Source organism: Anabrus simplex, chromosome 1, assembly GCF_040414725.1.
Source record: "Anabrus simplex isolate iqAnaSimp1 chromosome 1, ASM4041472v1, whole genome shotgun sequence".
Classification (NCBI taxonomy): Eukaryota; Metazoa; Arthropoda; class Insecta; order Orthoptera; family Tettigoniidae; genus Anabrus; species Anabrus simplex.
The window spans coordinates 105009176-105153354 of record NC_090265.1 but is presented as its reverse complement, the minus strand read 5'-3'; the positions used below and the strand labels follow the sequence as shown (position 1 = coordinate 105153354).

General features: G+C 41.9%; 1 protein-coding gene across 1 annotated transcript; it reads left to right on the top strand.

Annotated features, from left to right (window-relative positions):
- Positions 1-36002: 36002 nt before the first annotated feature.
- On the top strand, positions 36003-37903 carry Calx (sodium/calcium exchanger 3). Its single transcript, XM_067138866.2, has one exon. The coding sequence runs from the start codon at positions 36055-36057 to the stop codon at positions 37795-37797; it is 1743 nt and encodes a 580-aa protein (XP_066994967.2). The 5' UTR covers positions 36003-36054; the 3' UTR covers positions 37798-37903.
- Positions 37904-144179: the final 106276 nt, after the last annotated feature.

The following is a 144179-nucleotide window of genomic DNA, read 5'->3' as shown; positions in this document are numbered from 1 at the left end:
CAAGCATTTTATTCATTTTCTTGATTGCTTCACATCTTATAGTTAGAATTGAAAGAGAAATTACACTGGGTGGTGTACCACCCTGTAGAGATATGTTTTCTTACGAGATACACCTTACTTTCGCACACTCGTGGAACTGGAATTAATGTAGCCACAGACTATGTCTATCACCGAAGACAAGGACCCGCCCTCCTCATACAGCAGTCTACGCCCACCTGGTGATTACAGCTGACCGTAAACACGCAGCTTTGCCAGTCCCAACTACCTGATACCGTTATATTTTCTATACCTCATAATTTTCAGATTTGTACAACGCTAACATGAACTAAGACAATGCAACGATATTTGACTAACAGCCCTGTCTGTATTGAAATATCGCTAAGTCTTGTTGCTCGACTTGGAAGTTTGTTGGATTAATTATGCTTCCATTTGGATAAAAAGTGTAAGTACGAGAAAGTCCGGCCCCGCGGTGTTCGGGGCAACACGTCCACCTGTCACCCGGCGGCCCCGGGTTCGATTCCCGGTCGGATCAGGGGGTTTTAATTGAAAATGATTAATTTCCCTGGCTTGGGGGCTTGGATGTTTGTGTCGTCCGTAACGTTCCTTTCCTCACATTCAACACTTTACACTTCCGCAATTACAATTACACGCAGGTTCATATGGTGCAAGTAGTGGCGAAAGATCTTTAGAGGTCGACGCCAAGAACAAATAGCATTTTTTTAAAGTAGGAGAAACGACGTGGAAATATTATTTCTCAAACTCAAATATAGTTAAAGCTCTAGTTCTCACATGGAGAAAATTTTCCAAGTGTTGAAAACGACGTAAAATTGTATGTCCTCAAAGTCAATATGTGTAAAGATTCTAAAGTCCACACATCTCTACTAATGTTACTACTTTTACGGTCTTCGGAGACGCCGAGGTGCCGGAATTTAGTCCCGCAGCAGTTCTTTTACGTGCCAGTAAATCTACCGACACGAGGCTGTCGTATATGAGCACCTTCAAATACCACTGGACTGAGCTAGGAACGAACATGCCAAGTTGGGGTTAGAAGGCCAGCGCCTTAACCGTCTGAGCCACTCAGCCCGCCACACATCTCTACTTGAAGAACGACTATATTCCCTGGTAGACCAAATCTGATACGAAACAACGTGAAAACGCTCTTCGCCCATTTAAAAAAAAAAAAAAAAAGGGGGGTTGACTGATCATCTTATCGGTTCTCTCTTATTGCCAGAATCGTTTTCCCTCCAGAATCGTGGTGCAAAATCAGTTCATGGCTTGCATTTTCCGCAACTGCTCAATTTCATAGTACAATTACGCTCATATTATTTCGAAAATTGTCGCCAACCTAGATTGAAAAATTAAATACATTTAAGGACGTTATTTAATGTAACCGGGCGAGTTGGCCGTGCGGTTAGGGGCGCGCAGCTGTGAGCTTGCATTCGGGAAATAATGGGTTCGAATCCTACTGTCGGCAGCCCTGAATATGGTTTTCTGTGGTTTCCCATTTTCACACCAGGCAAATGCTGGGGTTGTACCATAAGTAAGGCCACGGTAGCTTCCGTCCCACTCCCAGCCCTTTCCTATCCCATCGTCGCCATAAGACCTATCTGTGTCGGTGCGACGTAAGGCCACTAGCAAAAAAAATTTTTTAATGTCGTAACGCTTAAAGCATCACCTGTCTTAACTCGCGTCTCATGACGACCGAAGCACTCTCACGACCTCAATAGTGTGAGTCCGCTTGACATTCCTCAGGTATGATTTCAGTGTGATTTCACACTGAAAATTTAACTTATTTTCTTGGCTTCCTGCTTTTAAACTGGGGCTCTAGATAGGCCACAATGGCTTTAATATTGAAAGGAGTTTTCCGAACGGTACCGACCTCACGACGTAAAACGGGCATTCATAGCTTGCGTTGTCCGACTCGTTGGCTGAACGGTCAGCGTACTGGCCTTCGGTTCAGAGGGTCCCGGGTTCGGTTCCCGGCTGGGTCGAGGATTTTAACCTTAATTGGTTAATTCCAATGGCACGGGGGCTGGGTATATGTGCTGAATTCATCATCATTTAATCTTCATCACGACGCGCAGGTCGCCTACGGGAGTCAAATAGAAAGACCTGCACCTGGCGAGCCGAATCCGTACTGGGATATCCCGGCACTAAAAGCCATACGACATTTCATTTTTCATAGCTTGCTTTCAGACAAGGAGACTGTCATTCTGGAGTTAAGCTTTCACCCAAAGAGATTAATAAGTTCACGAATCCGTATGCTACGAAGGTCAACAAGATACGGATCACACCTGCTGGCTTTCGCGGAGTCTACAAAATGGCACGCTATTTCAAAGTTTGAGGATAATGGATTCAATACATACATACATACATACATACATACATACAGTACATATATACATATATGATGGACAATAAATACATATGTACATACCGCAACCTTTCATTATAAGGAACCATACACGGCTGAAAGTATATTGATTTATTTAGGTAACACAAGGAGGAAAAGAGCAACATTTTTCCAGGGATAGATATATCAAGACCATAGCTCGCATCTTGTGAAGTCATTACTCAAGTGCTGGTTTAAATCAAAGGAATTTGAACAACGTGTTTATTCAAGTGATGGATAGAGTAATGACACGTCGCATATTTAAATATATGAATTTCAAGGTCTTTGAAATTCTATTAGTATTATCTAGGATGATACATAAAGCTTGAAATTGACTCCTGTTTTACATACCGTACAGAAAGGAAAATTTACGACATGTTTTGGTATACCAAGAAGAGGTACACATATATGTATTGTGAAAGGACGGTGGATAAATAATATTTAAGACGCAATCATCTGTGACACTTGTTTTAGCTGTGTAAAGGAGTACATTGTTGCTTAGGCGCCAAGAGACCATATAAAAGGACCGGATAACAGCATTCTATTTTGATTACTATTGTTACTACTACTACCTTATCACTACGACGAATGGTTCTCCTCAATATTGTTCATTGTCTTTCGGTCACTTCAGTTCACGAGATTATATGGAAGTCTATTGTTGTTGTGCCGCCACTATTATCATGGAGTTATTTGAATGAGCTACAATAATTGTGTGTACCATCAGTGAAGCGTGTGGCGTATAACAGTTTCTTTTCTGTTGTGGAATATTGATTGAAATTGTATGAAATCCGCTAATGAAATCTGAGTATTGCGTGAATACGTGAGACCAGGGACGTTCGGGCAATATAAAGGCGAGTGTAAATTGATTACAGATCTATTGATTGTGATGAGTAATATGTGTGAACTATCTCTAATTCAGTATTTTAAGTCACAGGTACTACGCCCTTCCCGCGTTCAGGATAGGTGATGTAATGATATCCCGACTATATCTCAGGGTTCATTATTTCTATCTTCATAAATCTGTGGCTTGGTTCTAAAAGGGCCAATGTCAAAAAACCTGTTTTTGAGCTACGAGCATCTGAAGTTTTGCTTATAGTTTTCCAATTATTTTTTTCAACAACTAACTTTAAATAACATTATACTTTCTTTGTGGAAGTCACCTTATTAAACGCTATTTTTCTCTATCGTATTCTTTAAAAATTGTCAGGTCTCTAATCTTTATTGGTAATATAACATTATTGGCAAGGGCTTATTTAATTAAACGTTAACTGATCGTTAGTACTTAACAGAGATATTGGCCGTTTTAACATGTTGCAAGCCAGGATAAAACGCGTTTGTATCAGTTAATATCTCAATTTCGATAAAAAGATGACATTGGCCCTTTTAGAACCAAGCCACAGAAATATGTTTATCGTTGGATTCAAACAACGCTGATACGCTATATATATATATCATCAGAATTGACGTACCATGAAATTGCATGAAAATGGATAATTCTACAGCTTAAATCCAAGTTGACCTTTGTTGCAATGGAAAACATCAACAACACATCATACTGTATTAACCTTAAATCATGTCATTTATTCAAGAAAATAATGATTACGTAGATGCGAAAGGTAAAATTGTGAAAATAAGTTTATAATTTAGTTAATGTTCGTTCTTCATAATTATATGTAATGATCGTCTATGCTCATATTACCTGCATCAATCATGCTATTAGGTCATATATCACAATTGAAATAGGTATTTATTTATATTCAATGAAATATTCATAATGAAAAATTATAAATAGCATCTTGACATGGAAAATATTGGTTATATCGATCTGAAGAATAATTCTGTAAGATAGTGGGTTCGAGCCCCACTGTCGGCAGCCCTGAAGATGGTTTTTCGTGGTTTCCCATTTTCACACCAAGCAAATGCTGGGGCTGTACCTCATTTAAGGCCACGGACGCTTCCTTTCCATTCCTAGGCTTTTCCTATCCCATCGTCGCCATAAGACCTATCTGTGTCGGTGCGACGTAAAGCAAATAGGAAAAAAAATAATTCTGTATATTAGTTTTCATTAAGTTTGTTTAAGAAAAGTTTTTTTAATACAAGATTGTTATTTTGGTTTCGTAGCACTTCAATATAAGCTTCTGGAAAAGATAAGTTTCTCACTCGACAGAACAAATCTTCTTCTATTCAAGTTAGAATTATTATATTAACCATCATCATTTTTTATATTAATTCGTTTTAACGTAAATCATCAGTGGGTATATATAACAAGGTAATAAGATTCTCAAATGTGACCAAATATATCAATAAATGACCTGCCTAGGGTCATCTTGCTTAGGAAAAATCATTTTTGAAGACACTACGTAATATCTACTCTCAGTTAAACTTATCACACTATATGATAATAATTATCCACGTTGGTCTCCGTTATGCCATCATTATTTGGGAAAACTGGATTTCAGAATAGAAATACTAAGTTAAAATATCCAAGTACATAACCAATCAATCTTATAAGAATTCCCTTTGATGATCTTGATCTACAGTAACATTCCATGTATGTATAATTACGTCACCATTAATATAGGATACGGATTCTTAGACATTACACTGTTATTGCATAATAAACATAAATGATCCTACTGTGTGTCAATATTCCTTACCTTACTCTTCAAATAAAACATTTATATCTCATATTTCGTCGTAGCATTATATATTCCTTCAATACATTCTTCATTCTCAACATATAACATCGTATGTCTTCATCATAAATCATTTTACTTTATGAAAATGAAAAAATGAAAACCTACAACCTGTTTTCCAGTCATGCAATGATGTAATGAATTAAGCATATATAGGCTGTTAGTACGATGGGGTCGCTACTCCCAAAGTGATATTTTAATGACTGATAGATGCAATGAAATGAGAATGGAGAGTGTTGCTGGAATGAATGATGACAGGGAAACCTGTCCCGCCTCCGCTTTGTCCAGCACAAATCTCACATGGAATGACCGGGATTTGAACCACGGTATCCAGCGGTGAGAGGCCGACGCGCTGCCGTCTGAGACCCGGAGGCTCTCATTTTACCTTATATCACTTCATATTCTTACATATACTATATTTCAACTATACCTCTTTTCTGACGCTCAAATAACCGTATTTCAAAATGTTCGTAGTATCGGGTCAATATCTCCTCAAATAACATTAATATGACTTCAATCATAATACCACTTGGCATTGCGTATCGAAAATCCTAAAATTATCGATCTTATAAACATTTCACATATGGTACCGTACAACATGGCTAATTGGGATTCTTTGCTTTCATTGGAACATTATTAACACTTTATTACAGTCCCTAACTTGGATTTGTCTTTATTTTTTTATTAAGACTACCTATTCCCATATATCATTGGCATAAATAATCACTCGCGAGGATCTAACATAATTTAAGTCATTCTGAAGACTCTAAATACATATCTAGCAATGTAAGCTTTAACTACAGACATCCCAACCTTGTTACCACTTATCGATATACATGCTGTTAGTAAAACATCTTTTTCCGTCGCTTTCCGGAATGATACCTATTATTTGGTCATCGCCCACAGCTCTGGACTCTGGTCATTCTGATGTCATCGCGAACCAGGGGTCACCTCTGCCATGTCGGTCCATCTCGTAATCATCCAAATAGTCGACTCCCAATCTTCTTAGTAAGCCATAGTTACCTTCAAAAACTCGATTGAGAATACAAAATACAATGATGAAATCAGCTGTGACATAATAACAGTTTCAAAGCCTTCTAACATGATTTGTCTACTTCGTTCCGCTTAATATTGCTTTGTATAATATCAATATCTCTATTAGATCTCCAATATATCTGCAAATATTTCATTTTTTTCTTGTGAAGAATGGATTTACTAGTTGTTAATCGTCTACATTGCGATATACTGAGTATTCTTTCTTGTAGTCACGGCCTTGTCGTTGCACTTTTCATATGCCACTGCGATCAGTTTATAAGTTGCGTATTTTATTATTTTACGCGTATTTCTTCTTCTTAATCTGTTTTCCCTCCAAGGTCGGTTTCTCCCTCGGACTCAGCGAGGGATCCCACCTCTACCCACTAAAGGGCAGTGTCTTGGAGCTTCAGACTCTGGAGAGGATGACCAGTACCTCGCCCAGGTGGCCTCACCTGCTATGCTGAACAGGGGCCTTGTGGAGGGATGCGAAGATTGGATGGGACAGGTATTACGATCTCCCTATATACTCTACGTTTCCCTACCTTACTTGGCGCTGCTTGCTTCAATTCTACGCTCGCCGCATGATGTACTCTGCTCACCTACTGTCAACTCGACTGATTACGTCAGCTGTGCTACACTTTGCCGTGCTTGTGTACTGTGCACCACGTGACTTTATTCTTTCTAGAACTCACTAGTGTGTATAGCCTTCGCTTCGTTTCTGGAAACTTCCTTTCCTCTTTAAATTGCTCTCTCCGCCCATCCATCCTTGAGTCGGGCTTTCGTGGCGGAGTGGTGGATTTACACACGCTAACAACTGTGTGCTGTGCTATTATGTCAACTTCAGCTGGACATTACATGCTACAAGTCGGTGAGCAAGGCTTATAACACATTTGTTTACATTTGGACTTTACCTTCATTCTGGCATTTGCCTATTATAAATACTTTACTCAGTCGAGTGGCAATGCTTCGCTTTAAAACTTTCACATAGACTCTTTCTACTTATGAACTGCGCTACGGACTATTTGCAAAAAAGAAAGCTTCTTCAGTTCTCATTTATGATCTATTGCTACTGCTAAACTATTCAATTACCCGGTGAAGAAGATCCTTTCTCATCCTAGTCCCTTTTCCCTTTCCATACATCCTTTTTTCTTTTCAGGGTTCTGGTTTCGATGCATATTGTATACTTTTGTAAATGTGGCACATCTTTTTTAGATTTTTCTTCCATTTCCAAATTTTTTATCTGGTTGTTAACTTATGGTTGTTAAAATATATTTATATATTATTTTGCACTGTTATTATGTTACATTTTATTTCATTGTGGTATATCAATCTATAACTATAATATTACCCTGTCGTCGCCCCGACACAGGCAAGGAAGAGGGAAGGAAGCGGCCGTGGCCTTAAGTTAGGTACCACCTCGGCATTTGCCTGGAGGAGAAGTGGGAAACTACGGAAAACCACTTCCAGGATGGCTGAGGTGGGAATCGAACCCACCTCTACTCAGTTGACTTCACGAGGCTGAGTGGACCCCGTTCTAGCCCTCGTACTACTTTTCAAATTTCGTGGCAGAGCCGGGTATCGAACCCGGACCTCCGGGAGTGGCAGCTAATAACGCTAACCACTACACCACAGAGGCGGACTTACGCGTATGTAATTAATCTTTTATATCTTCTCCTACTGTTTGCTTATTTATATGCTGCAAGTAGCTATCTTTTCCTGTTTTCTTCTCTCGATATAATAATCTGACGCGGTTTTTACAGCTTGTTCATCGGAACTCATCCACTCACTTGAGTTTGTCTTTAATTTTGTAATTTTAAACAGTGTCGATCTTAACAATTCGAATATCTGTTTTGTCTTGGTCACTGCCACCGCGATCTTATTCATTCCGACTTTGCGTTACTCTGAATTCCTTGATATTTTTATATGATTTATTCATTGTGTCTAACTTCATTTCCAGTAATCGCGTTCGTCTTAATTCGATTGAGCTTCATTGCTGGAATAGCGGAATGGCACAGTACATATGATGGAAGTGGAAGATTATATCAAACCTGAAATGGAATTCTTTACTCCCTCGGCCAGGCAGACCCTAAAATAGTAATACTGTTAAGAATATTAATAAGAAAAGTTGATCAAATACATAAACAGAAATCAACTACCACAGAGCATAGCTTACTGCTTGCTGGTTCTAGAAGGACAATATAGTTACACAACTATCTATATACTAGTACATAAGCCTGTCTTCGGCAGTCGAAATTAATATCTCTAAAGTAATTGGAAATTCTAAATGAACTATTAATACATCTTATAAATAAATGTTAGGTCTACACTTTCTAGGTTTTATACAGCATTCGAATGGAATCAAAACGGGTATTGCAGTATTTCCTTACAAATCATATTGAGTGCAGTTGTACTTTGAGATCTGTGGATCTGCGTTGTATGAAAAAGCTACATACAATTGTCCAAAACGAATCACTATCAAGAGCGGCATATGCCCTCACTCTATACGAGCACTGCGTAGACGTTTGGAATTCAATTCAGACTTTTGACACGCATTCTAGTGATGATAAATTTTATAATACCACCTTCCGTACCGTGCCGGCCAACATTCTGATGGTAAGAATTCTCACCACGACAGGAACGCGAACTGGCTAACCGCGCTGCGAGACCCTGGTAGACTTCACGCGTTAGCGACCATGGCCATCCGGTAAGCTGTTCCATCTGGTACTTATCGACACACATAAACCCCAGAATGAAAAAAAACATTCATTTCATTGAAAGATGGTATTTTTCACTGAACAGTTCAAGTATGTTGGTTCAACGCTGCCTGAAACTTATTTTTCTTTTCTCGTTTTCTCAATATCGCTGTGAATGACAGACTGAATTAGGGATTTTACAGTGGCGGCGATAATGACCCCGCAGATACCGCGGGGCGGGGTGGGGGGGCATGGCTTGTGAGGGCCCGATGACTGTTTCTTAATTAATTCGCTGAAGAGTGATTTTACATATTTACAAAGCTACAGCACACAACAAAGTATCTTTATACTGAACCCTTATCGTTATCGTGACTTAGGTTCCCTCATCGTTATCGTGACTTATGCCCCATCATTGGTGCGACATTTTAATGTCGACCAACGTATAACAATCCTACAATTGGTCATCGTTTCACTGATGTCAACCAACCTAACTCGTAGTTCTTCTCTCGATGACCTTAGGCCCTCTCTTAAGTGACTGAAGCCACCACGTTGAAAGCCATTTTAATGAACCCTTTAGGTCCATATTGAGGGATACCTACCTTCCTTACCTATCAGCAAAGTTCATGAGATCTGTCTCTTGGGTCGTTTCGGGTTCTTCGTCACTTGCTGAGGTAAAGGTAGGGTTCATTAATTCTAATCTATCTACCGGAATGAAAGGTCTGTTTAAAAGATTCCTATTTATTCAGGAAAATTCTGAAGCATGTCAATGGTATCATAGAAGTCGATTGTGTCCACTGGACTCCACAATCATTTTTCATAAATGTCAGAACACTGGTGTGAGACTTTAACGTAATTGCCTGATGGGCATTCTTACTAGAAACCATTGTCTCAATTATTAATCATTTAAGAAAGGAAAGTCTGGAAATCCCTAAATTCGGCTTCCATGTGAGACCACATGTACCATCATAGTGATTCGTTATGGTCCAGCCCTCGTAACACGAACTCTGGACTCTGAGTATAATTAAGGCCGTCCAATCAGTGTGTGCCACACAGTGGTTCTACGGCATGGACCCTTAATTGAATCGATGTGACCTGCGTCTATGTCATGGACCGACATCTAATCTTCTAAGTTATTTTAAAGTCATTGTGGATGATGACCGCAAGGAAATGATGCTACGATGGCATATGGCCCTAATCTAAGTCACTGAGGTTGATGACCCCCTGACCATCCAAGTTTCTAGGCTGAAGGCTAAACACAATTAAGTTACATCGGTTGATGACCAAAGTTCCACTTTACTATCCCCAGCACATTCACTGCTCAATCAATCAAAGTTCAATAATTACAACAATAGCAATGCTCACAAACTTTGTGGCAGTAAAATCCATTTCCTTCGGATATGTCCCCTTAATCGTTACTTTACATGTTAATATTCCCCAGAAAACAAACTAAAATTTCCAGAATGCATCTCCAAGTTATTCGCTTGATTAAAGTTATTTCAAAATGCGGTTTCACTGAATTTAATAATTAAATAAATTTAAATGATTTAACGAAATGTTAAAGATCAACAAATTTTATCTCCGCGGACTCTGGTTTCTTCACAAATTTCTACGCAGCTGTGATGTGAGTTCAATATTGCGATGTTTATCTGGCTGGAAAAGAATTTTACATAATTCATGTCCAGCTGTATATATCCCATCTCGTGATATCATGCTTAAAAATCTAATCTAGTCCTAACCGTTATTAACACTTGGATATCCTAATAATCTACGCACAAACCAAACAACTTGCCATATAATTACGATGTCATATCTCGTCATTACCATTATGAATTTTGCACACCCCTCACAGACAAACCGATCATCACGACCATCGCTCTATATTTTGGACAACCCTGAAATTGGGTTACTCTGTTCCTTATACTCAAAGTTCGTGATTTCAAAAGTTCATTACATCCCCAATTACAGTATTTCACAATACTTAGATCATTACCGGCTATGAATTTCAACTAAATCCAGCATTTTAACGTTTCCCCTGGCCGAGAATTACAGTACAATCTCAAATCCACTCCTTTCCTGCTATCATAGCTGAGCTCTCTCATCCCCCCAAGCTCGCTTGGCAGTTACAGGAACCACCTGGTTTATTCACAGTTGACTGACTTCTCAAAATGCTCCCTTTAAACTCTGCCGACATAATTAAACAAATACGATATTCTAACCAACAAAATGCACAGATTATGCTTCAAGATGCCCACACTAATTATACGCGTCGCCAATTGATACCGCTATGGATTTCTATGTATTTCTTTCCATTCTCAACATTATAAAATATTCCTCGGGCTATCATGTCCCGGCTTCAATGACAGGACTCTAACCTGATTCGCACATCTCATCTCAACTCATATAAAACATTCCTCGGGCTTCCGTGTCCCGGCTTCAATGACAGGTCCAACCTGATTCACAAAACTAACCTCTGTTTCCCAGCTCCACAATTATCATCGACCAAGAACTGGAATAAAATCCCCACTAGAAATCCCGACGTCTAATATCGCACAATGCATTAATCATGAATAACTTCGCATAAATGATATCGTATTTAATAACTTGAGTTTTACGAGAAATGACTGAAACATTCTATTAAATCTTTTATTGTCAGTCAGACACAGTTTAAAATGGACATTAAATAAAAACGTTTCTCTCCGTGACCAAATTCATCACCCTAGGTTCTCATCCGACAGCGCGCTTCCACTCGATTGAAAATGAGTGACCATGGATTATTATTATTAACGTCAAATTGCAGACAGAAGAATTTTACGTTGAATGAACATCTTAATTTGACATCACAAAATATAGGCAGTACACTCACACGGATGACGATCTACATTGGACGTGATATCACTTCGGAACCCTATTCAATAACTTTTTACAACACTATACGGCACTCGCAAGACTTCAAAAATTTATCCAAGTGGAAAATAAAACAAATGACTCTTTTAGCCGTACTCTCACATTTACAAAACTTAGTAGGGTGACCACTGCGTCGTATATCCCCATTCAAATACACTTTAAGAAATCACGAGACAGGATATAAGAGGTAGTAAGATGGAAAGTCACCTACCTCATGTCTTCATGCCAGTAGGGCTCACCTGTGACCCTGGCATTTTATTTAGCCATTTTTTACATTCATAGCTTCACAATTTATTATTATTTCTTCAGGTTTCCTGGAATAAAGCATAAAAAAAAGAAAATACCCTTCACTTGTTTGCTTGAACGCACACGATGGACTATAATTATTTCCGCACACGAATTACTTAATCACATTAGAATTTATTCAGTACTTTGACCGTCCTATCTGGTACAATTATTTCACTCAAGAAAACTATCTCCTCATGGAGTCAAGACTTAGCCGCAATGGCTAAAATCTGCAGTTGAACTCAGTCTACTTTCGTTGGTTTGATTTCACAGAGCAGCTAAACAATTTCTCGTCCGCTTCGTATCACAAATGCCGGAGAAGGAAGGTTCGTCATGGCGTCCCTTCATATTTATAGCAGTTACCCCCTCTCTTCGGATCTCTCCCTTTGCCGCCAAGAAAATTTCTATAAATTTTCTGACTTACCTAAACTGTAATTTCAAGAGTTTTGAAAGTGACCACATGCTTGCTACATTTCTGGCGGTAGTTTTCATGGACATTTAAAATTTTTACGGGTTCGATTTGTGAGATGATTGACCTCCTTTGATAGGCACTACATTTTTTTGACTTGGCGTGGTCACGCCATGTACACGCGCTTTGAAATAGTTCATAAAAATGACTTGAGATTCTTCCGCCGTCGACACGTGTGGTTAACGTCACGTACCCCAGAGCGTGGGACCGAAGGTAATCACCCCCTCGTCACGTGTCAAATCCATGCTAGCAAGAATCCGACTTTTAATTTAATTGTTACATTATGCATAATGTTCTTAGGGCACAAAGGTCATGGGTTCAATACAGAGGGTTATTCCAAGCGTAGGCCATCGTAGTGCAGAGCTTCTCTCGTCAATAGGAAAGAATGTGGGTTTCCCAACTTGTTCCAATAATAACCATGCCTTGCTGCCACTCACAACAATCAACAAGATTTTTGAAATAATTACCGGGCGAGTTGGCCGTGCGCGTAGAGACGCGTGGCTGTGAGCTCGCATCCGGGAGATAGTGGGTTCGAATCCCACTGTCGGCAGCCCTGAAGATGTTTTCCCGTGGTTTACCACTTTCACACCAGGCAAATGCTTGGGCTGTACCTTAATTAAGGTCACGGCCGCTTCCTTCCAACTCCTAGGCCTTTCCTATCCCATCGTCGCCGTAGGACATATCTGTGTCGGTGCGACGTAAAGCTCCTAGCAAAAATTTAAATAATTACCCAGTTCTGAGAACCCAGTAGTCAGCGAAGTTGCAATGACGAAGACATCCTCCGTATCTAAAATCTAAATACTGAAGTCTCGAGCCTGTCTATAACTTTCAGCAGTCAATGTAGCTAAGTATGCGTACGATTGACTGTTGAGTTGCAAATAGTAGTGAATTATTTGGTCCTAGGAACGAGATTATTTCTTAATATTGCGACGGTCAGCATGTTTTGGTTACTACAATATTTGAATATTCATTTCGCGCGCGCGCGCGCGCGCGTGTGTGTGTGTGTGTGTGTTTTCGTAGCATATAAGTGTATTATTTTAATTTCTTCGGATTTGCAAACTAAATTGTGTAATTATTATTATTATTATTATTATTATTATTATTATTATTATTATTATTATTATTATTATTATTATTATTATTATCGTTCATTGCTGTTCATTGTATTAATATATAACCCTGTACTACAAAATAAACTGGTAACTTTCCTTGCCAGGAAACGAGGGCTCCCTTTTTAATTATTGCGTGGGGGCCCCGAGCTTCTTAGCGCCACTACTGGGATTTTACTCGTATATGTATACTGTAGATAGACGAGAAAACACAGAGGTCCAATAACAGAGTAGCTGTCTCAGCCACGAACCTACTACGCAGGCGTAGCAGGGGGAGAGGTGATACTCCCACGTGGCGCGTCCCAGGTGGCGGATAGGGGGGTCCTAACCGGCTTGCCGGCGGACTTGAAGGAAATAAAATACCTCTCGCGGACCAAACACACACCCCCTGTGGGTGGGGGAGGCAGACGAATAATACACCCACGGTATCCCCTGCCTGTCGTGAGAGCCGACTAAAAGGGGCGACCAAGGGATGATTGTATTCGAACCATGCAACTACATGTGATTAGTACCACCACGCGGAGAACACCAAGGGTCGCTTTTACTTGTGCGTAGTACCACTATATTAAGTACGAAATAGGTTTGTGATTAGTAGCACACAGGAGCACCGCGCGGTCGGCTTTTGCAGTACCTGTGATTAGTACCACCATATGAGCGGGCCCATGGGATGATAGCTACCATGGACCTGCCTTACCTGTGATTAGTACCCACTATATGAGGAACACCACGGGATAGGGAGAGGTCCCTGTGGTTAGTACTCTTATGTGATGAACATCATAGGTTTGCGTTGCCTGTGAATGGCGCCGCAGAGTGAGAAAAACATAGGTCTGTATTAATGTCGAATTTCACAAGCTTTGAGTAGTACAATAATGTGTGGAATACCGCAAGTCTCTGCTACCATTGATTAGTACCGCAACAGGACAGATACCATGGTTCTATATTACTAGCGATAAGTATCATTCTGAGGGGCCTTTGACTTGTATTTTGGACCCATTTAGACACCAAGCATCCTCGATTTGCTTTTGGAAGTGGTTCCTTGGTCAGTAATACTATTAACTATGATAGTTTTTTGAGTCGGATCCACTGATTGTTTTAAATTCATGTTCATTCATTCATTCATTCGCTCATTCATTCTTCATGACATTTTTTATTTTGGTCAGTGGATAATTTTGAACTTTTACTTTGTCGTTTCATTTCGTACCATTAGGGGCCGATGACCTCGATGTTAGGCCCCTTTAAACAACAAGCATCATCATCATCATCAGCTGTCTCAGCAGTTGACTTATAGCCGATATGGACTGCAGCTGTATGTCGACAATAAAGTTGTATTATCCTGATATCCTTGCAGTCAACTCCAACTCCTTTGAGCTCCTGGATGAGCTGCGTCTGTTGAACTCTATCAAATGATTGTTCATAGTCTATAAAGCAAGCAAACACCTTCTTTTGTATCAGAATATTCAAAGCAAAGAATGCAAACAGAGGAAGCCTGACATCACGAATTTTGTTTCAGTTATGTCCAACGATCAAAAATATATTTCATGTTTCTTCTATAACTTAGTCAACTGATAAATAATTTAGGTATCCTCGTGATATACATTGAGAACCCACATTTTGTGTGTGAAATCATGTACTTAAGTATAAATTACGTTAAACAACAGAATGTGATTCAGTTAGGAGCGTGGCATCAATAAAACGGGTGAGTTACGAGACAGTGTGACAGTGATGTATGGATACGGTGCTCCGTTACTGCAAACATCCAGGATTTCTCGCCATCCTATCCGAGATATTAGCATGTACGTAGCACGGAGTGTTCTCTAACAAGGACGAGGAGATCAATATTTACTTCAAATATTAGAACTGCAAAACGTTATAGCTGAGTGCATGTCACTGACTTCTCATAAAGGCAGCCGTAGTTCGAATCCCACTCAATGTATTTGGGTTTTTGAAATGGAAAGACACGTCCCTGTTATTAGAACTGGAGTTTTCATGGATACGATTACGATATCAACAGTGATGTAAATCTACAACCTATTTTTTTTTAAATATCAGAACTAATGCCATATTCCAGGAATTCGAATGATATAAAACACAATACAATAAAATAAACTGAATTCCAGCTCCTGGGTTGAATGGTTGGCGTTGTAGCCTTCGGTTCAGTGGTCCCTGTGTTCAACTCCCGCTCGGGCCCGCGATTTTGGCTGCGTCTAGTTAATGTCTCTAACTCAGGAACTAGCTGTATGTGCGCATCCTAACACAGAGTAGCTCATTTAAACTAAGACTGTCGAAGCGGCGTTTTTGCTCCTCGATGGGGATTCTGCAGTATAGGAGGCGCGTGCATAGTTCTTGACCTTGCAAGCAGCCTGCACGTATTCGACCTGGCAAGCACGAGTCTCCAGTCTAAATCTCAGCTGTTAACATGGTGAGACAGTTATCATTGCCACACCGTATTTTCGTACGTAAAAGTTCTGGTTTCATATTAATGGTAGTGTGAACAATCATAACTCTTGCTATTGGTGTGTGGAGAATCCTAATGGTGTTTATGAAGTCCCTCATTATGGTAGGAAGATTGGTTATTTTTGTGCTGTTAGTGCTAGGCAAATTATTGGGCCTATTTTCTCGAGACGGAAGTAAATGCAGAGAGGTACCAAGATGGCATTTTGACGCCGTTCTTCTGTCAGTTAACGGAAGAAGAAAAACGCGTGGGTGGTTTCAACAAGATTCAGCCCCTAGTCGTACAGCAGAAGATTACATTCTTACAATCTCGGAAGTATTTGCAGACAGAGTGATCCGTGCTGGTCTATTCCCACCCCTCATTCTTCAGATCCAACAGTGTGTGATTTTTACTTGTGGGGTAAACTGAAAGAAAAAGTGTATCGAACAAATCCTCACACATTGGAGGAACTGAAAGAGAACATTACGAATGAAATAAAAAGCATTACGTAGCAAAACTCACCCATGTCAGCCAGAATGTGGTTACCAGATATAATGACTGTATAAGCCAGGAAGGCCGACACCTCCAGCATCTTTTACAAGGTAAGAGTTCATATAAGATTGTATACACTCCCCTCGACTAGCGGTGTGGGGTCTCTAAAGATACCAGTAACTTTGTACAACCCTAGCGCTCCCTCAGTATTCCGTTCTGACCATCACCGTTCAGTGTAGCTGTTACTTAGTGCAAGGTCAACTGTTATAATGGAGTTGTAGCGTTTAGTAAATATTGGTTTTCTGAGGATCTTGATTTAAATATTATATGGTGCCGTTTACGACCCCACAACGGCGTTTATGTCACGAAGTTTGTCGTGACTTAAAATTTTGTAAGTGTTCATATTTAATTCGAAGAGCGCCGGGCTGAGTGGCTCAGACGGTTAAGGCGCTGGTCTTCTAACCCCAACTTGGCAGGTTCGATCCTGGCTCAGTCCGGTGGTATTTGAAGGTGCTCAAATACGACAGCCTTGTGTCGGTAGATCTACTGGCACGTAATAAAACTCCTGCGGGACTAAATTCCGGAACCTCGGCGTCTCCGAAGACCGTAAAATTAGTTTGTGGGGCGTAAAGCAAATAACATTATTATTATTAATTCGAAGAGTGCGTTTGATACTCTTTCTTCGTGTAAGCCTTGCTATGGCTTCCACATCTCACCCTGGCATGTCAGTGTGTGATCCTAGGAACGCAGTGTTTTAGAGGAAGATGATGAAGGAAGTGACGACAGCGATCTCTCAGATGAAAATGATCCAGATTACGATTCCGAGCACGACACGGATTCGAAACAAGAAGGTGAGGAAGACGAAGGGGGAAGTTTTTTTTTTTTTTTTTTTTTTTTGCTAGTTGTTTTACGTCGCACCATCACAGATAGGTCTTACGGCAACGATGGGACAGGAAAGGGCTAGGAGTGGGAAGGAAGCGGCCGTGGCCTTAATTAAGGTATAAACCCAGCATTTACCTGGTGTGAAAATGGGAAACCACGCAAACCATTTTCAGGACTGCCGACAGTGGGGTTCGAACCTACTATCTCCCGAATACTGGATACTGGCCGCACTTAAGCGACTGCAGCTATCGAGCTCGATAGGGGGACGTCTGTTCTCTGGTAGGAACAGATAGAAGTGGTTAGCTACCGAACCCAACAGGCAAATGAGACGTCAAAGTCAGAACAGTATTGTCAAACTTCCAACCCTTAACTGGTTGTGAAAATGGCGTAAATGACTGTGAAATTCAAAAGTTTTATGAGTTTTGTATATTATAATATTTAAATGTACCTTTGAATTTGCTTTGGAGCAATGAACATTTAAAATTTGTTTTCATTTAAGTTTAATTCTTGAGAGTGCAATTTTCTTTTAAAATCAGTGACAGTAAAACAATTGTGCATTATCCAAAAATCTATAATCAGTAAGGTAATGCAAAAGGTATAAGGAAATATAATTGACATGTATTTATTTTTGAAAAATAAAAGGTGTTTGAGATCATCCTTTCTATTGTACCGGTAACACCGCTTCTGTCGTAGCGGTGTTACCGGTACACTATGGTATCATTTTCGACTCCACAAAGCCATTTACGTACCAAAGTTTTCACAACGCCAGTCGAGGGTTCAGCAGGGTGGCCGGCTCAGGCAGCTGCCGTAGCGCTGAGTACAAACACCGTGGCTTCGGTCTGAATTTATATGAGAGACCTCTACATATCTTCTTTCACATGCAATACAGTACACTATCAATCACCACAAAAATATGTAATAGTGACAAAATACCTCCTCATAGGTTTGGCTCCAGGAAAGGCGTCCGGTGATAAAACTGGGTTTAATTCACATTAGTGCCGACCCTCAAGTAATTGTGAAAGAGGCAAAACGAAGAAACTCTAAAAGCTACCTCAGGTCACGCTACGAAAGCTGCAAGGCGAGTTGAAAGAGAGGGCTTTCTGAACCTTTTGTTTACCTACACAGTGGGCATTTGGAACGATTTAAAAATATCAAAAAAAAAATAGTACGAAAGGTTAATTTTCTATTTAAAATTATAGCCCACCGGGTGGCCTTGATCATTAAGGCGTCGAAGTCTATAATCTGACACCATGATTAGCCGGTTCCTGTCCCGCTTAACGAAAAAAAGTTTCACCACCAGAAAGTTGGCCGGCAGGGTAGGAGAAGTAGTGGTATACAACTTCTAATCTCTAGATCGCGTGCCAAAAGCCTGAATTCAATTCCAAACCTCTCCGCATTGCTCATATGGAGTGAGGGCATATGACGCTGTTGATGGTGATTCGTCAGGTCGGACGGCGACGTAAAATCTTTAAGCTGACTCATTGGTGTTATTCGATAGTAGTAGGCTACATGCCGACACCGAGTTTTCACTCTCTACCAACCTCATTATCATAATCATCATCCCACATCCAGACGCGCAGGTTGCCTATGGGCTTCAAATAGAGAGACCTGCACCAGGCGAGCCGAACATGTCCTCGGGAACGGCCGGCGACAAGGGTGGAGGGAGGAAGGGGGCAGAGAGGTCCCGAGACCAAAATAATGAATTAAAAATTTAAAGTATAACTAAATATAAATGCCAATAAGAACAGAAACTTTTATTGTTTAAAACGTGAAAAAACAAATCAAGGTAGAGCGTGTGTCAGAGTGCAGCAGAGAAGTATCACGTTAGCGTCGTTGTTGTCGTTGTTGTTGTTGTTGTTGTTTTTGTTGTTGTTACCAATTTTATACCAATTTTGTACTATATTTTTGGGGGGATAAATTCGTAAGAATATTCACTAATTTTGCAACAAAGTTGCACAAAGGTTACTCCACAAATGTACCACAATTCTTGCTTTGGAAGATACGCCAAAATTACACCATTTTTGAACCATTATTTTTGCAGAGTAAATACGAAAAATATTGCATAAATTTTGCACTAAAATGACACCAATGTGATTCCATAAATGCACCCAAATTCATGGTTATAAATTAACATGCATGTTCGCAGTTCTGGGCTAAATTAAGTGAGGTGGGAGAGAGAACAGGGTTAGGGGTCCAGGAGCTCGAGAATCCCGTCACCGGGCCTGCTCGGACACTCCCGGCACTAAAAGCCATACGATAAATATATATATAATTAAATATGTACACAATTATTGCTGTTTAATTCAATTACGGTATAGAACTCATCTTGCCCTTTAGAAGCCCCCACTGCTCAGGTGGCAGTGTTCTGACCTCTCACCGCTGAGTTCCGTGGTTCAAATCCCGGTCACTCAATGTGAGATCTGTGCTGGACGAAGTGGAGGCGGGAGAGATTTTTCTCCGGGAACTCCGATTTTCCCTGTCATTTTTTATTCCAGGAACGCTCTCCAATATAATTTCATTTCATGCAGCATGCTTCAGCAGCCGGCACAACTCCTATCGTACCCACAAGATGGTGGCTTCATTCATTCCATTCCGGATCCGGTCAAATTACTGGAAACAAATTGTGTATTTTCATATTAACTTGCCCTTTTTTGATGGATGCAATAATTTTGCATATGTCCCTTGGTACAGGCCAGTTTTCACCGAAGTCACAGTTTCAATCACGGCTGTGACGGTATGAAAGCTGTTGAGATATGGGTGGTTCTGACTAGTGACATTCAGAATACGACTAGTACGTCTGGTCTGAGTGTTATGAAAGGTGCTCATAGGGCTGGTCTTCCTGGCGTAGTGAGGAAACCAGTGGCAAACTACCTCGCTTCTTTTCCTGCCTAGTAGCCTCATCTTGGCGCTGCTATCGGCTTTTGTGGTTTCGCTATAACCGCGTAACCTTTGGTGGTATCATTTGACTATCCAACCAGCCTTCAGACTGATGACCTAACACAAGATAGCCTAATTATATCATAAATTTCGGTCTTCATAGTTGAATAATGCCGGCCCCCGTGGTGTAGGGGTAGTGTGCCTGCCTCTAACCCGGAGACCCCGGGTTCGATTCCCGGCCAGGTCAGGGACTTTTACCTGGACCTGAGGGCTGGTTCGAGGTCCACTCAGCCTACGTGATTAGAATTGAGGAGCTATCTGACAGTGAGATAGCGGCCCCGGTGTAGAAAGCCAAGAATAACGACCGAGAGGATTCGTCGTGCTGACCACATGACACCTCGTAATCTGCAGGCCTACGGGCTGAGCAGCGGTCGCTTGGTAGGCCAAGGCCCTTCAAGGGCTGTAGTGCCGTGAGGTTTGGTTTGGTTTTTGGTTTATAATTGAATAATGAGCGTTATGATTTTCAGGCAGTCGGGTTCTGTGTTAGAATCTTAGCAGCGTCGTAGGAATTTAAACTTGCATGATTAATTCATGTTGTTCTGTCCATAACATTCGTGCAACTCACACATTACAATGTTCAGTTTACTTATCACTGTTTGCATTAGGAATATAGTGGGTTCGAATCCTACTGTCAGCAGCCCTGAAGATGGTTTTCCGTCGTTTCCTATTTTCACACCAGGCAAATGCTGGGTTGTACCAAACACACTATAGACAATACCAGACGCTTCCTTGTTCTCCCGTACTAAACTGAGAGACATGTTGATGATAGTGGCGCACCTGGTGGCCCGACCTTAAACACCAAGCAGCAAGAATGAAACTACAAAAGTTGCATGTTAAAATTGATAGAAATAATGAAACTAAATAATGATTTCGTTTCCTCCGAATCCTTGGCTGAATGATTAGCGTTGATATCTTCAGATCAGAAGGTCCCGGATTCGATTCCCACGTGGATAGAATATTTTAATCGCTTCTAATTAATTATTCTGGCTCGACGACTAGGTATTTATTTTTGTTCTAATACATTTCTCTTCATATTCAGACAACACACTACACTTCTAACCGCCACAGAAACATTCAGTAGTGGTTACTAGTTCTCGCAATTTTAGGCGTGTAAATTATATTTTAGCTGCATAAAATAGACACTCAAATAGGTTCTAAAATGCAACCTGTGACAATAAAGTTCGACAATGACCTTACTGTCCTTCGAAGTAGTCCTCTCCCATAACTATGCATTGCTGAGATCGGCGACACATGTCCAGAAAACTTTGCAAGAAGGCTACCTTTGGAATGGTGTTCAAAATACTCGTCACGTTTCGGTGAATATCAGGAATATCGTCAAATCTCTTTCTTTTCAAAGCAAGTTTGATGCGTGACTTTTCGACTCTGACCTTTTTCCGACGAGAGGATCTCGGAGAACGCCATTCCATGTTTTGCCATTTCGTTTCAGGGTCGTAGCTGCGACACCAGGTTTCATCCTCAACGGCAATACAGTTCAAGAAATTTGGTGTCGCATCCACCGTTTCGACAACATCCTGTGAAGCCTCTAAACGTGCCTGCTTCTGATCGTCAGTCAAGTGATGTGGCACGAGACGAGAACACGTTTTCCTCTTCCCTAACTTCTGGGTAACGATTTGTCGCACGGATTCATGGTTAATCTGCAGTTTATGTGCGCACAGTTAATCGCCGGTCGTTCGTGATTAATGTTCTCACCCTCTCAATGTTTTCGTCACAGACCGCGGTCGCCGGTCTTCCGCTACGGGGATTGTCAGAAACACTTTCCCGGACTCCTCGAAAACGGGCGAACAACTCGTACACACACTTCAAGGACAGTGGTTGATCTTCATAAACACGTACCAGCATCGCATGCGATTCTTTCGGTGTCTTGCCAAGCTTAAAACAAAACTGTACATTGATCTTTGGATCGTTCATGTTCCTGTTTGCAGTTCAGAACCAACGCAGTAAACACGCACTGTGTCAAACAGGTTTTACAGTACACGGCACACACACGATGCTCAACTAAACAACGTTGGGAGCAGGTGATCAAAACCTGCTGCTACACAGGTGCAGCGTTGTGTGTCACCAGTGATGCCGGATCGATCGTTCTGAGTCCATTCACCGAACTTTATTGTAACAGGTTGTATTTTTAAGCAGCTTCAAATTTACTTATGTTACTAGGCATCAATTAAACTACCATGTTTGTTTTGCTAAATTGATAATAACCCGTTAGGGGGTAAATATAAAACAAGTTTCACTCACCTCTTTGCTGCAGATGTCACAGAATATAAAGGAGTTAAAATAGTACCCTGGGCAATGTACATTAACTGATGTGTTAGCACGGCGTTAAATTAGTAGCAAAATAAATCCCACTTCAGCCGCAGCCAAAGTTCATAGCAGAATCTGTCTTCCAAGGGCTGTACTGGACTGTAATTATTGTCACACATCAATAATAGAAATGACGATATTGTACAAAGCAGTCTGTTGGAAGCAAATGTTCATGGCTAGGAGTAGTCAGTCTTTTCATATTATAAAGTCTCCGGCAAACTAACAGGCAGTCAGCCGGAACGGTCTTGGAAAAACGCCACACTAAGTTGCATACGGTACATAAATCAGGAGAAAAGCAACTGACACCGTCTACAAGAAAATCTTATAAAGCCATATATTCAAAAAAATTCCCGTACAGAGCCGGGCGGGTGTGATATATCTGAGGAGTGTCTGTTCAAAGGGTGCTATTTCCACCTTAAAAATGTTGTGGGGGAAAAAAACGTAAAATATAAGGTGCATGGAACGTACCCATCAAAGGTTTGGTACAAATTTTAAGGAATTGTACTTCCTGGTCTGCATTTCTCATGGCTATCGATAATATTTAACTAAGGTAATGCATGTGTACGAAATATTGATTTAATGTCCGGCTCCATGGCTAGCGTGCTGGCCTTTGGTTACAGGGGCCCCAGGTTCGGGAATTTTAACCACAACTGGTTAATTTCGCTGACACGGGGGCTGGGTGTAGGCCTATGTGTCTTCTCCATCATTTCATCCTCATCGTGACGCGCAGGTCGCCTAAGGCGTCAAATCAAGAGACCAGCACCTGCGAGCCGACCACATCATCGGAGAACACTCCCGACACTAAAAGCCATACTGATTTAATTTTTGGAAGTGGAAATAGCACCTTTTTAACTCCTCATTTATACCAATCAAAAGTGTAATAACAAAAAACAAGCTTGTAGTTTTTAATGCAGTGTTGATATCGTTCAGTGTTGATATCGTTCAGTGTTGATGCGGAACTGCTTTCAAATTGAGGTTGTGAGGGGCGGGGTACTCGAGCGATAAATCGATGTAACGCCTTCCATGAAACATTTCAAAATGTTATACCTCAAATATACGGGAATAATTTCTACATTATCATAAAGCTGACCTAATGCGCATGACGTTTTCACACAATGGTCGCTAATTAAACTATGTTTCAGACAGTCGAAAGTCACTTACCACGCGATGTTGCATGTATCGTATATATCGAGCAGAGGTGGGTGAGGTTATTTGATTAGCCTCGACCACATCTGTCAGAAAAACCATAAAATTAACATTTAAAAAAAGAAAAAGGAAATATTGCTTATGTGACTGAATATTGAATAATGTTGGCATACTTCACGAAAATATCTAAATATTGTATGTATGTTAGGTATTCAGCCCGAAGGCTGGTCTGATCCTCTACAGATCCACCAACAGCTAGCTTAGGTTACACTGAAGAGGCATGCTAGGGGAATAAGGCGTGAGGTAGTTTCCCGTTGCTTTCCTCACTGAGCCGGAAGTTGCTAGTAATAATAATAATTTGATTTGTTTTGCGTCCCAATAACAACTTTTACTTTTTTCGTAGACGCCGAGGTGCCGGAAGGAGTTCTTTTACGCATCAGTAAATCTAACGACACGAGGCTGACCTAGTCTAATGGAGCACCTTCAAATACCATTGGACTGAGATATGACTGAACCTGCCAAACTGGGCTCACAAGGCCAGCACTCTACCATCCTCGCTACTCACCCCGCATTATTATTATTATTATTATTATTATTATTATTATTATTATTATTATTATTACTTAATCAATTTACAGTCCATAGTTGGTTTTTCGCTCGGACTCAGTCGGGGATTCCACCTCTACCCCCTGAAGGGCAGTGTCCTGGAGCGTGAGACATTTGGTCGCTGGGATACAACTGGGAAAGGAGGACCAGTACGTCGCCCAGGCGGCCTAATCTGCTATGCTTTGTGGGAGAGGGGGAAATTTGAAGGGGTAGGCAAGGAAGAAGGAAGTAATCTGCCATGGCCTTAAGTTAAGTACCATCCGGGCAAGTTGCCTGGAGAAAGAATCGGAAAACACGGAAAACCATTTCCACGATGAATGAGGCGGAAATCGACCCCTCCTCTACTCAGTTGACCTCCCGATGCTGAGTGGATTTCGTTCCAATCCTCGTACCACTTTTCAAATTTCGTGTCCGAGTCGGGAATCGAACCCGGGCCTCCGGGGATGGCAGCTAATCACTCTAACCACTACACCACAGAGTCGAATGCATTTATTATTAGCGTATATGAGCAAGATTCAAGTATTGATCCTGATATGCTCATCTAAATTTACTTCGACCTCCGTTCTAGTTTGAAATTGAAAATGAAAACCTACAACCGGTTTTCCAGTCCTTGACCGGGTCAGGGATGTAATGAATGACATAGTTATAGGCTATTATTACAATGGGGTCGCCACTCCCAAGGTGATTATTAATGACTGATAAATGGTATGAAATTAGAATGAAGAGTGTTGTTGGAAGAAAAGATGACAGGGAAAACCGGAGTACCCGGAGAAAATCCTGTACCGCCTCCACTTTGTCCAGCACAAATCTCACATAGAGTGACCGGGATTTAAACCACGGTATCCAGCGGTAAGAGGCCGACGCGCTGCCGTATGAGCCACGGAGACCTAGTTTGGAATTATTTTGTAAAATTGTAGGCCTATATATATCATTCTCAAAATATAAAATAGAGTTATACATAGGGCAGCTTTGTGTATATAGAAAAATACTTCCTCATACTTTTTCGAACATTCGGCAAAATTAGACAGAACATTTTAATACTTATAAGGAAAAGTGATTGGGACTTCTCCACATCGTTAAGAGTTCTTCTTAGAAGTCAATAGTAGAACTGTGTGCAAACTTACGTTCCTTTTAGTAGGTCAGTGTATATATACACGGCACGACTGTTCTACTTGGTCCACAGGTGGCTACAGACAAACGCAAGAGGTATTCGTTACGCCTCTTTGCAATTTAATATAATTCATTTAGTTGGCAGGTGAACTGAAAATCTGTAGGTTTTCTTGGCTGCATCCGAGAGAAGATGTACTAGTGAATGGAGAAGATGGGCTCTTTCCAGCTGAGAGAGACGGACGGCACACTACTTTCATAAATCATCTCCTGATCTCATTTTCATCAGCGGCTGCTTGACAGTAGAGCGAGCATTCTAGATTCCTATTAAACCTACTGAATGATACGCTAAGAAATGAACTTTCTTATCAAACTTTCTTTCTTTCTCCTTTCTTTCTTTCTTTCTTTCTTTCTTTCTTTCTTAATCTATTTACCGTCCAGGTTGAATTTTCCCTCGGACTCAGCGCGGCATCTCATCTCTACCGCCTTAAAGGCAGTGTCCTGGAGCTTGAGACTTTGGGTTGGGGGATATAGCTGGGGTGAAGGACAAGTACCTCACCTAGGCGGCCTCACTGGCTGTGCTATACAGGGGCCTTGTAGGGGGATGGGAAGATTGGAAAGGATAGACAAGAAGAGTGAAAGGACAGGTCGTGGCCTTAAATTAGATACCATCCCGACATTGGCCAACGGCCGTAGCCGTGTTGAAACACCGGATCCCGTGAGATCTCCGAAGTTAAGCAACATTGGGCGTGGTCAAGATTTGGAAGGTTTGCCGCGCGCTGTTGGTGGGGGTAAGGGAATGGAGGAGCGGAAAGGAACTAGCCACCCTACCGTACGTAATCTCCGGCTCAGGCACACCTCTGCGGAGTTTCGAACCTGCCTTCGGGCAGATTACACCCTTACCTTATCCGGACATTTGCCTGGAGGAGAAGTGGGGAAACCATGAAAACCACTTCGAGGATAGTTGAGGAGGGAATCAAATCCCCCTCGACTCACGTGATCTCCCAGGCTGAGTGGACTCCGTTCCAGCCCTCGTATCATTTTCCAAATTTCGTGGCAGGGCCGGGAATCGAATCCGTGCGTTCAGGGGTGGTAGCTAATCACACTCACCACTAGAACCACAGAGGCGGAACTTTGCAAATTGAGCGGGTGAAACAATGCGCTGAATTGGAAATATAAATCATAATTATATTTAAGTGTATTTTCTCAAGGTAATTCTATACCATGTAGAAGTAACAATCATGAAAAAATATTAAATGGTGAATGTGATGAGCTCAGAGTGTGATCTGTTGGATTACCAAGCGGGTAGCTGCGCAGTTCGGGAGATAGTGGGTTCGAACTCCACTGTCGGCAGCCCTGAAGATGGTTTCCTATTTTCACACCGGGCAAATGCTGGGGCTATACCTTAATTAAGGTCACGGTCGCTTCCTTCCCACTCCTAGCGTTTCCCCATTTCATCCTCGCCATAAGACCTATCTGTGTCGGTGCGACGAAAAGCAAATTGTAAAACTAAACAAAATCTGTTGTTTCTTCTTCACATTCCACATGTTTTATTGCTAGTAAATTCGGTGTATAGTAATTGAAAGGGCGTGATACAAATATTATTATTATTGTTATTATTATTATTATTATTATTATTATTATTATTATTAATATTAATATGTGCACTGATTGTCATTTGAATTAGGGACACTCGGCTACTTTCCTGAAGCACTCCCTTTCAACCTGATGACGATGGCAATGCAGCGTGTCGGGGACTCTACGAAATATCGTGGGCGATGCAAGACATACTGTTCATTGACCACTGCACAGCCTCCCATAATGCACAGAATTGTTGAGTGGAGTATGGTATTAGTTCAAATTGCTTGTGCAAGGTTCTTCTCATTCGTCTTTCTTATCCGACTTGTTGAATTTCTCTTTTTCTTTCTGATCGCGATGTCTTCCGAAGCCTGGGGAGCCTACTCTCATATTCACACCTGTTGGGGCTCTTCATTGTCGATACCGTAATAAATGCTAGTGGCTTTACGTCACACCGACACAGATAGGTCTTATGGCGACGACGGGATAGGAAAGGCCTAGGAGTTGGAAGGAAGCGGTCGTAGCCTTAATTAAGGTACAGTCCCAAAATTCGCCTGGTGTGAAAATGGGAAACCACGGAAAACAATCTTCAGTGCTGCCGACAGTAGGATTTGAACCCACTATCTCCCGGATGAAAGCTCACAGCCGCGCGCCCCTAACCGCACGGCCAACTCGCCCCGTAATAAATGGAAGTGTCGCATCTCTTCCCGCTCATTTTTTATTCTAGTTGAATGAGGATACGTATATTTTTGTATTTCCCCTTAAATCAAGAATCACAGAGGGAGTTGGTTACGCGATTTACCTCACGTATCTGTGAGCTTACATTCGGGAGACTGACTACCGTCAAGCCTAAATTAGTTTTCGGTGGTTTCTCATATTCAAACCGGCAAACGCTGGGGCTCTGATTTAATTAAGCCCGTCGATGCTTCCTTCGCAATCCTAGGACAGCCCTGTCCTAGCCCGTCCTCTCCATAAAACCTGTCTGTGTCGGTTTGACGTATAAAAACAAAGAAAAACAGGAGAAAATAAAAATAAGATTATCACCATAATCTTCACCTACCGATGTGCAGCCATTTTGATTTGTCACCATTGAAGCATTAACTTTGACGTTCCATTCTACTTTTTCACATGGTTAATAAAACCTATTGGATGGTGTATACCTATAGTTAAGTTTAAATTATATTTTTCGGGTAAGCCTCAGATGTGTTATCAAGGATCGTTTGCATGTCGACATCATACGGCATGATATGCTGAATGACTTCCTTCAGTTATTCCGTGGTTTCCTATTTTTACACCAGGCAAATGCCGGGCTGTACCTTAATTAAAGCCACAGTAGCTTCCTTCCCATTCCCACCTCTGTCAGTTTTAAACCAGCATACTTAGTTGTTATTTCTCGCTAATGGTTTAACGCCACACTAGCACATGGAAAGATTTCCGCGACGGAAGAATAGGAGCCTCTGTGGTGTAGTGGTTAGTGTAATTAGATCCACCCCTACCCCTGGAAGCCCGCGTTCGATTCCCGACCCTGCCACAAAATTTGAGAAGTGGTACGAGGATTGGAACGGGGTTCACTCACCCTCGGAAGGTCAGCTGAGTCGAGGGAAGTTCGATTCCCCCCTCTGCCATCCTTGAAGTGGTTTTCTGTGGCTTCTCACTACTCCTCCAGGCGAATGCCGGGATGGTACATAACTTGAGGTCACAGCCGCTTCCTTGTCTATTCCTTCCAATCTTCCCATCCCTCCATAATGCCCCTGTTCAACCGACTAGGTGCGCTACCTGTCCTCCTCCCCAGCTGGATCCCCGACCCAAAATCTCATGTTCCAAGACACTGCAATTGAGAAGGTTGAGGTGGAATCCCTCGCCGAGTCGGAGGGCAAAGCAGACCCTAGACATTAAACGGATTAAGCAAGAAAGAAAGAAAGAAAGAAAGAAAGAAACAAAGAAAGAAAGAAACAAAGAAAGAAAGAAAGAAAGAACCAGATTTGGAAAGGTAGCGGCCACGGCCTTAATTAAGATTCAGCCCAACCATTTGCATGTTAAGAAAATGGGAAACCACGGAAAACCATCTACAGGGCTGCTGATAGAGGGGTTCGAACCTACCATCTCCCGAATGCACATTCACACGCTAAGTGCTCGGCCAACTCGCTCGATTTACTTAGTAACGAACAGCAGACAGATCGGTGGTTTATCTGCTGACTTTCCTGCCGAAAGCCCACGGTTCAGGAAAGAATATCACATTTGAAACCCAGTGCACCAATTCAAAATGAACCATGATGATTTCAGCGACTCACAAAATGACAGGATAAGCTTATTATTGAGCTTCCGTGCTCAGGCGGCAGCGCGCCAGCCTCTCACAGCTGGTTTACGTGGTTCAAATCCCGACCACTCCGTATACTCTAGTTTTTCCTGTCACCTTTCATACCAGCAACACTCTCCAGTATCATTTAATTTCATCGAGCAGTCATTAATCATTGCCGCAGGGGAGTGCGACAGGCTTCGGCAGCCTGCACAGTTCCTATCAACGCCGCTGGGAGGGGGGGGGGGCTTCATTCATTCCATTTCTGACCTGGTCGAATGACGGCTGGATTTTCAATTTCAAGCTGATTTTTATTATTATTATTATTATTATTATTATTATTATTATTATTATTATTATTATTATTAGCCGGCTTCATGGTCTAGGATTAGCGAGCCTGCATACCAGGATCTGAGGGGCTGGTTTGAAGTCTGCTCAACCTACGTGAGCACAGGATTGAGGAGCTATGTGACGGTGAGATGGCGGCGCCAGCCTAAAACGCCAAGACTAACGACTGAGAGGAATCGTTACGCTGACCACGTATGATTTCATAATCTGAAGGCCTTCAGTCTGAGCAGTGGTCGCTTGGTAGACAGTACCAGTCAGGGTTGTACAGCAATGGAGTCTTTATTGATCAGTGTTATTAAATTACCGAGCAAATGCCCGACCTGTTTGCCTCATGTAGCTGTCATCTTGCATTCGGGAGATAGTGGGTTCGCACCCCACTCACAGCATCCCTGAAGACGGTTTTCCGTGGTTTGCCATTCTCACTCTAGGCAAATACTGGGGCTGTACCTTAAATAAGGCCACAGTAGCTTCTGATGTTGATGCTTGTTGTTTAAAGGGGCCTAACATTTAGGTCATCGGCTCACGGTAGCTTCCTTCCCATTCCTAGCCCTTTCATCTACTATCGTCGCTATAAGACCTATCTGTGTCTGTGCAACGTAAAGCAGATTGTAAAAAATAACATATATGTCAAATTAGATGTACGATATAGTATTTACGTAGAAATGAAAACTTTAGCACAACATGAGTGTATCAAGTCAATCTATGAACATTCGACCCTAACATTATTATTATTATTATTATTATTATTATTATTATTATTATTATTATTATTATTATTATTATTATTATTATTATTATTATTATTCTTTCGTTTCACGCCATTTGGGGTACGTTGAATGAATCATTTCTCTGTATGTTGTTCTTTCCTTAGTTCCCGGTATTTCTTCATTCTTTCTGATCGTTTCCTTTCGTCTTTGGCTTTTGATGTAGATTTGGCTTGAACCTTATATTTTCGTTTTTAGGTATTACTTTAGCTGTTTCATCGAATAGTGAATTTTCTGGCATTTTTAATTCTACTATGGCTTTGTCAGTTTCTTTAAACCAAATGGGTTTTGTTTTGCGGTTGCAGAAGGAGTCAAAGATTTGATTAATCTGTTAGAGTTCATTCTGAGAAGATGGCCGTAAAAAAGGTATCCTTCTTTTTCGTATAGTATCTGAGAGTTTTTCAGTTTTCTTGAATGTTTCATTCTTGATGTATATTATTTTACTAGCTCTAGTACCCGCGTTGCTTGGACGTTTTTTGAATGTTTACCTTTAAGATTTGTATTACCGGTTAGTTATGTGTGGAGTGAATTTTTATAGCATTCCTTTGAAATGTTGAATAATATTTCGTGATCTATTATGCAGTTTTAGAGTTATTTAGTTCAAGTTTTAGATTATTTAAGTTTGAGTAAAACTCAATCCTTGTGGAAGCTCGAATTGACTGGGAAGTATGCGATCCTTTCAAAAAACAATAAGTGATAACCATATCATTTTACCCGTCGTGCTATAGAAATCATGTACACAATTTCAACTGTTAATTTGACTGTCACCACTAAGCCTTGTGACCCCAAAAGCAGTGGATTCAACACTAATCTTGGTCATTTTGGACTATTTACTTTTGAGCCCCTCTCAAACCCCGTCTTAATGGAGGCTGAACGTTGACTTAAACGGTATCCAGAGCGTCAGAATTCGTATCAGCGACACATAAACAATGGATTAGACATAAATATACGTTATGTTTCATTATTTTTACACGTCATCCCGCCCGTTTCCCATCCCCAGCAGGTGCTGTGATGTTTCATCTCCATAGTACGTATTATTTTTTCCAGATGGCAAGTCATTACGAAGTACCGTTGAGAGCTAACTTATTCTGGAACATACCCACATACATTCAAAATCTCGGTTATTTTTACATTCATTTTCACCCCTTCTCAACCTCCACCATACTGATTGTGGCGTAAGTATGACTTAACCATGCAGAATGTCACAGTTCAACTCAGTCTTCGACATTAATATTAGTCATTTTCGTTTATTTTTGTATTTCGCCACCTCCTCTGTCCGACTCATTGGCTGAATGCTCAGTGTACTGGCCTTCGGTTCAGAGGGTCCTGGGTTCGATTCCCGGCCGGGTCGGGGATTTTCATCTTCATTGGTTAATTCCAATGGCTCGGGGGCTGGGTGTTTGTGCTGTCCCCAACATCTCTGCAATTCACACACCACACATAACACTTTCCTCACTACGATAACACGCAGTTACCTACACATGGCAGATGCCGCCCACCCTCATCGGAGGGTCTGCCTTACAAGGGCTGTATTCGGCTAGAAATAGCCACACCTCCTCTAGGAGTGCTAGGGGTGTTTTATCCCCACAGTATTTTTTTCATATAATAAGTCATATGTGTACCAAGTTTGTATGAGGGCTGTGCTGGAATAAACACACATACATTCGTAACCCCGGTCACTTTGAACATTTTCCTTTCTAACCCTTCTCGTCTCCACGCCGATAGGGGCTGAATAACGACATCCGGAGTGTCATTATACACCTCAGCGACCCCAAAAACTGTGGACTGTACATTAATATTTTCCGTTGTCTATTATTTTTATATTTCACCGGTCTTTCTGTGTTTTTAATAATTCATCCCCGCCCCATAGCAATTTCTTCTCTATAGTAAGTCATGTGTGTACCAAGTTTGGTTGAGAGGTATGCTAGAACATATACAATTTCGTCCATAAACTCGGTCACTTTATATATTTTCTTTTCACCCGTTCTCACCCCCCCCCCAACCCCCCACCCCCCAGCCGATTGGGCCTGAACATTATCTTAAACGGCAGTCAGAGTATCACAATTCATCTCAGCGACCTCGAAAACTATGGATTAGACAGAAATATCGGTCGTTGCGGGCTAGGGGTCTCTTACCCCTAAAGTATATTTTCCAGACAGTAAGTCCAGTTTTGGTTCAGACCTATGCTGGAACATACACACATACGTCCATTATCTCGGTCATTTTGGATAATTTGCTTTTCACCTTTGCTCACCCCTATGCGAAAGGAGGCTGAACTTGAACTTCAAAAAATCTGGAGTGTCATTATTCACCTCAGCAACCCCGAAAAGAATGGATTCGACACTATTTTCGATTATATCTACATCTCACCCCCTCGTAGGTGTGCTACGGTTGTCATACCTCCACGCAGTTTGTCTCCTGATAGTACTGTAAGTCATAAGTGTACCACGTTTGGTTAAAATCACTCCCGTAATCCCGAAAAGTATGTATTCAACATTAATATAGGTCGCTTTTAGTTATAATTATATTTCGTTCCCTTCCCTAGGGCTTATAGAGGAGTCTTGCCCCCACAGTGTTTTTTCCAGATAGTAGGTAATATTTGTATCAAATTCAGTTGACAGCTATATTGGATATTGGAACTTACGTACAAACATACATAATCTCGGTCATTTGGGCATTTTCTTTTCTTCACTCCTTCTCACCTGCCTGCCAATTGGGGCTGTACTTGGACTTTCATTTCAGCGACCCCGAAAACTATGGATATGACACTATTATCGATTCTTTTTATATCTCACCTCCACCAACACCTACCCCTATCGGTGCTAAGGTTGCCATAACCCCACGCGGTTTATCTTCTAATAGTAAAGCATAAGTGTACCAGATTTGGTTGGAATCGTCCCAGTAGTCCCGAAAACTATTGATTTGACACTAATATTGTTCGTTCATAGTTATTTATATATATTTCACCCCCTCCCATATATGTTCTAGGGGTGTCCTATCCTAAACAGTACTTCCTCCAGGTAGTTAGTCATACTTGTATCAATTTTGGTTGATAGCTACGCTGGAACATACATAGTTTACGTCCATTATCTCGGTCATTTTGGACAATTTCTTTTTCACACTTTTTCATCCCGTTATGTCCGACTCGTTGGCTGAACGGTCAGCGTACTGGCCTTCGGTTCAGAGGGTCCCGGGTTCGATTCCCGGCCGGGTCGGGGATTTTAACCTTAATTGGTTAATTCCAAAGGCACGGGGGCTGGGTGTATGTGTTGTCTTCATCATCATTTCATCCTCATCACGACGCGCAGGTCGCCTACGGGAGTCAAATAGAAAGACCTGCACCTGGCGAGCCGAACCCTTCCTGGGATATCCCGGCATTGAAAGCCATACGACATTTCATTTCATCCCGTTATGCCAAAAGGTGCTAAATTGAACTTAAACAAATACGAATGTCACTGTTCATCTCAGCGACCCCGAAAGGTATGGATTCAACACTTTCGACTACTTGTATATTTCACTTCCCTCTTTGCCCCCCACCCCCACCCCGCTCCCAAGAAAGGGAGCTGAATTTGGACTTACAAAAATCCCGAGTGTTATTATTCATCTCAGCGACCCCGAAAATTATGGATTTAACACCATTTTCGAATATCCGGAGTGAAACTAAATCTCAGCATCCCCGAAAACTACCTATTCGACACTTTAAGATTATTTTTATATATCACTCCCCTTCGCCTCCTCCCCAAAGGGGGCTGAACTTGGACTTTAAAAAAATCCAGAGTGTTACTAATCATCTCAGCGACCCCGAGAACTACCGATTCTACACTACTTTTTATTATTTTTAATCTTGCTCTCCCCTCGCCCCCAACTGAAACGGCGGTGAACTTGGACTTATAAAAAACCCGTAGTGTCGCTATTCATCACAGCGACCCCGAAAAGTATGGATTCGACACTATTCTTGATTAATTTTTATATCATTCCCCACTCGCACCCCATCCCAAAAGGGGCTGAACGTGGAATTTATCAAATTCCGGAATGTCACTATTCATATCAGCGATTCCGAAAAGTATGGATTCGACATTATATTCGATTATTTTGATATATCAATACCCCCCCCCCCTCAAAAAAGGTGGCTGAACTTGGACTTTTGAAAATTCCTGAGTGTCACTATTCATCTCAGCGACCCCGAAAAGTATGGATTCGACACTGGTTTCGAATATATTTATATTTCACCCCTCTCGCCCTCCGCCCATAAGGGTACTTGAGTGTCTTACCCCCATGCGGTTTGTCTCCTGATACTAAGTCGTAAGTGTACCAAGTTTCGTGTAAATCGCTCCAGTGGTTTAGGAGGAGATGTAATACATAGGCTACATACATAGGCTACATACATACAATGACATTTTTATACATATATAGATTTTGAGGTATTTATGTGGGTGTGTGTTGTTTGTCATGATTTTGCTTTTTACGAAGGAGATGTGAAGACCTAGTTTAGCTGCCTGTTTCTCTAGTTCAAGAATTTGCTCCCTTGCTTCCTCCATTGTTTCAGCAAAGAAGGCCATATCATCTACAAAAGCAATGCCATTGATTTTAAGGTTCTTCTTTTTTGCAACCCAGTCTAATTCCACTCTTTATATTTTTGTCCCATTCTTTACTTTCTCAAGCGCACAATTGAACAACAACGGTGAGAGCCCATCCCCCTGTAGCCTACCCGTTCTTATTTCGAATGAATCTGATAGTTCAGCTATGAATTTAACTTTCGAAAACGTATTTGTGATAGTCGCTTTTATGATATTAGGACTGATAAAAGGGATTCTTTATCAAACGAATCATATGCTTTTTTGAAATTATTATTATTATTATTATTATTATTATTATTATTATTATTATTATTATTATTATTATTATTATTATTATTATTATTATTATTTCTGGCATACTTCCAGTTACCTGAGGCGGGTACTTTATAGACTATTAATCCTAACGCCGAACTCATGTGGAGGATTGCAATCACACTTACGAGTTTCTGCGGGTGTTTGTGAATGAAGATGTGCATTAAGACTAAAACAAATACCAAGCCCCGAGCTAGACGAATTAACCAGACGTGGTTAAAACACCCGACCAGGCAGGGAATCGAACCCGAAGTCCTCTGAACCGAAACGTTGACCATTCAGCGAAGGATCCGGGTTATGATTATTATTATTATTATTATTATTATTATTATTATTATTATTAGCGCCGGAAATGTTAATTGTTCCTCCTCCTCGTCTGAGACAACACAGAGGTGTCATACGGGCCTATAGGATCAGCGAGTACATTTCACTGTAAATGTATGTACCGCAGATGTCAAAGGACACTGGAGCGGCGGCCTACAAGTCTGGACAGTGGTGCAGTGGGTATGAATGGCATACTTAGGGTGTGAAGATGGCGCGGGCGATGGTGCGCGTGCGACATGCGCACAGGATGGGCGGCGCGAGGCTCCCACTCGGCCGGGCCCACAGTGGTGCTGCAGTAGCTGTCGCAGCACGACCGGCATGCTGTGAGTACGTGTGAAGCACTACAAGCATGGCGGCCCGCTGGTGGTGCGCTGCACTCCTGCTTCCACTCGCAGGACTGGTGCAAATTTCCGAGGCGTCATCCCCTATTAACAATGCAACCGGTGGCTCCCAGTGTCAACCTGGACTGCTTCTTCCAGTATGGCAACCTCAAGAAAACCTCAGCATTGGAGATCGAGTGGCACGAGGTATAGTCTACTTCTTCGCTATGATCTATCTCTTCATTGGAGTGTCAATCGTTTCGGACCGTTTCATGGCGGCTATCGAAGTAATTACTTCACAAGAGAAAGAAATCACAGTTCGTAAGAAGAGTGGAGAAACACAGATTTTAGTAGTTCGTGTGTGGAATGAGACAGTGGCCAATCTCACTCTCATGGCGCTTGGTTCTTCCGCACCTGAAATCTTGCTCTCAATTATTGAAATCTATGCTAAAGGTTTTGAAGCTGGTGACTTAGGACCTGGTACAATTGTAGGTTCTGCTGCTTATAATCTGTTTGTCATTATTGCAATCTGTGTGTGTGTGATTCCCGACGGTGAAGTTCGCAAAATAAAACATCTGCGTGTGTTCTTTGTAACTGCTACCTGGTCGGTGTTTGCTTATGTGTGGCTTTACCTAATATTATCTGTATTCTCTATTGGTGAAGTGGAAGTATGGGAAAGTCTTCTTACGTTCATGTTCTTCCCAGCTACAGTGCTGACCGCGTACATTGCTGATCGACGCCTTTTGATCTACAAGTATCTCCATAAAAGTTATCGTATGAATCGTCGGGGTGTTGTCGTTGAAACGGAAGGTGAAATGGAAATGGCAAACAAGATAAATCACGTTGATGGAGGGCTAAAGTCTTTAGAAGATGAAGCTCAAAGTGATGATGTGAGGGAGTTCGAACAGAATCGACGGGAGTACATTGCTACTCTACGAGATCTTCGTCGTCGCTATCCGGCTATGGATCTGGAGCAATTGGAGGTGATGGCACAGGAAGAAGTTCTTAATAAAGGTCCAAAGAGTAGAGCTTTCTATCGCATTCAAGCTACACGTAAAATTATGGGAGGAGGTAATATTATGAAGAAGATCCAGGAGAGAGCACAGAGTGATTTGTCAGAAGTGAAAGCCGAGATCCAGCGTGAGGAAGAAGCAGGCACAAGGATTTACTTTGACCCTGGCCATTATACAGTTATGGAAAATGTGGGTCAGTTCGAAGTTCGGGTTGTTCGAGAAGGTGGAGACCTTAATCAGACGATAATGGTTGATTACGCTACTGAGGATGGCACTGCCAACGCTGGAGATGATTATATTAGTGCTCGTGGAACGCTTACATTTGGACCGGGAGTCACCGAAAAGACTTTCACCTTGCAAGTCATTGACGACGATGTTTTCGAAGAAGACGAACACTTCTACGTGCGACTAAGTAATCTGAGAACGGGCCAGTCTAACGGAGAGGCAGCCCCTCCCCCTACATCACGACGTCTTTCCACGAAACAGCAGCTTCTTCCTCCTACGCCGCAGTTGGTTAGCCCTTCTGTGGCAACAGTCATGATTTTGGACGATGATCACTGCGGAGTATTTGCGTTTGCCGAAAAGGATACCGAACTGGTGGAATCAGTGGGGTTGTACGACCTGAAGGTAGTACGTTACAGCGGAGCCCGAGGACGGATCGCCATCCCCTACTTCACGGAGGACGGGACAGCCAAGGCTGGGAAGGAGTACGAACCAGCAACGGGGGAACTTATCTTCGAGAACAACGAAACAGAGTGAGTAGTGCATGGACAACCCTCATGTAACACAATACGGCGTCTTTAGCAAGCGTCCGCCGTCTGTAGCTATAGTTAGCTATCCCTGGCGGACCGTTTGACGGCATGCCAGGCGCTCAGCGTCGCTTTTCACAATTAACTAGGCCTACACAACTGTTAATGTTCGACAGAGATTTGGAATTTGTTGTAAAACAATGTATTTATTTGTTTGTGTAAGTAACTCTTAGTTGCTATCAAAATAATCCCTCAACAGGCTGAGTTTTCTCTGAAAATCTCGCAATATTATCATTATTATGAAAGAATGGTCGATATTTAAAAGGAATTATATTTCTCCTTAAAAGGTAGTAATCTGATCGAACATTATCTGGCACTGATTTGACACCGAAGGAGTAGGAAGTCATTACAGGACTGCACCTTAGCGGTAAAAAGCATCGCCTTCTATGCCTAAGGTTACGGGATCGTGACCCGGTGCAGTCGGTTAACATGTAATAGTTCACGAATGCCGGATACCGCTGTCCATAGATAACATGCGTGTTCAAAGACTTATTTCCAGGGCAAGATTGTTGCAATTTGGTGACCCTTAGGAAAGTTGAGCAGACGTTGGACACATTATTATTATTATTATTATTATTATTATTATTATTATTATTATTATTATTATTATTATTATTATTATTATTTCCTTAGCTTAAAGACTTCTTATATGATACACAAACATAATTGCACGGATAGAAAATTATCAAGCATAATCACTCTTAAACTTAAACATACGCTTTCTAAATTCTAGTTGAACTTTCGTTAAGGAACATTCATATAATTCTGCGGTGCTTCTGCATGTTTCCAATCTGACAGATGAGCAGCCGAATTTCTTGAAGGAATACTTCAGATTGCTATGCCCCATTGCTCTAGTCACAACTGGTATATAGGTCCAGTCGCCACTGGTCTATAACATATTATTACAAACACAAGTTAATTTTGTCCCACAGGAACTCCTTAAAGTTATTACATTTAAATATTGCACCTTCTGAATTTTATTTCAAAAGTTGACCGAGAACTTTTCACTTATATTATTATTATTATTATTATTATTATTATTATTATTATTATTATTATTATTATTATTATTATTATTATTATTATTATTTGGTAGTGTAATTCTTAGCGCTATTAGCTACCGTCCTAGGGGGCCTGGGTTTGATGCTCGGTACTGACAGAAATTTAAGATTGGCGGGGGCTGGTATATGATTAAATAGATAGGAATGAAGACACGACCTTACTGTAATAATAATAATAATAATAATAATAATAATAATAATAATAATAATAATAATGTCATTGGTTTTACGTCCCACTAACTACTTTTGACGGATTTCGGAGACGCCGAGGTGCCGGGCGTTTGGCCCACAGGAGTACTTTTACGAGCCAGTAAATCCACCGACGCAAGACTGACGTATTTGATTACCTTCAAATACCACCGGACTGAGCCAGGATCATACCTGCCAAGTTGGGGTCAGAAGACCAGCGCTTCAACCGTCTGAGTCACTCAACTGGGATTTATTATTATTATTATTATTATTATTATTATTATTATTATTATTATTTATTATTTAACAGCATTCTAATTGCTACGTTCTTAACAGACACCATGGTGTTAGAATTCTTCCCCGTATTACATTTAAATACCTCTCGATTCTACCGATGTCAGCCGAGATCAAACCTACTGTCTTGGGATCAGAAGGCCATTGGCTAACTGACTACTCTAGTATAGTCGTCAATTCTAGCCATTATTGTCTATGCTTTTAACGTTTTAACCACTAACTAGTTACAGTCGTGTAATTAAATAAATGAATCTATTAGTTTATAATACCGGCATTCGACTAACAGGAAAACAGATACATTAAACAAAACTTGGCATTTGTTACGGCGCCAGTATGTGCAAAATGAGTTTTCAAGTTATGAATATTATTTATCATTCTTCTTTTAAAGGCTTATGAAATTCCAATCGAGTTAAATTATTCTCTAACAAACGAATAAATATCCATCTCTATAATCAGAATGTCGTGTTAATATATTGGGCGAGACTGGAACTAAATATTGTGCCAGCGGATTGTCTTTCATCCATGGACGAAGAGTAGAAACACGTACCGACTGATGAAGCTTGGGTTATTACTTTATGTAAGGAGCTTATGAATATTATCAACCGAATGTTGACAGTGACGATTTCCTGATAATCTCCTGTACGTCGATGTTATGTCTGTTCTCCTCTCTGTTGAGATGGTAATTTTAGTTTATGTGGAGGTGTACAAGATAGGCCTAACCATTCCTTATTGGATCAGAAGATATGTATTTTTTATCGGTAGTGGTTTAACGTCGCATTAATGTAGGGGATGTTTTTGGCGAAGTAGAGATAGGAAGGGCTAGGACAGGGAAGGTAGTGGCCGTGGCCTTCAATAAGGCATTTGCCTGGTGTGAGTTGGGAACCACGGAAAATCTTCCGTTGACTTGCCGACCACGGAGGTTATCATACCCCCAATCTCCCGAATGCAAGCTTTCAGCTATAGGTCCAGAACCGCGTAGCCAACTCAATCGGTTAGAGGCATAATGGGTAGAGATCCGATTCTTGAAAAAATGAAGGTACCGGTAGAAAGAAGGGAGGGCCACGGAGAGTGTGAACGCGAAGTAAGACCTAGAACGCGCTAATTTAAAATTGGCGGTCTCAGAAGGAAGCAAGAATTCTCAAAAGTAGGTGAGATAGAAGTGATGACTCTGGCAAAAAAAAAAAAAAAAAAAAAAAAAAAATCAAAGCAATACTAGACTCATCTGGGTTCCCCTAGGATTTCAAGTCACTCTCCTCAAGTGAGAGTCACTAGAAGAATTGAGACGCCGCTTACGACATGTGGGAAAACACCATGGATATATTTATTACCACACCCAAAGTGGGTACAGGGTACTGCTCTATCTGTGTTGGTGTTTGCGTGTGTGTGGGTGTGTGATTAACTGGATAGACGACCGGGCGAGTTGGCCGTGCGCTTAGGGGGCACGCAGCTGAGAGCTTGCACCCGGGAGATAGTGGGTTCGAACCCCACTGTCGGCAGCCCTGAATATGGTTTTCCGTGGTTTCCCATTTTAACACCAGACAAATGCTGGGGCTGTACCTTAATTAAGGCCACGGCCGCTTCCTTCCCACTCCCAGCCCATTCCTATCCCACCGTCGCCATAAGATCTATCTGTGTCGGTGCGACGTAAAGCAAATTGTAAAAAAAAAAAAAACTGGATAGACGACCAAGTAGAAAGAGGCCTGATACGTATGTAAGGGACCGAACACAAATTTCTCCTGGAGCTGAATTACCTGAGCTATTTGTCCGTGCAGTTAGGGGCGCGCAGCTGTGAGCTTGCATTCGGAAGATAGTGGTTTCGAACCCCACTGTCGACAGCATTGAAGATAGTTTTCCGTGATTTCCCATTTTCACACCAGGCAAATGATAGGGCTGTACCTTAATCAAGGCCACGTCCGCTTCCTTCCCATTCTTAGCTCTTTCCTATCCCATCGTCGCCATAAGACCTCTCTGAGTCGGTGCGACGTAAAGCAACTTGTCAAAAAATATACACATAGGAAACCGCGGAAAGGCAGTTTTAGAATGGACGATAGTGGGATTTTAAGCCACTCCTTTTATCAGTTTATCTTACCTGATGCTACTTACCAACCCCCCCCCCCCCCCATATTCTAGTCCGTATAACAAGTATTGAAACGTGGTAGAACCGCAAATCATGCCCAAGCCAGCTGGGTGGGAGCCTACAATAACAACGATAGATGACGGATTGAAACAACACTCACCAGCACTCGCGGTACAGGAGAAATCCACATCATGGACAAAATTTAACCCGCCCTCTCTCTTCCTAGAATGGATTCGTCGATCCGACATATAAATTTTTAGGCGACAGAATAAGCTTAAATATCAGAGTAGGCCTAATATGTTTTGGATGCTGCAGAGTTTATCAATTGTTTTACTTGTTGTCAGTGAAGTTACATTACTGATAGCAGAATATTGCCTCGCCAATATAACTGGAACATTGTCAAGATATGAACTAATAAACCAAGACCCCATGGTGCATCAGCTCCGAAGGGTCTTGGCCCACCAAGCGACCGCTGCTCAGCCCGAAGGCATACAGATTACGAGGTGTCGTGTGGTCAGCACGACGAATCCTCTCGGCCGTTACTCTTGGCTTTGTAGACCGGAGCAGCAATCTCACCGTCAGATAGCTCCTCAACAATTGTAATCACGTTGGCTGAGTGGACCTCGAGCCAGACCTCAGATCCAGGTATAAAATCCCTGACCTGGCCGGGAATTGAACCCGGGTCCTCCGGGTAAGAGGCAGAGACGCTACCCCTACACCGCGGGGTTGGCAATATATTATCTAATAGAGTGTCCTCGGACACTCTCGGCACTAAAAGCCATACGGCATTTCATGTAATAGAGAGTAAAAACTGTATGAAATTATCAAACGTTTCCTTGGCGGCGCGGCTCTTTTACCATCTGCCCAGGCAGTGTAGATACAGTAAATGTAAATCTTCTTCTTCTCCTACTTATTCTTCTTCTTCTTCTACCGTTTTTCCCATACGCCGTTGAGTCGCGGGTGGGAACTGTGTAGCACATGTGGATTTGGCCCTGTTTTACGGCCGGATGCCCTTCCTGACCCCAAAGCTATGTGGAGGGATGTATTCACAACTGCGTGTTTCTATGGTGGTTAGTAGTGTAGTGTGTTGTCTGAATATGAAGAGGAGAGTGTTGGGACAAACACAAACAACCAGTCCCCGAGCCAGAAGAATTTATCACACATGATTAACATCTCAAACCCGACCGGGATTCGAACACGGACCATGTGAACAGAAGGCCTCAACGCTGACCATTCAGCCAAGGAGACGGACAAGAGTAAATTTTTAAATTACAACATTGCTTTTACCAAACTCAATTATGACTTCTGTTTCAATTCTTGATGCAAATTCCATGCTTATCAGGACGGATAGAGCAAAAAGAAAATGTAGACAACAAAATTATTTAATTATTGAATATAGGCCTGATCCGATTAAATAAGAAATTTTGAAATATACAGTGTAAAAAGTACACAAAATATGCCTCCTGAATCTACTTACAACGTGTAGCCCTTACGCAGACTACAGTATTCTAGTTAGCGCTCTAAAGAAATAAAATTTGCTGGACCCTGTGTGTGTCAGTTGCGAGATCGGAGAAGAAACACCGAGATATAACAATATGGTGATAGGGCAGAACTAGGATGTCCCTCAGTAGCGATGGCAAATGAGTGGTTTTGGATAATTACTGAAAAAAAATGTAGAGGAGCAAATGGCAGATCCCAAAGAAACATATCTCAGCTGCGCCACCTCCAGCGCAATTCTCTTACGTAGTGATTGAGTTAAATAAGATACAGCAGTAGATGACAGGCGTTTAACCATACTGACTACTCTTTCAAATAAAATCCAGCCAAATAGGCTGAGTGACAGCCGGTACAGCGCTGGCTTTTTGAGTCCAAGTAGGTGGGTTCGATCCCATATAAAGTAACTCCTAGGGGACAGAAAAGAAAAGAAAAGAGAAAAGAAGACGAAGCCAAATCCATCTCGCAAGAATACTGTAACGCGCTCCTAGTATTGCCAGGTCAGTTACAACTTAATCTTTCGCTGCAGAAGTGAGGTGGGCGTACGTACAGTAAACAAACAGACCTGGCTGCAAACTATGTACGATAGTAGTAGCCAGGATAAATATAAAATTGTATCAAATTTCCCTTTGGAAAAATCAAATGATCGTAAATATTTCAACAAATGAAACTCAAATTGTTAACTACTAATTTATTTGCATGTAACGAACCGTTTTCGAGAGACATAGGTATAGAATTTGGAGTCGACAAATGTATGATTCAGTGAACTGAAATTGGGGAAACTGACTCAGGACCTATGAAACTACCATGAATGAAATAATCAGTTCCCTAGAGTGTGATGAGAAGAGGTGTCTTCGATAAAAGAGCCTTCTACATATCTCTCAGTAATGGCCATCCATCACAGCCTCTTGTTCTCTAATTGGTAAGCTCACTCTAAAAGTATGGTGTGACGCCTCAAGAATTCCCGCTGTAGTGATTCGCTTATTTAAAAAGTGGAAAGGTACCACGCTGTCAGGTTACTGGAGGAGGGGTGAACTTAGCTCATTTGGCATAATCTAACTCTTCTAAAGAATGATTTAACTCTAAACTGAAAATATATTGTTTTTCGATATTGGAAATTTCATCAAATTAAATGGCGTATGGCTTTTAGTGCAGGGAGTGTCCGAGGACATGCTCGGTTCGCCAGGTGCAGGTCTTTCGATTTGACTCCCGTAGGCAACCTGCGCGTCATGATGTGGATGAAATGATGATGAGGACGATACTTACACCCAGCCTCCGTGCCAGCGAAATTAACCAATGATGGTTAAGATTTCCGAGCCTGCCGGGAATCGAACCCGGGACGCCTGTGACCAAAGGCCAGCACGCGAACCATTTAGCTACGGAGACGGACTGGAAATTGAATTTAATGACTGAAGAGATTTTTTTAAGTGTGTTACGAGTCCAACTGGAGCCTTCTTCGACATAATGGTAACTGACTTTAACCCTACCCCTTAAAAAATTTCCAACTAGATCTTAAGTAAAACATGTTATTAAAATACAGGATGACATGTTTCATACTATCATGTAGACATCCTCAGAGTACTGTGTTTAATAATAACGTTTGTACCTTAACATTTTACCACTACTCACACAAAACTTATGTCCATCTGTAAATACATATTGGTATTCAGTTATAACTCGAGCAACGCTGGTTAGACGTTTATGTAGATTTCAATATTGCCTGGACGACCTCCCGAGAAATGTATCCGAGTATTAAATATTGAACTGAGGTGAAATGAAGCCAGGCACTAACTATTTCTGTGGTACAACTCGAAGAAAATGATGCTACGCGAACACTTTCTCGGCTAACGCTGCCTAAATTGTTAATGATATCCACAAACTTTATGTGTAGGGACTGTAGAGTATAAGAACTTCTTCAAAAGAAGACCAAAGTTCCACATACTTATATTGTCACCCAAAATAATAATTTTTGTATTTTTTAACAGTTAGAAATCCTGAGCTAGGTACGGGAAGAACATTCGTGTGACTCGTCTTAATGCTGCACAAACCGTTTTTTTGTTGGATATTTTTTGTTTTTTTGCTATTTTGCTATTTGTTCGGGGCGTCGACCAATAGAGATCTTTTGCCCCTACTTACACCATATGATATGAACCTGCGTGTAATTGGAATTGCGGAAGTGTAGAGTGTTGAATGTGAGGAAAGGAACGTTAATGACGATACAAACACCCAGTCCCCAGGCCAGGGATATTAATCATTTACAATGAAGAACCCCTGACCCGGCCAGGAATCGAACCCGAGGCCGCCAGGTGACAGGCGGACGTGTTGCCCCCTACACCGCGAGGCCGGACTGCACAAACCGTTAAATCTATACTCAAAGAGTGCGTGTAAGAATAATTATCGAGTATAAAATATTCTACGAAAAGTCCATGAGATGTTCTCAACTATACTCGTAACATCATGCGAAGCGTTTTGATAGATAGAGCTGAAGGGAGGAAAAATGCACGTGCCATTGTTGCCAGTGTTGACAAATTCCTGCGTTCCTTTCTCCTTCCCTTCGTTTGCGGCTCTCTTGTTCTTTCGTTCAGACCGCTGTGTTCTGTTGTATGTAACTCAGAAGTGAGAGGTTTGGCAACTCCAAGCAACATGAGCCGGCCAGCAGGCTTATCTCCATGGCAACCGCAGAGGGTTTGCCCACGTTTCCATGGCAACCATACCCCCTACTCCCTTGTTCCCACCCAGCAGGCAAATAAACGGACCGATCCGTCATAACTAATCTATCAATATTACAACTATACGCCCTTGTGAACCAAATTAGTTTGCAAATTTTTTAAATGTAATGGTAAGGGCACAATCATTATTTCTACGCATGTGGAGACGACGACAATAGCTAATATTAATACTCTGCAAATAATAGCATTTTAAATTGCATAATTTCAGGAATATACAGTAATAGTTCGTTATTGAGTTACAAATAACAAACTCGAACGAAATTAGCTACATATTATTTTTAACACTTAGTCAGCATTGGAAGGAAGTGTTACCCCGCAGTTTTCATCCAACATCTGACAGTCAAGGTTTATTAAAAAATATTTACTGAAATACCTGGGAATAGTACACCTGTGTGTTCCACTAGTGATTCCTTACGAACACAATTGCAGGATTTCCAAAACCTGGTAGACACTTGAAATGATTTGTGCATGCATGTTGTATAAGATTAATTTGGAAATTTGAGCCTTATTTGTAGAATATTTAGTATTTTAAAACCATTATTTAAAAATTCCCGTAAAATTACGTACACTGAAAAGTATAGCTTAGTGTTAATTGGAAAGGTATAATAATTACTTGAAGTTATCTACAATACAGTAATTGGTAGCAAATGATGGAAAGTGGCACCACTTCTGTTTTGAAACGTGCTTTGGGCGTCGAAAAAACAATTTGGTCCCAAAGACAAAAACAGCTGGATCACACTGCTCTTAGTACAGCAAATTCTAACGATTGTACTCTTCCTAATCAAGCAAACAATAGTAGGAAGTATCTGTTTCGTTCAATGTCAGGAAATGGACACTTCTGTGCTGATAATACTGAACAGATAACCCTCTTCCTGGGTGAGCAAGACGACTTACGCAATCAGCCAAGCGTGTCGCACACTGTCCGGTGATGACTATGACAGATCGGATTGCCAAAGTCACTTAATCTATTTTTCGCATGCCCTTCTTCGAAACAATGTGACGTATTTTTTAGGCATTATACAGTACAATAATTAGCTACAAATTTCCTCGCTTAACCGAAGGTTTAAAGAGATACAGGTAAATGTAATTTTATTTTCGAGTTCTCCCTGCATCGAAGTGGGCTGTCGTGGAGACAAGGAGTACGGCACCTATAAAAGAGATTGTCTATTTGTTAATTAAAGTTAAACCTCGCAGGTTGACGTCGGAATATTCAAATTTTGAAGTGTGAGTATTTTCTTGATTTTTGGGTCACTGAGTGATAATATTACGGCACAGTAGAGTGATAGTTCAGTATTCTGGTGCCCTTAATATGGCCGTTACAATGTATATGATGATAGCCTTCGATTGTCAAAACTACTTGCAGAAATTCCTGGATCGAGTGAGCTGACTGTGCGGATAGGGGCGCGCAGCTATGAGCTGGCATTCGCGAGATAGTGGGTGCGAATCGCACTGTCGGCAGCATGAAGATGGCTTTCCGTGCTTTCCCATTTCACACCAGGCAAATGCTGGAGCTGTATCTTAATTCAGGCCACAGCAGCTTCTAGCTCGTTCCTAGCCCATCGTCGCCATAAGCCCTATCTGTGTCGTTGCGACGTAAAGCAATTCAAAAAGAAAAGAATCCTTGCTCTTCCCATAATTTTAATTTCTTATAGGTAAGTTTTATTGTGTTTATCAGTACAACTAGTGTAGGTTATTGTTCTGAATAAAAAAGAAATAGCCTACTACAGCAGTGATTGCAGATTAATTACCAAAGAATTCGTCTCTCATAATGGAAAACGTTCAAATTCTACACGAGAACTGTACCTCAGCCAGATAATGTAATAACAATAATTATGTTATTGGTTTTAAATTCCACCAACTACTTTTTATGATTTTGAAAGACGCTGACGTGCCGGAATTTTTCCCCACAGGAGTTCTTTATGTGAAAAATCTACCGACGCGGGGATGACGTAATTGAACGTCTTCAAATACCATGGAACTGAGCTGGGATCGAATCTGCCAAGTTCGTCTCAGAAGGCTAGTGTTCTACCGTCTGAACTACTCACTCCGGCCAGATGATGTAAATAGCTTCCACAAATATTCGAAGATAGTTAGAAATAACAAGAATGATAGTGAGACATTGATGCCTCCGTGACTCAGGCGTCAGCGCGCCGGCCTCTTACCGCTGCGTTCCCTTGTTCAAATCCAAATCTGCTAGACAAAGTGGAGGCGGGACAGGTTTTACTCCAGATACTCCCATTTTCCCTGTCATCTTTCATTCCAGGGACACTTCAATATCATTTCATTTCATCTTTTAGTCATTAATCATCGCCCCAGAGGATGCGACAGGCTTCGCCAAACCGGCACAATTCCTGTTCTCGCCGCTAGATGGAGGCTTTATTTATTCCATTCCTGACCCGGTCGAATGATCAATCAATCAATCAATCAATCAATCAATCAATCAATCAATCAATCAATCAATCAATCAATCAATCAATCAATCAATCAGTCAGTCAGTCAGTCAGTCAGTCAGTCAGTCAGTCAGTCAGTCAGTCAGTCAGTCAGTCAGTCAGTCAGTCAATCAATCAATCAATCAATATCAGTCAGTACTGGTCTGCATTTAGGGCAGTCGCCCAGGTGGCAGATTCCCTACCTGTTGTTTTCCTAGCGTTTTCCTAAATGATTTCAAAGAAATTGGAAATTTATTGAACATCTCCCTTGGGAAGTTATTCCAATCCTTAATTCCCCTTCCTATAAATGAATATTTGCCCCAGTTTGTCCTCTTGAATTCAACTTTATCTTCAAATTGTGATCTTTCCTACTTTTATAAACGCACCTCAAACTTATTCGTCTACTAATGTCATTCCACGCCATGACTGGAAAACAGGCTGTGGATCTTCATATTCAGACATTAATGAGTTCCAATAGAAAGCACTTTATTAACAATTCACAAATAGTCGAATTAATAAATGCTATATTAGTGAAAAAAGGAGAATAAAGGAAATGTTCCGGAGTCATTTATTCTATTAATTAATGTTTCGGACTATATAGTTCACTTACTCTATTTTTCTTCTAAACAACCTAATGTATTTTTAAGCATCATAGAGTAATTCACTACAAATTGTAGACTTTCTAAAAAGTAGGTAAAACGTCCATAGGAATAGTTCTCAATATCTAGGCCATAATGGTACTACATACCTCAACGTGTTGAACATACTTTTTTTTTTTTTTTTTTTTTGCTAGTTGCTTTACGTCGCACCGACATAGACAGGTCTTATGGCGACGATGGGACAGGAAAGGGCAAGGAGTAGGAAGGAAGCGGTCGTGGCCTTAATTAAGGTACAACCCCAGCATTCGGCTGGTGTGAAAATGGGAAACCACGGAAAACCATCTTCAGGGCTGCCGATAGTGGGGTTCGAACCTACTATCTCCCGAATACTAGATACTGGCCGCACTTAAGCGACTGCAGCTATCAAGCTCGGTGAACATACTTCTAAATGTGAACTACTTGTCATATCGTTTACAACAAATATCACATTTAAAATTATTTATGAGTCTGCAAATGTTCATACGCAAAATGACTTATGTAATAACAATTTTCTTATTAATTTTGTTACTGAAAATTTTCAGTATTTTAAAATATTCTAAGATACATAACTGTTTTTATTTCTCGTTTCCTTACTTTTAGACGATGTGTTCCTCAATTCAGTTACTCGCTCATAGCAATCAGACTCTTCAATTAGTACGTTGATCGACTAAGAAATTAGTATAAAACTCCTGTCCGACGCCTGGGTTGCTATAAATCGAACTTCTAATTTTGCACTCTTTCCTGGTGTCGATTTCAGTTTGACGGTGCAGTTTTGCAATACACCGATTGGTAACAACATCTGATAGTGTCCTGCGAAGACGACAATCGATTCAGTACATCACCGAAGACTGTTAACTTCCAGTAACTTATTTCAATGTAACTATCAGTGGTGGCGCTTTATCGGACGCCAGATCAGGGGTTAATGTTACCTGGATGAAGTGATGTCAGATCACGGTGTTCTACTTGGCCGAAAAATCGCATTTCGCCTCAAGTATAAGACTACCATACAGTCGGTCCGCCCTATGGCTTTGTATAGACGCGAATGCTAGCCTTTTACAAATAAACACGAAAAAATGATGCATGTAATAGAGATGCGGATGATACGATGGGCACTAGGCTTTACACGGTTAGAACACGTTAAAAGTGAAGGCGTTCGGAACACCTTAGATTTCTCCCAAATACCATCCGAAATGAGGGAAGCAGGATTGCAGTGGTACGGCACCTATCGTTGACGAGGCATGGATTCCGAGCCCAGCTGCATAGCTCTTCGGGGAAGATCGAAAGAACGATGGATTGCTTATAGGACGATATGTCATCTTAAGGTCTCCCGCCTGACCTAGTAGATCGAGTGAAATGGAGTGCAAGTTAAAAAAAAAAACAGAACATAAATGAGAATAATGTAAGGAATAATAAGAAGAATGTGGCATATTTTACAACTATGTGGCTCATGAATCAGTAATCAATCTGTTATAAGAATATCAGGAATTTCAGCCAGTCAAAACTGCCTATCGCTACAACTTTATCGGGTTCGTTCTATCACTTTAATTTTGACGCATCTATTTTACGCCCACTTTTTAAAATGTAAATTTTCAGAACCCGGGCGTCGGACGGGAGTTTCATACTAATTTCTTAGTCGACCAACGTACTAATTGAAGAGTTTGATTGCTATGAGTGAGTAACTGAATTGAGGAACGCATTGTCTAAAAGTAAGGAAACAAGAAATAATTTGATTGCTCCTTTGACATAAATATTACTTGTCTTCGGTTATATTTTACCACAGAATGCACAATCAACATACATAACCCTGTTATTGTGTTGAAGCCGATACACGACATACTGACAGGCTGCGGTCGAAAAAAAAGTTTAAATGGGAAGCTAAAACCGTGTATTTCTGGGCAGAAATTTTTTACCAAATTTTGTTTTACTTGTATTCACTTTTGTTATCATTATTTAATTTTGTAGGTATTCGTTAAATAACCAAAATAAATACAACTCGATTCTCTCGAAATAAATCCTGGAACTCTCGTTGTGTTACTACAGATAATTCTGTGTCTAGTGTTTTGGTTTGACTGCTATCATCTGCCTTATATATGGCTGCGATCACGTGCCAAGAATGCGAAACGGAAATTGATATTTTAAATGTTTTAGGGAATGATGATGCCTGAATTTTATGAGGATAGTGAGGATGATTTTCTGGAGAATAAATCTGTGAATATTAATCACATAGTTATTAATTTCCACAACTATTATTAATGTTTCCAATTCATGATTTGTCACTTACATTTTTTTTTGCTAGTGGCTTTACGTCGCACCGACACAGATAGGTCTTATGGCGACGATGGGATAGGAAGGGACTAGGAGCTGGAAGGATACGGCTGTGGCCTTAATTAAGGTACAGCCCCAGCATTTTCCTGGTATGAAAATGGGAAACCACGGAAAACCATATTCAGGGCTGCCGACAGTGGGATTCGAACCCACTATCTTCCGGATGCAAGCTCGCAGCTGCGCGCCCCTAACCGCACGGCTAACTCGCCCGGTACTTACATTGTAAACAATTTATTAGCGTGTTTCAGTCATTCTGAAAACATCGAGAAAACCTGAAATAGGACATGCTCAAGGATAATAAAATGTTGGGAGTGAAAAATGAACAAAAATTAAACTACGATGTTTGATTCCTTGCACAATTAAAGTCATAAAACCGTGACCTGAAGGGTAGCTGCAGACACTTGTCATGACGTAGTCACTGTTACCAACTTCGTTTGCAATCTGGATTGATATCGACAAGCGCTATGATGGACCTTGAGGGAAATAATCTTCTTTTTTCCCCCCCTCGCCTTTTCGCAGTCATCTGGTATTGACTTTTTGTTTGGATTTAGCCAGACGCCTCACGTGGCGCCAACCCTGTGTAGCGGTGTGTGTTCACTATTGTTTGTTTCTGTGGTGGTTTGCAGTGTGGTGTGTTGTGAAAATACGTATCAACACATTTAAAGTTGTTACATCTAGCTTTCATGGTAACTTCATATTGTGATTCTATAAGCTCAAACTGATGACCTGTCCTCACCATTCCGACGTCTGCTAGAAAGCGTCGACGTACAGTGAAATGCCGTGCTCTAAACGTCGTAGGTCACGAAATTTGTGTTCATAAAATGCAAATGTTTAACTTATAAGGAGCAATATTTGAAAGAGATTTTAAGCATGGAATACAATTCAGCTGGAAAAGAGGTTGACTGACGGCCAAAGAGGGGTTAGGGGTTGCAGGGATTTGGGAGCAAGAGAAATGTATAGCAAGTCAAAGCATTAGCGGGGATCTGCGGGGTGGAGATCGAGGGGGAGCAGTCGCCCCCCCACTTTGTGGAGAATTTTTTTTTTTTTCCATTTTAGCCGCCTGATACTGGGAATTTTTTAAATTGTATAAACCCTGTTGTCTTTCTAGCTAATTCCTTCCTTTAATTTCGTTAATTATTAAGAAAAATACTTGGCAAAAATACGCAAAAAATATCGTTCGTCTCGGCTAACCGAATTGTACAGCGCCATAGCAAGTAGTGCAGACTCGGGGAGCAATGTGTAGCATGTTCAGCGACGAAGGGTAGCAGGGGTATATTTTTGCCAAGGTCACCCACTTGCCGCGCGCATTCGTCACTGGCAGTCTCACTCAGTCAATTTGTCTGTTTAATTCTATCCAATGTCTGTTACTTCGTTAGTATGTAGTCAAATACTAAATTACGTTTTAATTATATAATCACGCCTTACTTCTATTTAATTGTAATACATGCGTAATTATTGTTCTTTTGGTGAAAGTTTTATTGTATAGAATGATTATTACCGCACTTAAATTGGTAGATTGTCAACCTTTACGTCTCTATCGAAATTCGCTCAGAGAGCATCAGGAAACACTGTGTAGCTTTTTTTTTTTTTTCAGTTTGATGTAGCCTATGTGTATACCACACCCTTCCTCCCCCCGCCGCACACACACACACACACACACACACACACACACACACACCATACCCCTTGGACCCAGGTACTTTATGTTACCTGTACATTTTTGTCCTCCCCACTAGTGATGGGATAATCGAATACAACGTAATCGCTCATTCGATTATTCGATTATATTACTTATTCGATTATTTTTCGATTATTCATTCGAATTAATGAGAAAGTCGAATAGAGAATACTTTTCCGTCCGATTATTTTTTCGATTATTCATTCGCAACTCCATTCGAATGAATGAGATTATCGAATAGTGAATATTTATTTTATTCGATTATTTTTCGATCATTTTTTGATTATACATCCGAAACTCCGTTCGAATGAATGAGGCAATCGAATAGTGAATATTTTTTTCTATTCGATTATTTTTCGACTAATTTTGATTAGGGGCATATACATCCGAAACTCCATTCGAATGAATGAGGCAATCGAATAGTGAATATTTTTCCAATCGATTATCTTTGGATTATTTTTTGATTAAAGGCCCTACATCCGAAACTCCATTCGAATGAATGAGATTATCGAATAGCGAATCTTTTTCCATTCGATTATTTTTCGATTATTTTTTGATTATCCGTCCGAAAGTCCATTCGAATCACTGAGGCAATCGAATAGTGATTTTTTTCCATTCGATTATGTTTTCGAAAATTCATTTGGAACTGCATTGGAATGAATCAAGCAATTGGACAGTGAATGCTTTTGCAATAAGCGAATGAAAAGAGATGTTATTAAGCCAGTTAATTCACTCCTTTAGTTGCAACATTTGGGTATACGTTTGGAAAAGGGCGTATTTACATTTTTCATAAGAGTTCATCTATTCGCTTATTTCACTGATTATCCATCCGACACGCTTAAATCGAGAAATTGATTCGTGACCCATCCGAATATTCTATGCGATAAAACTGAATGATATTTCAAACTCATTTGATTATTTTATTCGATTATTTATTTGTTTATTTAAATAATCCGGATGGAGGTTATTCGATTATTAAAATATTCGATTATCCAATCACTATTCCCCGCCTCCCGCCACCACTTCTAATTCTCAATCGCCGCCACTGACAGTGTAATATTGAGTTACACTGATGTAAACATAACGTGAACGTGACCTCCCAAATTACTGTAACCCTAAATTACCGCCGAACTAGTTTCGGCGGAGCCCTGACCCATTCAATCTGTCAGCGAGGTGGTGAGTAAATGAGTTTGGAGGACGAGAACACAGCCCCACTCGAAGGAAGCACTGCTTATGTTTTCAATTGAATTGTGCAAGTTGGTGACGTCACAGCGACGGGGTCTGAGTTACGCCTCCAACTGGAGAGGAAGAGTAGAGAGTCTCCAGTCATACATAACTTCAAAGAGAGCGCAGTTGCATCTAGATCACGTACTTGCTTACGTCAGTATCAGAGTCTGAATCACTTTGGGAGCGTGTTAGTATGGGAGTTGGTTAAGTTGAGGGTAGTTTGAAGGTCCTTAGTTCGAGATGAAGTCTCCTTTCTCCTTCAACCACGCACTTCTCGTATCACAGCGGTGTAAAGGACTCCAAGAATGAATGGAAATGAGTTACTTCCAGGAATATCCTTCGAGAGGATATGAATTGCAGTGCTGTCTTCCACGGTTCACTTCAGGGTAAAGGCAAATTGAATTCGCAGGGAAATTCAATTTGCTTAAGCATGAATTGCGATAATTCTACCAAATGTAAAAAAGTTAATTAACCGACATCTGATAATAAATTTAACGCATTTCAATATAGGTCATTTAATATAAATTATTTATTTTAATATCATATGAATTAGGGAGCACACTCATGCAGTCATCTAGCCTCTCGGCTTCTAATTCCAGTGCTCTGGGTTCCAGTCTAAACGATATACTGTATGATGGAATTCTGAATAGAACCAGCATGTGTCAACAGGAAGTCCATCCAGCCTTCAACTCGCAGGCAAGTCCCAAACTGAGTTTGTTTCATCTGCCGACCTCACATGGGGGTGAAGCATGGAATTTCACACAGATGTATGTCTACCTCTTGGTCCCATTTCTTGATACGGAGTCGGAAATGAGGTGAGATGAATTTAGATGACATAATTTTACGGATGAATGCCCATCCAGACGCCAGCCTCCCTTGAAAAACTAATGATGAAATGAATGATGGTGCACTAAATAGAGTAAAGAGGTGGAAGAAAGCGGCTCTGGGTTGTGAATAGAACTGTCTCGGCAATTGCTGAAAGTGAAAAACATTCTCAGCGGCCTTGGTGGGGGATGGAAAGATTGTAAGTGATAGACAAGGAAGAGGGAAGGAAGCGGTCGTGGCCTTAAGTTGGGTACAATCCCGGCATTTGCCTGGAGGAGAAATGGGAACCACGAAAATCCACTACCAGGATGGCTGAGGTGGGAATCGAACCCGCCTCTACTCAGTTGACCTCCCGAGGCTGAGTGTACCCCGTTCCAGCCCTCGTATCACTTTTCAAATTTCGTGGCAGAGCCGGGAATCGAACCTGGGCCTCCGGGGGTTGCAGCTAATCACACTAACCACTACACCACAGACCTAACAAGGTCATGTCAGATTTTATTTCTCCATCTGAGCAACATGTCACAGATTTAATTTCTCGTATATTACGTACTGCACTTACAATAACTATTACAATATTATACCAGAGTGTATGCCTACAGAGTCCTTAGGGCTAACCGTTGAGAGGCGGTAGTATACGGTAATTGATAAGCGTGATTACCTCTGTGGCTTACCTGCTAGCGTCCCATCTGGAGGGCTGAGGTTCGAATCCCGGTCGATTCTGGTTTGAGATTTTATTTCAAAAATCACGTGACGTCAGGAAGGGAATCCGGTCTCAAACCCCGGGCCAAAACCAAAATGAGCCTGGGTGGTTCTAGTGACCCCAGAAAATAACTGGGATAAGCTGAAGTGGGTTTTGTTGTCCCAGTATCGTGCAACTGCCTTTCTCCGGTGTGTCATTTGTTTCATTATTTCCTTTCGGCAGTGTGTGTGTGGGTGAATTAACAATAGGATGGAGAAGAGTAATGCCTCACCTTATCGATTCCTGTGGTTGTGTTCCCATTATATATCCATGTCACTGTGCTACACCACCCGCTGCTGCCGTACAAAAGAGGGACGAGTGATTTAATCAGAACACATTAATACACGAGTGTGGTTTGCTTTTTCCATACTGTGTCTGTTTGAGTTGTGGTCGAATTAAATAATAACATAGCAGAGTGGACTTCCTTGACAGTGATTGATTACACAAATGGGTTCATCATGGATGTTGATAGCGTAAATGGAGATTTTGGTGACGCAGTGTTATCTCCTGAATTAAGATTGTGGATTTATGAATTATTGTATTAATTATCGTGTAACTACACACCGTCGAAGAGGAACACCAACAATGGTGTCGTGTATTCTAATGAGAAAAGAGGAGGGATAAAAAGCCAATCTCGTCCATTCCATCAGCGGTTTTCTACGGTTTCTCTTCCCACTCCAGCTGAATTTCCCGTTTGTACTCAACAGTTCTCTCAGGGCCACCGTATGTCCAACACTTATCCTTGGTAATTCCAAATGCAATGTTCACGACCATTCTGATTATCATACTGACTGCACGCGCTTTATTAATTAATAATTTTCGGCAGTCCTGAAGATTATTTTCAGCGGATCGCGTTAATCCGGAAAGCTGGACTAATTTTTGGATCACATTTCTACATTAAACTCACTCTTAGAATAATCATTTTAAATTTAAGATCATTTCATCAACAAAACGAAAATTCTTCAATTCTAAGACGATTATTCTGAAATTCTCTGAAATTCCGAAATTACAGTTCTAATTTACTTGAATTAGTTCAGAAAATGATTGTTGTTTCGTCGATAAAATCCTCTTGCTATAAAACAACACATTTAAGAATGCTACTGTGTTATGTATGGCTATGGAAAACAGGCGCGAATTACCTTTGAAACAAAAGAAAATCTCCTTTTGGAAAAAACTCCTTGAACTGAATATAAGTTAGTCAATGAGGATATTCTCTTCGTGCAGACAAGAGCTTCCCCACACCACTCTATTGCTAATTGAAATCATGTATAGTCGTTCAAAAAATAATAAATGTTGTTGTTCAAGTTTGATGCAGCTCTCCATGCCACCCTATCCTGTGCTATTTTCATTTCTACGTAACTATTGCATCTTAATCTGCTCTAATCTGCTTGTCATATTCATACCTTGGTCTACTCCGACTGTTCTTACCACCTGAACTTCCATCTAAAACCAACTGAACAAGTCCTGGGTGTATTAAGATGTGTCATATCATTCTATCTCTCCTTCTCGTCAAATGTAGGCAAATCGATCTCCTCTTGCCAATTCGATTCAGTATCTCTTCATTTGTAATTCGATCTATCCATCTCATCTTCAGCATTCTTCTGTAACACCACATTTCAAAAGCTTCTATTATCTTTCTTTCTGAGCTAGTTATCGTCCATGTTTCACTTCCATACAATGCCACGCTCCACACGAAAGTCTTCAAAAACATCCTTCTAATTCCTATATCAACGTTTGAAGTGAGCACATTTCTTTTCTTAAGAAAGCTCTGCCTTGCTTGTGCTAATCTGCATTTTATGTCCTCCTTACTTCTGCCATCGTTAGTTATTTTACTACCCAAGTAACAATATTCATCTACTTTCTTTAAGACTTCATTTCCTAATTTAATATTTTCTGCATCACCTGCTTTCGTTCGACTGCACTCCATTACTTTTGTTTTGGACTTATTTATTTTCATCTTATACTCTTTACCCAAGACTTCGTCCATACCATTCAGCAGCTTCTCAAGATCTTTTGCAGTCTCAGATAAAATAACAATATCATCGGCAAATCTCAAGGTTTTGATTTCCACTCCTTGGATTGTTGCTTCCGTTTCAAAGCCCTCGATTCTTATCACTGCAAACTGATTTTTATACAGATTGTAGATAATTCTTCGTTCTCGGTATCTGATCCCAATCACCTTCAGAATCTTAAATAGCTTGGTCCAATCAACATTATCGAATGCCTTTTCTAGATCTACGAATGCAATGTACGTGGGCTTGTCTTCTTGATTCGATCCTCTAAGATCAGACGTAAAGTCAGGATTGCTTCATGTGTTCCTACATTTCTTCTGAAGCCAAATTGATCTTCTCCCAACTCAGCTTCAACTTGTTTTTCCATTCTTCTGTAAATAATACGTGTTAAAAGTTTGCAGGCATGAGATACTAAACTAATGGTGCGATAGATTTCACACCTGTCAGCACCGGCTTTCTTGCGAATAGGTATAACAACATTCTGCCGAAAATCGGATGGGATTTCTCCTGTCTCATACATCTTACACATTAAATGGTTTCGCCTAAGGCAGTCAGTAACTCAGAAGGAATGTCATAAATTCCAGGTGCCTTGTTCCTATTTAGGTGGCGCACAGATCTGTCAAACTCTGACCTCAGAATTGGGGATCCCATTTCATCAGCATCAACAGCCTCTTCTTGTTCCAGCACCAAATTATCTACATCATCACCTTGACACAACTGTTGGATATGTTCCTGCCATCTTTCTGCTTTGTCTTCTTTCCCTAGAAGTGGCTTTCCATCTGAGCTCTTAATACACATACACCTAGATTTCCTTTCTACAATGATTTCCTTGATTTTCCTGTATGCAGCATCAACCTTTCCTAGGCCCAAACAACCTTCGACATCCTTGCTCAGCCAGTCTTTCTTAGCTACCTTGCACTTTCTATCCATTTCATTCTTTAATCGCCTGTATTCTTTTCTGCCCTCTTCATTTCTAGCATTTTGTATTTTCGTCGTTCAATCAGGTCTAGTATATCCTGAGTTACCTATTGATTCTTAGTTGATCTTTTCTTCATAACATTTCTTCAGCAGCGCTGCTGACTTCATTTTTCATGACTATCCACTCTTCCTCTATTGTGTTTCCTTCAGCCTTTACATTTAGTCCTTTTGCAACATGTTCTTTGAAACAATCCCTCACGCTCTTTTCTTTCAACTTGTATAGATCCCATCTTTTTGCATTATTTCCTTTCTTCAAATTCTTAAGCTTCAGATGGCATTTCATGACCAACAAGTTGTGGTCAGAGTCTACGTCTGCTCCTGGGAAAGTTTTGCAATCCAACATTTGGTTTCTGTATCTCTGCCTAATCATAATGAAGTCTATTTGATACCTTCCAATGTCTCTAGGTCTCATCCACGTATAAAGCCATCGTTTGTGGTGTTTGAGCCAAGTATTGGCAGGACTAAATTATGATCAGTGCAGAATTCAACCAGCCGACTTCCTCTTTCGTTCCTTTGTCCCAATCCAAATTCTCCTACTGTATTACCTTCTCTTCCTTGGCCTACCACTGTATTCCAGTCTCCCATCACAATTAGATTCTCGTCACCTTTTACATATTGTATTAAGTCTTCTATCTCTTCATATGTTCTTTCGATTTTCTCATCAGCCGCTGAACCAGTAAGCATATAGACCTGCACTATTGTGGTGGGCATTGGTTTGGTGTCTATCTTGACGACAATAATTCTTTCACTATGCTGGTCGTAGTAGCTTACCCGCTGCCCTATTTTCTTATTCATTATTAAACCAATTCCTGCATTTCCTCTGTTTGATTTTGTGTTGATAATTCGGTAGTCGCCTGACCAAAAATCCTGTTCTCCCTGCCAACGTACTTCACTTATACCAACTACATCTAACTTTAGTCTATCCATCTCCCTTTTCATATTCTCTAATCTACCACAACGATTCAAACTTCTAACATTCCACGCTCCGATTCACAGAATGTCAGTATCCATCTTCCTGATGATCGCCCCCTCTAGTGTAGTCCCCACCCGGAGATCCGAATGGGGGACTAGTTTACCTCCAGGATATTTTACCCGGGAGGAAGCCATCATCAGTACGTCATTCATACAGAGAGCTGCAAGTCCTCGGGTGTTAGTTACGGCTGTAGTTTCCCGTTACTTTCAGCCGTATAGCAGTATCAACACAGCTAAGCCCTGTTGAGTGTTACTACAAGGCCGTATCAGTCAATCGTCTAGACTGCCGCCCTTGCAAATTCCGAAAGGCTTCTACCCCCCTTTTGATGAACCATTCCTTAGTCTGGTCTCTCAACAGATACCCATCAGATATGGTTGCACCTGCGGCTCGGCTATCTGCTTCATTGGGACACGCAAGCCTCCCCACCGCGGCAAGGTCACATGGTTCGCAGGGGATTGTAGTTTCCTACCATTTCATATTTTTTTAATTATTGTCGTGCGCTCGCTTTTTCTTTGAGCAACCTGTATGCATTGTATTTATTGTTAAATTTGTATAAAATAATAACAATGGCGTGTGGCTTGCGAAGAGGCCTGATGGAGATCTTTCGAGTTGATGTCGTGTAGGCGACCTACGAATCTATGCGGATGGGGCCCTACCTATGATGAATTCTAAAGACGGAAACGACACACACACACTCCCAGGCTACGGAATTAACCAATGAATGTTCAAATGCCCCGACCCGGCCTGGAATCAAACCCGGGACCCTCTGAACCAAAGGCCAGTACGCTAACCATTTAGCTAAGGAGCCGGACGTAACGTTTGGATACAACATATCTATTGCATTGTGTTGTAAAATCAAATAAAATGTGCAATGAAATATAGGATAACTACGTTATTGATGTAGTAAACAAATTTTCTGAGTTGCCTGCGATTTCGGTCATCTGGATCGGACGCATTACCGTTTGAATTGGATAAAAATATATGACAATGAACCTTACAGTGAAGATCGCAGTATGCGAGGCTAAGTACTGTGTTATCTTTAAGTTCAGAGATAAGTTACACCAGCACTCTGTAGGTGTAATTTTCGAAAATCTATGTCCGGTAAATGTGATCCATTAAGTTAATTAATAGCGTGTGGTCTCCGGAGGGGCCTGGTACCGGTCTTTCGAGTTGACGCAGTAAAGGCGACCTGCGCGTCTGTGAGGATGGGGCCTATCTAAGATGAAATCTAATGCTGAAATCACCCAGTCCTAGAGCCATAAGAATTAACTAATGGAAGCTAAAATCCCTGACCCGACCGGGAATCGAACTTTCCCCCTTGGACCAAATGTCAGCGTGCTAACCACTCAGTCATTGAGCCGGACTCGACTAAATATAGGAATAGCACTTGGCAACTTCACAAGAGAGCTGTGAAATGTTGTGTCTAAACTCGCTTCGAACATTATCGAACACAATTCCTTCCGTTTTCGTTCTCATTTCTAATTTCACGGTCCACAATCCATGGCCGTGTACGTCATTGTATCTGGTGTTTGAGTTTCATCAGCCTTAAAAGCATGATAATCAAGAACAAGGAGATTGTAACGAGATATTTGTTTGTGATAGAGATTCTCGTGCTTTCAGAAAAGCACTGAAATTACAAGCTGGGGGTTCTTTACCGAATAGTATAAATTTGGAAATGCAAAAATGCAAAATATAAAAAGGGAAAAGGCCATCTACGACCAACGTAAGGCGACTAAAATAACCCTACTTGATTCGAGGGAATCAGTCTCCTAGACAACTAGTAGCTGTTCGAGTAGGGGTATTTCAGAATAATGCAATGTATATTCGAACCGTCGGTAAACTGTACGGAACGTACAGAAGACAACACGGTTCCACCCAGACGAATATTGTGCCCTGAAATAGGCACTGCTACTTGGGCCCGTATTCCCCAACGCGAGTAAAATATTTTATCTTCTTCTTCTTAATTTGTATACCCTCCACGGTTGGTTTCTCCCTCGGAATCAGCAAGGGATTCCACCTCTACCGCCTCAAGGGCAGTGTCCTGGAGTGTGAGACACTGGATCGGGGAATACAACTGGAGAGAATGGCCAGTACCTCGCCCAGGCGGCCGCACCTGCTATACTGAACAGGGGCCTTGTGGAGGGATGGGAAGATTGGAAGGGATAGAGAAAGACGAGGGAAGGAAGCGGCCGTGGCCTTAAGTTGGGCACCATCCCGGCATTTGCCAGGAGGAGAAGTGGGAAACCACGGAAAGCCACTTCCAGGATGACTGAGGTGGCAATCGAACCCACCCCTACTCAGTTGACCTTCCGAAGCTGAGTGGACCCCGTTCCAGCCCTCGTACCACTTTTCAAATTTCGTGACAGAGCCGGGAATCGAACCCGGGCCTCCGGGGCTAGCACCCAATCACACTATCCACTACACCACAGAGGCGGACTAGAATTAAATAACACTGAAGAATATTGTACCCTAAAATAGGCACTGCTACTTAAGCCCGTATTTACCTACGCGAGTAAAAGCTTTTATCTTGGTTTAAAACTAAGAAAACCGAGATAACAATTATATTTGCATTCTCCAAGAACATTATCTCGGATAACGGGCCTTATTTAAAAAAAATTCCGGAGAAAGGTTGGCCCATAAAACATGATTTTTTTTTTCGCTAGTTGCTAGGCCTAGGAGTGGCCGTGGCCTTAATTAAGGTACAGCCCCAGCATTTGCCTGGTGTTAAAATGGGAAACCACGGAAAACCATCTTCAGGGCTGCCGACAGTGGGATTCGAACCCACTATCTCCCAAATACTGGATACTGGCCGCACTTAAGCGACTTCAGCTATCGAGCTCGGTTTTTGTAAATCTAGGATAAGAGCAAAAAGTAACTGATGGTGATGAATACACGCCTTAGGATAACATAATCTGCTCTTACATGACCGAGGACGCTTGAACTCATCCCATGCCTAGAAACTCGGCATCATGTTTCCGTGTTATGGAAGGAGATGGCAAGTCGTTAGCGATCTCATCCGGTAGTAGACCTAATGCTAGTAAAACTGTATTCAAGGAGTATGGAAGCAGAGCGAACTAACGGACCTCATCAAGTAGTGAGAACAGTGTTGATGAGGGGCGCTAAACCCGGTGACCCTGCTCAAGGTTTCCCACAGGGAGCAGGAGGAAACCAGTCTCACGCAAGGTCATGGTCTGCGAACCCACAGCACTGCTCTTCCGGTCCACTTGCGGAGTGTGCATTACGATCAGCAGACTGCAGGGCGCCCAGGCTGACCGCACAACTCATTCTACGTCTGTACGATTCGGCCACTGGTAGTCCTATGTGAGAAATTTAGCAACCAATGCATGCGGTAATGATCTTTAACATACTGACATATCTCGTAATAATGTTTATTTACTACCACAAAGAAACTAGGCCTTAACTAAAGAGTTTTGCACTTGAAAAGTAGACCTTTTTCTGGACACTTGTATTGGTTACAGCTTACGCTGAATGACGCATCTGGAAACAAGAATCAAACCACAGAGTGTGCAGTGACAATGTTAAAAGACATAGTTAGATTTAGAAGGTTGTGCTGAATAGGTAGGAGAGATCAAGGTAGGTGAGGATTTAGCCAGAATTCGTTTAGAGTACATTGTTAAAAGTGCATTTTCACTACATTAATTTTGAATCTGTTTCGTTGCTCGATGCGACTGAATTGTTTAGCTGTTTTTACTTGTGTATTATTGTCCAAAATTCATCCAACATCAAAAGTCATAAATAAGCTGATGTACTGCATATTTATTTGAAATATTTAGTTGGCTATGCATTGATCAGTTCTGTGTCTTGCCGGGCTGAGTGGCTCAGATGGTTGAGGTGCTGGCCTTCTGACTCCAACTTGGCAGGTTCGATCTTGGCTCAGTACGGCGGTATTTGAAGGTGCTCACATACGTCAGCCTCGTGTCGGTATATTTACTGGCACGGAAAAGATCTCCTGCGGGACTAAATTCCGGCACCCCAGCGTCTCCAAATCCTTAAAAGTAATTAGCGAGACGTAAAGCAAATAACAGTAATTATTTATGTTCTATGTCTTAATTTACTTTATTTTGTGTAAAGTGGCAATTTCGAAATTTTTATTAATTCACACTCAGGTAAATAATAAGGCACTAAATGGTGAATCAACCTTGATGTATTTATGAATGGGAATTTGAACCACTTCGAAGATATTTGCAGTAATAGTACCGTTACTCTGATACGGAACATAACTTCACATTTGCTTTTTTTCGGTATTTTCCTCTTCCGCGATCAATTAAAGTTTCGACAATATAAGTGAACATAGACTGTGAGAGTCAAAAACAGCCCCTGTGTTCATTGTAGCACAAAAAAAAAGTGCAAAGCGGTCCACTCTTGTCTTCTCAAAGTGTGAGGTCGCGCTCTCTTTGGGGTGCTATGAACCATTCAATACAAATTGAGACTGCATTATGTGTGACGTTCCGAAAATGAAAATTCTACGTTTAACCTTGTTGCATTGCAAATACAAATACATAAGTAACTCCTAATACTCCGTAATTGCAAAGCTGGCTAAATCAGTAGCCATCAACCACAAGCCAGGTACAGTGCATTGGAATGGATGGTGCCTAAATATTTGCTATTTTGTTCTTTCTTTTTTTTTTTGCTACTTGCTTCACGTCGCACTGACAGAGATAGGTCTTATGGCGACGATGGGAGAGGAAAAGGCTAGGACTGGGAAGGAAGCGGCCGTGGCCTTAGTTAAGGCACAGCCCCAGCATTTGCCTGGTGTGAAAATGGGAAACCACGGAAAGCCATCTTCAGGGCTGCCGACAGTGGGGTTCGAACTCACTATCTCCCAGATGCAAGCTCATAGCTCCGTGCCCCTATCCGTACGGCCAACTCACCCGGTTCTAAATATTTAGCCACCTTTCTAACTATTTAAGAAAGGTAAAACTAAAAAAAATCCTTTCCAAAACCATTCCCAATCCACTTACACAGCACATCTGAGTAAAAAAAATCACAAATACAGTTTTTTGATTAAAAACAAATTCTTGCTCTATAAAGGGATAAATTCTGCCGTACATGTGCGCTGAAGTTCCTTCATTCTAACCACCATCTTCCTCTGCACAAGTGTTTATCAGACACTTTCCGTGGCGAAACCTTGCCTTGTGAAACATTCTACCTCTCAAATGAAATTATACCGGGAGATAGTGGGTTCGAATCCCACTGTCGGTAGCCCTGAAGATGGTTTCCGTGTTTTCCCATTTTTTTGCTAGTTGCTTTACGTCGCACCGACACAGATAGGTCTTATGGCGACGATGGAACAGGGAAGGCCTAGGAGTGGGAAAGAAGCGACCGTGGCTTTAATTAACGTACAGTCACAGCATTTGCCTGGTGTGAAAATAGGAAACCACGGAAAACCATCTTCAGTGCTGCCGACAGTGGGGTTCGAACCTACTATCTCCCGAATACTGGATACTGGCCGCTTCCTTCCAACTCCTAGGCCTTTCCTATCCCATCGTCGCCACAAGACCTATCTGTGTCGGTGCGACGTAAAACCACTAGCAAAAAGAAAGTATCCCGAACATTAGTAGGCCGAATACAGTCAAACGAACTCACATATTTCCAGTGTTATTTACGTTTTGTATGAGGTAAAAAACATAAATATACACAATTATAAGAAGAATACGATTTTCCGTGGTTTCCCATTTCCACACCAGACAAATGCTTGGGCTGTACTTTAATCAAGGCCACGGTCGCTTTCTTCTCACTCTCAGTCCTTTCCTATCCCACCGTCACAATAAGTCCTATCTGCCTATCTGTGTCGGTGCGACGCAAAAAGGAAAGAAAAAGAAAACACCAAACAATTATAAGAAGAAAACACGCGTTATTTTCACCCTTAATTTTTGTCGTTTAGTGGCACACTTGTGTTTGGTGACCCTTACAAATATGTTTCGACGATTATAGAATGCATTCATTCGCATTTCTTCAAATAGCATTTCAATACGAAACTGTTATATGTGACCGTTTTGACACAGCAGAAAATTCTGCTTCACCAAACGTTTAGAGTCAAAAAGTGCTACAAAAAAAATGCGGAAAATCTGTTTGAAGTGAAGACTAGAATTTCTCAAAATCATACCGTTGATGTTTTATCTTCAGTTCCTCTCATTTTTAAGCTCTGCCAATTAATCTTCTTTCACTAAGGAAAGTCCATTAACATCCGATGAAACTAATGGATTTATCTATCAATTCATCAGCATTTGTACCCAGAAAGTTGGCCGTGTGGTTCAGGGTGCGTAGCTGAGAGCTTGCATTCGGGAGATGGTGCTTTCGAATTCCATGGTCAGCAACCCTGAATATAGTTGTTCGTGGAATTCCATTTTCACACCAGAAAAAGGCTGGGTCTGTACCTTAATGAAGACCATGGCCGTTACCTTCCCAACGCTAGCCCTTTCCCATCCTTGCGTCGCAAAGACACAGATAGGTCTTATGGCGACGATGCGATAAGAAATGTCTAGGAGTGGGAAGAAAGCGACCGTGGCTTTGATTAAGGTACAGCCCAAGCCTTTGCCTGGTGTGAAAAGGGGAAACCACGGAAAATCATCTTCAGGCCTGCCGACAGTTGGGTTCGAACCCGCTATCTCCCGAATGCAAGCTAACAGCTACGTGATCCAAACTACGCAGCCAGTCGCTTGGTATATTTGTTTTACCTACATGATACCTTTCTAATAAAACCAAAATGGATGCTATTTACAGCTTAGATATCCAGTAGCAGTGAGGGTTGTGTGTCGGTTGCCTCCGGCGTCCATCTTCGCAGGCCCTTTCCTCTCAGTCGAATACGTACCAAAGAAAATAACACCCACAATCTTTCCTGGTTAATTTTTATTTAGAAAATGTACAAGTAGCCCTCTTCAACCCTATTAAAAATACAGCTATATTTTAACTTACTCTTTATTGGCTTTACTGTACGCAGAGTATAATTGTTTAGTGAACTAACCCTAGGCCACTGTGATTGTATTTTGTTTCCGCACGCGCTGTACACTTCTATCGCCTTCGTTGTTCTGATGTTGCATTCCAGCGGTGTTATTAAGCGTGCGCTTTCACCTCTTGTGTAACAGTTGTTGATCGGTGGTTGTAATGGGGTAGTTTCTGCTTAGATCGCGATTTTATATGTAAGTGAGAATGGGTAGTATTTGGTTTTCCCTGTACATAATGGATTTAATTTCAGTTTTTAGAAGACATTGAAGGACAGTGTGCAACGATGGACATGGACATAACTGCATTGCACCTTAATGTGGCAGGGAATGGGATTATTTAGTTTAGTACAAAATCAGACAACTCCGACAGTTTGGTTTTTTCGTTGTTTTATTCTATAAGACTTTGAATTATGGGTACTTTGTAAATGCGTGAATACTACCGACGAGTCACGTTATTCTGTACGAGTGAATTAGTCCACCCCGAAATGTGATCGAGCTTATATTTTCAGCGGAATTATGATCAATTGTGTTTCACAGTATATTACTTATGAAATGAAATTCTAGTAAATATTATTTCATTTGGTGTAAATGGGACTAATATTTGTCTTCACTGTCAGGTTGTCTTGAGTCCTGAATTATCAAGCGATGCACGCAATACTAGACCATTTATGGTGAGGAAGCGTGTGAAAATCTTATCCTTCACAGCATTGTTCACGCTCATCGTAACATAGTCCTCTTTTTTTCAATCACAGATATAGTTTTTTGATTAGAAAAACAAATTCTTGCTCTATAAAGGGATAAAATCTGCCGTACATGTGCGATGAAGTACCTTCATCGTAACTATCATCTTCCTCTGCGCAAGTGCTTATCAGACACTTTCCGTGGCGAAACCTTACCTTGTGCAACATCCTACCTCTCAAATGAAAGTATCCCGAGAGATAGTGGGTTCGAATCCCACTGTCGGCAGCCCTGAAGATGGTTTTCCGTGGTTTCCCATTTTTTCCTAGTTGCTTTACGCCGCACCGACACAGATAGGTATTATGGTGACGACAGGATAGGAAAGGACTAGGAGTAAAAAGGAAGCGGCCGTCGCCTTAACTAAAGTACAGCCCCAGCATTTACCTGGTGTGAAAATAGGAAACCCAGGAAAACCATCAGAGCTGCCGACACTGGTGTTCGAACCCACTATCTCCCGGATGCAAGTGACAGCTGCGTGCCCCTAACAGCACGGCCAGCTCACTCGGTCATAATCCTCTCATTGTCCTCCCTACCTCGGCTTTCCAATACAATGTTTCCCTTTACCTTGCGGAAACTGATACAGCCGCAACTGTAATAGGCTATAACTTTTTTCTTTAAAACTGCATAGTACATTATTTTAGTCAAACTAGCGATCGAAGTACAATCGATACTCATTAATTGTAGTAATAAATGAAACACATTATTTCTACTAGTTGGTATCATCTGCTGAAGTCGAATCGCGATCGCTTTGGCGTATAATAATAATAATAATAATAATAATAATAATAATAATAATAATAATAATAATAATAATAATATATTGGTACTTACTATTTGTTTCCCACGGATCTTAGCACTCGTATATGACTGAGTACAAGTCCGTTTCTCTAATTTTTCAAAAAAATCCTACTCTCATCTTTCTAGGAATTACGGCCCGTCAAATCGTATCAATCACACACACCTTGCCGAAATGTAATATAGGGATCTGGCTCTTCTGACTGTTTTCTAGTGACAGGCCAGCTGCTACTCCTTTCACTTAAAAGCTCCGTCAGCTGTTCCTGTCTGGAATGTATCTCATGTCTCCTATGGAGTTACAGGACGCCCATTTAAGAATCAACTGAGAACCGAAGTCCTACGATGATGTGTCAGTTGTTGTCATCTCCGATGAACTATTTCAAAAACTTACGTTTGTTTCGTACAAGCATGACATCTAATGGAGAAAAATCGAGTGAATGAATAGAAGACCTAATGCAGTAAGTTCACGATTACCATAGATTAGATTTTCTGAAAATACAGCGAGATCTTAGGGAACCCGCCTGGTGGCCATGATCGTCAAGGCGTTGAAGTCTTAATCAGTCTGATACCGAGGTTAGCCGGTTCGAGTCCCGTTGGTCGAAAAAAATTTCACCATCAGAATGTTGGCCGGCAGGGTAGGGGAGGTGGTGGTATACAATTTATAATCACTATATTGCGTGCCAAAAGCCTGGATTCAATTCCAAACCTTTCCGCAGTGTTCGTGTGGAGTGAGGACATATGACGCTGTTGATGGTGATTCGTTCGTCGGACGGTGACATTAAGCCTTGAGCAGATCCCTTGGTGCTATTCGAAAGGAGTAGGCTATGTGCCGGCACCGAGTTTCACCCTCCCCCTTCTTACTATTATAAAGCACGTCATTCATTTAATCGCATTAACTCCTCTGATGAGGTTGACGTCAGGAAGGGCATCCGGTCATAAAAACCCGCTACAACAGATTCATTTCACCTCATACCCGACCCCGTAGAGAAATGGGACAAGGGTTGGACAAACACACAACCAGCTCTTAGGAAAAATTATCCATTCTTCCTTTTTTTACGCCATATTTACTTTTCGGGAATGAAATCTATGTGAATGTTATGGACAAGTATGTATTGAGAGAAATACTACGATAGCTGTTTTACCAATTTCATCGAAGCTGTGCATGTGAACTGCATGGGAGAGTGAGGTCAGATGGAGGAAAATAGATTACCAAGACACCGTAGAGAGTAACGGATACCGAGGGTGTTTAATGCTTTAAAGGAAAGAGATGTGGGATAATAATAATAATAATAATAATAATAATAATAATAATAATAATAATAATATACTGGGGGTGTTTAGTGTGGTGGTTCAGCTCCTAGATTTCCACCCGGATGGCTGTGTTGCGAATCCCATTCGATCCCGAGTTGGAGTTTTCATCTGAAAACTCGTGTGGCGTCAGGTAGAACACCCGGCCTTAACAATAACAACGGCCAAAACAAAACCGAGACAGGGTGGCCCTGCAACCCCAGAAATACCTGGAACAAGATTAATAATTTTTAAAATTATGATAATATAATAATAATGACAGGATCACCAACCACGGGCGTATTGCCGATTGGTATGATCATTAGCTTTTCATTAATAATAATTTCGCGTGGCTATTTCTAACAGGGTGCATCCCTTGTAAGGCAGACCCTCCGATGAGGGTGGGTGGCATCTGTCATGTGTAGGTAACTGCGTGCTATTGTGGTGGAGGATATTGTTATGTGTGGTGTATGATTTGCAGGGATGTTGGGGACAGCACAAACACCCAGCCCCCGAGCCACTGGAATTATCCAATGAAGGTTAAAATTCCCGACCTGGCCGGGAATCGAACCCGGGACCCTCTGAACCAAAGGTTTCACTAAGGTGGCCTCAATTTGAATATAATTCGATGAATTTGAGATTTTTGGAATGTAAAGTAACGTCTTCATTGTTTGTATTCCTGCTAAAACTTGAGGTCCCGTGGCTATGATCACTATATAAGCAGTCACGAAAAACATAAAGCTTCCTTCCCAAAATCCCAAAGCCAGTTTTATATATAGGTCATCATCATCATAATCATAATATGTGTCAATTCCATCATTATATGACTTTCCCTCTTAAAAAATTGTCAATAAGATCATTTTGTAATAGTTATTTCCTGGCAATACGGTCTTGGCAATTCTCTGCCAATAAATTCCAGTAGTCCTTGCCCAATCGAGCCCGGCCAGGTTGGGAATTTTAATCGCTTCTGGTTAATTCTTCTGCCTCGGGGACTGGGTATTTGTTTGCGTCGCAGCACTGTCCTCTTCACATTCAGAAAACATACCACACTACCAACCACCACATAAACACACAATAGTTATTAGTGATTACATACCTCCATATAGGGTTGGCGACAGGAAGAGCATCCGGCCGTAAAACAGGGCCAAATCCACATGTGCTACGCCGTTTTCACCCGTGATCCCACAGGTGTGGGGGAAAAGCGGTAGGAAAAGAAGAATCGATCCAGCATTTTCTTTTTGCCCTCTGATATTCTCTAGGGCTCCGTTGACAGTCGTTTCTACGAGCTACATGTCCAGCTAACTGGATTTTCAGTGTTGCCACGCTTTGAATTATGTCAGTAACCTTAATAACTGAGCGAATGCCACCTTCACCCTTTCTGTCCCTTCTTTAGAAACCGATCGTCGATTTTTCCATGCCTACTTCAGCTGTTTTAGGTTTCTGTTTGACAAAATAATCTGTAGGTTAGTACAGGAGGATTTACTTAAAAACGCTATTCTCTTCAGGCCTACGGGTAATTTTTGACTGAACGACGTCTGAGTACCTCTCATACACTTTCCATCTCAGCTTAATCGGCGATGCATGCCTTCGCGCTGGCAAGTTGCCCAAGATAGGCGAATTCGCTGACAAGCTCTAGTAGGATGTTTTCAAAATGCACTGTCGTTGCTGGGACCCATTTATTACACATAATTTTAGTTTTTTGAAAGATTTATGGTCATGCCTATTCATATATGCGTGTGATTATTATTATTGTTCCTTGTATGTCCGATGCGTTATATTATGTGACCTCAAAAGTCCACATACTGTTACATATTTTTTCGAGATTTTATTAAAAATGAAGGAACAGCATATTCCAAAAAAGAAGAAATCTGATGTGTAATTCTGATATACCTGAATAACGAAAGTGGTCAGACCACAAACTAGATCGCAGGGGTCAGTGTTCTCTCTGGAGCACATTGTTACCGAGTCTGATGGCTGAGTTCAGTGGTGCATGAAGTCAGCTGCTATGACGTCAAAGTCTGGCATGGCACATTTCTTGCTGCGTTTGACGACTTAGCACATTATGCGGGCTTCCGTTTCCAGAATATTCTTTATCAAACTCAGCAACGGAAGAGTAAACTAAGGCGAGTTCACGAAAATGTATTTTTATAGTAACTCTTATGCTTGATGTTTAATGGCGGATTAAAGCATGACCTCCGTATTTACAAGCCGCTCGTTACACCTGCCAAAGGCAATGCTAATTACATCGTTTGCATTTAAATTACTCTAGAGGACATAGGCCTATAATTTAACTCATGTTATCTCACACAGGCGCTGGATTGAAATTGGTTCCTGAACTGTTGAAGAGTCAGTACAGCAGTTGGTTTCGCAATAAACATTTTACTTCCCATTTTGACATAAGTACTGTGCGTATTATGACTAGGGTCATCTGAAATTAGTTAAACAAAATGTGTAACGCGATGTTACCTAGCAACCGTAGATAGATAGCCGTGATTGAGAGACATACAGTATGTACCTATTCTATTCGTACGGGCTGATTGTCTTAGTACCTCAACGCACTGCCAGAAAATAATAAACTGAAATGGACTTTATTCACCGAAAATATATTAAACAAAGCCTTCAGAAGACATATATCTACTATATCTGTTTACAATCATGTTTACAAAACATACAGCTTCTAATAAAGAAAAGTGTACCAATAATCTTGTATCTTTCCTATTCGTACAAGCAAACTGAGGTCTTGAAATAAACAAAAAATGAAAGGTTCATGGAACATGTTAGTATCTAGTCGAATGTCCCGTAGCCGTAGCCTTTATAACTGCCCGACATCGTCACCGCATGGAATACACTAATTTCTTGAACATGTCCGGGCTGATTTTCTCTCATTCCTGAAGAATCACATTTTCAAGTTCCAATTTCGTACGCACACGTTGCCTACGGATATTCCTCTTCAACGTAGCCCAAAGATGTTCGATGGGATTTAAATCCGGAGACTAGGGAGATGTTCTAAGCTGATTAGGAATGTTCCAGATCAACCATGTCTTATCAATGTCAGCAGTGTGTTTTGGGTCATTATAATCCTGGAATATATAAACAGGTGGCATATCAATTTCTTCGGCACTCTGCTTCACGTTTGTCCTCAGGATTGCATTATAGTCTGCCTTGTTGATTATTCCGTCAATGAAATGTATGTTACCCACACCTCTGGCTGACATAAAGTCCATAAGCATTACAGACCCACCACCGTATTTTACAGTTGTGAGTGTATATGCCACATCATTGTACGTACAAATTTTTCTCCATATTCTGTGGATGCCATCTGATCCGAAAATGTTTATTTTTGTCTCAACAGACCAGATAACATCATTCCCGAATTCGTTCTCCTTATTCGTATGCTCCTTAGCGAATGTCATTCTAACCCATCTGTTTTTTCTGCTTATGTATGGCGTTTTCCGAGGGATTCTTCCATAGTACGCATGCCGATACAGGATCCGACGGATGGTCGAGTTGCTGATCTTTACAGTTCGTTCCTCCGTGAGTTGCCTCAATACTGGTGCACTTAATTTGGAATCGAACTGAAAGGGAAGAACGGCTTGTTGTTCGGCTGATAAAATCAAACACTTTCTCCTGGCCATCAATGGCGTGTTCTTAATAATGCCTTTGTATTTAAATTAATCAACCACATATTGCACCGTAGAGTGTGTTCTATTGACCAACTGTCCAATCCTTCGTAATGAAAATCATTTCAAGTGGCAGTTTAAATATAGTGTTCTTATGCTTCGTATGTAACTCTTCACTCCTACCCATGTCTAGCATAGATATACTAGGAAGGAGACTAATGCACTTGACCAGTCCTATACCGTCACTGAGACTTTTCCGTGCATAGCAAACAACGGTGCGCATCATTCTGTCCATGTGTACGAATACAAGTGGTACACCCATTCGTCGATGCCGGCACATCCGTATCAAATCTTCCTGCCTGTATGTAAGTGTCTGTCTGTCAGGTCATCAGCCCAGAGGCTGGTTGGATCCTCAAATACCACCACCAAAGGTTATGCGGTTATAAGGAAACCGCAAAAACCAATGGCAGCACCGAAATCAGGCGTACTAGGCAAGACTAGGAGTGAGGTAGTTTGCCATTGCTTTCCTCACTGGGTCAGAAAGTGCTATTGCAGCACGACTGACCCTATGAGCAGCACCTTTCATAATACTCAGATGCACTAGTCGTGCTCTGAATGTCATTACTCAGCACCACCCATACCCCAGCAGCTTCCATATTGTCACAACCATGGATGAGACTGGGACTTCAGTGGAAGCTACACTTTACTCTGGCCTGTGCCAAGAGATGGATACAAAAGTACTGTATCCATCAAGAAATGGAAGCAGGCAATGTATGTAAGTAAGTATGGTTTTCACTAACGAATTATCATTGACAAACCGTGTTTTTGACCGTAATGTACGTTTTATTTCTGTTTTTCAGTCGTTAATGTGAATATACGAGACTTGATAAGAAATTGAATCCTGTACGAATAACAGAGCCACATACTGTATTTATGATCATTTCATTCCCCCAAAGGGAAATTTGATACCAATTTTTAGGAAAATGAGGAGAGTTTACTGCTACTGCAGTAGGGACGCCTAAAATGGTATACAGTATCAAAATGAATTCCCCCGTTTCGAGATAAAATAAATATATTACACATTAAAGAGAACTGAAATATCTTCAAGTCGTGGATGGTAAAAGTGTAAAACAGATTTGCTGTAAGTACCATGCTACCTCATTTTAACATCTCAATCCATTTCTGCACATATTGTTCTTCTGCAGTAGTTCTTAAGTGTCCTTCATTTGTGTGCTGTTGTGAGTTGTTTCCTTGAGAGCATCCATAAACTGAGATAATACGTACTGTATATTGGGGTTTGATGCGTATAACCGTCCTTTCAATTTACTATGAAAAGTTTCACAACAGTTAGCGGTGCGTTCTAACAAACTTTAAAATTCTTCGTCGATTGCAGGTGGGTATTGGCTTATTGGTAAAAGAACTCCTTCGGGAGATCATTTCATCACCTCGACATCTCTGAAAACCAGTTAAAAATGTGGTTAGTGGGATATTATTATTCATCATTCATTCGATTTTTTTTTTTTTTGCTAGGGGCTTTACGTCGCACCGACACAGAGAGGTCTTATGGCGACGATGGGATAGAAAAGGCCTAGGAGTTGGAAGGAAGCGGCCGTGGCCTTAATTAAGGTACAGCCCCAGCATTTGCCTGGTGTGAAAATGGGAAACCACGGAAAACCATCTTCAGGGCTGCCGATAGTGGGATTCGAACCTACTATCTCCCGGATGCAAGCTCACAGCCGCGCTGCCTCTACGCGCACGGCCAACTTGTCCGGTATTCATTCGATTAGGCCATCTTAGGACCACATGGAAGAGCTTCTTCTTCTTGCCTTCCCAAAATGTCTTCATCCTTCCTCAGTGTCGTCATTTTCTTCCTTCCGTCCATTTACTGCCTTATTTTCTCTTTTCTTTCTCTGTAAATTTACCTTCAAATATTGCTTTCCTACATTAATTTATATTTGCAATTTGTTCTCTTATAATGTTGAATAGTTCCAAATCTTCTGTGGCTTCTTTCAAAAATACTGGTTTGAATGTTTATTTACATTATGTTCAAAAAATGTTTTGTTAATCTTTGTCCATTCTGTACAGGTGACCATGACTGAGAGACACATAAGACATTATTATTATTATTATTATTATTATTATTATTATTATTATTATTATTATTATTATTATTAATTTAAAGCCTTACTTCATGCCAAACATTCTGTACTAAAAGGAAATATGAAGTCATCCCTGTATTGGCCTTGAAGACACGTAGAATTAACTTCTGCACCATTGTGATATAGAGACACGCCTTAGTTCGGTGCCATTGCCTCTAGGAACTAATCTGTTATGAATTTCTGTTATAACCCTAGACCCCATTCTGCTTAAATAAATGGACAGAAACAAAAAATAATGCAGCTGGAGTTCTGTCACGAGCCTACAGCCTCTACGTGGAGTGGGAGCGGCATCTACTGTGCAAGGTACTATATTTGGCTGAAGTGAAGGAACGAGTGTGAATTTCAGAGGAATGTAAAGACAGTGAATTCATGGTTAAAATCCCACACCCCTGCATGGAATTGGAACCAAGCTTTCGGACCAGAGCCACACCTCGACCTCGGTGATGGCGAGGTTCCTAGACAGAAGTGGGAAGGACATAGCAAGGATGCAGAAAAGACCAGATGGTGAATATTAGGAGATAGATGGAATGGTACATGAAAATATACCCATAGTCATCAGAGCGAATAATAAGCTGGACAATTCTTTGTCATTTGAAATCGAAGCGAAGAGTTCGAAAAATGCATATTTACTAGGCCATCTGCTTTGCACACATATAGACTCGAACCTCGATATCTCGAACATCTACTACTCGAATTTTCAGTATCTCGAAATAATGTCAATTTCCCTCCCGTCTGTTCTATTTTTCACGCGTATTTATTTCTCTGTTACTCGAAGTTCTGTTACACGAATTTCTCCATTTCTCGAAGCAAACGTTTCCTCCGTAGCTGCTGAACATATTCTGCAATTCGAATTTTGTACAACAGTAACTGTGTAATGGAAATGGAAACCTGGAAACTTACAACCTGTTTTCCAGTCATTGACCGGGTCAGGGATGTAATGAATGAAGCAGATATAGGCTGTTAGTACGATGGGGTCGCCACTCCCAAAGTGATTTATTAATGAATGATAGATGCTATGAATGAGAATGGAGAGTGTTGCTGGAATGAAAGATGACAGGGAAAACCGGAGTACCCGGAGAAAAACCTGTCCCGCCTCCGCTTTGTCCAGCACAAATTTCACATAGAGTGACCGGGATTTGAACCACGGTATCCAGCGGTGAGAGGCCGACGCGCCGCCGTCTGAGCCACGAAGGCTTCTAACTGTTTAAGAAGGCATTTTAAAGTTTGTGTTATTGTTCCTTAACGTACTACAGTAGGGTTAACCGTGCGGGTTCATGGCGTCCGTGGGTCTTCCGACTCTTGAGGTTCATGTCATGTGCGGAGCCACGCGGCAGGCCTACCTCGAAAATAAGCGAGGTGCTCTGAAACAAATAAGCGGGACCTGGGGGTGGGGGGTGGAACGAAGTTCAGGTTGGCGCTAACAATGAACCTTCGCGCACTTGCACTAGTAATAAAAGTACACTATAGATGCTTTATTTCACGAAGGCTTATCTGTAGGAAATAGCGTCTGCAATCGAGGCACATTGAGACTATTAATGGGGTGTCCGCAACCGAGACTGTCTGCAATAAAGACTCAACTAAAAGGGGAAATCCCCGAAAGGAGCTGGCACTCTTCCCAAATATTTTGTTTGCGCAATCCAGACTGTCCGCAATCGAGACTGTTCACAATCGCGAGACACCCTTGCTTGAAGAGATGTTACTGTTATCATAGCCTATTTCCTTTTAAGTTCAGACGTTTAGATACAGAAGAGATGTAGTAGCGGCATAGTAGTCAGTATTATCCTAATTCATAATTGTTCATAGGAGAGTTAAGCACCGAGCTCGATAGCTGCAGTCGCTTAAGTGCGGCCAGTATCCAGTAATCGGGAGATAGTGGGTTCAAACCCCACTGTCGGTAGTCCTGAAGATGGTTTTCTGTGGTTTCCCATTTTCACACCAGGTATTTGCCTGCTGGGGCTGTACCTTAATTAAGGCCACGGCCGCTTCTTTCCCATTCCTAAGCCTTCCTATCCCATCGTCGCCATAAGACCTATCTTTGTCGGTGCGACGTAAACCAAATAGCAAAAAAAAAAAAAAAAAAAAAAAAAAAAAGCAAAGCGAGAGTTAAGTATGTTAAGCCCCTTAAAAGCAAATGTCTATTATTTTGTACTTCATTGCTTATGGCAACCTTTAAAGTAATTATTTATTTTTCTGATGATGAAATGCCGTATGCCTTTTAGTGCCGGGAGTGTCCCAGGACATGTTCGGCTCGCCAGGTGTAAGTCTTTAGATTTGACGCGCCGAGGCGACCTGCGCATCGTGATGAGGATGAAATAATGATGAAGACGCCACATACACCCAGCCCCCGTGCCAGCGAAATTTACCAAGGATGGTTATAATACCCGACAATGCCGGGAATCGAACTCGGGACCCCTGTGACCAAAGGCCAGCACGCTAACCATTTAGCCGGACTCGGGTACACGGTGATTACATTGTTCGACACATTTTATACAAACGCCGAGTTGAACACATGTAATTATGTACGTCCTTAAATGAAAGAATATCTACATATATTTTGCGGAGTACCATATTTTTTATTAACTTTTTTCGGGGGCCGAATTCGCTCCCCCAGCGTGGCAATAGTCACTTTTCTACATTGCCTCCGACATGCTATTAGTTCTAAGAAGAAGAAAAGTTAGTAAGGAGGAGTGGGAGTGTGATACTACAGGAGTATCTGCCTCTTCCCATGCGCAGCATGTTACCAGGCCAGATGTGGTGATGGGTATCAATGGCGGTGTAATCGGATAATAAGGGTCAGGAAAAAACCACGTAGGCGGAAATAGAAAGATGCCTACATGTAAAACCTGACCATAGTTATGAACATGTAATGTACACCCCTCCAGGCTTCCGTTATCTGGTAACGTCCTGGGCTAGCGCTCGTAACAGCTGTTTCTCGTGCACGCAGAGTTGTCAGCTAGCTCGTGACCTTGACATGCTTTGACTACGGTGATGGGTATCAAAGGATAACCCTTGATAGTCATTGTGGCCTGAAATGGAATGAAATGAAGTGAAATGGCGTATGGCTTTTAGTGCCGGGAGTGTCCGAGGAGAAGTTCGGCTCGCCAGATGCAGGTCTTTTTATTTGACTCCCGTAGGCGACCTGCGCGTCGTATTGTGGCCTTAAATACTACTAAACATCTCGTCTTTCTAGTCTCCTGATGATGGTCACTGGCAGCTACTGTATGTTCGAGTGTAAGATATTCACATGATATAGCGAAAGTTAAGATTTTCCTTTCTTCTTCAAATCAAATATACCCGCTGTATTTTACTGAATGGGGTGAGGAGAAGATGATTGGCCTGAGTCACGGGAAACAGACCGGAAATATCACAACGTGAAGACCAACATTTCAACCCTTGACACGCCGTCTCGCATGGCGGCGTCATCGCACATCCATCATAAAGTCTAAGCGATGTTGCCTGAAAGGTCAGCGCTGACGGCGCCATTTACATAAACCGACTCACAAAAATGACCCGAATCTTCACTCGACTGACAGACACGTTCAGTGAACTTTCTTAGAGCATCATATATATTTTGTTTGGGGCTATTTTCCGTCACCATAAAACCTATCTGTGTCGGTGCAACGTAAAGCAAATTGTAAAAAAGTAATGGGTCTATTTTACAAGTTACTTCTGAGCAGGAGCGTAGCTAAAAGGGGTTACTGGGGAAGAAGCAAGAGATCTATTGAATCTATTTTTCAAGAACCCTTGAAGGTTGGATTTCAGATCGTAAACTGAACATACCATTCGCTGTAAACTTTTGACCTTGATCGTATTGTTCGTGTTCTGTTCTTTAATGTAATGTGTAGGGTACTGCAATCTGAATATCAAAATAATAGACTTGTCAGTGTCCTTATAATGACAAGCCATACATGCGTGCACCACACACGCACACGCACCTTCATTGTGTTCTATCAAAAATTTGGACTGATGACTGAAACAACAACAACAACAACCCCTTTCCTCTTGGCCGATTCTGGCCACGCTACTGTTTCTGAAGGGTGTAGTTACCTTGCTAGTATGTATTGATAGGCACAAATTCAAAGTCGGAGAATGTGGGTGGAACAGGTACATTTAAAAGGTGATTTGGGTGAGAGCTACTCCGACTTTCGGCAGCTAACTTGAGTAACCTGTACACAGCCCACGAATATTCCTTCCTTACACTACCTATCTGCCTGCTGTCATTTCTTGATGGATGCAGTACTTTTTCATCCATCTCTTGGCACAGGCCAGAGTAAAGTGTAGCTTCCACCGAAGTCCCAGTCAACATCCATGGCTGTGACAATATGGAAGTTCCTGGGGTATGGGTTAGTGCTGAGTAATGACATTCAGAGCATGACTAGTGCATCTGAGTGTTATGAAAAGTGCTGCTCATAGGGTCAGTCGTGCTGCAATAGTACTTGCTCACCTAGTGAGGAAAGCAATGGCAAACTACCTCACTCCTCATCTTGCCTAATACGCCTCATTTTGGTGCTGCCATTGGTTTTTGGGGTTTCCTTATAACAGCATAACCTTTGGTGGTGCTATTTGAGGATCCAACCTGCCTCTGGGCTGATGACCTAACAGACATACACTACCTAGTCGTAGGTATTTTATCATTTTTATGCTTGAAGTTATGTCGTATGATCAACAGTTTCGCGTGATATCCCACCCTAAAAATGTCACCTTCGGTTTAGGGTGTGTAGAAGCTCCTCGAAGATTGGAAGGTAAAGGCTTCCAATATTCGTTACTACAATAGTGAGATACGTACTCAGTCCTACGGTCGGCCGCAAGGCCTCCCAGAAAATAAACTGTTGTAGGCTACATGAACCTTAGGACCATACGCTTCTCCAGAACTGCCGGCCTCCTCTCTAAATTTCTCGACTCTCTGACAGAGTACATCGAATATATATCCTTCTGGTTAAGCCAAGTGTACCTTTGCAACATCTGGACGTGAATTTTCATTTCAAGTATATCATATACAGTCGAAAACAAAAGTCTACATACTCCCGCTTATTGCATAATTTTTTAACAACTCTTGATGAATGTTGATTGTTTGGACTTGCGCTTGTGACGTCGTTATAAACAGTGGATACTTCAGACCTTCATTTCAGTGTGATAGAAAGCAGAAAATATGGAAAAACCTAATGAAAGCCTCCGAAAGAAAAATCTTGCTCCATTAGGGAAACATGGAGGTGGGAATATTCTTGTTTGGGGCTGCATGTCTGGTGCTAGTGTAGACAATTTAGTTGTTATTGAAAATGTATAAAATATATAAGTATCTGAATATATAATACGAAAATCTCTGTTGGAAAAGAGGGTCTAAGAAATGACAGGGTTATTCAAGAAGATAACTACCCTAAACATACCGTTGCAATAGTGCAAAGATGGCTTCTTTAAAATGTTCCCAAGCAATTTAATTCATCTTCCGACCTCCGACATTAACCATATTGAACACCTTTTGGGAATAACTCCATAGGTAGATTAGGAACATTTTTCATCAAGAAGAAGGACGATTTGAAACTTGCTATAAGAATAGAATGGAACATAATTTCCCCAGAAGTCACCAAAATCCCAGTTTAATCGATATCCCTGCGTTTGAAGGCTGCCGTCGCTGCAAAAGGTGAAAACAAAATGCACTGAACCTAAAATGGGAGTGAAAAAATAATTGTGATGTATGTTCACTTTGATTTCGTTTCATAAAAGAATGATATATGGTCTTTAGTTCTACACTTACAGTGGTTATTAATGCCATAAAGTATCTAAAAGTCTGTAATTTTATTTTGTAAGTGCAGTTAAGTAAAATACTCTTCTGATTACACTTATATGAAATTTTTCAAGTGTATGTAGACTTCTGTTTCCAATTTTAGGTTGATCAGAAATTGAATCCAGGTCACTATTTTATGAGGTTAATGTCTGTTATTGAACCATTAGCCTATGTTCTGCGCACCTTACTTCAGTGCAAGTCTTGACATTTACGTGAATGTTTTACGCTGACTCAGAACTAGGATATGATTTATATTTGAAAATCTCGCTTACATTGGCCATGACTTGAATCGCAGCCACTTTGGTCAGACTCCAGGAACTAAGTTGCTCAAGTTATCGTGCTCACTTACCTTACTTCAAGTCTACGCGTTACTGTCATTAGTAGGTCGCAAATCTGGATGTAATGGAGTGTTGGTCATGGTGATAAATAATTTCAAAGAAATAATTCGATATTTCGCACTGTTGCCATTTAATCAGGTGATGAACTTAGCGAAGCAGATCACTTCGCGGGCGAATTCAAATGGGTTTTGTGAGGCTGTGTTGCTAAATCTGTACATGGCTTAAGGCCGGCATGAGGGCACCTGTCGAAGAATGAAACTCCGCCAGGGGCCAGGGGCCCTTGAATACAGACCTCCAAGTTGATAGGATAGCAGGTATGCTAGGTGACTGTGGCTGAAACCAACGGTGGGCCTGTGTTTGATAGTGATTTATCGGCATGGCTCTCAAGCCATGATCATGATCTTGATCTTTTCTTTTTTTTCTTGCTATTTGCTTTACTTCGCACCGACAGAGGTAGGTCTTATGGCGACGATAGGACAGGAAAGGCCTAGGAGTGTAAAGGAAAGAGCCGTGACCTTAATTGATACAACCCCAGCATTTGCAGGTGTGAAAATGGGAAACCACGGAAAACCATTTTCAGGGCTGCCGGCAGAGGGGTTCGAACCCACTACCTTCCGCATGCAAGCTCACAGCTGCACGCCCCCAACGCATGGCCAATTCGCCCGGTGATCTTGATCGGTTCAGAGGATTCCGGGTCGGGGACAGGTTGTTTGTGTTTGTCCCAATACTCTCCTTTTCATATTCAGGCTGTGAGCTTGCATCCGGGAGATAGTGGGTTCGAATCCCACTGTCTGCAGCCCTGAAGATGGTTTTCTGTGGTTTCCCATTTGCACACCAGGAAAATGCTGGGGCTGTACCTTAAATAAGGCCACGGCTGCTTCCTTCCAACTCCTAGGCCTTTCCTATCCCATCGTCGCCATAAGACCTATCTGTTTCGGTGCGACGTAAAGCCACTAGGAAAAAAATCATATTCAGACAACACACCACACTAACAACCACTGTAGAAACACGCAATAGTGATTACATCCCTCCACATAGGGATGGTATCAGGAAGGGCATCCGTGCGTAAAACAGAGTCAAATCGTCATGTGCGACGCAGTTCGCTCCCGCGATCCCACATGGTACGGGGAAAGAGGAGGTAGTATAAGTATGAGAAGTGAGTAAATTAACTCACCTAAATGTGGCAACAAATCTGTATGGTACTACTCAGCACATGTGTATAACTCACTTCTTGAACATATTCGACAGGTATTTACTGTGTTTAAGCAGAAACTTTTTAAACATTTACATAAGATGCTATGAACATCTGAGCTACCTTGACTATGTAACATGTATACGTTAAAAATATCGTACCTCTATAATGATTTTAACTCACTTTCCGTTTATTCTCATGTAAAACATTTAAGAGTCTGTGTTATCTCCTAATTCTGCTACATGAATATCAGATATGTATTGCACCTATATGAGCCATGGCTCAGGTGCCCTTTACGATTAAAATAAATAAATAAAATAAATAAATAAATAAATGTCCGCCTCTGTGGTGTAGTGGTTAGTGTGATTAGCTGCCACCCACAAGGGCCCGGGCTCGATTCCCGGCTCTGCCACGAAATTTGAAAAGTGGCACGAGGGCTGGAACGGGGTCCACTCAGCCTCGGGAGGTCAAATGAGTAGAGGGGGTTCGGTTCCTTCCTCAGCCATCCTGGAAGTGGTTTTCCGTGGTTTCCCAATTCTCCTCCAGGCAAATGCCGGGATGGTACCTAACTTAAGGCCACGGCCGCTTCCTTCCCTCTTCCTTGTCTGTCCCTTCCAAACTTTCCATCCCCCCACAAGGCCCCTGTTCACCATAGCAGGTGAGGCCGCCTGGGCGAGGTACTGGTCATCCTCCCCAGTTGTATCCCCCGACCCAGAGTCTGAAGCTCCAGGACACTGCCCTTGAGGCGGTAGAGGTGGTATCCCTCGCTGAGTCCGAGGGAAAAGCCAACCCTGGAGGGTAAGCAGATTAAGAAGAATAATAAATAAATAAATAAATAAATAAATACTGCTTTGCAAGTTCATTAACAGCATGTGTTTCAGTATTCACCTTACAAGCCTCTATGCCAAAATTAGTATCTGCAATGCAGTGAATATTGTGGTCTTTCCCGCCTCTCTCAGTTAAAACAACCTTAATAGGAGCATATTAATGTTGAGTGTTATTCCGAGTCACACGTATTTTGGAGAGAAAAGTTCACTTAATTACGAAAATCAACGTAGCCTACGACGAGGCGTATCTGCAAATAGTCCATTTAAATTTACACTGCAGATGTTGATTTAATGGTGATAATTCGGTTGAGAGAACAGTTCATCAAGTGTCGAAGTGAATTTCCCCCGTTCTGTGTTGGGCTCCAACGCTTGCAATATAAATAACTTCGCTGAATTTGGACGAGCTGCGCCTGATCATCTCCGGATGGCCCACTTCCCTCTCCCGTCAGGCCAATTTTAAAGCACGGACCGGACATGATGCAATGTTGTTACCACGCCGCACGATTCTCTTCACGATACCTCGAGACCGGGAACTACACTACTGTCTGTCTCGTTGTTTAAGTTTATAGACCTCCTTCAGTACAGTACCGGTCAAAAGTTTAAGACCACATCAAGATATCACAAAATGTCATCTAGAACCTAAAATTGTGCTACTAGACCTCTGTAATTTTCTTTCTGAGCTCTCACATCTAATAGGATATATGTCGCCTGATTTCATTGAGTTAGTCCATGTACTGTAGAGGTTATGAATTTTTAACTCTTGGAATGTCACACAGTCCGCCTCTGTGGTGTAGTAGTGAATGTGATTAGCTGCCACCTCTGGAGGCCCGGGTTGGCTTCCCGGCTCTGCCACGAAATTTGAAAAGTGGTACGAGGGCTGGAACGGGGTCCACTCAGTCTCGGGAGGTCATGTGAGTAGAGGTGGGTTCGATTTCCACCTCAGCCATACTCGAAGTGGTTTTCTGTGGTTTCCCACTTCTCCTCGAGGCAAATGCCAGGATGGTAACTAACTTAACGCCATGGCCACTTCCTTCCCTCTTCCTTGTCTATCCCTTCCAATCTTTCCATCCCCCTGCACGGCCCCTGTTCAGCATAGCAGGTGAAGAAGCCTGGGCGAGGTACTGGTCATCCTCCCCAGTTGTATCCCCGACCCAGAGTCTGAAGCTCCAGGACACTGCCCTTGAGGTGGTAGAGGTGGGATCCCTCACTGAGTCCGAGGGAAAAACCGAGCCTGGAGGGTAAACAGATAAGGAAGAAGTAGAAGAAGACGAAGAAGAAGAAATGTCACACCAAAGAATCAACAATTTTGGTATTTTAATGTCCTGTATACTGTAATTGGTTTCAAGTATCTCCACCAAGGTTTGTTTGTAGACTTAGCAATAAGTGGGGGCATTTTAGTATAAATATAAAAATTCCGAAAATATGCGGCACCGGTTTTTTTGCGTGTTTTATTTTTTTTCGAAACAGCGCCAAAATGGTTGATTTTACTTTGTCTTTGTCATGTATGGCCCAATGTCTCGGGGTGAGCTATCGGCATCTGACTTATCTGCCCTGATAGCTTCATTTGCACTCTGCAGATGGCATCCAAGAACACATTTCTATTACAAGAAGGGAAACTGACTATCTTAGCTCTGGTTTAAAAAAAATATCGATGCCGTATTTTTTTCGGAACTTTTATATTTATACTAAAATGCTCCCACCTAATGCTCAGTCTACAAAATAATCTTGGAAGTGATACTTAAAACCAATTAGAGTTTATTGTATACCAAGTGGTACAGCTGCCCCTATTCACTCAGTTTTATACAACCCGCAGATTATAGCCTAACCTAAAAACATTGACCCTGGTGACTCACAACGATGTCTGTCTTACTACGTCTTCCCTAATTCGTTTATCCGTGTCAGCAAAACCAGCATTAACGATAAAATACCTAATGATGGTAATGTATCGTGAAAATTCTGTATCACAGAAACTTCATGTAGGCCTACAGAGAATATGATGGCTGAATCACTAGAAGTAATGTTGCTATTACACTGTCAAATGATAGGTCGTGATAGCCGAGCGTGCTTGAAGTTAGAGGAGATAAGTGGTGTTCGTTAGTCTGAGGTTCGAGTACGACATAGGACGGCTTTTTTATTTCGTTGTTAAATGTTCGTGTGATCGCGTTGTTGAAGACAAACCTAAATCATGATCAGTTCTCATGTTGCAGGTACTCTGTTATATTCGTTTCTAAGCAGCTCTTAAAAAAGCTATTTGCAGTAAAATAAGCTATTATCGACAGAGGTGCAATGGGCTTTTGCATGGTCATTCGATTAATGAAGGAAATGTTCAAAATGACCACCTCCTTCGTTAATGAATATCTGAGCACGGTAGAGGTGAGTCATTCTTGCTTGCTGCAAAGTATGTGGTGGAACCTGCCTGCACTTTGATGTAAAGATACTATGTGCTGTTTCGTTTGTCGTACGTATGAAGTCCAGTCTTTCTTCGAGACGAACGTGCGCAGTTGTTTGGTTGAATGGGAGTGTCATAATGCTGACAATAAGTGCAGTGCGCTTCATTCGTTGTAGTCGTTTGCCATAAGAAAGTCGCATGTTATTATTCCTTTACGATGTATGCTTTCTTTTTAAAGGTGAAAGGTGACTTTTGAGATTTCAGGAAGTTAAAACTTAATAAGTTAAACCTTAATTACGAATGCCTCTAAGAATATAAAAGTATGCAAAGCTCGTAGCAAGATTCGAACTCTGAATCCGTCGAAGAAACCACATGCTGGCTGCGATTAGTACCATGTATCAACTCCAAGTGATGAAGAATAGGTCTCTTATCTCTGTATTAATGGAATAATCTACGCTATTGCTTCGAAACTGATCTTGTATTTTACAAGTTCTGACATGTACAGACAGGTCTATCTTGCTGCTAACACCACAATATGCTAAATAATCATGTCTCTCTTAAGACCAGAGTGTTGTAACCATTCCCTACGCGTAGAGTATGTACGTATTACTTGATTAAATGAGTCCAGCATAATGTATCAAGTGGTATTCGCAATAAAGTTGTCCTCAGTCGGTGCTTACGTGGCTTAATTAAGATGTCAGTTTATTATAACTTCCTTAGAAGAAAATCTGAGACTTCAGAAATGTCAAGTCTTCGTAAAGGATGCCTGGAAGAATAGGAAATGAAAGTTTAAAAAGTCATGACTCAATAACGTTCCGAAACCTCACGGCTCTATATAGCTTATCAACGCACATCTAACATGCCTAATTCCGCGCAGCTACTTCCTGCGTGAAAGTCAGGGTACTGCAACTCTGTGTTCATGAGGAGAGCAAAAGTTCCGTCGTAAATTTACCGATGTGTTACAGCCTTATGGTCCAGTTTTAGGACTTTATTGAACGTTGTAACGGTAGTAATTACATGGCGTTAGCTATCATATCTGCTACACAGTATTTGCGTTCCATTATAAAATACCGTGAAAAACGCGTTTTTTCAGTTTCGATGTGATGAGACTGTACAAAATGGCGATGAATTGACGTGTCTGCAATAGGGAACATGCATGATCCGGGGTTTTAATTAAAAATATGCTAATCTGATACAAAATTGCATGCAGAATTCAAAAATGTGATCAGAATGTACAAATAATAACTCCAAACATGATAAAAATCTACGAAAATGTCATGTCACGCAAGTACGCGATCTCATTGGCCTGACGTCATCGTACAGGTTGACTGAATTAGCAGACGAAATAACACGTAGTGTGCTGTGAGAAGCAGGATACACTTCGCGTATTTCTACTTTACGTTAGTGTCTAGTATGGTTAAATTCGAGGTCTATACATTGGATAATAATCTGAGTGGTATATTTTAGACTTAAAATGAATCCTGCGCAGACAGTGAGGCAGAAAACTTATAAATGGTGTAGAGTTCCGATGTGCAATAGCACATCGCATACCATCCCAAACAAATTGTTTATAAACGTTCCAAAGACGCTAAAACTAGGGAGAAATGGATTTTGGCGAGCTGTAGAAATGCTGGTGATATATCGGAAAAGTCTACAGTTTATTTTTTTGAAGATTTCAACGTAAGATGAATTTGTTTGAATTTTCAAATCACTTTTCCACGTCAGCTGTTCTAGTGGTAAAACTTTAAATTTTAATGTATGATGCTTTATTTAAATGCTTCAATTACGTCTTGGAATATGAAAGTAATAAACGGTGCATTAAATAATGCTGATTATTAAAGTATTCTCCAAACCTAACCTATGTTTTGGGTGATCCATGTCAAGATAATAAATCAAAGGGGTTATGAACCATTTTGACAGCTCTAATTCTACCAATATATCTTGGCAGGGGACAGTTATGTATGTCTTTATTGAAGAGCTTAATTGGTAAAGAAATTTAGGCTATATCTAAATACCCTATAATGTAACAAAGAATAGGCGTGTACATCATGAAAGGAAACGACGTGAATTTAACAAATGTATAACTCTACACAAAACCAATGCTTGTCTGTTGGAATCTTATAAGTTAACAATGCTCAATTATAATAATTATCATAATATTAATGAAATAAATAACATAATTGCACACAGGTGAAAATAGTGATGTAGGTGTTTAAAATATAATCCAACTTAGCCTAAGTTTTAGGTTATACAAGCCAAGTCAATAAACCGAAGGGTAAAAATACCGTGCGAGTTGGCCGTGCGGTTAGGAGCGCGCAGCTGCGAGCTCGCATCCGGGAGATAGTGGGTTTTGAACCCCACTGCCGGCAGCCCTGAAGATGGTTTTCCGTGGTTTCCCATTTTCACACCAGGCAAATGCTGAGGCTGTACCTAAGGCCACGGCCGCTTTGTTCCCATTCCTAGGCCTTTCCTGTCCCATCGTCGCCATTATGTGATGGTGTGACGTAAAGCAAACAGCAAAAAAAAAAAAAAGTCACAGCACCCAAAGACATTCCTGTATTGAGCGACTAAAATGTCACCAAGACACTTTTCTTTCCTGATATGCTCAGCTTGTTAAAAGCCAAATGTAATTAATGTTACTGGCTTCACGCCCCGCTAACTACTTCTACGATTTTCGGAGACGCCGATGTGCAGGAATTTTGTCCTGCAGGAGTTCTTTTACGTGCCAGTAAATCTACCGACACGAGGCTGACGTATTTGAGCACCTTCAACTACCACCGGACTGAACCAGGATCGAACCTGCCAAGTTGGGGTCAGAAGGCCAGCACCTCAACCGTCTGAACCACTCAGCCCGACTTGTGAAAACTAGATGAAGTCATATTTACCTTTATCATGTTTAACTTTTTCCCTCCACAAAGATATTTAATTCTCTTTCATGGGCCCCGGAAGTGGGTAGGCCAGTTGTCCCAACCATAAATATATATTTTTTTGGGAATGATAGATTATAGCAATATAGTACTATGATCTTTCTTTCTTTCCTTTTTTCTTTCTTTCTTAATCAGTTTATCCTTCAGGGTTGGTTTTCTCTCGGACTCAGCGAGGGATTTCACCTCTACCACTTCAAGGGCAGTGTCCTGGAACGTGAGACTTTGAGTATGGTGATGAAACTGGTGAGGAGGGCTATTACCTCGCCCAGGAGGCCTCACCTGTTATGCTCAACAGGGGCCTTGTTGGAGGATGGGAGGATCGGAAGGGATAGACAAGGAAGAGGGAAGGAAACGGCCGTGGCCTTAGGTGCCTGGAGGAGAAGTAGGAAAATACGAAAAACCACTTCGAGGATGGCCGAGGTGGGATTCGAAACCCTTCTACTCAGTTGACCTCCCGAGGCTGAGTAGACCCCGTTCCAGCCCTCGTACTATTTGTTTTCAACTTTCATGGCAGAGCCGGGAATCGAAACCGGGCCTCCGGGAGTGGCACACATTAACCACTACACCACAGAAGCGGACTAGTACTATAATGCTACCTATATGTTTATGTTAGTGCTGAAATCCGATTTCTTACTTTACTAATGCTGAAAGCCCGAAAATGTAATGTTATTCTTTAATAGGGGAATCAGTCTAGAAGGAAATGTTGAACGTGATGTGATATCTATCCAGATTCAGTTGTTATCCTAATACCATGGGTTACAGTACATTGCACGTATATAAAAGATCCGCGAAATTCTGCGGCCACAAAAGTCACTATTTTTCAAGAATGATGACATCTACACATGATAGATTGTCTGATTGTGCTGTTTTGAACCTTCCTTCTGTCATTTTGAAGTTATTCGCGATCATGAATAATAAACAATCGGCTTTTAGCAACGGCTGATGCACAACGGCTGGTAGAGCTCCATGCGGTACTGGATCGTGACGTCACAGCGCGCCGCTTACGTCAGAGGCCGTTTCACTCGCCTTGCGGAAAGGCACTATTAAATATTTTTTTTAATGGTAGAAAACAAGGCAACATACCACAATGTAATACGTTTACATACTATTTCATTGGTGTACTTTTCAAAAAAAATATTTTTGAAAATGATGCATGTTCCCAATTGGTCCTAACCTATCACGTTTTCTATGATAACGTGGCCACCCTCTTTCTGTCAAAAGGTAAATGGTCTCTTGGACCAATCAGGTGCGCAATTCTCTACCGACAGCTGAAGGAGTGGCTATGATTTGTACAGCACAGTAACATTTCGTAAAAATGACTGGAGTACTGGGTCCGCCTCTGTAGTGTAGTGGTTAGTGTGATTAGCTGCCACCCCCGGAGGCCCGTGTTCGATTCCCGGTTCTTCCACGAAATTTGAAAAGCGGTATGTGGGCTGGAACGGGGTCCACTCAGCCTCGGGAGGTCAGCTGAGTAGAGGTGGGCTCAGTTCCCACCTCAGCCATCATGGAAGTGGTTTTCCGGGGTTTCCCACTTTTTCTCCAGGCAAATGCCAGGGTGGTACCTAACTTAACGCCACGGCCGCTTCCTTCCCTCTTCCTTGTCTATCCCTTCCACTATTCCCATCCGCCCGCAAGGCCCCTGTTCAGCATAGTAGGTGAGGTCGCCTGGGTAAGGTACTGGTCATCCTCCCCAGTTGTATCCCCCGACCCAGAGTCTGAAGCTCCAGGACACTGCCCTTGAGGCGGTAGAGGTGGGATCCCTCGCTGAGTCCGAGGCAAAAACCGACCCTGGAGGGTAAACATATAAAGAAGAAGAATAACTATTGACTCCGCTCTACATAAAAATGGTACAATGCTCTTGAGACGGGCCTCACTTACTGCCTTTTGTACCGTGTTTTCACTGTGCGCGGAAGTCTGTATCGGGCTAACTGCACATAACATTGTTATAAGATGTTGCGTAAGATACATTTAATTCCTAGCTGGTTGCATATGTTCGGGAAAAATAGGGGCAGCTGTACTATCCGGTATAATATTTTCAATATTTTTGACTTTCTGATGAGACCTTCCGACAGTTAAAGATGTATAACTTATTCAATACTTGGCGTAACCGATTGAAATCAGGCGACGTATATCATATTAGATGCGAGAGCTCAGGAAAAAAAATACAGAGGCCTAGTAGCACAATTTTAGGTTCTAGATGAAATGTCGTATGGCTTTTAGTGCTGGAATATCCCAGGACTGGTTCGGGTCGCCAGGTGCAGGTCTTTCTATTTGACGCCCGTAGGCGACCTAGCGTCGTGATGAGGATGAAGTGATGATAAAGACAACACATACACCCAGCCCCCGTGCCATTGGAGTTAACCAATTAAGGTTAAAATCCCCGGCCCGGCCGGGAATCGAACCCGGGACCCTCTGAACCGAAGGCCAGTACACTGACCGTTCAGCCAACGAGTCGGACAGGTTCTAGATGACATTTCATGACTTTTTTTTATGTGGTCCTAAACTTTTTTTACAAGTTGTTTTACGTCACGCCGACACAGATAAGTCTTATGGCGACGATGGGACAGGAAAGGGCCAGGAGTGGGAAGGAAGCGGCCGTGGCTTTAAGTGAGGTAACGCCCCAGCATTTGCCTGGTGTGAAAATGGGAAACCACGGGAAACCATCTTAGGGCTGCCGACAGTGGGGTTCGAACCTACTATCTCCCGAATACCAGATACTAGCCGCACTTAGCCTACTCCTGTCAAATAGCATCAAGGGGTCTGCTCAAGGCTTAACGTCTCCATGCGATGTACGAATCGCCATCAACAGCGTCATATGCCCTCACTTCATATGAACGCTGTGGAGAGGTTTGGAATATAATCCAGGCTTTTGGCACGCAATCTAGTGATTAGAAATTATACACCATCACCACCCCTACCCTCCCGGCCAACATTCTGATGGTGAAAATGTTTTCGACCGGCACCGAATTTCACCCTCTCCCTTCGTACTATCATATATCACGTCACTCATTTAATCTCATTATCTCCTCTAATGAGGTTGACGTCATAAAAACCCGCCACGACAAACCTATCTCACCTCATATCCGACCACGTAGAAACGGGACGAGGATTGGACAAACAATAATTTATCAAGGCCAATGCTGGTAAGGTTATGTGAACGAATCCTATCCACGCAATTTCACCGTAATTGTTATGCCAAACGGAAGATAATAATGGCTTTTACTCAAATAAAGTGTAGAATCTGCCGTTAAATAAAAAAGTTCCGTCGTTAATAGAGAAATATCTATACTTACGGGCTGTAGACAGGACTCCCTTATGCTGTATTCCGTTGCTTGTGCCGTCGTTTGTTTCTCTCTTGAGGTCCAGGACTAGCTCCGACGATTGGGAGTGCTATGTCCATGATTTCTCATTATCTTGTCCATATGACTAGCGCGGGCGGTTCAAACAGCAAAATACCATGATCCCTGGACCAATAAATATATTACTTTTTTGTTGAAAGGAAAATAGCATGAACCCTGGACCAATAAATATATTAATGAATTAAATATATTAATATATTAATGAATTGATGAATTAATGAATGAACTAATGAGCAGCATGAAGAAAACGACAACTAATTAATTCAAACAACTTCAGTGAGCAAAGACATCACACGCGAAAGTGTTAGTCAAACAAAACGCATAGCCTACGGAAGCGCTCCGACGTAGCAGAAAAAATAAGTTGTAAGGTAGTAAAGAATATATCCATATTATTCTCTACAAGTAAAATATTTCGTACTATTTCTTAATTTACCGCAGATTTTACACTTTATTTCAGTGAAAGCAATTATAATCTTCCATTTGAAACAAAAATTACAGTGAAATTTCGTGGATATGATTCGTTCACGTAACCTGCAGGTTAGTGGTGATTGATTGATTGATTGATTGATTGATTGATTGATTGATTGATTGATTGATTGATTGATTGATTGATTCATTCATTCATTCAATCATTCATTCATTCATTCATTTTCATTCATTAATTTATTATTTAATTCATTGCAGCAAGTAAGTGCAGGCCCGTTCATACACCTCGGAAGACAGGACATGACCCAACTACGCGTAGCATTGGGTATAAACATCCTCCCCACGGCCACTTGACTCTATGTACTGACCATCAGAGAGACGAGACAGTGAAACAGACTGAGGTGTTTAGGGTTTGTACACAGATAGGTCACATTATTATGACTAACAGCTGTTAGTATGAGTAATCGCCGTGTGTCGCACGAACAAAAGCTTAAAGGGCTCAGAGGGACTCAATGAATTTCTGGTACTTTTCACAGGTGTGCTCCCTGCAGTTCATCAGGGTCTCACAGATGCTCGACCGGGCTCATGTCTGGGAAATTAGTAGGCCAGGGAAGAAGCTGGAAGTCTTCTTTATGTTCTCCGAATCACATTTACATCCATGTAACCTGTCGCGTTGTCCTGAAGAAAGACGCTATCCGCCACAGTGAAAACTATTAAGTATATACGGGAGCCCGTGATATACAGGGATGGGTTTATAACCAAGTCGGTGGAGAATCCCTTACGCATGAACGAGTGATCCAGCAAAAGAAGCCATGAAAAACCTGGGCTGTTACGGTACCTCCACCAATATGAATTCCTCCAGCTATGTGTCTCTTCTCCGCTGTTTCTCGTCTGCCACGCCAACGTGCATCAGTTCGGTAAACTGCGTTCCTTCTGGAATATTGCTATCCTTGGTCTGAAAAGCTTTTCAACTAGAATAAATGACCCTTGACGGCAACGACGGTGGTGATAATTATTATTTTAAGAGGAAGTAGGCAACCATAATCTAAAACACTAATCTGAGATGAAACTGGAGGTAGGAAGAGAACGGCCACTATGACCGTGAAAATGAAATAAACCCGAGGCCTCGCACACCTAATAGGCTGGTGTCGAAAGATAACAGAGTTAACCAAGGCAGGGCAAATAGAAAAGATGTTACCGGGCGAGTTGGCCGTGCGCGTAGAGGCGCGCGGCTGTGAGCTTGGATCCGGGAGATAGTAGGTTCGAATCCCACTATCGGCAGCCCTGAAAATGGTTTTCCGTGGTTTCACATTTTCACACCAGGCAAATGCTGGGGCTGTACCTTAATTAAGGCCACGGCCGCTTCCTTCCAACTCCTAGGCCTTTCCTATCCCATCGTCGCCATAAGACCTATCTGTGTCGGTGCGACGTAAAGCCCCTAGCAAAAAAAAAAAAAAAAAAAGATGTTAGTAAGGAGCCTTGCACAAGTAAGTGGAATTTGGAGGGCCCGTGGTCACCAACTCATGCTCCGAACTCCATAGTCGCTGAGGATTTAGGCCTACACCTTTTAATCACGTTTCACGACAGGCAGGGCATACCATGGATGTGAACACAAAGCAAAGCTGGGTGGAGGCGGTAGAATATATATTTTAGGCAGTCAGCCGCACACCTTATCGGCTGTACGTACGATAAAATGTGGTCATAGTACGTCTCGACTGTGTATGCGTCAAGCCTCTGAATAGACCTAACATTCACACGTTCATATGTACAGTTATTATGGATTAATCCACATTTTCGCTCTTCTCGTATCATTCGTACATCTGCGCGTCACTGGTGATATGGGTAAAAATTATTCACTTGTAGTCTGAAGACAGATAGGAATCACAGCTCAGGTAACACCGAAGGAGGATTTCCGGTTGAACGCACGTGGTTGTCAACATACTCTCTCTCTCTCTCTCTCTCTCTCTCCTCTCCCACTCCGTTGCCTGCTTTGCGTATCGCTTTGTCTGGGTAATATCCTTCCTCCTTTGCTCTGTCTACTGCAGCTGTAAGAAAGGAATGTGAAAACATTTATTTACTTTTAAGAATGGTAATATTTTCACCTCTACCCCATCCATCACATGCGACTGCTGAATGAAGCATAAATGCTCAGCCAAGTGATGGAAGAAAATTTGTTCTTGGTAACTCTGTCCTACGTAACCACAGCTTATGTTGTCCGGCTCCATGGCTAAATGTTTAGCGTGCTGGCCTTTGGTCACAGGAGTCCCGGGTTCGATTCCCGGCAGGGTCGGGAATTTTAACCTTAATTGGTTAATTTCGCTGGCACTGGGGCTGGGTTTATGTGTCGTCTTCATCATCATTTCATCTCCATCACGACTCGCAGGTCGCCTACGGGTGTCAAATCGAAAGACCTGCATCTGGCGAGCCGAACTTGTTCTCGGACACTGCCGGCACTAAAAGCCATACGCAATTTCATTTCGTTTACCGCTTATGTTACGGCATTTCAAACTCTCCCCTTGCCTCACTATGGAGATAAATTGGATGTCGCGTGATCTTGATCTTGCAAACATGTCATAAGTCATAAGTTATAAAAACAACAGAGGGCTGATGAACACCCGATGTTTTAGAGGTCACCGCTTCACATTTATTAGGTAGGAGAGTTACTCACCTTTCTGGATTGTCATATTGACCGGACCGTGGCAATGAATTATTTTGTGGAGAAGCTTTCACAATAATTATTGATTTCCTTACCCCTCCTGCAACTTGAGAAAGAGGTCGTAGGCCTACCCGAACACTACATTCACATGTCACGACATTGTTTAGTTATGTTTACATAATAGTAACACGTCTTCTGGTATAGTGCATGTATGAGATAAAATTGCAGCTGTCTTATGTCTGACTATCCATATTCCGTTACGTTACGTTCCGATCCAACAAGCTGCCGCAAAGACGGGAGGATGGATTGATCTAAAATTTGTCATGAACATCTTTGAGGTTCTTAGATTTTTTGTAAAATATTAGATACCTTTAACGATGTTACAATGGTATTGGGGTGCTTACTGGGAAGAAGGCAAACTTAAATGTAAACTAGTGAGTTTGCATTCGGGAGACAGTGGGTTTAAATCCGACCGTAGGCAGCCCTGAAGATGGTTTTCCGTGGTTTCCCCATTTTAACACCAGGAAACTGCTGAGGCTTTGCCTTAATTAAGGCCGTGACTGCTAAACTGCTAACTCCCGAATCCTAGCCCTTCCCATCCTTCCTTCGATGTGTTAGTGCGATGTTAAACCGGTAGAAAAAAATTAAACCTTTGCCACTTCTGGAGAATGGCCATGAACAATCCAGAATAAAATTATCGTAAGTGTTGAATTTCTGAGAAAAGACTTGATAAAATTATGCAAGTCCATTCTTATTCACCTCCGGACTGTATTTCACTCTCCTCCTACCTCATACTTCAGTTCGTGCCCTAAATCACGCCGCTATGTTACACCAACACAGCGAACTAATTGCTTTGTTAATTGGATAACTGCTCCCAATTTCGAGTTTATTTCTTCCATCATTTGTTCCACTAACTAGATATAATTGGTTCAAGACTTGCGTTCTACCTTCTCACTCTGTCCTTCTGTACCCATATCTCTCTGTTTCGTGTGTATTCCATTAGCCCTTGTGTTATTACAAGTACAATGTTGAAGTTATTGAAGTTATTGATCTCTATATAGGTTACTGTATATTAATTCAAAACTTAACACACTCATCCCCCGTGAAGAGGCTACCAAAAGCGACAAAGCATACTAAATGCTTATTTGACAATCCAGAAGAATATAAACAGGTCAAATAGATAAAAGTGTGTAACGTTTGTCTGTTAGGTATAGTAAACACTGCAAATGTAGATGATGTGATAGAAAAAAAAATGAAAACCCACAGCCTATTTCCAGTCTCTCGAAAGGGTCAGGAATGGAATGAATGAAGACCCCATCTAGCGGCGAGGATAGGAATTGTGCCGGCTGCCGAAGCCTGTCGCACTCCTCTTTCGGCAATGATTAATGAATGACGGATGAAATTGTATCGGAAACTGTTGCTCGAATGAAAGATGACAGAGAAAACAGGAGTACTCGGAAAAAAACATGTCCCGCCTCCGCTTTGTCCAGCACGAATCTCACATGGAGTGAACGGGATATCAACCACGGAACCCAGCGGTGAGAGGCCGGTGCGCTGCCGCCTGAGGCACGGAGGCTCCATGACGTCGCAGAATTACTGTTAGTTTTTTACTGCCCGAGTAGTCGCATGGGCTGATGATTGATTCCTTCTCTCTCTGTTGGATAATTTTGAACCTATAAAAAGGTGTAGTAGATGGAAGAATGGTAAACTTTGACCTCCCTAATCACACCTAAATTTCGTCGCGGACATCTCTCCTCTGGTATTCACGGATTCTTCCTAGATTTTGCAGCTGCTACTGAGGATCTCATTCCTACACCTTGTTTCCAGCTCAGTACTACTTTATTCCACAATCCTTCACTTTCACCTCTGTTGTAGCCTACCTAAATACTATCACCGGAAGAATTGGGTTTTTACAGGTGACTGTGAGGCTTTAGCATATTTTTATCTACAGGGTACTTAGCTTGTCTCCAGAGTATTCTATTTATTTTTCTGGGGCACGTTATATTCGTTATATCCATCTTCGGTAAAGTTTACTCCTACCCTCGTTGTCAGGAAGGTACTAAGGTCAAAGTCTTTATAAAAAAAAAAAACAAATCAAACCTCGTGGCGCAACAGCCACGAAGGGTCGTGGTCTACCAAGCGACCGCTGCTCAGCTCGAAGGCTTGTAGATTATGAGGTGACACGTGATCGGCTCGGCGAATGTTCTCGGTCGTTATTCTTGCCTTTCTAGCCCGGGGCCGCTACCTCACAGTCAGACAACTCCCCAACTGTGATCACCTAGGCTGAATGGACCTCGAACCAGCGCTCTCAGATCCACGTAAAATCCTTGACCTCATCGGAAATCGAATCCGGGCCTCTGGCGGGGCCGGCCAAACTTACTATAAAGGAAATTAAAAGAACAATTACAATTCCATTTTTGCTACGATGCCGTAGGTTTGTCCACAGATAAACCGACTAGTTCTTATTGCGTTAGAAAATGAAAATCCACAGCCTGTTTCCCATCATCCGACCGGGTCAGGAATACAATGCATGAAACCCCATCTAGCGGTGAGGATAGGAATTGTGCCGGCTGCCGAAGCCCATCGCACTCCTCTGGGACAATGATTAATGAATAACAGATGACATGAAATGATATTGGAGAGTGTTGCTGGAATGAATTATGACGGGGAAAACCGGAGTACCCGGAGAAAAGCCTGTCCCGCCTCTGCTTTGTCCAGCTCAAATCTCACATGGAGTGATCGGGATTTGAACCACGGAACCCAGCGGTGAGAGACCGGCGCGCTGCAGTGAGATGATCTGGGCATATTTACCATAACAATGGTGGAATGTTTTTGTATCAATCCGATGTCTCCGATGTAGACAGCTGGGATAATCTGGGCATATCAATCAATCAATCAATCAATCAATCAATCAATCAATCAATCAATCAATCAATCAATCAATCAATCATTACTGATCTGCATTTAGGACTCTCACCCATGTGGAAGATTTGCTATCACCTGTTTTAACTTCAAAGAAGTTGGAAACATACCAAATATCTGCCTTGGTAAATTATTCCAGTCCTGATTCTTTGTCCTGTAAGTGAATATTTGGCTCAAATTGTCCTCTGGAATTACAGCTTAATCTTCCTTTCTATTCTTAACGTCACTCGGCTGCTAATATTATTCCACGCCATCTTTTCACCGACAGCTTTGAACATATCACTTAGTTGAGCAGCTCATCTCCTTACTCCCAAGTTTTTCAGGCAAAGATTTGCAACGTATTCGTCGGAAGTCACCCAGAAAAACAGCAATAATCATAATAATACACTGAAATCTGACTTGAAAAGGGAATGAGCCCTCGTCAGAAGAACATGGTCGACAGTTGTTAGTGAGGCTAAAATGTTCAAGTTTGTAACTAAATTGTAAAGAGTTTGCGGTATCTGCAGCTTATATTATTAAGAATCTGTTCTACGTCGCACCGACAGGGATAGGTCTTGCGGCGACGATGGGATAGGAAAGGACTAGGAGTGGGAAGGAAGCGACCGTGGCCTTAGTTAAGGAACAGCCCCAGGATTTTCCTGGTGTGAAAATAGGAAACCACGGAAAGCCACCTTCAGGGCTGCCGACAGTGGGGTTTGAACCCACTATCTACCAGATGCAAGCTCTCAGCCGCGCGCCCCTAACCGCACGGCCAACTCGCCCGCTTATATTATTATCTATTAGTATTCACATTAAGTTTTTAGGCCACACCGACACAGATAGGTCTTTACGGTGACGATGGGATGGGAAAGGCCTAGGAGTGTGAAGGAGGCGGCCTTGGCCTTAGTTAAGGTACAGTCCCAGCACTTGCCTGGTGTGAAAAGAGGAAACCACGGAAAATCATCTTCAGGGCTGCCGAATTGAGGTTTTGTAGATGGTGACTGTGTGTACTATTAGAACGAAACATCAGATGGAATATCTGTAGTGGATAATCAGGAGATGAAAGAGCAGAAGTATTCGTCTAGAACTGAAATATTTAATGATCAGCGTTGCCAACCATAGCCAAATTCTTCGCTTTGTCTGGGCAATGCCATCCTCTATTCTCTGCCTGCTGCAGTTACAACGAAGGAATGTGAATACATTTTCAGAATTGAGATTTTGGAGCAAGGAGTAGACGTTACGTAACAGAATGCGACAACGCAACAAAATTTATCTCAGCCATAATCGTCCAGAAACATTTGTTCATTATCTCTCCTTTACATTGTTGACAGTAAACGTTTTAGTTCGAATCAATTTTTAAAAATTCAATTTTAATGGAATGAAAAAGACATTTACCATACCTTTATTTATAGACCATTAGACCACAATAAAAGAACACCCAGTACCTAACTGTTCATGGACGGGATTACAGTGTTTACGGAAGAAGGCGGTCTATGAAGATTATTTTAAGCACCAAATAAAATACAACAGATCGACGACAAGTAACTGATGCATAATTCCTTCCCAACCTAGAGATAAAAGCAAAATATTTTCTCTCCCTCTGTCTTGTGATCCCGCGTGGTTCCGCTCGCTAGTGCACTAAACGTGCCAAGGGACGTTGCAGAGTTTGCGTGTAGTTTTAGTTTTCATTTTCTGGTTTCCGTTTGCATTTTACTTTACTTCAAGTATTCTTTGATCCCTGAACTCTAGAAGCGGAAAAAGAAGCGTAGCAAACGGAAGAATAACTGAAGTTCTTGCATACAGGCTACGTTGCACTATTCAGTGAATTGATGTGACCGATCGTTCTATTTCTTACAGCATTTAAATGCAAGCAAATAAGCATAATCTTTAACTGAATTCAATCAACAATAGGAAGTCATCATCATCATCATCATCTGTTTACCCTCCAGGTTCGGTTTTTCCCTCGGACTTAGCGAGGGATCCCACCTCTACCGCCTCAAGGGCAGTGTCCTGGAGCTTCAGACTCTTGGTCGGGGATACAACTGGGGAGTATGACCAGTACTTCGCTCAGGCGGCCTCACCTGCTATGATGAACAGGCGCCTTGTGGAGGGATGGGAAGATTGGAAGGGATAGGCAAGGAAGAGGGAAGGAAGCTGCCGTGGCCTTAAGTTAGGTACCATCCCGGCATTCGCCTGGAGGAGAAGTGGGAAACCACGGAAAACCACTTCCAGGATGGCTGAGGTGGGAATCGAACCCACCTCTACTCAGTTGACCTCCCGAGGCTGAGTGGACCCCGTTCCAGCCCTCGTACCACTTTTCAAATTTCATGGCAGAGCCGGGAATCGAACCCGGGCCTCCGGGGGTGGCAGCTAATCACGCTAACCACTACACCACAGAGGCGGCACAATAGGAAGTATCAAAATAATTTCGGTAATACAAGAATAAGCCTCTGTGATGACCGCAGATTTTTTAAATTCTGGTTTGTCGGGTTGACAAAGCCGTTAATGATTGACAGTTAATGCCGTAGAGAATGTGATTACGTTCGAGTTGGATACCTACGGATTACCGTCGATCTGTCCGACTCGTTGGTTGAATGGTCAGCGTACTGGCCTTCGGTTCAGAGGGTTCCGGGTTCGATTCCCGGCCGGGTCGGGGATTTTAACCTTCATTGGTTAATTCCACTGGCCCGGGGGCTGAGTGTTTGTGCTGTCCCAAACATCCCTGCAACTCACTCACCACACATAACACAATCCTCCACCACAATACCACGCAGTTACCTACACATGGCAGATGTAGCCCACCCTCATCGGAGGGTCTGCCTTACAAGGGCTGCACTCGGCTAGAAATAGCCACACGAAATTATATACCGTCGATCTTCAAGCGTCGAGGTCTAAATAATAATGTTATTGGCTTTACGTCCCACTAACTACTTTTACGGTTTTCAGAGACGCCCAGGTGCCAGAATTTTGCCGCGCAGGAGTACGTTTACGTGCCAATAAATCTACCGATACGAGGCTGACGTATTTGAGTACCTTCAAATACCACCGGACTGAGCGAGTGTCGAACCTACCATGTTGGGGTCTGAAGGCCAGCGTCTCAACCGTCTGAGCCACTCATCCCGGCTCGTCGAGGTGTAGTTGTGCCCCTGTTCAGTGGGGTAGGTTTCTCCATTTGTTAATGTTCAGCCGCTTGTTTTTATTTGCATGTCCTTAATATTAACAAGTATCAAAATTACAATTTATTATCAGTCACAGTAATTGAAATTACATCCCATTTAATGATTGCCATAATAACGTCCTAATTAAAACGTCCTTTTTAACAAACGTGAAATAAGGCTAAAACATTAACCTAGTTTTGAGTACGGACTCTACACAGCATTTAAAACATATTTTAACTAATTTCCAAAACTGATTTTTAACTGTAGTCTATATTTTAACTCATTTCCAAAATTTGTGACTACTGGGGGCAGTTCCATGAGGTCAGTTCGACCCTCACTCCGAGGTGACCATGGGTCCAACTCAAGATCCCCCGTGAATGTAATAAGAATTTACGTTCGGAATTTGAACATTCCGGTCCGCCTCTGTCGTGTAGTGGTTAGTGTGATTAGCTGCCACTCCCGAATGCCCGGGTTCGATTCCCGGCTCTGCCACGAAATTTAAAAACTGGTACGAGGGCTGGAACGGGGTCCACTCAGCCTCGGGAGGTCAACTGACTAGAGATGGGTTCGATTCCCACCTCATCCATCCTGTAAGTGGTTTTCGGTGGTTTCCCATTTCTCCTCCAGGCAAATGCAAGGATGGCACCTAACTTAAGGCCACGGCCTTTTCCTTCCCTGTCCCTTGTCTTTCCCTTCCAATCTTCCCATCCCCCACAAAGGCCCCTGTTGAGCATAGCAGGTGAGGCCGCCTGGGCGAGGTACTGGTCATTCTCCCCAGTTGTATTCCCCGACTCAATGTCTCACACTCCAGGAAACTGCCCTTGAGGCGGTAGAGGTGGTATCGTCCCTGAGGTTGAGGGAAAAGCTAACCCTGGAGAGTAAACAGAATGAAGGGAAGACATAAAGAAAAAAAAGAAAGAAAGAAAGAAAGAAAGAAAGAAAGAAAGAAAGGATTTTAACATTCTTACGCAATATATTTTCCCGAATAGACCTGCATATCCTGCCTCCCGCGGTCAGCATTTGACCACTTACTATCAAAGTACAGTCGGTTTTTCCTGGTCTGTACTTATTTATTCTCTTTAAAGTACGGCCTGACAGACTGCTTTGGCAGGCTCGTAGTTTCTACCTTGTCTTCCATTGTGCTGACTGTTCTCTGCTCTGTATTTATACGAAGCGAGATATTGATTTGACACGCTTTTATTTCACCATCTATGATTAAGGTCAGGAAGGTCTCGTCAATAAAGGAGACTGCACTAATAGAAAATGAAAGTGAATTTTCTGGCACTAAAGGAACGAAATTCATCACTGGCTGACATTCTAGGTCAAATATAGATTTTTTATGTTATGGATTGCTTATGAGTGGCTGGCTAATAAGATATTACCGACTGATCGATCAAGTGTTACAAGCGTCTGCCACACACTTACGTGCTGTCCTGCAACTTCCTATACCAGCCATTCCCAAAGTGTGGTCCGCGGACCGCTGGGGGGCCACGGCGATAATCGAAGGGGTCCACAATATTAGTGTAAGTTGTAAGTGCTTAAAGAGCGAAATTTTATTGTGCATACATAATTCATAGACCGTTATACTAAATGTAGTAACTATTTCCTCACAGTTGTATAACTTTCTTTCTTAATCTGCTTACCCTCCAGGGTTGGTTTTTTCCTCGGACTCAGCGAGGGATCCCACCTCTACCGCCTCGAGGGCAGTGTCCTGGAGCGTGAGTCATTGGGTCGGGGGATACATCTGGGGAGAATGACCAGTACCTCTCCCAAGCGGCCTCGCCTGCTATGCTCAACAGGGGCCTTTGTGGGGGATGGGAAGATTGGAAGGGAAAGACAAGGAACAGGGAAGGAAAAGGCCGTAACCTTAAGTTAGGTACCATCCCGGCATTTGCCTGGAGGAGAAGTGGGAAACCACGGAAAACCACTTCCATGATGGCTGAGGTAGGAATCGAACCCACTTCTACTCAGTTGACCTCCGGAGGCTGAGTGGACACCGCTTCAGCCCTCGTACCACTTTTCAAATTTCATGGCAGAGCCGGGCATCGAATCCGGGCCTCCGGGGTTGGCAGCTAATCACAGAGGCGGACGTTGTATAACTTACATACTTATAACTCTTAACTTGGCTGATAGATAGTGCAAGTTAACAGCGAAATAATTAGAAATATTACAAGGCAATGATGTAATTGTGAGACGCTTGGAATTGCTAGTATCCACACTCAGGCGATATTGTCCGCCTCTAGTTGAAAAAATTTCGTGGATTAGAAATCCCTTCTTAGAAACTGAACATCAACTGCCCTCCCTTGAGGAAGATCAGCTAGCCGAAGTATCGTGTCAGAGAGAAAGTGAAATATAAATTGCAGTATGATATGGGTGGAGAATCAGATGGAGTGGCACGTTTACCTCCAGGAAGTTTCATGAATGTATCACAACTCCACGTCGCTGATCGACTTTCTAGAAGGGAAATAGTGCGTTTAAATCCTTTCATGAAAACATGCCTGTGTGAGTGTACCTTTTCTGCTCTCACACTAATGCAGGGCCTCTCAGAGCGCATGCACCAGTGCATTGTACTCTGCACGCTGCAAAAGACGACTTCGCTTGGTTGACTAGAGTTCAGACCCCCACTCCTCGATTTGGAGCATACACGTTATACACAGATGAATACCTACTTCCTATAACCTCATCTTGACGTTCATCTACGCACTGGTTTCGCACTGTACTACTTTCTTACTTACGAAAACGACTTTTAAAGGACTTAGCTTTACTTAGAGTGGTCTCGTTGTCATCTCGCCTCTGGTCATCGGAAGTTTGGCTCTCGTTTCATGGTTCCTTAACGAGTGTTTGGGTTCATCGTAGCTCCTCACAGCTGGTTACCAGTCATCAGGGCTGATGAACATCGAATTACCTCGCCATGGTCCAAGTAGCGCTGCCCTGATTTTTTTTTTTTTTTACAGCATCATAATGGAGTCTCTCATGTATGGAACAGAACAACAACAAAATAGGTCATTCATTGTGGTCATCCTTCAATTAATACGTGTCTTGGGATGCTTATTATATGTAGGTTCTGTTGTGGTACAATTTATTTCGATATGGTAGCTTCAAATGAGCTAGGACAAATGCTAAGTATTTATTCCGCCTGGAAAGCAAGGATGGTTTCTTTATATTTCTTTTAGTGTAAGAGCACTTGACAGCTGATCAGTCTATGTGTTTTTCGCTGTTGAGCGGTATCAGACAAATTTATATATGTTCTGCGTCAAGTCGTGACGTATCTCAATTACGATCTTGATAATCTCCTTCTTGTTGGTATTTAATTTCGCGCTGCGATTAAATCTCTATAATTGGTGTTAGGCGTGTTGCCGCGAATTATGTTTCCTTTTAAAATCCGTCGTTTGGTCCAGATAAGCAGATTCTTTCAATTGCGGTCAATGGCTTCTTGCTCCTCGAAGGTCTGATTATGGAAAATGATGAGAAAAATTTTGTTCTAATGATAGGTTTAAATAATGTCCATTTGTCATTCTTTTCCTGCGCCTTCTAGGTATAGTTCTTTCGGTAACCACCCGATGAGAAGATCCACATTTCCGTCCGTATTGAGGTTAGATGTTTTCACATTGACATTTTGATAGCCGGAAGTCCATCTTTGTTCCCACCAGTTCACATAAAGAACTGTGAAATGACACAGTATGTATGTATGTATGTATGTTGAGAGGTATTTTTGCATCTTTTCGGAATATTCAGGTTATTTACCCCTCAGTGTTAATGTGTGAAGATAAAAACTATCAAGGTTTGTAGATACCCTCGGAATTCAGGTTGAAGCAGGAGCTATTTTAATCGGAACAAAGCAGGACTCACGGGGACAATGAGCGCTGGCTTGCTGGGTCACTTCCAAGAAACGTCTCCACCGTACTTACTGGGAGGGGATAATTAAGCATCGGAAGTTTTCTCATAAACACAGAAACCATGGACAATGTCCAACTTAGTTCTACTCTTAGTAGTAAAGTGCTAGAGCCAAACTTTTGAAGGCATGCTTGCTCATTTGTTTCCTTGTTTGGAGACTTTTTATGGTAGTGTAACATATATTCTATTCTCTTCCCTTTATAACTTGAAATTGAATACCAATGTTAGAAAATAATGAACAGTCTTACCCCTGTGACACTGTGAAATCCTAAAGGCGTCTCCCCTAATAACCCTTACCCACTCTCTTGATTTGAATATCGAGTTTCAAAATCATGTACAGCTGGTTTCCCGTGATATCGCAAAAATCTAAAACGTTCTTGTTAAATCCTCCAGATTTGTGTTCACAGAAATAATGATATTTTAGTTTCATCTCATTTCCAATTTGAATTTAAGTACTGTACTAGACTTCAGATACACGCAATAATTTTCACGTGACACTTTTAAAATCTAGAAGTATTCCCTCTGAATCCCACCTGAGTTCAAGAAATCATGTTTAGTATAACTTCTCGCCCTTTTTAATTAATATTGGTTTACCCATGATATCTAGAATAATATTCAGTAATATTACGGGCGAGTTGGCCGTGCGCGTAGAGGCGCGCGGCTGTGAGCTTGCATCCGGGAGATAGTAGGTTCGAGTCCCACTATCGGCAGCCCTGAAAATGGTTTTCCGTGGTTTCCCATTTTCACACCAGGCAAATGCTGGGGCTGTACCTTAATTAAGGCCACGGCCGCTTCCTTCCAACTCCTAAGCCTTTCCTATCCCATCGTCGCCATAAGACCTATCTGTGTCGGTGCGACGTAAAGCCCCTAGCAAAAAAAAAAAGCAGTAATATTAGTGCCGAAATGTTTAGGAGAACGAACACGAGTGATTGGCTATCATAATTTTACGCTCATTTAGTAGGAGTGGATTCCCCAGTCAAAATTATGTTAGCTATTACTAAAGCACTTCCACCTTGAGAGATTGCCTCCTGTAACTTTTCTGCACCATTTTTCACGAAGAATGTTGATCTGGAGTGCTTGAAACCTGTGCCAAGTTCGGGAAGAAGGAAGTACTATTAATATTGTACAGTTTGTTACAACAGCTTCTTACTCTCCCTCCTATTGGTACGGAAGGTGTGTTTACACCCAGAATATTCCTTGCCTGTCGTAGGAGGTGACCACAAATGATGACCATAAATGCTCTTAGCTTTGGAACGTGGGATGGCGACCACTGGGCTTTTGAGTTTGGTGTTGCATCCACTTATACCAGGTCCCCCCACTTTCATCGTTGATATCCTACCTCTCTTAGTTAAATACTATTATCTTCTTACCGCGAGAACCGAGCTCGATAACTGCAGTCGCTTAAGTGTAGCCAGTATCCAGTACTCGGGAGATAGTAGGTTCGAACCCCACTGTCGGCAGCCCTGAAAATGGTTTTCCGTGGTTTCTAATTTTCACACCAGGCAAATGCTGGGGCTGTACCTTAATTAAGGCCCGGCCGCTTCCTTCCCACTCCTAGCCCTTCCCTGTCCCATCGTCGCCATAAGACCTATCTGTGTCCTTTTCTTTCTTTTACCACCTCCTTAGTTCTTAGAAGGTTTGGACCCCTTTTTTCTCTCTTCTAATTCGAGATTCGAGGGGATGATTTTCTAGTTGCCCTTCCCCTTAAATCAACAATAGACACCATCATCCTATTGTCGATTAAAGTACGCTTGACTAGTTCAACAAGCAGACCGAAGATGATAGTTATTGTCGTTGAAACATGGTAGCTATACTGGGTGGCCCATCTGCATTTTTAAATGTATTATTATTATTATTATTATTATTATTATTATTATTATTATTATTATTATTGAGATACGCAAATCAACGAGCTCGTATATCATAGCCAAACTGAAATATTGTCTCAGTACAGATGATGAAATCATTCAGTGACGTAAACTATGAATGTTTTTGAAAGATCACCGCTCCGAATAACACTACCTTAACCGAGGGAGTTGGCCATGCGGTTAAGGTCGTGTAGCTATGAGCTTATTTTCGGGAGATGGTGGGTTCGAATCACGTCTTCGATAGACCTGAAGATGGTTTCCCGTGGTTTCCTATTTTCACACGATGCAAATGATGGGGATGTACCTTAATTACGGCCACGTCCACTACATTCACAATCCTAGCTCTTTCCCACCCTTCCGTCACCGAAAACCTTCGCTGTGTCAGAACAAAAAATTATCTTAAAAAACATTGTAGGTGTTAACAGAACCTTGAAGGGGCACATACACCTTCTACCACTGAACATTAGAACATCTTACAAACCTCGATCCTGCAGTATAAGTCTCATCTCGATGAAACTGAGTGTGTCTTGTAAGTTATTTGGAACGTGGACTACAGTTGACAGAAAATGTATTACCTTATTTTTAAACATCTTTTGTTTAATATTTTTAAAATTTTCACTGTTCCTAATTACTTCCAAGTTTTTCATCATATTGAAGTGATTTCTTTTTCGCCCTCAAGCCAGTAGTCAGATTATAAAAGTGAACCTGAATGGTTAACACATTTCCTCTGTAAGAGGAAAAAACCCATGTTTTTTAAACCTTAAAGTTACACCTTTTTTTCAGAATGTTATTATACAAAGCAATAGGAAGGTCAATCATGAAAGTTTGCATGCATTTATCTTGAAAACTGTAGATGTTATGATGTAAGCGGTTTTAAAACGTACCGAGTTGAGAAAGCAAACGATAAACTTACAAACCAAGTTCCTTATCCAAACCTGACCTTTGGCGACCCTGTCATCGTACCTCCATCTGAGCTAAGAGCCAGTTCCTTTCCGTACCTTTCCTAGCCAGCTGCACGTGGGATACCCATACAAGTGACGACCATTCCCAATGTTTCTTATCATCGGACATCTGACGGTATCTGGAATTTTAACTTGGCTACGTCGTTGGCTCGATTCATTTTCAGGCTACAGACACTGGCTGCAGACCGTCCAGCAACTCTGATTACATGGGAGTATATTTCTATTCATATGTCGATCCGCATCTTTCTTTTACAAATATTAAGGTTCGTTTCAGTTTAATATGGTACCGAGTGGATCGGTCGCGCTTGTTTGCGCACTACGTTTATAGAGCCAAGCTTTGCAGTCGGGAGGTGAGTGGGTTCGAACCCCACCGTTGGCTGTTTGGAGAATGTTTTTCTGTAGTTTTCCATTTTCACAGTTCCACATCCGATTCCTTTCACCTTCTTACCCAATTTAATTCACCATTGTTCATTACATCTTCATTAACTCTTCAACTGAGGCTGAAGTCATGAAGGGCATCCGGTCGTAAAAGGACATGCCAAAAAAATGTCATCTCATCTCATCACCGACTAAGAGGTAGATATATATTTCAGTTTAATATGATAATTTTGTTTTAATCCTGAAATATGTTTGTCCCCACTTTACTTTCATAGGTGTGGTCGTATTTGAAAACTGACCTTTCTTTTCTGTCAATCCGTTTACCGTTCAGGGTTAGTTTTCCCTCGGGCTCAGCGAGGGATCCCTCCTGTCTGGTATCAAGGACAGTGTCCTGGAGCGTGAGAATTTGGGTCGGTGGATACAACTGTGAAGGAGGACCACTACCTCGCCAAGGCGGCTTTACCTGCTGTGCTGAACAGAGGCCTTGAAGTGGGGAGGGATGGGAAGATTAGAAGTGATAGAGAATGAAGAGGGAAGGAAGCGGCCGTGGCCTTAAATTAGGTACCTTCCCGGCATTTGTCTGGAGGAGAAGTGGAAAACCACGGAAAAGGATGGCTGAGGTGCGAATCGAACCCCTCCCCCCTCCGCTCATTTGACTTCCCGAGGCTGGCTGGATCCCATTCCAGCCCTCGTACCACTTTTCAAATTTCATGGCAGAGGCGGGAATCGAACGCGGTCCTCCACGGGTAGCAACAATCACTATACATAGAGGTGGACAACCTAAATATTCATCGCCAGAAATTTCGTCTGTGTAATTCATCTGCTACTCTTCTTCTTGTGTCTCTAGTTTTACATCTCTCATAATCTCTTGTCATTTGTCCGTGGAAGAAAGGTCGTTCTTGAGTACTTGCTCATTAAAATGCTTGTCACCTTATCGCAGAATGCTGTGAATAGTCCGCTTACACCGTGACAAGGGGCACTCCTGACGTTAGTAGACGGAGAATAACAACTTTGTCACGGAACACTACTAGAAAATTTGAACGTGTCTTGTAACTATCGCTTCCAAACAAAACTTGCCTTGTTTGGTTATCAACAATGACCCAGGAGTCATTCAGGGATCTGGTTTGTGATTGACAGGTATTCAAGACTAGAGCAAGATTTGGTTGACAGGATGCATAGGTGAAATCAAGTAAAACTGGTACCTGAAAAGTAAACATGCCAGAGCTATGTAGGACCGATCATTACTGCCAATTTGAATAGTTACTTATGAAAATCACCATGTATTACTAAAAACAAACAATATCTCAATGCAAGTGGTAGGTCTAATGATGGGGATTTATTTATCTCGTTGGCTGAATGGTCAGCGTACCGCCCTTCGCTTCACTGAGTCCCGGGTTCCATTCCCGGCCGAGTCGGGAATTTTAATGTCTGATTGATTCTTCTGGCCCGGGGACTGTCCCATCACTCTCCCCTTCATATTCGGACTATACATACTGCTAACCACCACAGAAATACGCAATAGTGATTACATCCCTCCATATAGGGTTGGCGCCAGGAAGGGTATTCGGCCGTAAAACCGAGCCAAATCGACGTGTGCAACGCAGATCGCACCCGACCCCACAGGAGTAGGAAAGTCGGTAGTAGTAGTAGTAGTAGTAGTAGTAGTAAATGAAAATGAAATAGCGTATGGCTTTTAGGGCTGGGAGTGTCCGAGGACACGTTCGGCTCGCCAGGAGCAGGTCTTTGGAATTGACGCCCGAAGGCGACCTGCGCATGCTAATGAAGACGACACACACACCCAGCCCCCATGCCAGCGGAATTAACCAATGATGGTTAAAATTCCCGACCCTGCCTGGAATCGAACCCGGGACCCTTGTGACCAAAGGCCAGCACGCTAACTATTTAGTCATGAAGTCGAACAGTAGTAGTGATAGTTGTAGAAGATGATGATTTACCTGAGAGCATTTTTCATTAAACATAACATGTAATTGTACACCAATTAGGCCTATGTTGGTTTTGTTTCGAATTGCATAAGGATACAAATTAAATTACATGTTATTTACAAATATATATTACGTACATTGAGAAAAAATGAAAAGTAGATGAGGTCCCTGATCAATAACAACTACGGACTATCTCAGGTCAGTGTCCAATAATTTTGCGACCGTGTTGTTAATTAACTTGCCTGATGCGAAAATGGGAAACCACGGAAAACTGTCTTCAGGGCTGCCGAAAATGGGTTTCGAACCCACTTCCTCCCGAACGCAAGTTGACAAATACGTGACCCAAATCGCATAACCACTCATTTAGTTTGATCTTAAGTAAAATTAGAGGAAACAAGCATTTTCATGGAACGAGTTTCATTTAATTCCTAAACACGGTCGTTTGCTATTAAACGATATTGACCACTTGCATTTTTCATTACATCACAATGTAACGAATGTTGGTAATGACGGTAGAGCGCTGGCCTTCTGGGTCTAAGTTAGCGTGTTCGATCGCGGCACAGATGGGCGGCATTTACACATGCTCAAATACGCCAGCCTTGTGTCAGCTGGTCTGTTTCTCTCTGTACCTTTGACAGGGTGTGCTGACATCGTGCAGAATTCGACGTTTTTCGTAATGACTGCGATCTTGAGCCAATTGCGTAGCATCATCAAGAGTCTTTCCCACTAGCGCCCTCATTTGATCTTCTTCCCATCTGCTCCTGTTCGTCTGAAGATGTGTCCAACGTATCTTAAGGGAACCCGTAAGTGTGATATGCAAAAAAAAGTCAATTTTCGTTTTTGAACTTTAAAAATCTCCATCTTTCCTGAAGAATTTGCTGTGTTAATTATTGCGCTGAAGTTATACTGTGTTTGAGGCAATAAAATTAGGTTTAAACATAACATATCATTAGATGCCAGCACCAGTCAAATATTCTTTTTGGATTGTCCCAATTCATATTCTTTGAAACTGTGTGTACCTTACTCTCCAAAACTATAACATAAATGTATTTGAAACTTGGTAGCCTCTTAGACACTATACAGATCTGCTAGTGGAAGTAAATTCAATCAGACATCTTGATTAGTTCGTGGAGGCCAGCTTGAAGAGTATTAAATATTTTACAGAAAATTTCAGTTTTTTACTGGAATACAAAAAATAATAATTTCTCAACTCCTGTAAATTATATGATAATAATTTTATTTCAACAGCTCAAAAAATGTTCATATAATATGCATGCAAAGTTTGTTGGGTCTGATTTTAGTATTTCCTCAGAAAGAGGTACCTCAGTGAAGGGGTGTTTTAACAATACTTGTAAAGCATATTATTCTTATCATGTTTTATATTCTGCCTAAATAATGTCGAATGAATTCTGAATATATCAAAAGATCGTTCAAGAAAACAACTCTTTTAGTTTCTGAGATATGAAACTAAACATAGGAAAGTACAGTTTTCTATCGTTTCACACTTCCCAGTTCCTGCGCGTGACAAGAAATGATGCGGTGTTTCCTTCAGGATATTCACAGGAAATGGCGATACTCCCACATTTCTAGTGATTCTATCCTCTTCCTGTCAGCCGCCTTGATAGTTCCTGTCACATTGTCGTATGAAGCAACTGCGATTATTAAAGCAACCAATTTCAGTTTAGTGTTCTTGTTAGCAGATTTACCACCGACCTCGATAGCTTCAGTCGCTTAAGTGCGGCCAGTATCCAGTAATCGGGAGATAGTGGGTTCGAGCCCCACTGTTGGCAGCCCTGAAGATGGTTTTCCGTGGTTTCCCATTTTCACACCAGGCAAATGCCGGGGCTGTACCTTAATTAAGGCCACGGCCGCTTCCTTCCAATTCCTAGGCCTTTCCTATTCCATCGTCGCCCTAAGACCTATCTGTGTCGGTGCGACGTAAAGCAAATAGCAAAAAAGTAGATATACTGCCACGTAAAGTAACTCCTGCGGTATATAGTTCTTGCAATTCTGCGTTTCCAAAAACCGTGAAAGTATTTGATGGGCCATTAGCGATTCTTTCACTTGCTGTGAATTTTTAAGAAGACAACACTCGAATTTGAACCTCTTGTTTAGCATCTATACAATTAATCACTCCTAATTTCGTGCACCATTTAACTACAAAGAAGAATGAGAGAAAAAGAAGACAGATGGGAGAGAAAGAGGATATTTCATTCTGCAGCGAATGTACTGCGGATCAAAATGTGCCAGAACATTAAAGTACTGTAAGCTCTAACAAATTCTTCCCAAACAAAGGGATTTCAACGCGGTCTGCAGGAGTTACGAAAAGGCTATGTGAATAAATAGAAAAGAGAACGAGCGTTTGTGAGAAATCCGACGGATTAAGAGAGAGTATATTGTCACACGCACTCTGGCTTTACATGCGAATGGCTCTGTTCATTTGCATACAGTTTGTCACGTAATTCGTGCATCCATACATCTAGGGGTGTATGAGTTATTTCCAGGGAGCAAATTATCCAGAAGCGCAAAGATGTGACTTATCTTCTTTCTTTCTTTCTTTCTTTCTTTCTTTCTTTCTTTCTTTCTTTTCTTTCTTTCTTTCTTTCTTTCTTTTCCGGAGGTGCATATGGCCCTGAGGTTCACTCAGCCTACACCAAAACTGAGTATCAGGTTAATTCCGGGGGGCAAAGGCGGCCGGGCGTAGAGCTGACCACTCTATCCCATCACGTGCCGAGGTTAACAATGGTGGAAGCCTTTACCACTTCTACTGCCTCAAGGGCAGCGTCCTGGAGAGTGAGACATTTGTTCGGGGATACAACTAGGATGGAGGGCCAGTACCTCGCCCAGGTAGCCTCACCTGCTATGCTGAACAGGGGCTTTGTGGGGGATGGGAAGATTGGAAAGGATAGGTAGGGAGGAGGGAAGGTAACGGGCGTTGCCTTAAGTTAGGTACAATCCCGCCATCTGCCTAGGGAAGAAGTTGGAAACCACGGAAAAACACTTCGAGGATGGCTGAGGTGGGAATCGACCCGCTCTACTCAGTTGACCTCTCGAGGCTGAGTGGACCCCGCTTCAGTCCATGCAGCATTTTACAAACTTTATGGAACTGCCGGGAATTGAACCCGGGCTTTTTCGGGGTGGGAGCTAATCACACTAACCACTACACCACAGAGGTGGATATGGTTTATCTTCATGGATTGATTTCAAGTAGTTGGGTCGGCAATAAGTGTGAATTAAGCCCAGCTTTACAGCCTTCCTAATGGCAACCCTATGTGGAGGGATTTATTAACCATTGCATGGTTCTGTGGTGGTTGGTAGTGTGATGTGTTAGATGTAAATGAAAACATTAAGACAGAGACGAACATCCTATACGTGAGTTACAGGAATTCATTACACGTGGTGAAAATCCCCGGCCCGGCAAGGAATCGAACCCTGAGAGACCTCTGAACTGAAGGTCACTACGTTGACTGTTCAGCTAAGGAGCCAGACCGCAATGTAGGACTAGTTAAGGGAATAATGATATCTACTGATTTCCCCCTTTTCTCTTTTTAATATCGAAGTATGGCATGCCTATAGAGCGCATGTACACCCACGTGGAATCCTATAGGTGGCTAGGGTATTAGGAGGTCCAGGGCGCAGTACTCGTAATATAGCACATGTCGTGGTGTATCCGACTAGACCGGGCGTAGAACACCACCCGTGTGTTTCGGCCATTGAGTTAATCGATCATCGGCGCAATCCAAACTTCCTGGTGAGTGTGTTAGCGACTGATGAGGTTATTTTCATGCAGCGAGGAGTGTTTCAAGTGTACAATTTTCAAATAATTGCTGTGGAACATCCCCACACTGTGTATCTGGGCAACTTCCAGTACCGGTTCTCAATCATTATTTGGACCAGGATTGCATTGGATCGGTTATATGGACCAGTCGTCTTACCTGCATGGTTGATCGATGTGGCATACCAAGTTCCTCGCAAGTATATTACCAGAGTTAGTGGAGGACGTACTGTATATTTTCAGATGCGCAAACCATGTGGTTTCTACACGCTGATGAACGTAGTGCCACGTAGTGCGCGAGCATTTGGATCAGGCATTTCCTGTTCAGGGGATATTATGACATGGACCCCTCAGATGGCTAGCAAGATCTCCAGACCTTAATCCACTGGGTTTTTTTGGGGGGGGGGGCGGAAATCGATACTTTAGTTGACCTCTGGGAATGTATCATTCAAGTAGCTGAGGATATTCGGAATAACACAGGTGTCTTGGCTCGAGTACGTCAGAACAAGATTGGGTGATGTGAAGCCTGTACACATGCGCAAACCATGTGGTTTCTACACGATGATGAACCATGCCCAAGGTGGGCTCCTCGAACAGTTGCTCTGACAACTTTATGGTAAGTTCGGCCACGCACGTGCAGACTCCTGTTTATTCCTATTGCTGTTTGTCTCGTGTTGACACATACAACCTTTTCGTACACTCGCCCTCTGCCACTTCCTTTCTCTCTAAGCATGTCTGGGCAACCCGAAGATAGTGGGCAGCCATGAAGATGGTTTTCCGTGGTTTCCCATTTTCCCACGAGGCAAATGCTGGGGCTGTACCTTAATTAAGTCCACGGCCGCATCCTTCCCACTCCTAGCCCTTTCCTATCCCATCGTCACCGGTGCGACGTAAAGCAAATTGTGTTAAAAATATAAACTCCTCTTTTCTCGCAAACAACGCAACTTTCGCTTATTTTTTCACGTCGTTCGGCTCGTTCCGAGATAGGGAGACGTATATTATAAACTGCCTAACCATAATCCTCCCATCTGTATAATCTACATACGAGAAGATCCAGAACAAATTTTATCCTTATCAGATTATATATCGTGAACTGGGCAGCTAGCAAAGCAAAGCAAAATCATCTCCATACAGGCTATAAAGACCCTTGGAGGGGTGGAAGGTAAATGCTTCCACTATCCGTAACCTCGGGTGGGATAGAGTTGTCAACTCTACGCCCGGCTGCCTTTGCCCCCTGGAATTAACCTATTACTCATTTTCTTTTTTGTGTAGACTGAGTGAACTTCAGGGTCATGTATCCTCCGGAAGTGGAAATCTGGTTTCTTACATTTTTCAACTTACTGACGGGGAATCGAAACCACGTCCTTCCGGATGAACCGAACACACCTTTACCGCCTCGGCCAGGCAGTCCCTGAATTGCATAGCTACGTAATTCATATTTTCTCAGAAAAATACAACACTATACATTGTTATAGATGTATGGTTTGTCGCTAGTTTCTTCTCATCAAGATAGGCTGCCACAAATTTTATTAAATAAATGTGTGACTTCCGAAATTAAGCATATGTTCACGTGGTTAGGATTGGTCATAAGACTAAATATATCATGTTTTATAATGAGAAATCTTGATGCCATAATAAATTGTAACACCGACCGAAGTTTGCTTCGCTAGTCGAGTTAAGTAGCTGTGATCGAAACCAATCGTTGGCACTTAAAATTGTTTTCCGTGGTTTCACAATTCCATACTAGGAAAATACTAGGGCTAAAGAATAATTATGGCCACGGTCGTTTCCTTCCTGGTTCTAGCTTTGTTCTCTCCCCTCGTCGCCATAAGAGCTGACTGAGTCGGTGTGATGTAAAGTCAATAGAAAAAGTGACCAGTTTTCCTTTGGAAAATCATCAATAAATGCAACTCAAATTAATTGATAATGATTAATTTATTTGCATCTAACGAAAATGGAGTTCTTGGAATATGGAGTTGACAAGAGTAGGATTCGGTGCATGGAAAGGGGGAAAACTGTCCAACTCCTTGGCTGAATGGTCAGCGTACTGGCCTTCGGTTCAGAGGGTCCCGGGTTCGATTCCCGGGGATTTTAACTTTCATTGGTTAATTCCAATGGCCCGGGGGCTGGGTGCTTGTGCTGATCCAAACATCCCTGCAACTCACACCCCACACATAACACTATCCTCCACCACAATAACACGCAGTTACCTACACATGGCAGATGCCGCACACCCCCGTCAGAGGGTCTGCCTTGCAAGGGTTGCACTTGGTGCACTTAGCTAGAAATAACCACACGGAAAGGTGGGGGGGGGGGGGGGGCTGACTCAGGGCCTATGAAACTACTGTACCACTAATGAAATAATCAGTTCTCTTGCGTAGGATGAGATTGAGGTCTCTTTGATAAAAGAGCCTTCTATATCTCTCTGTCATGACCATCTATCAGTACTTTACACCACAGTCTGCAAGATCATATCGACCATCTCTACTATAATGCCCCTCTTTGATAATATGTCCCTGTCATGGCAATCCATCAATACTTCACATCAAACCTGCACTGTTGCTAGATAACATCGCGGTACGTATTATTTTTGTATCGCTAATTCCGTAACGCAAATTTCCAGATGACTGCCAGCCATAGGACGTATGCCTATGATGGGTTCAGTATTATACATAACGAGCGAGTTGGCCGTGCGGTTAGGGGTGCTCAGCTGTGAGCTTACATTCGGGAGATAGTGGGTTCGAACCCCACTGTCAGCAGTCCTGAAGATGGTTTTCCGAGGTTTCCCATGTTCCCGCCTGGCAATTGCTGGGGCTGTACCTTAACTAAGACCAAGGCCGCTTCCTTCCCACTCCTAGTCCTTTCCTATTCCAACGTCGCCTTAAGACCTATCTGTGTCGGTGTGAATTAAAGCCAATCGAAAAAAAAAATTGTAGCCTACATTTCACTTGTTGAATTACACAGTGGAAGGCACCGTGGCTCAAGCGTCAGCGCGCCGGCCTCTCACCGCTGGATACCATGGTTCAAATCCCAGTCACTCCATGTGAGATTTGTGCTGGACAAAGCGGAGGCAGGGCAGGATATTTTTCTCTGGGTACTCCGGTTTTCTCTGTCATCTTTCATCCCAGCAACTTTCTCCATTAACATTTCATTCATTTATTTCAGTCATTTATCATTGCCCCAGAGGAGTGCGACAGGCGGCACATTTCATATCCTCGCCGCTAGATGAAGGCTTCATTCATTCCATTATACAGTGACTCTATATGTATTCCATTCCTGACCCCGTCAGATGACTGGGAACAGGCTGTGAATTTACAGTTACACAGTGGAGATATGCCGGTATTAAGTTAACTGTCACTTGTTTTCTTTTCCTTAGGTGATAAAACTAGGGCTCGGATTCATATGCACTAAAAACTCTGAAAATATGCATGCACATATGCACTAAAAATGTTGAAAGTATGCACGAAAATGTGCACTAAAATAAAACATATTGCAATTACCAAACAAATTGTTTAATTTTAACTCGGTGTTAAATTGATAAACAAGTTTCATTCCTTCGAAAACGATGCATGGCGGTAGGTTTGAACAGTCTTTCAACGTTTTCAGGAGTCAATGAAATTCTGTTGTCGGACAGAATTAATTTATACGCTGAAAATAATCGTTCTACGTCGACGGACGTAACTGGACAATACTTGTACGCCGGCACTGACTGCTCGGAACATTTTTCTGGCAAAGACTTTAGGCATTTTTGCAGTTTAAACTGGTAAAACACTGCAATATACGAAGAGCAAGTTAACAGATGAACGCACTTGTTTAAGCAAACCTTGGGGGTCGACTGTAATGAGAAGAAGGAATGTCAGAAAGAAGGAAATTATTGTTGTGAAAAATGTCATTATCCATCTGCTTAGTTGTATTGCGACACTGAAAGCACTTTCCTTGATCAGGGAAGGTTTCTCATTTCGCCAAGTGACGTGCAACGTACAGATTTCATTATTTTTTTCATTTCGTTCAGAAATCTTAGATAATCGATCACATATAAGAAAAAATATGTCTGTATATGCGCTAACGTTCAAAATATGCATTTGCATATGCGCATATGCATTTTAAAAAAGTCCAGGCCCTAGTGATAACTCAGTATTTTACACTAAAACTAGACATAGTCTAGAACATCTAAAGTAAGCTGTGTTGTAACACTTACGTTTTCAGGGTGTATACATTGAATAACAATGAAAAAATGATTGGTATGGCTCTGAATTTGGTTCTTTCGCATAGTATCTCGGACGGTTAGATAGTACAATATCTCCATCACGGACCTGCCGCTACTTGTCATTCTGTTATAGGCGCCAGGTGGCTCTCAACTTTTTAATATTTATTTTACATTTTTTAAACTATTATTACTTCTACTGCATTCGTCCCTGATTCGTCCGATGACCTTGCTGTTTACTTCGCAGGCACATGCGATGGAACAACTGACATCTTAATTGGAGCTCGGAAGGCTAGCGCACAGTGAGCCATCTAGTGACGAACAAAAGTACCACTTACTGTAGACCAATGATGTAGATCATTCTTGAATTGAAAAACTCCATCATTAGAGAAATCTTCCTCGTGAAGAGACGAGAGTTTCTTCTGAATACGCGGAGTAAATATCTCTGCGAAACGTAAAGAATTTCACTCTATTTTCTGACTTGGCAAAAGCGCAAACACTTGTTACGATGTCTACAATTGGCCGTGCAAGCATCAATATAAAATCTATTTAAAATATATTTAATATATTTTAGGATTCCAGTTTTGAACATAATTTGATTCAGTGCCTCGGTGCGTACAGCAGGTGTTACGTACTAATGGCTCCTCCACACACTGCCAAACATTCACCGTGCCATCCCCAGTGGTGAGGTTAGGGCAGCATTCCTTGTCTTGTTCTCTGAATAAATAAATAAATAAATAAATAAATAAATAAATAAATAAATTCGGCACTCGGGTGGATTGGGAGCAGCGCTCCGTCTGGAGTCGGTTTTTCTGGCACGAGCCAGAGGAAGTTCGTGATGCAACACGTGGAATCACGAGTGACCCGTCCACACATCGTGCAGCACGCAGTCTGAGGACAGTCGCATAGTCACATGCGAGTTGGCAAGCTGAACATTTAACAAGAGCCGATTACTGACAATGTCGATATTATTCGAGTGGAGTAATGAATTGGTTCTGGTGTTTCTGGAATTGTATCAGAAAGAACCTATTATATATGATCCCATACACCCAAAACCAAACTCAACCATACCAAACCCCAAGGCACAACAGCTCTGAAGGGCCATAATCTACCAAGTGACCGCTGCTCACCCCAAAGGCGTGCAGATCACGAGGTGTCGTGCGGTCAGTACGACGAATCCTCTCGGCCGTTATTCTTGACTTTGCAGACCGGGAACACTATCTTAATGTCAGTTATCTCCTCAATTGTAACCATGTAGGCTGAGTGGATCTCGAACCAGCCCTCAGATCCAGGTAAAAATATCTTGCCTGGCCAGGAATCGAACCCGAGGCCTCCGAGTAAGAGGCAGGCATACCACATTTACATCTCGGAGACGGCGATCAGACACCCGGCATATAAAAACAAAGGTGAATTACGCGTTGATGAGGATCAAGAGTGGTTTCAGAGTTGATATTCCAGTGAGTGCCATAAAAAAAAAAAAAAAAAGAAACAGAAAAAGAAACACCCGTCATGGGATGTTTCCGTTACCATTTAAGGAAGAAGAACATTTTTTACAACTGGCCTTACGTCGCACGGAGACAGATAGGTTTTATGGCGAGGATGGGATAGGAAAAGGCTAGGAGTGGGAAGGAAGCGTCCGTGGCCTTATTTATGGTACAGCTCCAGCAGTTCTTGGTGTGAGAAAGGGAAACCACGGAAAACCATCTTCAGGGATGCGACAGTGGGGTTCGAACACATTTCTGCCGAATGCAAGCTCGCAGCTGCGCGCTTAACCGCACGGCCATCTCGCTCGGTAGGAAGAAGAACGCATAATTATATGCGCTATCATAAATCAACACCAAGCGAGTGGGCCGTGCGCTTACGGGCGCGCAGCTGTGAGCTAGCATTCGAGAGAAAGTGGCTTCGAACCCCACTGTCCGCAGCCATGAAGATGGTTTTCCGTGGTTCCCAATTTTCACACCAGACAAATGGCTGGGGCTGTACCTTAATTAAGGCCACGGACACTCCCCTTCCACTCCCAACACTTTCCTATCCCATCGTCGCCAGAAGACCTATCTGTATCGATGCGACGTACAGCAATTTGTAAAAAATAAAATAAGGATAATTAAAAAATCAGCACGCTGAGCCAGCTACTTGTATTTCTTCCAACATCACTTCCTCTCGTATGATACGCAAGTGGTGTGTGTGAAAATGGCGAATATGTATTCGAGTATATCGGCGATGTGTGGAGGAGCGATGTTTGTAGCAACACCACGTATTTATTGTAATGAAGTGCTAGGGGCATAGGGCACTGAAATACTAATCGTTTATTTAGTATTACCCAAGTACACACCCTTCAAAAATAAACATCATAGCGCAAGTTGTTTTAGGTGTTCTGATTTTAGTGAACGGTAGTGCATAGCTTAGGTGCGAGAATTGAAATTGAATTTTTATATCAAAACATACATCGTAATCAACCGGTGGCAGTCCTCATAAACATTCGGTGTACTGACCAATGTTTACCCTCCTTGTTGTAGAACTGAGAGTTGCGTAATCAGAACTCGGCTTTCATCTCCGTTAATACGAGACGATTTAAAGGGACCAGATAGCTCGTTTATTTGGGTACTGTGCTAGATGAGGAATGTGATTCCAAGAGAGAGAGAAAATCTAGAATAGAACAGGCCAGGAGGCAATTTTTTAACATAAACAGCTCTTTACAAAATCGGACCTAAGTGTGCAATTAAGAATGCGAATGATTCGGTGCTATGTATTCTCCATTTTTCTCTTTGGATTGAAAGCTGGACCCTTGACCAAAATCTAGAAAAAAAGAGTTGATGCTTTTGAAATGTATCTATATCGCCACCTACTCCGAATACCATGGGTGCTGAAAATTTCAAGTGACGAAGTCCTTCATCGCATGAAGAAACAAAAAGAACTATTACTTACTGTTAAAAAAAAGAAAAACCCAATATCTAGGGCACATTATGAGAGGTGAGAAGTACCATCTATTACAACTCATCATTGAAGGTAAAATACAGGGGAAAAGGTCTGTTGGCAGGAGGAAAAATTCATGGCTGAAGGACATCCGAAGATGGCACAACTGCACTTCGCTTTCCATGCTGCAACATCACGTCCAGAGATGTGGACCGCCAGCCTCCGCTAGGAGAAGGCGCCACAAGAAGAAGAAGAAGAAGAAGAAGAAGAAGAAGATAGCTCGTTGGTTGTTATCAAGATGTTAAGTGAACCTCGTTTCAGCTCCTTAAATTATTTATATATTTCTGAGCAGGTATTGTAAGTACTTGCAACACTGAGATAACCTCGTTTAAAGATGTCAATCATTTTTTAATATAAAAAAAAAACTTTACTGAGAGAGTTCACCGTGCTCCTTTTAGGGTCGCGTAGCTATGAGCTTGGATTTGGGATATAGTGGGTTCGAATCTCACCGTCGGCAGCCCTGAAGATGGTTTTCAGTGGTTTCCCATTTTTACTCCAGACAAATGCTTGGACTGTACATTAAGTAAGGCCACGGCCTATCCAGTCAGTCATAGTCCTTTCCCACTCTCGCGTCGCTGAAAACACTAAACATGTTACTGCGACATTAAATCACTAGCAAAATAATAATAATAATAATAATAATAATAATAATAATAATAATAATAATAATAATAATAATAATAATAATAATAATAATAATAATAATAATTTTATTTACTTTAGGTCCCACTAACTACTTTCACGGTTTGGGGAGACGCCGAAGTGCCGGAATTTAGTCCCGCAGTAGTTCTTTTACGTGCCAGTATATCTACCGACACGAGACTGACGTATTTGAGCATCTTCAAATACCACCGGACTGATCCAGGATCGAACCTGCCAAGTTGGGGTCAGAAGGCCAGCGCCTCAACCGTCTGAGCTACTCAGCCCGGCAGAAAAAGAGTAACTTAAAAATGAAACCTCTTACTGCGTTCGAAAATATGTGGGATCAAATTTATATTTCTGGTTGATTTTGGAAGGAGAGTTCACCCAAAACAATGAGATAACCTCACACCCATTTTAAAAATTATTGGACTCACAATTGCCAAAAATTGTTATTTTTACTGGTAATATTCTAGAGTAGAGACTTAAGTAACAGGAACGTCATGAGAATGAAGGAGATAAAATGAACGCCTTTATCCTGTTCCTCCTCCAAATAAACATAATTAGCTCCATTTTTATGAACCCTTAATATTTGCACTTGCTACGATTCTGTGGACAACCTCGGTGGATCCTCGTCAGGATGATCATGGTTCAAATCTAGTTCACTGTATCTGGGAAATTTTTAAATGGAAAGTCAGTTCTTGTAGTTCGGATTCCACTTATAACTTGAGTGATATTAACAGTCACGTAGTCCGCAGATGGACCTGAGGGCGATTCTCGGCCGTGTCGGAGATTTTAACCTTAAATGGGTATTTGCCCTGGTCCGAGGAATGGGTGCTTGTACTGTTCTCAACATTCCTGCAACTAGCACACCACACGCAACAATACCCTCCACTACATAAACGCAGTGCCCATACACGGCAGATGCCGCCCACCCCCGACGGAAGACCTACCTTACAAGGGTTGTACCAGGGAGCCGAACACGTCCTCGGACACTCCCGGCACTAAAAGCAATAGGATAAATAAATAAATAAATAAATAAATAAATAAATAAATAAATAAATAAATAAATAAATAAATAAGTAAATAAATAAATAAATAAATACATAGTCACGTACTTGGCTCTTCGATTTCTAAATGACATAATTATTGGCTCAACTTGGATATTTGATTTTACTCTTGGAGCCTTGCTAGAACCAAAATTTAGTTTGCCCTTTTCAGTAACACCGTACGGAGAAGAATATTTGAACTTGACTTGCTACAGCAACAAATCTATTTAGAAGGCTTTTCGCATTCCCAAATTATTTATCAAACACTCAGCAAGAACTATGCGAAGTACCAACATACTGTACCTATGTAAAGTATTTGCAGTACGCAAGAACTGCAGGGAACCCAGAGTAATTTCCTTATCATTCTTCACAAACAGACGACTCTAGATTAAAACTGCAGGTGTGCATTACACACGTGTTTAGTCACTGCACACGTGTTCAAAGAACGGAAACTGCTATCGTCTCACTATCTAAACACCGGAAACATTGCGACACTGATAGTCTCCGTAAGTGAATCGAAGCTAGCATCTGCGAAGGAAATTGAATATTCTATTACCCACAAGGCTATAAGCTAGCCACTAACATTCAGAGAAAAAGAAACACAAATTTCAGTTTTATTCCATAGATTTCCTTGAGGAAAAAGTACTGGGGATTTCAGTTAAAAAATAAATGAGGTATAAAGATATTTTCTTTGTACATCAATAGACCATATCAACTGTGTTATCGGATGTAGTACATAGCAACGTGCAAGGGGTATGCGTAGCATCACAGTCTCCGCTAACTTCGGAGTCATTAAATTACTATTTTCCTTAGCATGTTGTTTTTTGAGACCTTCATGCAGTGGGAAGGTTTTGCAGTGTGATCCGTGTCATATGATGTAAAATCCACGATGCTGGATTTCGCAAAGCTTCTGCAGGCTGTTAATTTTCTGACGAAAGTTTACCCATTACTTCTTACGTTATCCCTCGATTTTCCAGGGTCGATGGAGCCACACTATCTCGTTTTGAGTTTTGGCTACGGGTTTAAGGTCAGATTCTATTCTCTGATTAGCCCGCCAAAACGTTATACACCAACCGACTCTTTCTTCATTAAGTAATTAATGTATGCATTTATTTATTATGTGTCATGAGAGGTTAATCGGGACAAAATTTTCCCTTGATTCATAACAAAGTCCGCCTCTGTGGTGTAGTGGTTAGCGTGATTAGCTGCCACCCCCGGAGGCCCGGGTTCGATTCCCGGCTCTGCCACGAAATTTGAAAAGTGGTACGAGGGCTGGAACGGGGTCCACTCAGCCTCGGGAGGTCAACTGAGTAGAGGTGGGTTCGATTCCCACCTCAGCCATCCTAGAAGTGGTTTTCCGTGGTTTCCCACTTCTCTTCCAGGCGAATGCCGGGATGGTACCTGACTTAAGGCCACGGCCGCTTCCTTTCCTCTTCCTTGCCTATCCCTTCCAATCTTCCCATCCCTCCACAAGGCCCCTGTTCAGCATAGCAGGTGAGGCCGCCTGGGCGAGGTACTGGTCATACTCCCCAGTTGTATCCCCGACCAGGAGTCTGAAACTCCAGGACACTGCCCTTGAGGCGGTAGAGGTGGGATCCCTCGCTAAGTCCGAGGGAAAAACCGAACCTGGAGGGTAAACAGATGATGATGATGATGATGATGATGATGATTCATAACAAAAACATAATGCCATCTATGAAATGAAATGGCGTATGGATTTTAGTGCCGGGAGTGTCCGAGGACATGTTCGGCTCGCCAGGTGCAGGTCTTTTGATTTGACTCCCGTAGGCGACCTGCGCGTCGTAATGAGGATGAAATGATGATGAAGACACATACACCCAGCCCCCGTGCCAGAGAAATTAACCAATGATGGTTAACACGCGAGAGGTCACACCCGCGGCAATTTGCCGCACTTTTAAATATTTGCTAATAATTTCGTTGCTAGCCGCTGTAGGGCTTAGGGCGCTCGTTTCGTCCCTCCTCTGCCTCTCTCCCGACTGACGTTGATTATCGTCAGTGAATTGCCTGCTGCGTTCTGGAGTAGTTTAAGTTTTCTTTCACTCTCGCATCTGTCGCGGCATATTGCCTTCATGCAACCCCTCGCGTAGTGCATTCTTACATGACTGCATTTCCAAGAATGTTGCTTAAGTAAAGTTCATGAAGTTTATGGTGTATTTCAGTGAAGTGTGGTGCTGTAGTTTTATCTTGAATTGTGACCAAATCATTCATTGAAATGTACAAATGGAAACGTTGCGGTAATTTGTTCACGCGCGACCTCTCGCGTTCTTTAAAAACTCTCGTAACTTTACCAGATTTTGCGACAAAATTCATTAACTTTTTTACATTGAGAAAATATTGTTACTAGGTAATTATGTTAGTACTAGCCGAAAGTCAGTTACACAGGGTACATATATTAATATTTTTATCAGAGCATTCACCGCCAAAGGAAAATAGTAGCTCATTAAAATATGAAGCGTGAGCAATTTGCCTTCGCGCGACCTCTCGCGTTCTAAAACGGGTGCGACCTCTCGCGTGTTAAAATTCCCGACCCGACCCGGGACCCCTGTAACCAAAGGCCAGCACGCTAACCATTTAGCCATGGAGCCATCTATAATACATATAGATTCATATTAAACTTAAATATAAGGCGTATGGCATCCAGAGAATCGTGGTGCAGGTCTTTCAAATTGACGCTCATAAATGTAAATTCGTGTTCCCGTCTCAGATGGTGCACAATCATTCAGCACATCCCTAATGGTGGTGAGCTGCAAGAACAATTTCAACACCATACCAGCCCTCCTGCCAATGTTAACTTTCTGACAGTACCGGAAATCGAACACTGGCCCAGGAGGATGGTAGCTAATTGCACTAACCGTTACTCTACTGAGGTGGACACGTTCCTACTGAATGCAGGTATTTCTGTCTTAAATGGATCAGGTGCCTTCTAATCTCAAGTTGGCGGATTCGATCATGGCGCAGTCCGGTGGTATTTGAAGGACCGGGCGAGTTGGCCGTGCGCGTAGAGGCGCGCGGCTGTGAGCTTGCATCCGGGAGATAGTAGGTTCGAATCCCACTATCGGTAGCCCTGAAGATGGTTTTCCGTGGTGTCCCATTTTCACACCAGGCAAATGCTGGGGCTGTACCTTAATTAAGGCCACGGCCGCTTCCTTCCAACTCCTAGGCCTTTCCTATCCCATCGTCGCCATAAGACCTATCTGTGTCTGTGCGACGTAAAGCCCGTAGCAAAAAAAAAAGAAAAGGTATTTGAAGGTGCTCAAATACGTCAGCAGATGTTTGTAAAACCCATGCGCGGCAAAACTGCAGCACCTCAGCGTCTTCAAATATCGGCAAGTAGCTAGTGGGGCATAAAACCAATATCATTGTTAATAACATGTTTTTCTGTTTTTATTTTTATTTTTACAATCTGCTTTACGTCACACCGACACAAAGAGATCTTACGGCGACAACGGGATAGGAGAGGGCTGGGAGTGGGAAGGAAGCGGCCGTGGCCTTAATTAAGGTACAGTCCCAGCATTTGCCTGATGTGAAAATGGGAAACTACGGAAAACCATCTTCAGGGCTGCCGATAGTGGGGTTCCGTTCTGCTACTGTATAATTTTTCATTGCTGATGGTTATCTAGCACGCAGTATTGAGCCATTTACTGGAAATAGCATTGTCTGGATGTTCATTTTCAGAGTGTCAGAGCATGTCCGTACACACTCACGTAAATGACTACTGTGCATTGCTCATTGTATCGCCAATCGAAAGATAACTGATCTAGCGTGACGAGTCAAACATACGGCTGCAATGCTATTGATGGGACATGACGGGCTGAATTTCCAGTAACTGAGTAAATATCTACATGCAAATGCATTTCGATAGTCAATATTTAGAACTAGGCTGAGTGGCTCAGATGGTTAGAGCGTCTGCTTCCTTAGTCCAAGTTGGTGGATTCGACCTCTGTTCAGTCCAGTGGTGTTTGGAAGACCTCAAATAAGTCATGACCTTGTCTGTAGAAATGCCTGCATTTGAATGAACTTCGGGGAGACACAATTCTGGTACCTCAGCATCTCCGAATACCGAAGAAGTATTTAGTGGGACGGTAAACCGACAACATTCCGCCATCTACGCATTTCCTAAAACTATTAAAAATATTGTAGTTGGTAGGACGGAAAACCAGTACCATTATAACACTATGTGACATGCTAAGTTAGGCAGAGACAATCAACCTATCATGAATGCATCCTGGTGACTAAGTACAATATTAAATATGACAGGACAAGGAGAGGCAGAAGTTCAGTTACTGCAGCGGATTTTCAGCGCAGACATGTAGGCGCGATTGCACTGTCATTTGTTTCTTTCTCGCGGTGGACGCGATCATTCGGTGCACAAGGCTGCCGACTCTTGACCTTAAGAAATAGTGGTACACTATTAGGTGCGGTGGAACTACTTTTTAACTTACGAAGTAGCGGATTGCTTTGTACTGCGATCAAGCAAAGGGGGGTCTGTGAACGTAGGCGGGCAACGGAGCGGCTGTTAGGCCTCCAGCATTCCGTAGGCGATAGCAGCGCATTCTATGCTGCACAGTGGTGAAGAGCTGACATTGATATAGCCGTTCGTTACGTGCAGTTGTATTGTTCTGTATTGTACATTGTTTCGTTACTGCCTGCATTTAGTTGTATTTTTATTGTGTGTGGGTTGGTAACGGAATGCATTTCACTTGACTGGTGGGAATTACGTCATATCCGATTGTATCTCAGACAATGGAAATGCTATAGCGTGCTTGAGCAATGAATAATGGCGTGTGTTATATTAAATTACGTTATAAATGTACTTCTGGCTGTCGCAGTGAACATACCTATCCTCTACAAGGTATTCTACATAAGATTTTCACTAGTTCAAATCCATTATATTGCTATAAAACTTATGCTACACTTACTGAATTTCTACCCTATGAGGATATTTTCTCTGGTTTTCACTACTATTCGGTTTAATTCTGATATAAGATACCGGTATTATCGTTCTAGATAATAATTTCGTATGGCTGGTGTAACCTGGGTGCAGCCTTTCTTCAGCAAACTCTCCGTGGAGGTCATACAACGTATCCCGTGTGAGATACTGAGTATATTTGAGGTGGAGAGGAACGTGTTACTGTATATAGCGTGTAAGAGAGACGTGTGGATATAGAACGAACACCCAGTCAACGATCCATTAAAACGAACTATCCAAGTTCTCTGAAATCATCGAAGAAAAAGGGAATCTACTATCTGCGCTACAGTCCTAAAGGCAGATCAGTGATGATTGGTTGAATGAATGATCCGGGGGGTAAAGTTCAACAGCCCTATCGAGAATTTGAGTCTCGTCCCCTCAAACCAAAGTCCAGCGCTCTACGACTCACTCAACAAGGCGGACAGCGTGTTGGTGGTACAAGTAGGAGTTGCAAACCGACATGTTCCTATATCTTGACGCTCAGCAAAGCCAGCTTCGTACAGGATATGAAGACACTCTGAGTGGATAGTAAAGGCTTTCACTATCCGTAACCTCGACGCTAAGTGGAATAGAGTGGTTAGCTCTATGTCCAGCCGCCTTTGTTCCCAGGAATGAGCCTCTTATGAAACTTAGGGCAATGTGCCTCGTCAGAAATGGAACTTTTGTTTCTCAATTATCGACTTCCTGATAGGGAATCGACTCCACGTCCGTCCGGGTGAACCTCGGCAAAACAGCCCCTTGTAGAGGATAGGTATATTCACTGCGACAGCCAGAAGTACATTTATAACGTAATTTAATATAACACACGCCATTATTCATTGCTCAATCACGCTATATCATTTCCATTGTCTAAGATACAATAGGATATGACGTAATTCCCACCAGTCAAGTGAAATGCATTCCGTTACCAACCCACACACAATTAAAATACAACAACAAATCCTCTCTTAGCGAGCACCTACATCTTAATATGAATATATTCCCAAAATTTCATTTCTTTATGTCCAGTAGTTTTGGCTCGGCGATGATGAATCAGTCAGTCAGTCAGGACAAGTTATTTTATATAATTATATAGTCTAGACTAGCAAATGTGCCCGTGCTTCGCTACGGTATTCTACATTGTATTCGAATATCGAAGTAAATACTGTACATGCAGTAAATAAGCTTGTTTTAAAATTGCATATCTATTGGCGTTATCCGAGAAACAACATAGGGAGGTCCTCATACGCTGTTTCCAATGTAAAGTCTTTGTAACGGATTTGTGATATAACGGCAAGCTCACTTGCCTACTGCCATTCACAATCGAGTTGGGAAGTTTACATTATCATTGCAGGCCCCATTGCCTACTGCGCGGTCACAATCGATTTGGGGAGTTTTCGTTACAATGGCAGCCCCCTTTCCTACTTCCAGACAGATAACAGTTGAGGAGTTTTTATTATAATGGCAGGCAACTACCCTACTATCAGTCGAAATTGAGTTGTGCAGTTATCATTATAATATCAGGCCCCTTTTCCTACTGCCAGCCAGCTTACTGCCAGTCACGCCAACATGGTGAGTTTCAATCAAAATAGCAGGCCACTATGCCTAATGCCAGTCACATTTTAGATGAGGACATTTGTTTATAATTGCGAGCACCATTGCCTACTGCCAAACACAATCGGGTAGGGGAGTTTTAAACAAAACTGCATAATCCCTTGCCTTCTGCAAGTCAAATCGAGTAGTGAACTATTCATTACAATGGTAGGCCTTCCTTGCTACTGCCCGTTACACAGGAGTTGGAGAAGGACCCCATTCCTACTGCCAGTCAAAGTCGGTATGGGGAGTACTGATTACAATAGCAGACACACCCTTTCTCACTCGCTACAAATCGACATCAGTAAATATATATAGATCGACATACGAAAGTATATGCTTGTTTACAATATTGCAGGCCTTCGTTTACAGATAACTGCTGCTAAACGTACATCATATCGACAAAGGATTGTACCGTAAGACGCCGGATTTAGTGGCTTAAATGGCTGGTCATATGATATCTCATCTATTCTTGGGTCAGACTGAGTTAGAAACGTTGAAGAGGGTAAAGTTCTTGTAAGCTTATCTTATGCTTTACTTTTCGGATAATTATGTGACAGCTACATGCATAGTATTTGGCTCACATATGGCTACTGGGTGGGCCAATTTTCGTGCAGAGTTTGATGATTCTGTATTTCCTATAAGTGATTGAAAGTATGAATTATGCATGTGAAAAGTCCAAATTTAATTAACATCAATTAACAGAGAAAAATCAAACGTAAAAAGGATACACATACGACAAAAAGGTCATATGACCAAGGTTGTAGATCATTCCAAATTGAACGGAGATTGTGCAATCCGTTATGTGATAGGACTTCCCGAAGGTCTGCACCATCATTAAAATTGCCTCCATATTTCGATATTCTTTGGGGATAAAAAGTAAAAAATTTAAAGATCTTGGAAGTTTTCCGTCCGTTATGGGCTAAAACGTATAATTTTGTCAAATTTCAATTTTCTTTTTCGTCTGCAGGTTATGCCACAATCTAGATTTTGGGCGAGGAGGGTAAAAATGAGGACTTTCGGGAAACTAAACCAAAAAAATATGCAGTTGGCCATTATTACCCCTTAAACGGGTAGCTGTGCGAAAATTTTGCCAAAATAGTCAATGTACAGGCACATTGTCGTTACGATTTTATTTATATAGATAGATAAGTAATCTGTTCCACGTACAACACCTTTTGGGCTATGTCCGCTGGACTTGACCTGCAAAACTGACCATTCATGGTATCTCCCTTATTAATCCTCCTGACAAAAAAATGCCCATGAATAAGTTTTAGAGATGGAATTCCATCACGTTTGGTCGATTTCCAGTCAGGTTGGTCTTGTACTGTGTATATTGTGGAAGAATCACCATTTCAGTTCCCCATAAACCACCAGTCCATTCCGGGAACATGAAATGTTATAGACCTTTAAAACCTACCTTTGGACAGATGGATGCTAAATATAAAGTTTTGTTCGAATATCTTCAGTAGTTTTCAAGTTGTAAGAAATACGGTTTACACGCACCCGCTCTTGAGTTAAGTCCGATGGACTTGTACCGAAAAACGGTCCGTTAATGATATCTTTCTTGTTAATCCTCGTATCAAAATGATGCACATGAGAAAAAAGTTTTAGAAATCAATTTCCATTAAGGCAGGTAGATTTCCATAAAGTTTGATTGTGTATATTTTGTGGGAGTGCAAAATAACGGTTTCGGTTTCGTATAAACCCTCAGTTAGTTCAGGGTTTTAGAAACGATATTTGCCCTAAGACCTACCGAAGGACAGGTGGATTCTAAATATGAATTTTGGTGGAAATATATCCAGTAGATTCTAGCACTCGCGTACATACGGAGTAATTAAGGAAAAAAATAATGCAGTTAAGAAAGTTGAAATTAATAGAAAATGGATTATAACTGAGGACAGCTGTATAACGACAAATATGTAAACGCCAAGTGAATGTATTGGAAAATCAAATGCCCCTCAATAAATTATGCTGGTGTGAGTTATGGATATAATACAGCGGTAACAGAGGAGAAATTTAGGCGCAGTGATTCTTAGGTAAACAAATAATAAGAAGATGACTAACGGTGTTATTACTTAAATCTATTCGGGAGCGGTTATAACATCCAACGATATTCCGCCAATATCCCGCAGATAGGCCGATTGACGCCTTTCTTGCCTTATACCCAAGGAACAACCACGAATTTAAAAGCATGATGAAGAAAATGGCAATACGTTACTTCCCTGCTGTCATGCAGTCAGAGACGTTGCCATGGTAACCTGTAGGTTCGTTGTCGGTCTATCGGACACTCAATGCAGAGCATGATACCCGCATAAAATAGTAAATTTCTCCGTCATGTGAAGAGTAAGGTAAATTAGGAACATAATGAAAGTTGTTTATAATGAAGAGACGTTTCACGTACGGTCCACGGAGTTTACAGAAAATCAATAGTATAAGAGAAAATGGAGGAAAACCGTTCCGGTTTTCCAATAAACCCCCCGTTTATTCAAAGATTTTAAAATAATATGCATATCGAAACCTTCCTCGGGATGCGTATACTCTAAATATGAAGTTTGGTTGAGATCCATCCAGCCGTTTCGACGTGATGGTGGAACAGACAAACGGACAGACAGACAGACACGAAAAGTAAAAACCACCGATTCTGTCTTTAGTTGACCCAAAACGGATAAATATCTGAAAATTTGGCAAAACAAACGAAATTACAGACAGCGGACCCCCTACAACTTTATTTACATAGATATGTGATTTTCATCCTTAGTAATGTCATTGCATACAGCCATGTTTGATTACTACCTGTCAAGCCAGAGAGTATACACTTCCTCTGATGATGGAAGAATACTATTCTCTGCTAAATACTCTTTTATTCTCTGACATTCCCCAGCTACTGAATATATTCAACAGATGGCACCACGTTCCTAATAACTACATGCTGATAAGAAAAAACAGTGTACGTACATGCAGATGGAAAGGTATTAAGTCGACGAGCCTTCTGCATGGCCGTTAATGAATGACAGGGACAAACGCTTGAAAAAGGGGGTAGTCTACTTACCGGGCGAGATCTTTTGAAAATTTTAAGATCCAGATTCGACCGAATGGTCGGTGTGCAGAGGGTCGGTAGATGCAGAGTGGGTCTCGGCCCATAAGTGGCCACGGCTCTAGCGTGGCTCTACGACTCTGCATTTGGGAGACGGGACTGGGCTGGACCTCACGGCTGGCCCCAACTGTCGGCTGTCCTGAGAATTGTTTTCCGTGGTTTTCCATTCTCCTGCACTAAGGCGAATACCGGGACAGTTCCTAGTATAGGTCACGGCAGTCAATCCCCTTACCTTCTCCGAGCATCTCCTTCACCGTAACAAATCTCCCGGCCTGAGAGATGGCGTCACCGTCTAAGAGGCCCGCCTCCCCCTTCAGGGGAAGAATGAAAACATTTTAGTAGTAAGTACAGAGAATATTGTATTGAAAGGAGTGTTATAAACTAATTTACGGAAGAATCAGTTTTTTTACGAGTTTTTTTTCGTCACACCGACACAGCTAGGTCTTATGGCGACGATGGGATAGGAAAGGGCTAGGAGTGGGAAGGAAGCGGCCGTGTCCTTAATTAAGGTACAGCCCCAGCATTTTCTTGGTGTGAAAACTGAAAACCACGGAAAACCACCTTCAGGGCTTCCGATAGTGGGGGTTCGAACCCACTGTCTCCCGAATACTGGATACTGGCCGCATTTAAGTGACTCTAGCTATCGAGCTCGGTGTATCAAGTTATTATCTACCGGAATTAAATGTTCATAAAACTATTGAAAGGGGCTGGAAATACAAGATGACTACGACATGCATTCTAAGAAGAGTTATGTGATCTGTTTATAACACGGGTCCTCTAGTTATTTATAATTATGAATCCCGGATGCGCTGATGTATCTCTGCAAAATTTCCAGACCCACGTCTATATAACAGATTTTCTTTTTCTACATGTGAGGAAGCTGACCTGAAGGTTTAGTCGTACCATATTTTTACACACTGTAGTTACTCAGAAAGGAAGATACTTAGGAAAGTCTATGGACCAATAAAGGATGGTGGACTCTGGCGAATCAGAAATAATAAGGAAATCAGAGAGCTGTATAATAAACCAGATATAGTAGCAGAAATAAAGAGTAGTAGACTGCGATGGTTGGGACATGTAGAAAGAATGACAGAGAACAGGACAGTAAAGAAAGTATTTGATGGGAAACCAGAAGGACGTCGTATGAGGGGAAGACCAAGGATCAGATGGTTGGACAGCGTGGAGGAGGATTTGAGACGGATGGGAGTTAGAAGATGGAGAACCAGAGCAGTCAACAGAGAAGAGTGGGTGGAGATTGTCCAGGATGCCAAGGCCCTACAGGGGCTGTAGCACCAAGGAGTAAAGTAGTAATAGTTACTCAGAAAAGGAATGAGCTCATGGGATTGTACTGCATGTTCCTCACGTTTAATATTATATCAGACTTGATTTTAATTACTATCAGAATATAATTCACCTCCCATGCAGATACAAACCCTGTGGACAACTACATCAAGCATTATATGTGTAGGTTCAATTGTTTATGTGAAATGTGTGTATCTGTGAATAACTTAGACACTACCATGTGCTCACTTTTTTGAGCGACTGTACTTTTAGTTAAACTATCATAACTGATTTCAAATTGTAAATTGTTTTAACGTCCGCCTCTGTGGTCTAGTGGTTAGTGTGATTAGCTGCCACCTCCGGAGGCCCGGGTTCGACTCCCGGCTCTGCCACAAAATTAGAAGAAAACGTTGCATGAGGTATGGAACGGGGTCCACTCAGCCTCGGGAGGTCAAATGAGTAGAGGTGGGTTCGAATCCCACCTCAGCCATCCTGGAAGTCGCTTTCCGTGGTTTCCCAATTCTCCTCCATGCAAATGCCGGGATGGTACCTAACTTAAGGCCACGGCTGCTTCCTTCCCTCTTCCTTGTCTATTCCCTCCAATCTTCCCATCACCCCACAAGGCCCCTGTGCAGCATAGCAGGTGAGGCCACCTGGGTGAGGTACTGGTCATTCTCCTCAGTTGTATACCCCGACCCAGAGTCTGAAGCTCCAGGACACTGCCCTTGAGGCGGTAGAGGTGGGATCCCTCGCTGAGTCTGAGGGAAAAACCGAACCTGGAGGGTAAACAGATTAAGAATAAGAAGAAATTGTTTTAAGAATATTTTCAAGCCGTTATTGGTTTGTTATAAACTAGTCCTAGTGTCAAAATCAAAGCCATTTCTGAAAATGGTATGCTGATTTACAGAAGGAAAGATGATTCTGGTGGTGTTTGACTCCATTGTTGAGCGGTTAGCACCTTGATCTTCGGTCATCGGGACCCTGTGTTCGATTCCCAGCTGGGTTAAGGGATTTTAATCAACTATTAATTTCATTGTCTCCAACATTTCTGCAGGTCGCACATCCCACACAACACTATCTTTCACAACAATAACATGCCGTTCCTAATACGCGGCAGATGTTACCCACATTTATCCAAAGGTCTACATTACCAGACTTGCAGTAGCCATACAGAATGATTTATTCTATGACCTTCCGGTGGCAATACAGAATCAACAGTGGCATGCTGTTAGAACATCTTTGAAGACAACAAATCATCTCCTATTAGTCGAGAGAGCCAGACTGACTTGTGATGCACTGAATAATACTGCTGATTATTTTCTGAACAGATGTAACTGATCGTCTAAAATGTGCTCTCTTTAACTACATAGTGTGCGTATTGTGCATTTCCGTAGGGACACTCTGCGAGATTTTTCTCACTGTGATAAGCAGTTTCTCTCCGTCAGTTCAGTCTTGAATGTCAGATGGTTTCTATCCTTCAACTGTGCATAAATACGGAGAGTCTGTATTTGCCCGCATCGATGGCAGTCGATGGCCTGTGCATTTAAACGCAGATAATGCTCTCTGCAAGATGTTGAATAGTCAAGTGGTCTATATCAGAGGCATTCAATATGCAATAGGTTCCTTGTAAGTGGGATTACCATATAATGTCTGGAACTATTGAATAGTAATGGTTGAGGTAAGGGCATCTTGCCAACTATTCATCGACCTTGATCGTTCAAGAGAACTGATTCATATCACAAACTCGAAACACCTGAATTTGCAAGAAATATGCGCAAGCATTTTATTTTTTATTCATTGTACAGTAATAGTGGTACTCTTTCAATATAATTTGATGATATTAACATCCTGCTGGTCTATATCACATCACACCTCAACGTTCAACTCAAACTGTCAAGAAAATATGGAAGTACAGTGCAGAGTACCACTGTTCCATAGATCTCTGAAGTTAAGGAATATTGATGTGCCGCTAATGTGAAAAGAATAACCATAATAATATAACGTTATTAAAAGAGAATGCATGAAGTTAGTGCTAAATGAATAATTTTCGCAGGTATTCTTCTTCTTATTATTATTATTTTGCTAGTTGCTTTACGTCGCACCGACTCAGATAGGTCTTATGGCTACGATGGGACAGGATAGGGCTAGGAGTGGGAAGAAATCTGCCGTGGCCTTAATCAAGGTACAGCCCCAGCATTTGCCTGGTGTGAAAATGGGAAACCACGGAAAACCATTTTCAGTATTATTATTATTATTATTATTATTATTATTATTATTATTATTATTATTATTATTATTATTATCACGGTATTATTAACATATCCGACTCAGAAGCTGACTCGTCAGCGTCTTACCAATTGGGTCTCGCGGTCCCGGGTTCAATTTCCGGCTGGGTTTTGGGATTTGAATCGGAAACGTTTAATTCCCTGGGTTCGGGGACTGTTTTTTGTGTGTGCATTTTTCCTATCATTCCTGAAACTCATATACCACACCAACACAACAATACGTAATTTCCTATACATGGCAAACGCCGTCCAGTCTCGCCGGAAGATCTGCCTTACAAGGGCTACACAAGGCTATAATATCCTCGCGTTGTTATTATTATTATTATTATTATTATTATTATTATTATTATTATTATTATTATTCGAACTTGCTTTGCGTCACAACGGCACGCATCGTCGCCATAAGACCTATCTGTGTCGGTGTGACTTAAAGCAAATTGCAAATTTAAGGAAAAAGCCTCATAATTGAGCTGGACGTCGAGACGGGAATATACGCTATTCCGCAGAATATGACGGTGTTTGAACAATAGTTTCTACCTGCCGTGGCCATGTGAAAGGTGATTGATTTGGTTATATCGATTTACAACGTTGAAACTGAAGTGTGAAGAGTATGAAATGTGAGCGAATATGTTCCGAGTGGTGACATTTATTAAAACGGAAGTATTTCAAACATTCGCTAAACTCATTAAATACATACGTCCTCAACGTGTACAGTAAATTAGACAAATTTTTAATTCCCTTCGGAAGTGAACACTAATTAAGGTAAATTTGTTAATTAAAACAAGAGTTTCATTTTGAAGCGCATGACAATTACTGGCCTTCGTTTTTTTCATCCACAAGAGCAACTGTTGTTACAAACATGAAAATGAAGCTCTCTGATGATTGTTATGGAAATATCCGACTCGTTGGCTGAATGTTCAGCGTACTTTCCTTCGTTCCAGAGGGTCTCAGGTTCGATTGCCGTCTGGGTAGGGAATTTTTACCTTCATTGGTTAATTCCAGTGGCCCGGGAGCTGGGTGTTCCTGCTGTACCCAACATCCCTGAAACTCACACATCACACATAACACTATCTTCCACCACAATAACACGCAGTTACCTACACATGGCAGATGCCACCCATCCTCATCGGAGGGTCATTACAAAGGCTGCTATTACCGGGCGAGTTGGCCGTGCGGTTACGGTCACGCAGCTGTGAGCTTGCATCCGGGAGATAGTGGGTTCGAGCCCCACTGTCGGCAGCTCGGAAGATGGTTTTCCGTGGTTTCCCATTGACACACCAGGTAGTTCAATTAAGGCCATGGCCGATTCCCTTCCACCACTAGGCCTTCCCTATCCCATCGTCGCCATAAGACCTATCTGTGTCGGTGCGACGTGAAACAAGTTACAAAAAACAAGAGTTGCACTCGGCTAGAAATAGCCACACGAAATTATTATTATTATTATTATTATTATTATTATTATTATTATTATTATTATTATCATGCCAAGGATTTTTAGGCATGAATAGGTTAGTATGCAAACTTATTTGCGCAAGGCGCAAGTATAATAGCCTTGTGATTCTCAAACTATTTTGTGATTGAATCCCTCACTCATGGATTGAAGTTCGCATCGTAAATAAGAGGAGACTGTGAAATTAAAACATTTTTTCAACATATCACAAGAAATTGAAGAGTTTTTTCTCTTTGTTTTACGTCTCACCGACACGGATAGGTCTTTCGACTGTGATGGGATAGAAAAGGCCTAGGAATGGAAAGGAAGCGGCCGTGGCCTTAATTGAGGTACAGCCCCAGCATTTGTTTGGTGGGAAAATGGAAAACCACGAAAAACCATCTTCAGGGCTGCCGACAGTGGGGTTCGAACCGACTATCTCCCGTTTACTGGATACTGGCTGCACTTAAGCGACTGCAGCTATCGAGCTCGGTAAATTGAAGAGTTTGTGCCGGTACCAAGTATAATACAATGATAATAAAGTAATAATAGTAATAATAATAATTGTTATTGGCTTGACGTCCCACTAACTTCTTTTACTGTTTGTGTAGACGCCGAGGTGCCGGAATTTAGTCCCACAGGGGATCTTTTACGTGCCAGTATATCCACTAACACGAGGCTGACGTATATGAGAACCTATAATATCACCGGACTGAGTCAAGATGGAACCTGCCAAGTTGGGGTCAAAAGGCCAGCGCCTGAACCATCTGAGCCGCTCAGCCCGGCAATAAAGTAACAGAGGATACTCTGTTTGTATGAAAGTTTTATAAAACGGTAGATTTTACCCTCAATATGAAATTTATAAATGAGGATGGGAAATTCTCATTCTGAATTCTGGAATTCAGACATTGGGAACTAACGAAAATTTCAGTGGGGATGGGTGTGCCGCATGGCGTGACACAGTATTCTGATGTGTCGTAGTGAAGGTGAAACTTTCAAGTGAAGCGTAGCTCCATATATTTATATTTAACTTTCTTCTTAATTATTTCAATTTTGTTGTCATTGATGATTTCATGGCCCGTAATTATAGACATTGATATAGGCTTTTGGGTTTATTTTTTCCCCTAGGGTCTGCACCCGTATCCCACAGACGTATCGCTAGGGCTACACATACCACAGTTTGTGAACCACTGATATAGCCGCTTTACAGTTTCGTCGGTGAGGTGAATACATTTTAGGGGTTCTAGTAATTTAGATCGTTAAAATGTTTGCAAATCTCACTACCGAGCCGTTCTGTGGGTAGAAGACACTTGCGCCTTGGTTAAATATATTTACATTCTAACTTATTCCTATTCATGTCTAAATTTATTTTTGTTTAAAGGGGTAGATAACTCTCCCCAAGGTAGTGGAGCTTGGAAGAGACAGAAACAAAAAGACTGAAGAGAATATGGTTCAGCTGAAATGAAATGGCGTATGGAATTCAGTGTCGGGATTGTCCGAGGGCATGTTCGGCTCGCGAGGTGCAGGTGTCTTTTGATTTAACACCCGTAGATGATATGCGCTTCGTAATGAAGAGTAAATGATGAAGACGACACATACACACATACACCCAGCGAAATTAACCAATGATGGATAAAATTCCTGAGCCTGCCGGGAATCGAAACCGGGATCCCTGTGATCATAGGCCAGCACGTTAACTATTTAGCCATGGAGCCGGACATGATTCAGTTAACAGAATACTATCAATTTATCTGGAGCTCATAGGCAGAGATTACCGAGCTCGATAGCTGCAGTCGCTTAAGTGCGGCCAGTGTCCAGTATTCGGGAGATAGTAGGTTCGAACCCCACTGTCGGCAGCCCTGAAAATGGTTTTCCGTGGTTTCCCATTTTCATACCAGGCAAATGCTGGGGCTGTACCTTAATTAAGGCCACGGCCGCTTCCTTCCCACTCCTAGCCCTTCCCTGTCCCATTGTCGCCATAAGACCTATCTGTATCGGTGCGACGTAAAACAACTAGCAAAAAAAAGCATAGTCAGAGATTAATCGATTCATGAGACCGAGGGATTTCTGGACAAAGAACAAAACTTTCTAATAATAAATTTTGATGAATTAAACGTTGATCATTTTCTTTTGTGATGCTCACTTCCTTAACTCCTACTGATTTCGAAGTCTCCACCGACATTTGGTAAAGTATTTTCTACGAGACATAACTTCATTAATGTGAAGATGTGGTCTGACATGATCAGGAGAGTATTATGTTAGATGCAGCTCGTCGCGAAGACACACTTGTGGTTCGCAATGTTCTTGTTGCCCAGTTTTACAGTTGGATTCACGGTTCTATGATTCAAGTCAGTTTCAAGGAAATAACCGCAAAAGGAAAGCATTCGTGGCTCAGGTGGCAGCACGCCTGGCTCTAACCGCTGGGTTCCTTGGCTCAAATCACGGTCAATCCATGCGAGATTTGTGCTGGACAAAGCACAGGTTTTTCTCCCGGTACTCAGGTTTTCCGTGTCATCTCTCATTCCCCCTCCAATATAATTTCTTTCCATCTGTCAGTCATTAATCATTGCACCATAGAAGTGCGACAGGCTTCGTCAGCCGGCACAATTCCTATCCTCGCCGCTAGATAGGGGGTTCATTCGTTTCATTCCTGACCCGGTCAAATGACTGGAAAAAGGCTGTGGGTTTTCAATAGTAAAAGGAGACAAGAGTCAAGTAAAATATTAGTTTGATTATTCCTTGATCTGAAAGTGTAAAGTTACTACAATGAATCCAAGGGGAAAACGTATACAAATCTCATGTTGACACCCGTTGAAATTATTTTACGTGGATTCGCTTTTTCAACGGGCAGCTGCTGAGCCAGAAACGTTTAGTTCCCAATTCTAGTCCAAATTTACTGAAACCTTACAAGATACTGCATAAGTGAGCGTGTATATAGATCTATTAATAATAATAATAATAATAATAATACAAACAACGCACCAACGAGGAATAATTATCGGTTTGCTGCATCTCAGGCAGGCAGTCAAATGATTAGCATAGTAACGTGATTAGTTGAACTGTCTTGCCACCAGACGCCGTGAACCCACTTTCATCCGCGGTCTACTAATAGTGTCGCACAAGATAACCGAATTGTATTGTTATATGCAATCATTTTTTAATATTGTACTAATTTCATATTATTATTATTATTATTAGCATGTGTGCCCGTTCTTCGCAAGGAAATTGGTAATAGATTTCACGATTCCTTCATGAATTTATGCGAAGTTACATGCCTGTATTCAAATGTTTAATACGGCATGTTAAACTGATATTATTCTACAAAAGCAAGTGGCAGTAGTCTAACTGAGCAAAGCTGAGACAGAATGAGGATGTTCGCAGAGTTTATTGAATGGTACAGTTTTGGGTAATTCTCCGTACTTCTCGTTCACATATTGTTATTCATCTGAAACCGGGCGTGGCACTATGGCTGAAGACTCATGAAGCCAATCTTTGACGAAAACATCTTTTAGTATCCGTTCTACCGAAAAGAGTAAAATGGCTCTTTACTGCAACCACATGGCATCATTAAGTTTGGTTTGTATATTTTTTGGGAGTGCAAATTCACGGTTTCGGTTTCGTATAAATCCCCAGTCAGTTCAGGGATTTAGAAAAAATATTGGCCCTGAAACCTGCCCAAGGTTAGGTGGATTCTAAATATGAAGTTTGATAGAAATATATCCAGTAGTTTTCAAGTAATAAGAACTCAGACAAACAGACACCAAAGCCAAAATATATGTAGATGGTCATTATTACACCTAAAACGGATAAGTGAATGAAAATTTCGCCAAAATAGTCAATGTACAGACACACGGTCGTTACGATTTTATTTATATAGATTATTGTTATTATTAATTATTAATTATTAATTTATCTGTAGTTTTATTACACTACCACTAGTATTATTTAAATTTGAGCGATCCTCTGGTGTGCTCTGGAGCTCATGGACCAGGATATTTCAAATAATAATGATTATATTATTTTTTTATAATTTTGCGTTACGTCGCACCGACACATATACTGTAGGTCTTGTGGCGACGATGGGATACGAAAGGGCTAGGAGTGGGAAGGACTTGGCCGTGGCCTTAATTAAAGTACAAACCAAACCAAACCCCATGGCACTAAAGCCCTTGAAGGGCCTTGGCCTTACAGGCGACCGCTGCTCAGCCCGAAGGCCTGGAGATTACGAGGTGTCGTACTCAGCACGACGAATCCTCTCGGCCGTTATTCTTGGCTTTCTAAACCGGGGCCGCTATCTCACCGACATGTAGCTCCTCAATTCTAATCACGAAGGCCGAGTGGACCTCGAACCAGCCCTCAGGTCCAGGTAAAAATCTCTGATCTGGCCGGGAATCGAACCCGGGGCCTCCGGGTATGACGCATGCACGCTACCCCTACACCACGAGGACGGCTTTAATTAAGGTACAGCCATAACATTTTCCTGGTGTTGACATGGGAAACCACGGAAAACCATCTTCAGGACTGCAAACAGTGGGGTTCGAACTCAATATCTCCCGAAAGCAAGCCCACAGCTGCGTGACCCTAACCGCACGGCCAACTCTTTGGTATTATTATTATTATTATTATTATTATTATTATTATTATTATTATTATTATTATTATTATTATTATTATTATTATTATTATTAAGCAGTGCAATTATATATTTCAAAACGCCCAGACGTTGAGCTAATAAACAGTAATGGGAAGAACGGAGGTATTACTATTGGCGACCAAGGTAGTTGCAAAAATATTACAATCATTTTGAAAAAAAAAGGAAGCGAGGAACGCTAAGATGATGGAAGACAAATTTTGTAGACGGATTTTTAGATGATATCAACGTGTGAGATATGGAACCAGACGAGGTCTTACTAGTTGCAAATATAGGGCTGCGGAGGCACTTAATTCATTCAGAGGATTCCAGAATCTCTGTCGGTATAGGGACCTGAAGATCGGAACTCTACAGTACAGTGTGATTTTGCACCGAAGATTCTACTGTTTGGCCGTGTAAATGAGTTTTGTAACGATTTTTCACTTATTTGACGATGAGACTCAAATTGGTATATTAATAAAAAAATGAGAAGCATTCTCTTAGCTCCGGCTACTTCTCGCCAGTCCAAAATTCCCTTTGCTTAACACCGTTCTAAATCACATTTATGCAAATTAAGAAGCGCGCCGCGCTCGGAGAGGGAAAGATTTAAGCTTTTTCTCTGCGAGCAATCTCGAACCGAGATTAAAAAACAATGGCGCATTTTTCCCTATTACAGAAGCGTGGAGAATTCCGAGATCCATTAAAGGGAGCTACACTTTATAATTTCAGTTATTCTTACATTCTTCAAAGATTTGTGGGACGGATATTTGTTCTCCTAATTAGAATCTAATTGTCACAGAAGCGGTCTAATTAAATTTTATCCTTTCATTTGGGACTTACAATGTTTCCTTCACCCATGAAATCGTCCATGACATTTTTCAACTAAAGATACTGTAATCAAAGGATTTGTGCGCTTAGAGATGTGAGTTAAATTCCTCCCGACTGGATGAGAAATATTGTAGCTTAGACGTAAACCTCGGATCCGAATCCTAGAGTAATCAGTTCCCATGCTAGAGTAGATTATCTGGCATTAAAGAATCGCCTTTCAGAGCAAAGTTGCAACCGACAGTAACTGAAGCCAAGGGGATGTTTCGCATATTACTAGACAGACAGACAGACAGACAGACAGACAGACAGACAGACAGACAGACAGACAGACAGACAGACAGACAGACAGACAGACAGACAGACAGACAGACAGACAGACAGACAGACAGACAGACAGACAGACAGACAGACAGACAGACATATTTCATTTCAGACGTATCTCAGCATTCAATCTGAAAGCTTCTGTACCGAGCGAGTTCGGGTGCGGTTAAGGTCGCGTAGCTGTAAGCTTGCATTCACGAGATAGTGGGTTCGAACCCCCCCTGTCGGTAACTCTGAAAATGATTTTTACGTGGTTTTTTATTTTCACACCAGGCAACTTCTGGGGCTGTACTTTAATTAAGGCCACGTTTAAAATTGAAAACTGCTCTGAAAGACCTACGTTTCTCCACAATCCTCTGTTCACATTTAACACTGTGGTTGAATCTAGTTCCACACCTACTGCCTTGAAAATCACTGAAACCTGCGTCTAACCATCGTCAACCTGGTCTTCTTCTACCCTCGATGACAGAGTCCATTACTGTCCTGGGCAACCTATCCGAAGTTGATTCGTACTGAGTGCTTCATGTACTGAGTTCATTCCAAATGTAGCCTTCCTGTCTTAATTGTGATTTGTGATTAATTCCTGCCATTGTTCCCACCTATTTGTACCACCGATATTTGTCGCTACTTTCATGTCTGATAATCTCAGGTTATCAACAATATATCCTGAGTCCACCCAGCTTTCAAGCACGTACAAAAAGAAGAAGCGTGAAAATAGAGTGATGTAAAGGTAACTTTTTTTTTTGTGGGGAACCCACTTCGTTCTTACAGAATACTGTTGATTGGGAACCGCAAGCACACTGCATTAACTTTAATACACTTTGAATTATTTTTACTTCCTATGCTATTATCCTATTAGAACACACATCCACCTGTTTTGCACAGTATTTGCCATCTGGTACCAATCTTTTTTGGTTATTTCACACTTGGTACCATTCTATTCTTAGAATTGCTGTATTTCGTATCAGGCTCGTAACATTCATCTTCAGTATTTAGATTGATGATTACACGGCCTGTATTGAAGGAC

What these genes read in the sequence shown, in the direction of transcription:
- Calx (XM_067138866.2), top strand. Translation starts at nt 36,055, where the DNA reads ATGGCGGCCCGCTGGTGGTGCGCTGCACTCCTGCTTCCACTCGCAGGA.